The sequence below is a fragment of the Euprymna scolopes genome, chromosome 2, assembly GCF_053919585.1.
Source record: "Euprymna scolopes isolate OS-2025 chromosome 2, ASM5391958v1, whole genome shotgun sequence".
Taxonomy (NCBI): domain Eukaryota; kingdom Metazoa; phylum Mollusca; class Cephalopoda; order Sepiida; family Sepiolidae; genus Euprymna; species Euprymna scolopes.
In genome coordinates, this window is record NC_136483.1 from 32,307,242 (window position 1) to 32,451,420 (window position 144,179).

General features: G+C 34.3%; 2 protein-coding genes across 4 annotated transcripts in view; one reads left to right on the forward strand and one right to left on the reverse strand.

Moving 5' to 3' along the window:
* The first annotated feature begins 49,632 nt into the window (after window positions 1–49,632).
* Window positions 49,633–110,316, forward strand: LOC145290568 (zinc finger BED domain-containing protein 5-like). Of its 3 annotated transcripts, none has more exons than XR_013869323.1 (2): window positions 49,633–50,256; window positions 109,107–110,316. XR_013869323.1 is itself a non-coding variant. In XM_080136496.1 (2 exons), the coding sequence occupies exons 1-2, from the start codon at window positions 87,036–87,038 to the stop codon at window positions 109,533–109,535; spliced, it is 465 nt and encodes a 154-aa protein (XP_079992622.1). In that variant the 5' UTR covers window positions 87,011–87,035; the 3' UTR covers window positions 109,536–110,316. The 3 variants fall into 3 exon arrangements, 1 of the variants encoding a protein (XP_079992622.1); XM_080136496.1 differs by lacking the exon at window positions 49,633–50,256 and adding an exon at window positions 87,011–87,071; XR_013869324.1 differs by lacking the exon at window positions 49,633–50,256 and adding an exon at window positions 92,682–93,087.
* A 14,977-nt stretch (window positions 110,317–125,293) lies between these two features.
* Window positions 125,294–144,179, reverse strand: part of LOC145290552 (uncharacterized) — a 19,587-nt gene continuing 701 nt past the window's right edge. Inside the window, exon 2 of the mRNA XM_080136494.1 lies at window positions 125,294–127,479. Within this exon, the coding sequence (XP_079992620.1) occupies window positions 125,432–127,471 (2,040 nt within the window). The 5' untranslated portion in view covers window positions 127,472–127,479 and the 3' untranslated portion in view covers window positions 125,294–125,431. The remainder of the gene's footprint in view (window positions 127,480–144,179) is intronic.

A 144,179-nucleotide genomic window follows, 5' to 3' on the forward strand; every position in this document is an offset into this window, starting at 1 on the left:
TTATAAAAGTCGGCTCAGCCGTTTCGGAGTCTATAAGAAACGAACTCATAAACAGACAAAGTTCTTTTATATATAAAATAGATATATTACACTCACCTATAAAAGATAATAAGTACATGCATAAAATCACTCCAGTTCATAAAAGCACCATATACGTTGAATTTTAAAAAATCCACGTTTCAGTTCTATAAAAGAATAAAAACATTGAGTCTTTACCTCCATCGCCTTGATATCGGTTGCTCGGTTGAGACGTGTAAATAGGTTTTTAATAAAAACGCTTACTGTAAATTACATTTAACAAAAAGCGTACGGAAATATAGCCTTTTTGTGACAGAAGAATATAATTATTTTGTTTCAATATATGTCACTATATATTAAAGACTAATGTGGATCCATTTGCATATAAATAAATCTAAATTCTCCCATTAGGAAAGTATTAGTGAATGAAAAACATTTCAAGTGGTAAGGGGAAGTAATAAAGTAAATAGCAATTCAGACAATACGCACCCTAAGTCAAAAGTCTACAGTAGGTGTGTTTTTTTAGGTCATCATAACTGATAAAAATATTTTTACTGGGGGGTACCATTCATTAAAATTCAAAGCCACTCGAGGATAAGGATTAATGAGTGTCATATAGACTGTGAAATAACAATAATGGTGGAACTTGGGTAGAGTCTAATTATTTAAGTGGAACGCCCAACAAAAACTTATTTACATTAGACTTTAAACGATCACGTCATAGTTAGCTAGGAAGCAACCCACTGTATTGTATGACATGGACAGACTGTTCTAGGAAAGCAACTTTGCTTAAGGAAGTTTCGTTGGGCATACATAAAGAGTAAAGGAAATTATTGACAGTGGATATAAATTCAATTACTGACGTAAACTAATCTATTTATACTCCCATAAATTTGTTGTTTTTTTAGTGTGATTGATATTCATATTGAAAAATCTTTTTTCTGTTTATTTAAAAAGAAAATACAGCTTCGTTATATATGGGTGTATATTGCATTCACTAGCAAAAGATCTAGCTAATTTGCATATTCTTTTAGACATTTATTTTAATAAATACATATTAGTTTTTTTTTTTTTGGTTTTTTGATGTGATGATCATCTTTAGTGAACTATTACGTGTAATTATATTCAAGCAGATATTCTAAATGATTATACTTGCGTAATATTTGCGTAAAATGTTTATACTAAATACAAATTCAATATATATTTATGAATGTGTATATATATTTCTTTTAAAAAATTACCTACCAAACTCCTCTGTCAGTTTTTGATCTGAAGACATGAAAGTAATATATAGGATATTCGGACCCATGTGAAACTTTATATTTGGGTTTTAGCCGGGGAAAATCGGTGCAAAAGTACCAAAAATAAAAAAATATATAAATTTGCCAGGTTAAGGTCGAACGACACCATTAAGAATGTGCATGCGTAACGTAGTAGTTATTTGTTCATGTTTTAACCTTTAGTCCTGCAGCAAACATGTTTTCATAGGTCAGGTATTAACGTCAAAGGAAAAAGTAAATCGTAAGCTAAACGTTTTGGTTTCTATTCTCGGTGATAGCGCACGAGTCGCTTTTTTTAACTTTTAAAATCATTACTATATATTGGGTCCAATATAATATGATAATAAATACGAAATGTGCATTAATCAAAATATCATATTTTTATTTTTATTTTACGACCGGGTAATGCCGGACAGCCTGCTAATAATCTATATGTTAATAAGATTGTACTTTTAACGTACGTGTGTCACGTTTTCCAGATTATAAATAATTCCGTCGGGAGATCCTATTTATTAATAAGGAGGATAGAAGGTGATAACATACGACAAACATTAAATTATTACTATATATTACTATGCTAATGTAATGTTCGTAGTATGTTATCACCTTCTACTCTCCCTTTTCAATAAATAGGATCCCCCCCCCTAAAATGAAATTAAATAAAAATAAAAAAAATGATGTCGCTTTTGGGCCGTACGTGAAACTAAAATATACCTTCTTGGTCTTCTGGCTATGATCCAATGGTAGTATCTGTTCTGTTTAGAGATGGTATAATGATATCGTGGGATTTCCGTTCGCGCCGGGCGTTCATCCGATGAAAATATGTCACAGACTCCTATAATGATATTGGAGATAAACCGTAATAACTAGATATATTCTGACACCACATTAACCAAATATGTTCTGAGACTATATACTTCGATAAATACTTTTACAGTTTTAACAAAAGGGCTACAATAATATCGCAGGGACCCATTTCACGCTGAACACCACAGAATGCCCAGCAGCAATAAATTACATATGAAAGATGCCACCGTGGAATTTCCAAAGGTCCCGCTAGTTTTATATGAATATTGGTACAGATACTGGTGAAGCATAATGGTTTTTCTCCTGTCAAGTCCAACACATTTGACACCTGTGAAACGCCGAGTACAACTAATATTAAATAAAATGTTGAATAAGAATTGTAGAGAGGAAACAAAATATATTCCTGAACTCAGCAGAATATGATATACATTTAACACCTGCGTTTACAAGTAATGGAAATGCCCAAATTGTTCATTTTACTTCATGACCTTTTCTTATCCATTCATTAATTCATAAAACCACTATCAACATTTTTTTAAATCTTTTTTTCAATTCATTTATATATTTTATTTTATTATGCATTCCTTCGTTTATGGTAGTACAATAAGCTTGCTTGTTCCTTTTGCTAAAACACAAGGATATTCTTTATTCTCGACATAAATAAGAAATATGCCAAGAATGTGAGTAGCATGAGGTAACTTGAGCTAATTAATATTGAGGTGTTGATAAGCGACAGAGATGTGATGTTCTTAAATATTAAAGTCTCTAGTCTTGACGTGCCGTGTTCGAGTCTCGCTGTGCGTACTGGATCCTTTTTATTTAAAATTTTGTAATTGTGCATTTTTTTTTAGGCCGGCATTACGTAAACGTTCACTGTTTATCCAGCGTAAGTGTTACGTGTAGACTAACATTAACATACTTGCAGCTTAACGTTTTATTCAGGGTGGTAACGGGAGTATTTTTTTTTTTTTTTGGTCCATCAATTTTCTCAGGAACCGCCTGTACACGAGTTCTATTTGTAAATAATAAAAATCTATCGGGAAGAAAAACGGACCCTTGGTTTGTGAAAGAACTGCTGTCTTGGTTCTGCTTTCCTTTTCAATTCTGAGAGGTTAATTTTTCCTGTTATATCGTGCTTTTGTGGTTATAAGCGCGAATGTTGGGCTTAGCATTTCGGGTCCGAGTAATGTTGGGGCTAGCACATCACGTTTACTAATTCTTGTTTTATTTTTGTTCTGTTCATAGTACTCCTACCATTATTGGTATTCTAATGATTGCATTTTTGTCAAATGTTCCTTATAGTTCTCTGGAAAAGTCGTTGTATTTGCTTTGTTTGTTACCTTCTGGATATTCACCCTTTGAAATGATTGGACGGCGAAAAGTGCGTCTTATTAACGATATTACGCGAGATTTCCTTATTTGGATGAAATTGTCTGTCTGTATCTCCTCCGTATTCCTACAGGATTTTGTGATTTTCATTTTCTTATAATGAATGGTTTATGTATGCACCATTTGTCTACATGTTCAACGTGCAGACGTTTGCATAGTTCTTAGTGGAGCGTCTTATGTAGTCTTGTTTGTTGTTATATTCTTTTGGAGCTACTATGCTGCATTCACTTATTATGTAATTTACAATGTTCAATTTTTTCTCCACGTAGTTTACATTTCTCTTTTGCGTGAGTTTTATTTATCTTAGTTTTGGCATAGTACATTCTGATCGTGTTGTCCTGTACGGTTGTCAGTAGCGATTTCATTTCTCTCTACAAGTATTATTGTGAGAGTCATATACAGGTGTTTCTGCGCATCTTAACTCTGGTCATTTACAAAAAAAAAATAAGACGGGAAAAGAAGATGCTACATGACTAATTTATTCTTATTTTTCTTTTATTATTATTTACTCACTATGAGTAATTGCACAGGCCATTATAAAAGATTTCTCTTTGAGAATAACTTGTGGCATTCTCTGGAGTCTGAGATTTCCAGTACTCTTCAACTCTTTCGATAACCATTGAAAAAGAATTTGCCTTATCGTAAAATCCACTTCCCATTGATTTCTAATTGGCGACGACCACTGGTCTGCACTAGAATTTGGGTGGCAAAAAGCCCCCTCAACGTCCAAGTCCTCTTTGCCCTCATCCAGCGGAGATCTGGTTAGTGCTCTCTCTCTCTCTCTCTTTCTCTCTCTCTCTCTCTCTCTCTCTCTCTCTCTCCATGTCTCTCTCTCTCTTCGGTTTTTCCATCCTCCTTGATTCTCCTCACTTAGGCGCAGGGGGGGATTTACAATTATAGTTTCAGTTGTCATGATTCTATGTGATGCTCCTTTGAGTTTTACATATGTAGCATTTTCTGCGTGTCCTGTTTGTATCTGTGGTCCATGGTTGTTAATCTCCGCATTCAAGAGTTTTCCTTAATATTTCAGCCGTTTTCATTGCTTTTATCCTTTGTATCTTATCAGCCATCCCTCTGATTCCAATCTCTCCCATTATCTTTTCCAAGTTTTTCAGTATTGTTCCTAGCGCTCCAATTATTATTATTATTATTATTATTATTATTATTATTATTATTATTATACAACAACAGCAACAACAATAGACGTAATATTATTTATTATTATTCTCATATAGATATAAAGAGGGTCATCATTTTATCATCTAATTTGCTTAAGTATTTGTAGTGTGTACAGATACAGTTCTGTGAATTAGATGAAGGTGTTAGAAAGAAAGAACCCATCTTTCCCTAAACAGAAATATTAGACTTGTTCAATCAACATTGGGTGAGTGGGACAAGAGAAATATATAGATGAGGGGGGGGAGAGAAAGAAAAAGAGAAAAGGCGAGAGAGATAGAAGAAAGAGGGAGGGAGAAAGAGTTGGAAACAGAAAATGGAAGAAATGGTGTTCAGTTATTTATGAATTACAGCTGATTAAAACAGATTTTTTTTTTTAAATGACTCAATCCCAGAAGTAAGTTATGTGTTTTGTATGTATAGGAAAAGCTACAGGGGAAACAATAGATGGTGAATTCTCATTCAGTATAATAACATTCTACATTATATTTCTCTTTATCTGTCCGTCTGTCTGTTTGTCAGTCTGTCTGTCTGTTCCACCTTTTCTTGGAAACTACTGGGCCGATCTGGCTAAGGTATTTTATGGACCTTCGCAGCAAACTAAGTATTATGATATCCGTCCGATGCAAAGTTAGAGATTATTAAAGATTACTAGGGATTAGTATTTAATGCAAAAATAAGCACAAATTTAGCCACATTCTACAATCAATTTGGCATAAAGCTCTAATTTTAAGTTAGTAAACTATAGTAAAAACGCGCAAAACTTTATCTCATGAATCGGTCAATATAGTCAACCATCTTAACTGTGTTGAACAGGTCAAGTGGCAAGGCACTTCGGTCTTTAGCTTGGATTAGACAGCTTATTTTATTTTCTCTGAATGAGCCCATCCGAAAAGGGTTATATATATATATATATATATATATATATATATATATATATATATATATATATATTATTTTTTACGTGCATAAAATTAAGTTATCTATTTAAATATTTTATATAAAATAATTTATTATTTAAATATTTAAATAATAAATTAATTACAAATAATATATCCCAAAAATGTGAGGCGACTAGAATATAAACAAAAGGCGGATAATATCTCCCTTTAAAGCACACTGGGAGTGAATAAAAATAACACAGAAAAAAAATCAACGAGAGAGAGAGAGAGTTTCATGTTTTTGAAGTCTATAAACTACATAATAAAGATTTACTGCTGAGTGTATTTTTCACAGTTGTAGATTTCACCTGTTACTATGGATTGCCATTGAGTTGTAACATTCTGATTGGTCTATATTTTTGTATGGCCTTAAATAGTTGAAAGGAATTCCTTAGATTTTCTGTGAAGATATTTTATAAAGAAGTGAGTAAATGTTGGTCTTTAGTTTTCAACCAACGGTGAAATCAAGCGGAACGAGCCATTTTTTTTTTTTTTTTTTTTTTATTAGTCGTTTAAAAAGAGGCTATCCTGATATATCCACTTTTCGGAGACGAATTCCATTTTGGAAAACCTACCACCGGAAATGTCAGTGTTCTTAACCATGAATGAAATAGGAAAACAAGGGCATAATAAAAGGAAAAAAAGCGAGATTTATTAACCATCTTCCCCGAATTTGTGGGAGAATTTATAAACTCTTTTTTCAGAGAAATAAATTAATAAATAAATAAATAAAGAAAGAAAGAAAGACATACACACAGATAGATAGATAGATAGATAGATAGATAGATAGATAGATAGATAGATAGATAGATAGACAGATAGCTTGATAGATAGATAGATAGATAGATAGATAGATAGAGAATACACACAGATAGAGAGACAGAGAGTTAGATAGAGACAGACAAACAGACAGACAGACTAACAGACATCCAGAGAGACAGAGTTATAGTGAGACAATTTCTTGGTTGCTTGATATTCTGGTTGCTTGGTTGATGGGCTTTTCATTTTCTGTCGAAAACATGTTTTGTATAAAAGTTGTTTGTGCAAATATAACATAATAGTAAAATTGTGAAAAAGAAACGATCAATTTCAATAAATACAATGGTATCTACTGACTTTTGTGTCAATTTCAATCAAAAGTAATCATATCTACGTAATTGTCATACCAGAAGCACTTAATTATTACCTAATCATTAAAAACCACACGAGTTTTCGATCTTTATGATAAAAAAAACCCTCGCCACATTTCTTGAGGTATACATAACATAATAACAAGGGAAGTAATTCAGTTATGCTAAAAACAAGGTATTTATGATTGTTAACACACAATTTATTTTAAAAAGTTGACCGTAGTTACATGCTATTTACCTCGCCTTGGAACTCTCCGATGTTTTATTTTCAACCAAATATTTTATTTTCCGTAATTTTCGTCATAAAATGTTTTGGTTTATATTTTTTCCTACCTTATCATTTTTCGTGATTTTTTACAAATATATTCATAAGTGTAACATGACGATTAAGTAGATACCATTAGTTTACCTTGAAACTCAATATTTAAAATTTCGAATTTTGCTATAATAGTGTGATTGCACCAAATTATTTATAGATAAAATTATTTTGTAGACATATAGTTTGTAAAGAAATACTCTGCATCAATATGTCGTATTTAATTCATACTTTTAAGGTTTTTGTTTGTTATTTTTTTATGCCAATCAGTTCAACAGAATGTGGGCCACTTGTGTTGATCTTTTTCTGCCGGGTTGAGTATGCATCTGTGCAGTTATAGGAGATTCACACTCCTAGCCATGACCTTCTCTTTGAGAAGGAGTTACTTTATCGCTAATCACTTGAGTCGCCCCTACCGAGGAATGCTGACAGGGATGTTTAGGTATTTTGTATTCCAGAGTGCTCTTTGTTTTGAATCCTTACCTTCTCATCTAGCATGACATTTTCCGGCGGTAGTATGGGTGTAAACTATTAATCCATATTTGAGCTCCTTGCCATTTTGCCTATGAGCAAAATGTACCAGATAGATAGATAGATACATAGATAGATAGATAGATAGATAGATAGATAGATAGATAGATAGATAGATAGATAGATAGATACTACACTTCTTTTTCTCTGATCTCGACCAATGAAAGAAAAATCCGTTTGCATTGAGATAGTTTTGTCCCGATTCTGCATGGCCCTTCTTAAAGAACAGGATGTTTCCCATATTAAAAAATTACCTTGTTTCTAATTATGCCCCTCGTTGGATGGAAAATAAATAATAAACATGATCGGTACTACTATTTTAAGTCGACCATCTGTCATACTAAGTATAAAAGAAAGAAACAAAGATAGAGAGAGAGAGAGGGAGAGAGAGATAGTGATAGAGATAGAGAGACAAGGATATAGAAAGTCAGACAGGTAGATAGATAGATAGATAGATAGATATAATTCATATAAATTACTTAAAAAATAAGAATATTAGAAAATCCCTTTATGACGTGACCGTCTAGGGGAGCGATATTGCTCCCCATTGGGGAGACTAAGATTCCCTAAAACTCTGAGTAAGGCCAGGTAAATATGCTGAGATTGTCTGTTAAACGTTGATTGAATTCCGGACAGCGGCGGGTGACCTATCAACGGGGATGAATTTATTGTGTTGTGTAAAAAACAGACAGATATTTTATTGTTTAAAAAATGACAGGAAATGTCAGAAGAAGGTGGAATGAAATCATACATTCGTTTGGCCTGAGGAACACCTGCTCAGATGTTCTGGCTTTCTGAGTAGGAAAAGTGACAGTGATTGACCTTTTGGGGCGTGTGAAGAGAAATTGAGTTTTGGTCCCAGATTCGCAGGCCATGGAAGACCTGCTGAGGTACACACACGCAATAAGGATTTGGGGATCCCCCAAAAGACACGTTGGAGACTGAATGGTTTAGTAGATTGCCTCAACCATCCCATCACCTCCCAATATAAGCAAATGGCCAAGCCGATTTTATCAGATTGGTGCCAAATCCCAAGAAAAACACACGCTCCCAGGGAACCGCCCAACCTCTCCATCCATCCTAACCGCCATCGTGGAGATCGAAGAATAAGAGTTTGGAAGATCTTGACGTTTCTGGTGTAATCGAACTGAACGATGTGTATATGTAAAAATTCGTAATTTTCGTGAAATTAACTTTTTCGTAGTATAGAGCCCTCCGAGTTTGTCGTTCCTTTTCTTTTGGTTTGCATGCGAAGCTAATTGGTTTTCAGCGGAAATCGACACGAAGCCTGCGACGCTGAGAATGCATGTTGAGTCCTCTTGGAAGATAGACGATCAACGGCCAGTGCAGTTTCAACCGAGTTAGAGGTCACATCTGCTGACCTGCGTAGCGGGAGGGCCATACTTTCCAATTGTACTATCAGGTCGATGCAAAGTGTTTATCGATTTAAAATTTCATCTTGAAAATGAAAAACTGCGTTTTTGAAAAACTTTATTCCTAACACTAAAGGCCATTACTTTCTATATCTTTATTCCGTCTGTCAATAAGCTTATACATACATCGCTTGTAAAATTCTTTATGTATCGTTGTGAAATATTAGTTTAACTCATGATATTAACCCAAGACCATTTTTGTAATCCTCTAAGTAAGTGATAATCAAAGGGATCTAGGTCATGAGAATATGCAAGGTGTGGCAAGATTTCCCAAACAAATTATCCTAGATCTTTGGCTAGTAGTGCTGTGTGAGGATGCGCATTATCACGATTGAAGATGACTTCCTACTGTTGATTACAGAAGGTTATTTTCGGATCAACACGAGTGAAACTATGAATGATGCTTTAATAATCTGAAAGAAAAAGTAATCATGGGAATATGATTAAGCAATAATAATATGCATAAAACAAATGGTTTAAAATGCCCCTTCTACCAACGAATTTTTTTTTACATCCATATTATAGAAGTGAGGTAAACAAGACATTCATAAGATCGATGTGTCATCTAAACTGATGAAAGATTAGCTTCCGGTGATTACATCAAAAATTACGCCACTTGTATAAGTGGAATACTTGAGTTAGATGGTTACAAGAGAAAATAACAAAGATTGCACATGCATAAAACTGAAGCAAATACATTCGTTTACTAAATATAGAATATGCAACCGGGAAAGGCATAAAATCTCGTAGTATTATTCCGATTAAAACAAGTATGCTTGCATTCAGATACGTAAGCGACATGAAGGAAGGGTATGGCAGTTAGAGGATGCTTTGATGGCTTAAATTTTATTTAACCGTTTCGATGTTTGATTTAGCAAAAAACGATTGATTCTGAAATCGAATATTTAGCCTCCTGTGAATTTTTGTTCGTGCACTTCACACTTTTACTGCATTCATTTGTCGAGTGTTTATTTGGTTGTTTTGTTTTATGGCATATCAATCCTTTGCGGATTATTTAATGTTTAATCCAGTAATTTTGGAAAAAAGATTTCATGCTTTTAGTTCTTTATATCTTCAAATATTTGTTCATTGAGTTTAGTTTGGTTGTTTTGTTTTACGGCGTATCAACATTTTTCGGGTTATTTAATGCTGGATACAGTAATATATTAATGTTTTCATGCTTCAAGTTTTTTTATGCTACAATTTTTTTTTTTTTTTTTGGCTTCAAGTTTTTTTATGCTTCAAGTTTTTTTTTGTTTTTTTTGCTTCGTTTTTTTTGCTTCAAGTTTTTTGTTTTTTTATGCTTCAAGTTTTTTTGTTTGTTATGCTTCAAGTTTTTTTTGTTTTTTATGCTTCAAGTTTTTTTGTTTTTTATGCTTCAAGTTTTTTTTGCTTCAAGTTTTTTTTGAGTTTTATGCTTCAAGTTTTTTTGGTTTTTTGCTTCAAGTTTTTTTGTTTTTTATGCTTCAAGTTGTTTTTGCTTCAAGTTTTTTATGCTTCAAGTTTTTTTTTAGTTTTATGCTTCAAGTTTTTTTGGTTTTTTTGCTTCAAGTTTTTTTGTTTTTTATGCTTCAAGTTTTTTTTGTTTTTTATGCTTCAAGTTTTTTTGGGTTTTTTTGCTTCAAGTTTTTTTGTTTTTTTTGTCTTCAAGTTCAAATATTTATTTATGATGCTTAGTTTAGTTTTGATTGTTTTGCAGAGGAAAATTATTGCTTTTGTTTTTCATTTTGCAGAACATGATTGAGTTTTGCAAAGGAAAAGGAAAAAAAAACAATAACAATAATGTTTGTTGTATTTTAAGTGAGGAAGACAGTAATTTCAAACAGCCCGATTTTGCAGCACCGGAGTCTCTTGTCAAAACAATAAAACTATACCATTATATTTTCATGCCCAAGTCTCAATTTATTTTAAACATGACAAAATATACTGCAGCAATAAGTTATTTTTTTATTGAGTAATGCGTTTTTATTTCTGAAATCAATATTTGTCAAGATACAAGAAACGGTAGTTGTATCGCTTCTATATTTGGTACGGTTATTAATGACATTTAACGATTTTTTTTACCTGTAGAGCTGGAAATGTCACCGGCTTTCATTTAAAAAACCCTGGTCACCCTGGTCAAACTGAATTCGTTAAACTTATGTATATATATATATCTTGTTTGATGCAATTAATTATTCCCGGTAAAAATTGTTCGGTTGTTTTTTTGTTTTGTTTTGTTTTTACGGCATATCAACTGTTTTCAGGTTCTATAATGTCACATCCAGTAATTTTTCGCAAACGTTTTTATGCTTACAATTATTTATATCTTTAAATATTTATTCGTGATGTCTGGTTTGCTTCTTTTGTTTTACGGTATATCAACCCTTTTGGGGTTATTTAATGCCAAATTCAATAATTTGGAAAGAGTTTTTATGCTTCATGTTATTTTATATCTTCAGATATTTATTCATGGTGTTTGGTTTGGTTTGGTTGTTTTGTATAAGAAGATTGTTGTTTTTATATTTTCAGAATATAATAACGTTTTTACAAAAGGAAAAGAAACAAACTAATAACATCAATTTTTAATACATTTTAGACCAGGAAACAACATGACAACCTGAGTAAAAACAAAAACAACAAAAAAGAAAAGTTTGGGATAGACAGAAATTGAGAAACAAGGATTAACAAGAAGTATAAAAGAATATTTAAAAAGAAAGCAACAAAACCTCTTGAAGAAATTAATAAAAAATCTAAGAATGAAAGTAGGAATAACACAAAAGAAGGAAAAATAACGACTGAAAAAAGCGGAATGAAAATAGACCGGGAAAATGACGGAATTTAAAAATAGAACGAGAAAATGACGGAATTAAAAAATAGACCGGGAAAATGACGGAATTTAAAAATAGACCGGGAAAATGACGCAATTTAAAAATAGAACGAGAAAATGACGGAATTTAAAAATAGACGGGAAAATGACGGAATTTAAAAATAGACCGGGAAAATGACGGAATTTAAAAATAGACCGGGAAAATGACGGAATTTAAAAATAGAACGAGAAAATGACGGAATTAAAAAATAGACCGGGAAAATGACGGAATTTAAAAATAGACCGGGAAAATGACGGAATTTAAAAATAGAACGAGAAAATGACGGAATTTAAAAATAGACCGGGAAAATGACGGAATTTAAAAATAGACCGGGAAAATGACGGAATTTACAAATAGAACGGGAAAATGACGGAATTAAAAATAGAACGAGAAAATGACGGAATTTAAAAATAAACCGGGAAAATGACGGAATTTAAAAATAGACCGGGAAAATGACGGAATTTAAAAATAAACCGGGAAAATGACGGAATTTAAAAATAGAACGGGAAAATGATGGAATTTAAAAATAGAACGAGAAAATGACGGAATTTAATAATAGAACGAGAAAACGACTAAATTTAAAAATAGACCGAGAAAATGACGGAATTTAAAAATAGACCGAGAAAATGACGGTATTTAAAAATAGAACAAGAAAATGACGGAATTTAAAAATAGAACGGAAAAATGACGGAATTTTAAAATAGAACGAGAAAATGACGAAATTTAAAAATTGAACGAGAAAATGACGGAATTTAAAAATAGACCGGGAAAATGACGGAATTTAAAAATAGAACGGGAAAATGACGGAATTTAAAAATAGAACGAGAAAATGACGGAATTTAAAAATAAACCGGGAAAATGACGGAATTTAAAAATAGACCTGGAAAATGACGGAATTTAAAAATAAACCGGGAAAATGACGGAATTTAAAAATAGAACGGGAAAATGATGGAATTAAAATAGAACGAGAAAATGACGGAATTTAAAAATAGACTGGGAAAATGACGGAATTTAAAAATAGACCGGGAAAATGACAGAATTTAAAAATAGACCGGGAAAATGACGGAATTTAAAAATAGACCGGGAAAATGACGAAATTTTAAAATAGACCGAGAAAATGACGGAATTTAAAAATAGAACGAGAAAATGACGGAATTTAAAAACAGAACGAGAAAATGACGGAATTTAAAAATAGACCGAGAAAATGACGGAATTTAAAAATAGACCGGGAAAATGACGGAATTTAAAAATAGACCGGGAAAATGACGGAATTTAAAATTAGACCGGGAAAATGACGGAATTTAAAAATAGACCGGGAAAATGACGGAAGTTAAAAATAAACCGGGAAAATGACGGAATTTAAAAATAGAACGGGAAAATGATTGAATTAAAAATAGAACGAGAAAATGACGGAATTTAAAAATAGACCGGGAAAATGACGGAATTTAAAAATAGACCGGGAAAATGACGGAATTTAAAAATAGACCGGGAAAATGACGAAATTTAAAAATAGACCGGGAAAATGACGGAATTAAAAATAGAACGAGAAAATGACGGAATTTAAAAATAAACCGGGAAAATGACGGAATTTAAAAATAGAACGGGAAAATGATAGAATTTAAAAATAAACCGGGAAAATTACGGAATTTAAAAATAGAACGGGAAAATGGTGGAATTTAAAAATAGAACGAGAAAATGACGGAATTTAAAAATAGAACGAGAAAATGACGGAATTTAAAAATAGAACGAGAAAATGACGGAATTTAATAATAGAACGAGAAAATGACGAAATTTAAAAATAGAACGAGAAAATGACGGTATTTAAAAATAGAACGAGAAAATGACGGAATTTAAAAATAGAACGGAAAAATGACGGAATTTTAAAATAGAACGAGAAAATGACGAAATTTAAAAATTGAACGAGAAAATGACGGAATTTAAAAATAGACCGGGAAAATGACGGAATTTAAAAATAGAACGGGAAAATGACGGAATTTGAAAATAGACCGGGAAAATGATGGAATTTAAAAATAGAACAAGAAAATGACGGAATTTAAAAATAGAACGAGAAAATGACGGAATTTAAAAATAGACCGGGAAAATGACGGAATTTAAAAATAGACCGGGAAAATGACGGAATTTAAAAATAGACCGGGAAAATGACGGAATTAAAAATAGAACGAGAAAATGACGGAATTTAAAAATAAAACGGGAAAATGAGTGAATTTAAAAATAAACCGGGAAAATGACGGAATTTAAAAATAAACCGGGAAAATGACGGAATTTAAAAATAGAACGGGAAAATGATGGAATTTAAAAATAGAACGAGAAAATGACGGAATTTAATAATAGAACGAGAAAATGACGAAATTTAAAAATAGAACGAGAAAATGACGGAATTTAAAAATAGACCGGGAAAATGACGGAATTTAAAAATAGAACGAGAAAATGACGGAATTTAAAAATAGACCGGGAAAATGACGGAATTTAAAAATAGACCGGGAAAATGACGAAATTTAAAAATAGACCGGGAAAATGACGGAATTAAAAATAGAACGAGAAAATGACGGAATTTAAAAATAAACCGGGAAAATGACGGAATTTAAAAATAGACCGGGAAAATGACGCAATTTAAAAATAAACCGGGAAAATGACGGAATTTAAAAATAGAACGGGAAAATGATGGAATTAAAAAATAGAACGAGAAAATGACGGAATTTAATGATAGAACGAGAAAATGACGAAATTTAAAAATAGAACGAGAAAATGAAGGTATTTAAAAATAGAACGAGAAAATGACGGAATTTAAAAATAGAACGGAAAAATGACGGAATTTTAAAATAGAACGAGAAAATGACGAAATTTAAAAATTGAACGAGAAAATGACGGAATTTAAAAATAGACCGGGAAAATGACGGAATTCTAAAATAGACCGGGAAAATGACGGAATTTAAAAATAGACCGGGAAAATGATGGAATTTAAAAATAGAACAAGAAAATGACGGAATTTATAAAATAGAACGAGAAAATGACGGAATTTAAAAATAGACCGGGAAAATGACGGAATTTAAAAATAGACCGGGAAAATGACAGAATTTAAAAATAGACCGGGAAAATGACGGAATTTAAAAAGAAACCGGGAAAATGACGGAATTTAAAAATAGAACGGGAAAATGACGGAATTTAAAAATAGAACGAGAAAATGACGGAATTTAAAAATAGACCGAGAAAATGACGAAATTTAAAAATTGAACGAGAAAATGACGGAATTTAAAAATAGACCGGGAAAATGACGGAATTTAAAAATAGAACGGGAAAATGACGGAATTTAAAAATAGACCGGGAAAATGATGGAATTTAAAAATAGAACAAGAAAATAACGGAATTTAAAAATAGAACGAGAAAATGACGGAATTTAAAAATAGACCGGGAAAATGACGGAATTTAAAAATAGACCGGGAAAATGATGGAATTTAAAAATAGAACAAGAAAATGACGGAATTTAAAAATAGAACGAGAAAATGACGGAATTTAAAAATAGAACGAGAAAATGACGGAATTTAAAAATAGACCGAGAAAATGACGGAATTTAAAAATTGAACGAGAAAATGACGGAATTTAAAAATTGAACGAGAAAATAACGGAATTTAAAAATAGACCGAGAAAATGACGGAATTTAAAAATAGACCGAGAAAATGACGGAATTTAAAAATAGAACGAGAAAATAACGGAATTTAAAAATAGACCGGGAAAATGACGGAATTTAAAAATAAACCGGGAAAATGACGGAATTTAAAAATAGACCGGGAAAATGACGGAATTTAAAAATAGACCGAGAAAATGACGGAATTTAAAAATAGAACGAGAAAATGACGGAATTTAAAAATAAACCGGGAAAATGACGGAATTTAAAAATAGACCGGGAAAATGACGGAATTTAAAAATAGAACGAGAAAATGACGGAATTTAAAAATAAACCGGGAAAATGACGGAATTTAAAAATAGACCGGGAAAATGACGGAATTTAAAAATAGAACGAGAAAATGACGGAATTTAAAAATAGAACGAGAAAATGACGGAATTTAAAAATAAACCGGGAAAATGACGGAATTTAAAAATAAACCGGGAAAATGACGGAATTTAAAAATAGAACGAGAAAATGACGGAATTTAAAAATAGAACGAGAAAACGACGGAATTTAAAAATTGAACGAGGAAATGACGGAATTTAAAAATAGAACGAGAAAATGACGGAATTTAAAAATAAACCGGGAAAATGACCGAATTTAAAAATAGAACGAGAAAATGACGGAATTTAAAAATAGACCGGGAAAATTACGAAATTTAAAAATAGAACGAGAAAATGACGGAATTTAAAAATAGACCGGGAAAATGACGGAATTTAATAATAGAACGTGTTTTTTATCAATATACATTTGAAGATTAAAGTTCACTCAATCATCATTTACATTTTCTGACCCAGCCCTAATACAATTTATCTTCCATCGCCACATCTTCTAATTAAAAATATTTCAACCGAAACTTCAGAATCATACGAATGATATTAGAAGCCAACTAGATCTTCTTGGTTGAATTCACTTTCAGTAGAAAAGAGCATTCTCTTCCATGACTCGTTCCATATTTGATGTTCTTCGAAAATTTAATCCTGAGTGTTTAGAAAAATGTCTTCTTAAGTCTTTGAGATCTCTTAATTTTTTCCGTGTTTTTATGTTGATGAACGGCTTAATTCAAGCAGCTGTCCATGTTGTTTCGGCTTTAATTTTTCTCAGATAATGTACCTACCTGACAAAACTCTTAATGTTTTGGTACGGCCATCTTGGCCTTTTGGGTTTGTATTTTCTGGATCTTTCAAAAATATAGGTATAACTTTAATAAATAATTTAACATAGTTTGCAACCATCTATCATATTGATCTCCAACTCTCTTCCTGATATACATCAATGATCTCCCAAAACACATTCGTTGACATCTATGCTGATGACACGACCATCTATGGCAACACATCAAAGGCCGTAAATGACAAAGTTCTCTCAGATTTTCTCTCATCTGATCTTGAGCGCGTGGTACAGTGGGGGAAGAGGTGGCTAGTTACTTTTAATGCATCTAAAACCAAGCTCCTATATTTACATCATCAACGCTCTGATCCCCATCTGGTATCAATTGATATGGGTGGTGCTCGTCTATGGGAAGCTCCATGTTTTGATAAGAATCTGGGCTTGACCTTTACTGAAATGGAATACGTACAAGTCAGTTGCCAAGATCGTTGGAAAAATAGTAGGATCCTTCTACCGCTCCAGAAGATATCTCACCCCTGATGCAATTATCTATTCATATAAAAGCCAAGTACGTCCAAGGATGGAGTACTGCTGCCACATCTGGGCAGGAGCTGCTAAAAAAACCTATCATGCCTTGACAGAGTACAAAATAGACTTCGTGGCCTAGTCGGTGATGCCCTTTTCTCTTCCCTGCAACCTCTCTCCCACAGGAGAGACGTTGCGAGCCTGTCTTTGTTTTATCGTTGCTACCATGGCAGTTGCTCGTCTGAACTCCAATCTCTGGTCCCCCTCGCCAATCTTTCACGAAAAACACCCGCCTAGCTGTAACCACTGTCAAAAATTTTCCCCACTCTTTATCTGTGCCAAAATCAAAATGTAGATTCCATGAACAAAGCTTCTTTCTTAGAAGTGCACGCCTGTGGAACTCTGTTCCGGTTGCCTGTTTCCCATCTGACTACAACCTGGATATCTTCAAGTCCAATGTGAACAAATTCCTGATGAACCGCCTCCTTAAGTAAGACACTTTATCAAATCTCCAATACTAACGTACTGTACACACAATAACCCTTACCCCCGAGTGGATTCCGGGCCTTGATAAGTAGTGACTACCTTGTAAAAAAAAAAAACAACAACAACAACAACAACAATAATAATAATAATAATAACAACAACAACAATAATAATAATAATAATAATAACAACAACAACAACAACAACAATAATAATAATAATAATAATAATAATAATAATAATAATAATAATAATAGCAGCAGCAGCAAAAATCACATTAAAACGTATTTCTACAATTATGCTCATGACAACGTACTGTTCAACGCCTGGGAGTATTTCTTCCCTGGTTCCATAAATACCAAACACTTATATATATATATGAATCATTGCGAGGTAGGTTTTTAATTCTTATTTAACGTTTTAAACATAAATCACATTACTTTACATGTTTTAATGTTACTAATGTTTCAACCAGGAGTTTTTATAATATGAAATATGAAATCGCGTACTTCGCTCACAAAATGAAGCATGTCTTTTGGAATGCCATCGTGTAAGAAATGATTGATCAGATAAAATCTTCCACGACTTGTAATGAATGACCTGCCGATGGTCAAGAGTAATCTATCATAAGATGTTCCCAGACTTCTAGAGTTACACATGCCATTAACATGCACACGAACAGGCATTGTAATAAATGCAATGTCACGCCGGTAAACACGGATAAAACGCATATATTTAGTCGTCTGTACATATATTAGCAAGAATTGTGTGTTCACAACCATAAACATTCGATTTATGTGCGCCTGTTCAAGAAAGAGGGGGGGGGGAGAAGTGAAAAAAAGAGAGAAAGAAAAAGAAGGAGAGGAATGTAGAGAGAAATGAAAGGAAGGCGAGGTTTAACAACAGAAAACAGTAAAGAAAGAATGCATACCGATTAGTTGAACTTCAAATGGAAAATGACTTCGTATTTATTTTTTGTAATTTTGATTTTATTTCTAAAACCAAAGTATGTCGTAAGTATTTCAAGGTGACTCACCAACGCCTGTTTGTATATATTAGTCTCAGTCAATTCAAAGTTCCCTTCGAGTTTCCTGGTCTTTCCTTTTATATACTAATGGCACTTACCAACGTCAAAAGCCACCCGAGGATAAATAAGTCAGTTGAATGATAAATAAGTACTATAAAACGATTAAGAACAATGGAACTAAATGGCTAAATTACTGATGGAGAGTAGATAATACAGTGGATGTGTTCTCGGCAGCTCCAGTAACTATCGCTTCTCCTATTTTGTCATTCAGTCCTCATTCAATGAGTGATTTTTCTGACAAAGGGTGAAGAAAAAGCTGCTTAAAGGTCGGTACTACTTGGTGACCAGTAGTCTGAGATGTCGGAAATTTTTCTGTCTCTGTCTGTCCTTGTGGCCATGTCACTAGTAAGGGTGCTGGAGGTAAACGCTTTGTCTGGGATGACGTTATCCGCCTGATAGTCAGGGACCCGAACCTTGGATTAACCACTAAGGAGGCTGTCCTATCAGCAGGCGCAAAGTACTGGGACTGCTGTATTGCCATTTGGTGAGTGGATCTGGACCATGCAGTAGTCTCTGGTGGGGCCTCTCGATGCCATACTAGTGGGTAATTGTTACGGCTTTACCTTTCCTTGTGCTACAAATAAAAAAAAATTCCTGTCTTTTTCTCTCTTACTTTTCCTCTCTGTACTGCTCTAACCAAGTATGCCGACCTATTCCACAAATGCCAAAACCTCAACATGAAATATCTCCAGAATAAAAACTCGATTAAACCTAGAACCCCATCTTCCAGCGTAGACCCCTACTACCAGGTCTCCTTCTCCAATATCAAGGGTCTACGTTCCAACCTTCCAGAGGTTGAAACCCAACTACAGGAGACGAAACCGGACATATTATTTCTAAGTGAAACTGGAATAGGGCCGACCACTTCCCTAGATGAGTTCATAATTAATGGATACTCCAATTTAACAGCTAAATCTGACACCCAAGATCGCCATGGGCATGGAATATGTACCTACATTAAGGATGGCTTCCCATGTGGCAGGGATATCTCAAGAGAAGATCCTAATTTACCCTATATGTGCTTCAGGGTTGCACTTGCTAACACCACTGCATTTATATTTGCCCTCTATAGGCCCCACAACAGCGGAGTTACTGTCTTTAAGAGCATATCTGAGAAAATAGACCACATACTGTCTTCACATCCCTCGGCTAACATCCACATCTGTGGTGACTTCAACGTCCATAACGTGGAATGGCTGACCCATTCAAATAAGACAGATGATGAGGGGAGGTTTTGTCATGATTTTGCCATTGCTTATGACCTCACTAAGATTGTTCGCGAACCCACCCGTGTGCCCGATACACCCAATCAATATGCAAGCCTCTTAGACCTTTTTCTCTCAACTTCCCCTGAGCTATGTTCATGTACCGTTCATTCTCCTCTAGGATCTTCCGACCACTGCGTCGTATCAGTTAAGATAAAAACGAAATGTAAGAAGCCCCCAGACGTACCCCTCCACCGTACTGTATACCGATACTCTATGGCTGACTGGGATAGCTTCCGTACATTCATATCTGATTTACCTCTGCACTCCATGTTTAAAAAGGAAGTGTCCTCTATAGTATCAGATCTGACCGAATGGTTAATTGTAGGCATACACCAATTCATACCATCTAAAAAATTCCAACAAAAACCTAACAGCCAGCCATGGTTCTCCCCAGAATGTGCTGCTGCTATCGCGCACAGAAATCGCTTTTTCCATAACTACCAACGTAATAGATGCACTGAGACTAAAGCTGCTTTCAGGACTGCCAGCAACCACTGTAAAAGAGTAATAAAAAAATGCAAGAGAGCTATATGCCCAGTCTGTTAAATCCAAGGTAGCTGATCAGCGGCTTGGATCCCACCAGTTTTGGCAAATAATAAATAGGATCCTGAACAGAAGTGTGCGTTCTATCCCAACCATTATCAATGGACCAGAGGTCATCTCGTCAGCGTCAGACAAGGCCAAACTATTTGCAAAGAACTGCAGCTAATTATACCCTATGCGACGAAGGCCATCAACTCCCCATATTTCCTCCTATAACACCGCACAAGCTAGGTAACATACAAATATCCGTGCATGAGGTCGCCAAGCTAATAAAAAACCTAGATTCCAGTAAAGCAACTGGCCCTGATGGCATCCCAATTATAGTGTTAAAAAAGCTTCAACCAGAATTTGCTCCCATACTTACGAAACTATTTAAGCGCTGCCTTAAGGAGAAGTGCTTTCCGACCCCCTGGAAGACCTCATCAGTTTGCCCTGTATTTAAGAATTCAGGTGATAAGTCATCTCCCTCTCAGTACAGACCTATAAGTCTTCTCTGTGTTATGAGTAAGTTGCTGGAATCAATATTAAATAGAGAAATAGTCAACCACCTCAGCAGGAATAACCTTCTTAGTGACACACAATATGGTTTCCGCTCTGCAAGATCTACCGCAGATGTGCTGACGGTTATATCCCACAGGATTAGCGAATCTCTTGACAAAGGCTTCCTTTCTAGGGCAACTGCTCTTGACATATCAAAGGCCTTCGACAAGGTATGGCATAAGGGTCTACTTCACAAGATTTCCAGCTACGGTATAACTGGAAATGTTTTCTCAATCATTAAATCATTTCTCTCCGATAGGCTCATAAGAGTAGTGGTAGATGGACAAAAATCGGAGGCCTGCAATATAAATACTGGAGTCCCTCAGGGGTCAATCCTGGGCCCAACTCTCTTCCTGATCTACATCAATGACCTCCCTAAACACATACTTAAATCATTCGTTGACATCTATGCTGATGACACGACCATCTACAGCAACACATCAAAGGCTGTAAATGACGAAGTTCTCTCTGATTCTCTCTCCTCTGATCTCGAGCGCGTGGTTCAGTGGGGGAGGATGTGGCTAGTTACCTTTAATGCATCCAAAACCAAACTCCTATCCTTACATCATCAACGCTCTGATCCCCAGCTGGCATCAATTGTGATGGATGGCTTTCGTCTGGCTGAGGCCCCGTGTTTTGACAAGCTTCTGGGTTTGACCTTTACTCCTGATCTGAAATGGAACACGTACATCAAGTCTGTTGCCAAGGTCGCTGGAAAGATGGTGGGATCCTTCTACCGCTCCAGAAGATATCTCACTACTGATGCAATTCTCTATCTATATAAAAGCCAAGTACGTCTAAGGATGGAATACTGTTGCCATATCTGGGCAGGAGCTGCCTAAAACAGCCTATCATGCCTTGACAGAGTACAAAATAGACTTCGTGGTTTAGTGGGGGATGCCCTTTTCTCTACCCTGCAACCCCTCTCCCACAGAAGAGACGTTGCGAGCCTATCCTTGTTTTATCGTTATTTTCATGGCAAGTGCTCGTCTGAACTCCAATCCCTGGTCCCCCCTCGCCAATCTTTCACGAAAAACACCCGTCTAGCTGAATCCACTGTGAAAAATTTCCCCCACTCTATATCTGTGCCTAAATCAAAACGCGGATTCCATGAGCAAAGCTTCTTTCTTAGAACTGCACGCCTGTGGAACTCTGTTCCGTCTGCCTGCTTCCCTCCGGACTACAACTTGGATGTCTTCAAGTCTAATGTTAAAGATCCTAATGAACCGCCTCCTTAAGTAAACACTTCATCAAATCTCCACACTAACGTAATGTACTTGCAATGACCCTTATCCCTGAGTGGCTTCCGGGCCTTGATAAGTGGTGATCACTGTGTAAAAAAAACAAAAAAAACGATAGTTTGATAGGTATTTGTAGACATTGGACTTGAAAACAATTATGTTATAGTCTGCAGAGAAATAGTCTCCAAATCTGATGATATCTAATTGAAAACTCAGAGACCCAATCAGTGGTTATCATTTAACACCTTTGTTGGTTGGTTGTTTTTTGTTCTACGGCATATCAACCCTTTCCGGGTTATTTAATGCCGGATCCAAAGATTTTGAAGAATTGTTTTTAATAGAATATGTTTGTTGCTTTCAAGTTGGTTTCTATTTAACCCATAGTTGGGACCCTAACAGGTACTACAACTCCTGGTCAGAGTGGACCTGGGAGCAATGGCAATTAAAAGGTGGTTTCACACTCCCCAAAGCCCGCAAACAGGGGTCTCTCCACTGGATATAGTTTAAGGTCATATCCAGGACCTTAACACCTTTGTGACGTTCAAAATAATGTTTTTTGGTGGAGAGGATGCACGGTTTAGTAAGTTGTGAGCATTGGTTATTTTGTAGCAAGGTGATCAATAGCTTTTTTAATTTTAGAATTTGATTAGTTATCATTATAAGCGTATTATTAGAGATGCCAATACAGACATTAAAGGATGGAATTTTATTATTTACGTATACTTTATACTGTGAATGTAAGAATAGATTTTTAAGTTCCTGTAGTTTGCGTATTTGGTCAAAGGAAGAATATACTCGACACACTGTAGGTAAGTAAACAGTTTTAAAATGTTATCAAATATTTTGTTCTCAAACGTGTTCGTTTATAAGGAAGGGCACCACAGAAAACCTAAGAAAAAAGCAATAATTCAAAAATGATGTCTTATTTAATAAAAAAAAATTATGCAGCATTTGTTGGTTTTCTAAAATTTTCAGATTTAACCATTAAAAACATTGTTTGACATTTTTTAAAAATTAAAATCAGAGAACACATTAAAATGATTTCGTAAATCGTGATATTGAATAACAGTTATGGAGATGACATTGATTGAATGTTTTGACACGTAATGCTTCCTCGTCCCTATTAATAGAGTGGATTGTTTTAAACTTGCTATAAATGTATTTTAGTCACCGTTTCTATCTACACGAGTTGAAAACACAATATGGGCAATATGGGGAAGAACAGAAATTCACCGAACGCAGACAAAATGGCTACCATGCCAAATAACTTGAAAGCGCAATTTTTAGCTTCAGCAAGAAAGTAAATTGATATGTCTCGCGAAAATATTATATTTGTCTAAAGTAGCTGAAGTAGCTGAGTGGTTTTGGCTACGCAATCCGACTAACAATCTAGTAAATCGCTTTACTGAACAGGTGTTTGAGGCCAGAGCTTGTATATCCTTAACGCGTGGCTCTCGGCGTACATGTCGACGTCTCCCTAGGCGGTTTCACCAGTCAGTATTTATGGCCTAGTCAGCCAATCATATTCTTGTAAATAGAAACCCAGATGTAATCATATTCATTAGACAATAAAATAATCTGATTTCTATTTAATAGACCAATCGAACCATTAAGTTTTACGTCTTTCCAATAACATTACAATTTGTAAAAAAAAATAATAATTTTACCAAACTAAAATACATAAGAATTTACAATTAAAAATATTTTTGTTGATTTTTAATCCATTGAGAATGATACATACAAATATATAGAAATTATAAGACAATTATTTTACCTACAAAACTCTATGTAATATTAGGCAGAAAGGTGTCATTTAACAGATTATACCCTCGTTGCTTTTTAAATGGATATCTGATAAAGGTATGTAATTATCTCCAACTGCAAGAACTGTGACACCGTAGTCGAAAATTGAGATTGAGAAGTCAGCGCCCACGAAGAGGGGCACTCTGACCTGCAAAACGTGCTTGGGCAGCCCCGACGTCATTCTCTCGTGAGGCCCCGTAGGCGATTAGCAATAAACTAACCCTTTCTCAGAGAAGGCAACGACTGGGAGTGTGGACCTTATAGAACTGTACAGAACTAAACTACTACCTTAAAATCAACAGGTGCCGGATCATTACAGGAATGGTCTAATCTCTGTTGATTTTGGAGTCTTAGGATAAAAATATCTAGCAGATATGCGATGAATATTGATAATTATTTTAGAAACAAGTGCTGTCGACAACTGGCTCTGAATTTCAACGGGTTTTATTTCAAAAGGGTGCCAATGTATTCTATAATAAGTAATATATTTTTACTCTTATGATCTTTAAAGACTTCCATTTCCTTTTACCAATATTTATTCTTTTTAATCAAAGAAAAAAATCTTCAACTGTTCTTTATCAAAGAATATAAATCTGTCTCTTATGAGTTGTTTGGTAAATTTCCACCATTCAACGAAACACGTGTAAGACATAACATATTAACAATAAAACACTAAGAGATTGAAATGAATTGAAATATTTACTAGCGATATATATGCCCTGAAAGTGTAAGTTCATTTTTATTGAGCTTAAATGATTGTGACAATTTGAAAACGAAATTATTAAACATATACATAAAAATATTTTTTTTTAATCAAACGCATATATATCACCGTCAGATCACCGAATTTAAGCAACGATGAGCCTGGTCAGTACTAAAATAATTGACCATTTGGAATTCCAGGCTGTATGTGTTCTTCGCTTATTACGGCATTGTTTCTAGTCAGTCTTGGGCCTCTCCTTGCCGCTAGGACCAAGCAGTGTCGATTCAGGAGAAGTGTAGTTGAGGATTGCGACACCTTTCCCTCACAAGTACACGCGCAGCTACCTTTACAAAAGTGTCTGTTATCTCTGGAAACTGAACATATATATATATATATATATATATATATATATATATATATATATATATGCATATCGGGAAGTGATTTGATACAATGTCAAAACATTGTTAATTCACTGCCCGCATAGCAGCAGCCGTATAGCGCAACGGTTAGAAGCTTCGACTGTCGTTCTGGCAATCAGGTTTCGTCCTGTCTTGTCTTGAGGTAGTTGCTTGTCGCCCCATGCTTCCATTATTTTTCCCGACTCCGATACAATTACCGATTCTGTTCTAAATTTCAAATTCACATTTAAATTTCTAAATATCTTGTTGTTTATACAGTGGGGTATTGCATTACCGCAAAATTAATGTAATGTGTGAATATATTTTCGCTTATGTAAACATACACCTTTGGGGATTATTAGTTGTTTAAAATCGATAATTATTTATCATTTTATCATATGGAAAAAGTAAACATTAAACAAATAGAAGCAAGTAAAGAAAATAAATATATTCTTGCAAACACACATTCATGTTTACACACACACACGCGCGCACACACACACACACATATATATATGCATATATATATATATATATATATATATATATATATATATATATATATATATAACGGTTTAAAAATATTATACAGAAAAACCATAGGGGTCATTTTTGTTAACAAACTCATCAGGAATTAATCGTGGTATATCAAGTGATTAAATAAAAAGCGAATTAGATTTTCACGCAAATACTCGGGGATATACGAAAAAAAAAAAGCGAATGAGAATTCGTGTAATAATATTTATATATATATATATATATATATATATATATATATATATATATATATATATATATATATAATGTATGTACAATTGAGATCAAAGGGCGTATGGGAACGATTAAAATATATTTACAAGTAAGTCCAATGATTTAACAAATTTATTCTGTCGAAAAGGAAAAGGTATGTGTGAAAAAAATCGATGATGAGTTTGTTTGCGAAAAGGGTCCTAGGGTTTTTTTCGTGTATTATTCTTAAAGCACTGTGTAGTTTTTGTACCGTTCAAAAAGTAAAGTCGGTAAAATGGCTAAGGAGTAAAAATTGAAAGAAAACATAGCCTTAGTGAGTGTAATTTATACCCCTTAATTCTACGAATTAGTTTTATAACAGTTATAGGTTAAACAACATTATTTTTTGCTGTTTTTGTATACGTCTGAAGTTAGATCGTTCGCTAACGAATAAGATTGGAGAGCTATATGCTTTACTTTCGAGTCTAGCTGATGGCACTCAAGTCATATTTTTATTCTTTTGAAATCATCACTATATATTAGGTACAATATAATAATCGAGAGTCTTGTCTCTATAATAATAAATACGAAATACGCATGAATTCAAATATATTCAAGCGTATCTTATGATCGGGAAACACTAGTTCTGAATAATTCCCACGGTTACGGATAATGTCTAAGAAAACTACAGTATAACCGTTTCTAGCGATGAATTCTCTCTACAAAAATACCTGAGTTTATTCGCAAGACTATTATAATCAGCAATCCTGTGATCCAGACATGATAAAACTAAGTTTAAACTAGCTTTGGAAATTATGTACGCTACAACGCACAAAAAGAATGTGTGTTATTGATACGAAATCAACGATAGGCACGACCGGAAAAAATGTCAGCAGAAATGTCTGACCTAAATTGCTTTACCTATCAGACGAAATTTGAGCATGACATGCGCTACCTGAATAGTGGTTTTGTGTTATTTTTTCTAAAGAACCATAGAAATTTAAATGAAAAACTGCTAACTCAGTTAAATACACACGCAATGCGTTTACTTTTTTTTTATTTCCTGAAAGCTTGATATGGGTATCTAAAATGGTAGCCTATTTTCAGGTTTGAAACCGACGGTTCCGATGACATATATATATATATATATATATATATATATATATATATATATATTCCGGTTCCAATGACTTATCTCAAATCATCGGAACCAGAGAATATATATATATATATATATATATATATATATATATATATATATATATATATATATATATATATATATATATATATTCCGGGTGTATACATTTTCCTATGTATATGTTTATTCTTATATATATATATATTATTATATTATTTTGTGTATATATGCTTATGTATACATATTGTCGTGTGTATATATTTTTTGTGTATATATATACCTATGTATATATATATATATATATATATTCTTGTGTATATATAATGCTGTATAGATATATTCTTGTGTATATATATATTTATGTATATATTATCTTATGTATACATATTCTCGTGTGTATATATATTCTCGTGTATATATACTTGTGTAAGAGATTCTTGTGTATATATATTCTTGTGTATATTTATTCTTGGGTATATATATTCCTGTATATATATATATATATATATATATATATATATATATATATATATATTCTTGTGTTTATATATTCCTATGCATATATATTCTTTTGTATATATATTCTCGTGTATACATATATATATCTATCTTTGTGCATATATAATCTTGTGTATATATATATTCTCGTGTATATATATTATTGTATATATATATATATAAATATATATATATATATATACATATATATATATATATATATATTGTCTATATTTTGTCAGGTCAATATATTCCTGTTCTTGTGTATATGTATTCTTATGTATACATATTCTCCTGTGTATATATTCTTTTGTATATATATTCTTTTGTATATATATCTTCGTGTATATATATTCATGTGTATATATATTCTGTTGTATAATTATTCTTCTGCGTATATTTTCTCGTGTATGTATATTATTGTGCGTATATATTCTCCTGTATATATATTATTGTGCGTATATATTCTCGTGCGTATATATATTCTCATGTATATATTTTCTTATGTATATATATTTTATGTTTACATATTCTCGTGTGTATTTATATTCTAGTGTATACACTTTAGCGCGTATATGTTTTCTTGTGTATATATATTCTTCTGCATATATTTTTGTTTATATATATTCTTATGTATACATATTCTCGTGTGTATATTCAGTTTTGTGTATATATAGTCAAGAGTATATAATCTTGTGTGTATATATATTCCTGTTTATATATATATTCTTTTGTATAATTATGTTTGTGTATATATATATATATACTTGTGTACTTATAATCTTGTGTTTATGTATTCTTGTATATATATAAATATATATATATATATATATATATATATATATATATATATATATATATATATATATATGTCACCCCCACTCCTTCACCAGTCGGTTGAGGACGATCGTCGACCTCCGAACCCTTCCACTGCCGGTGATAATTCTTGGCCGTCTAAAGTTACTGGTATGGGGAAGTGACCGAATTATCGGTTTATCGCCTAGATATATATCCTGGACCAATTCGTTGTGTACCCTCTTAACGACGAACGTCGTCGAAAGAGAGCCGTGGATTTTTAGTGTAGTAAAAGAAAACAGGATAAAACGATTCTGCACACAAATATATATTAAAAAAAGTACAGTTCTTTTAATTCTTTCAGAGTCCTGAAGGAAGCGATGTGTTATTATTCTAAGAGTATGGTCGAAGGTGTCAGCTTGTAACCTTGTGGAGTGTCGGTCTGGGTATCTGAAGAAATGTATTTTAAGTCAAAAGCCCGCTCTGCTCTGACTTCTGTGTTCTCTATCTGTCCATCTGAGAGTCTGTCTTCTGCGCATTGCCCCGTATCTCTCTAACGTGTTGATATATATATAAACATTCATATTCGCCCTCTGAACATCACACGGATATTATTTCTCTTTGTTTAGAAATTCCGCTCTCAGTCCATAATCTGATCGAACTTAAATAAACAGTTAATAAATACAGTTTCTATTTTAACCTTTAACACACAGAGTTCTCGTGATTCTTAAATAAACAACTTGACACTAAGTGGTTTTGTATTTCTTCCTAATGGGGGGGGCATCAACCTCCTCACACCCTTACTTCGTTACATTACCTCCCCTACTTAAAAGAAACAATATTGGGATCAATATTTTTTCTAACCCACTCCTTCTTACTTGGCCTTAATACTAGAGAATCTCTGTGGTTTTATAATTCATAATATTCTGCTATTTGGTTAAAAAAAAGAAGAACATTTTTAAAAGCTTTATCTTTCATGCACATGCAAAAAGTTTTCTTTCAGAGTTCGTGTTTTTTTTAATCTGTCTTCAGTTCATTATGATTTTATAAAAGTCCAGAACCCTTATCATTATTATTATTATTATTATTATTATTATTATTATTATTATTATTATTATTATTATTATTATTATTATTATTTCGCTACTAATATCCAAATTACGACCAGAACTCAATAACAGACTGGAGCTCGGATCTTCATTCATTACATAACTCTACACACGGCTCCCACCCAACAGCTACCATTACAACCATAACCCATTAGAACAGATGCACCACTGCACACAGCTCACAGCCCGCCTCACATTCCAAACAGGACATTACCACAACCTCCTCCCATATAAATAATATGAAATAATAATAATAAATAAATAAATAAAATAGCAATAACATACTAAAAGAAACTTAATAAATAAAACAGCAGTATATATTTAAAAAAAATAAAAATAAGTAATAATAATAATTAATTAACATTAAAAGTTGCTGAAGTAATACAAACCAACTAAAACTAAAAGTTAGCTGAAGTAATACACACCAATTATAAAAATAAATAAATAAATGAATAAATATAAAAATCTACTACCACTCATGTATATATAACTCTACGTACGGCTCCCACCTAATACTTACCATTACAACCATAACCCATTAGAACATATACACCACTGCACACAGCTCACAGCCCGCGTCACATTCCAAACAGGACATTACCACAACCTCCTCCCATATAAATAATACAAAAAATAAATAAAATAACAATAATATACTAAAAGAAACTTAATAAATAAAACAGCAGTATATATTTAATTTAAAAAAAAATGTAATTAAAATTAAAAGTTACTGAAGTAATACAAAACAACTAAAATCAAACGTTAATACAAACCAACTAAAATTAAAAGTTAGCCGAAGTAATACAAACCAATTAGAATAAAAAAAAAATAAATATAAAAATCTACAACCACTCATGAATATAAACAAATTAACAACTCCCAAAGAATGTCACCCCTATTCCCCTTCCCTTCCCCTCACCTATCTTCCTACCCCCAGCAACACTAACCTAAAAACCCAGCTGCCGACCCCGACCTCTCCTCCTCTTTCACAGCCCGCCCCTACAGTAGCCGACTGGACGCAGCCCAGCAGCGACTTAAGTGACCCAGAAAAGCAGAGACACCCACACATCAGCAGAAAAAATAAATAAATAATAGTAATGAAAAAGACAACATAATAGAGAACAATAAAAAAGCTCACGCTAAAACAAGTTATAAACCAAAAAAAAAATAAAATAAAAATAAAGACAAATAAAAACAGCAAATTTATAAACATGTTAATTACCTAATCATACCATACATGAATCCCCTACTCACATTTGCCCCGAGGCCTCACATAGCTACACAACTTCCGGCCCTTAGTCCAGCATGCTTTGAATCGACCTGTTACGCACACCATTTGAAAAGGGAAATTTTTTCCGAAATTAATAATGGAATACGTCGCATGAATACAAGTAAGACATTTTACCATACAACTGAATAAATATATATATAAAAAATAATAATATATATATATATTTATATATATATATATATGTACTTATTGATTTGTAAATCGCCACTTGTTCTCGTCTCCTCTTACCAACAACGACTATAATTCATTCCTCGCATTGTGACAGCCTTCTAAATCTCGTTTACATATTATTATTATATTTTTACACATATATATACACATACATATATATATATTTGACGCATGCAATTATTTATTCAATAGTTCATTTTTCTCCGGATTTGATTCCATGAATCTTTCTTGATTACGCGGCTTCAGTCTTCTTCACATATGTATCTCCAACGTTGGTAGGGTATTAGATGCGGGGTTTGTTAGTAGTCTCGGTTCTGTACCAGATTGATCAGGACTGGTGGCATTATCAAAAACCACGGTAGCGTTCCCCACTTCATGCTCATCCTTATTCATTTCAAACATCGAATGGACTTTTCCTTTTAAGCGCTCTAATTGAGAGTTACCCTCATCCTCATCTACTTTATTAGCATCTTTTCTACCCCTTAGGATGCTATTGATGTGGCTTACTCTCCTTTTCCCATATACTAGAAAAGATATTATCATCATCACGACCAAGATGATTATTGTAGGATATAACCATTTACTTACTTCTTCCCATCGCCATTTTTCTTGTTCGTTATTACTCTTCACTGTTCGTAACTCATCTACTAACTCGCTCATAGCGGTCTTTCCAACCGGTTTCAGAAGAGGTGGAATTTTGTGAGCTTCTATCTTCGGAAATTCCTTAGTGACAGGGGTCCATACTTTCGACCACTTTACACGCGGTATTTTTAATTAATGACAGAAAGTCATTCCGGAGCTCAAACTTCTCTGTAAGTTTATAGGACGGCAAGATCTCCATAGTTGGGCCAAACGCTGCACAACTCATAGGTAAATCTATAATGGTCATAGGTGGATGAATAAGTATTTCACCTTATTGTCGCCCCTTACAGACTTTCGTCAGCCTTCGCTTACTAGTTGAGGCAACTGCCCAAACACCATCCGATAGATGCATAGCTTGAGGGGTGAGTGTATCCACCGACACCTCTGCTCCACAGTATTTATCGATTCCCTCCTCATTACCTTGGAATAATCGAATGACGCATAGATGGGACTTTTCACTGCACAAACTTTCAGTGTATTCATGCTACACGCTAGTGAATTTGGTTCGGGCGGAGTTAAAAGCTATTCCTTCGGTTTCAACTTTGTATCTTGCTACTGCTCTCTCCTCAGTGATGTTATTAGGAAACGGTATCCGTCAATTAATTACGTTAAACACCTCGAAGTCGCTACCTCCACTCAACAAAGGTAACTCAACCATTACGTAAATCTTATCATTTTGCATAATTGTAGCACAACTTAAGGTTTTATAATATTCCCATAGACTCATCTTTGGATCTACTGGTAAGCGTAAAGCATGTGGCAAGTCTGACTGAATCATCCCGAGTATTGTTTCGAAGTCTTTGGGAGGTATGATGCTCAGTGACATGTGCGCTAATGAAAGTAAATCTAATTGTGTCCTAACATGTTCCATTGCCAATGTCCATAGCTGAATTGATGAGTTGAGTTGGTTTGTCATCATCAGCAGTTCCAGTATTTGCCCAATTACAGCCTCTACGGTACTTATTCTTCTCGCCATAAAAGTTAAACTTCCGTTTAGGCTGGTGACCGTATGAGATAGCCAGTTAATTCTTTGTCTATGTTCTGTTAGTTCGTATCTAGTAACATTCACTATCGATCAACTTTCCCCTACGACGTGCTTTATCTTCTGTTGATTTTCCTCTAAACCGCTTATATGCTTTCCTAATGCCCCTGTGTCACTTTCTGATACGGTACCGAATAATACGTGTAGTGCTTTACCTACGAAAGGTAGTATAGATTTCTTTCTAACTCGTTTTTGGGTCCCTTCTGTTGCCAGTAATCCAATATCCCTAAAATATCCTCCAATGTATCGGAGTCTTTGCTTCATCTTATCTAATCGTCCTCCTAGTGATACAGATAACGCTGGATCAGAATTTATCCCAAGTTTTGATTGATTTTTCTGCATTTGCAGATTTAAGTCCGCCGCTAAGTCAACTTCGTGTTCTAGTTCCCTTTGAACCTTCCGATACGCTCCCAGATCGATAACGAATGTCAAGATCCACTTAGAGTGTGTAATTGTCACTTCGCTGATCTTCTTAAATATTGTGCTGTGTCTGTGGCGCAGCGCTGTTGTCCATCCAGCCATCATTACCATCATCATTATCAAGCGACGCATCCTATAAATACACATAGTAACGCTCTTTTATTATTTGTTCCATTTTTATTTCAATCACTCAATTCCATTTCCCCAAATAACTTTACGATAGAATTAATTGGACTTTCTTCGTCTTCTTTATCTTCTTCATAGTTATCTTTAATTTTCCCTGGCTTTGAGATAACACTGATAGTTCGTTTTATGCTGCTTCTCAGAAGTCTAGGTCCCATCGCGTCGCCTATTACTTCTGGGGCTGTGTCGACGGAATCATATTGCTCTCTGATTTTTCAGCTCTATTCTCATTACCAGCTTCTCTATCTCTCCGTGCCGATAATGGAATATCATCTTCAGATTCCCACCCTTCCGAATCTGGAGGCGTAATTGTTATCTCTGTTAGCAAGTCTGTATTCTCTATCTAAAATTCTACCTCTAACTCCCGTTCATCTGCTATTTCATCATCAGCCACCTATCCATATCTTCCCGATCTCCTTCCAGATCTATCAGGGTGGCTTTCCTTACAGGTCTATCTGTCTGTATATTAGGCATTTTCCACTCCCTAATATTGGCTTCACTGATATCTGACGCGTGAACCCTCTTCGTTTTATTCGTCAGTTGATTCCATATTTTATATGTTACCGGTCCCGTTTGTTTTATTATCCTATAGTACGGTTTCCATCTAGGATCTAATTTTCCTTTTCTAACCTGTGCTCTGTAGTATACCGGGTCGACAACTCCAATTTTTTCTTAACCCTTCCATCGTTGACTCTTTTGTTACGCTTTTTCTGTGCTGAGCTAATCCTTCGACGCACTTCACCAAGCAGAGAATGCTGCTGCTCAATCATTTTTTTATGATTTTCTTCCCCAGTACACCTTTTTTTTGGTAAGGCCTGATTAAAGAACAAGTCCTAATTCTCGACTTCGCCCTCTGATAACTTCGACAGCATATCTCCCAAAAACCTATGGAATCTCTCTACTTTAGCATTGCTCTGGGGGTGGTATGGAGAGGTGGTATGTTTCACCCCTAAATAACCCGTCATCTCCCTTATAGTGGCATTTACAAAATCTCTGCCATTGTCTGTCACTAACATACGTGGGACACCATACCTGGGGAAAATTTCATTCATAAGTATCTCCGCCATGGTCTGTGCATCCTTCCTTTGCACCGAGAATGCCTCTACCCAGCTAGTTAACCAATCGACCATGCTGACTATATACTTATTTCCCTTGTTACTACTATTAGATGGCTCTGAGACATCCATGCTCCACTTCTCAAATGGATATGATGGAATATCAGTCTCCATTAGGGGTGTCTTAGCGCCTTTAACAGCCCGCTTCTGGCAAGTGACATATTCCGTCACATAGGAGTGGATATGTTTATACATACCAGGCCAATAGTATTTCTTCGCTAAAATCGAGTAAGTCTTATGAATACCTACATGACCTAACCCGTTATGTGCTACCTGCACTACACTGGTCCTCACGTGACCATCCGGGACATACAAGCGTAACATTGGGTTCTTTTCTTCCCCATTTACATAGTACACCCGATCATCTTCCAACAGGTATTTTCTCGATTTTGAAAGCGGTAATTTCCCTTCTACTAGCGATTTCTTAAGTTTGCTATACTCTTTGTCCCTGCTCACTTCTAACTTCAGGTCTATCAATTTCCACCCAATCTTATCGGAATCGTCTTCTTGTGAGTCATTTTCTTCTGACTCTATTTCATCTTCCATCTCCGAGGGCCTATTCTGCAATTGCTGAGAGTGAGTATTCAAATTCTATAGTTATTATCATTAACTAGATTCTGATCACTAGCGTCAGCTTCTTCCCCTACCGCTTCGGGAATTCTAGATAATAAATCTGCACACGTGTTTTCTTTTCCGGACAGGTACTCTATCTTACAGTCGTAGCCACTCAGTTGCATAGCCCACAGTTGCACCTTTCGATTCTTCCATTCAGCATCGAACAAGTACTGTAATGGACGATGATCAGTTTTTATTACGAACGTCGCGCCCGCTAAATAAAAATGCAGCTTTTGCAAAGTGTACGCGATGGCATACGCCTCTTTTTCAATCACGGGCCACTTCTGTTGGGTCTTTGTTAACTTGTGAGAGAGAAAGTAGATAGGCATTTCATCCTTTATTCCCGAGATTACACCTTCTGCCTCTTCACACGGTTGAGTCAAGCAAGCTCCTATACATGTATCACTAGCATCCGTATATAGGACCATAGGCTTGTTCAAATCGGGATTAATCAATAAAGGAATGGATGTCAGTTCCGCCTTTAACGTATCGAATGCTTTCTGACATGCCTCGGTCCAATTGAACGTAGTGTAATTTTTCGTTAGATTAATTAGTGGTATAGCTATTCTAGAGAACCCTGCTATGAACCTTCTGTAATAACCTACAGTTCCTATAAATGCTCTAATTTGTCTCACTGTTTGAGGTTCTGGCATTGCCCTTTTATCTTTACTTTATCAGTATCTGGCCTTACTCCAGATTGGTCTATGATAAATCCTAAATATTTAGTCTCTTTTCTCATAAATTGACACTTTTCTATTATTTAGTTTAAAGCCATGATATTTCAGACGATCTAACACAGCCTGTAAATGCTTAAAGTGCTCTTCCAGGGTTTTTGAGAATATTAAGATGTCATCCAAATATGCCATGGCAAAATGTTCAAATCCTCTCAACACTATTGCCATTAATGATTGAAAAACACCAGGAGCTCCTGCTAGCCTAAACGGCATGACACGGAACTGGAACAACCCCATGTGACAACAGAAAGCCGTTTTAGGTTTGTCCTTCTCATTTACTGCCACTTGCCAGTAACCTGATCTTAAATCTAAGGAGGAAAAACATGTAGCTTTCCCTAGCATCGCCAAAATGTCGTCATCAAGGGCAGAGGATAAGCAGTAGATTTTGTTATCTTATTAAGTTCTCTAAAATCTACGCAAAGTCTATTTCCCCCATCCTTTTTCTCTACTACTACTACTGGGAAACCCCAAGGTGATTGAGATGGCTCAATAATTCCAGCCTCTACCATCTCCTTCACTGCTTTCTCAATCAACTCTCTCTTCCAAATAGGCGTTCTGTACGGCCTCATCTTTATTGGCTGGTGGTCTCCTGTGTCAATCGACATTTTTACTGTATGCGTATTACCTAATTCCTTATCTGACTTAGCTAACACTCGCTTATTAGCTTTAGTCTTCCTAATCTCTCTCGGTATTGGTCAGGACAGTCTAATTCCACCTTGTCACTAATTGCTTCACTCTCTACAGGTATTTCTTCGCACCTCACCCTAGTTTTTAATGTTAACACTGAAGCTCTGCCCAACTAAGTTCCTGATTTTATGTTAACCGTCTTCAGACTCTTATTTGCTACAACTACCGGAAAATACTGCGCCTGACCTTCCTGCACTAATGCTGGTAACACTGTCACGTCCTCTTCTATGTGGGGAAGGGGTAACACCTGATAAACGGCTTCGTTATCCCTTAATGCCCCTTCTATCTCACCCCAGCTCGTCACCGCCGTTCTAGGTGGAATCTTTAAATCTTCACGAGACACGAGGTCCACTCGAGTGAGCATCGTGCTACCTAAAATAATCTCTTCCTCCCCAAGGACTAACTTTGGAGGGTCTAATTTTAATACGGCTTTCCTCTGTCTAAGCCAGTCTCCTTCCAGTATCACGTCGTGGGTCATTTTTGGCGCTACATACAGTGTGTGGGATGTCTCCGTCTCCACCACCTTTATCTTTACTTCCAGCATCCAATCTAATCTGAATCTACCCCCATCTGCTTGAAACGCGTTCACCTTAGTCGACATAAATCGGTCGGCGGGGAGTTTTAATCTTTGCAACTCTAAAGAACTAATGACTGAAACTTCCGATCCGGTGTCTATCAGCGCTCTGAACGTTTCGCCCTCTATCTCAATGTTGCAGGTGAGTTCGTCATCTTCGGACCATATTTGACATAACCTAATCCCATCTCTATCCTTGTCCGAAGGATTCTTAACTTTACTTTTCCTCTTTCTACGACTGTCCCATAAATGCCCGCTCTTCCCGAACCCCTGGCATGTCGCCTTCTTCCTAAGTGGACAGCTAGTTGCGGTGTGCCCTCTTTCTTACACTCGTCACACCGTACGAACCCCTTTGCCTTGCAACTCCGAATTAAGTGTTCTTCACTGCCGCACTTAAAACATTTAGGTCTCAACATACAGGCCCTCTTTGAATGTCCCGGGCGGCCACAGTTGAAACAGTGTACCCCGTCTCTGCACTGATAAATATAGTGCCCCTCTTTTCCGCAATTGTAGCATTTAAATTTTAAAGCCTCATCTATGCTTTTCCGGACATTCCTATCTTTCCTAGGGGCCACCCGCCCTTTCGCTACTGGGGCGACCCTAACTAGTTTAAAGATTTCTTTGTTGGGATCTTCCTGGGTTTTAATTTGGTTCTGCGTGGATTGCTTGTGTCCTTAATCCTACATTCATGTGCCCTGTGCTCTTCTTCTGGCAAACAAAGCAAAATAGACCCCTCTTAAAGTTAGGATGGGGTATGTATCTCCCCCCTACCCTTAAGTCCCGGTGTTCTGGATTCGTGGCTTCTTCTTCCCAACTCTTAAGCTCAGGGCATTTTGCTCGGATGTGTCTTCGTCGACCGCATCCATAGCAGACCTTCAACCAGTCTGTATTGTTCTCCTCTAATTTTCCTAATCTCTGGAGAAGAGCTTCAGCTCGTCGAGCCTGTGCAAAGGCCTCCTCCAACGTGTTAGGTTCTGCCCTTGCCACGTCCTCACGCAACAGGGAATTACTCAAAGCATCCGTGAAGAACTCTGCCAGCTGGGCCTGAGTAGCCGGATCATTTCTCCGATCATGCGTCCCTCTGGGTGAGTAATGGATTCTCCATCTCTCTTGCTTCACCCCTATCAGCGCTCGAGCTGCCTATGTTCGGCTCGAGTGACTGCCAAAGCGCTGCTGGATGTCATGTTCAAACCTCTCCCAGTTGGTTTGGGATCTGTACTTATCCAAATACTTCCCAATCCATTCTGAGGCAACGCCCTCGGTATAGTCATACGCCAGTAAGATCATATTGGCCCCCGGCAGGTTATAGATGCGCCCTTTCTTTTCTATTGCTCTGAGCAAGGGTCCCAACTCCACAGCCAAACCTGTGAACTGTGGAATTCTGGATCCTGTTACATTAAGTTTTGGGGTTAGCCGACCCCCCTCTTCAATCCCACGACCCAACTCCTCTGCAGTCCTAGTAGATTCCATATTAAAAAAAATAAGCGCTCTTTGAAAAAGCCCACAAGAAGTCCAAAAACGAACAATGACAAAGCAAAATGAAGTGAAAAAAACGAAAATAGTGGTTTTCCTACCTGATCGCCGAGATATTCCTGGTTCTGCGCTGCTTTTTGTTGACTCGCTTATTGGGAGGTCCCACCTGTTATAAACAGTAAACCTCCTTTTTTTTTTTTTTTTTTTTGGTTAGCTAACACACCTTCTTCCTGATTTCGATAATCCTGGTAAACGGCTACCAAATGTCACCCCCACTCCTTCACCAGTCGGTTGAGGACGATCGTCGACCTCCGAACCCTTCCACTGTCGGTGATAATTCTTGGCCGTCTAAAGTTACTGGTATGGGGAAGTGACCGAATTATCGGTTTATCGTCTAGATATATATCCTGGACCAATTCGTTGTGTATCCTCTTAACGACGAACGTCGTCGAAAGAGAGCCGTAGATTTTTAGTGTAGTAAAAGAAAACAGGATAAAACGATTCTGCACACAAATATATATTAAAAAAAGTACAGTTCTTTTAATTCTTTCAGAGTCCTGAAGGAAGCGATGTGTTATTATTCTAAGAGTATGGTCGAAGGTGTCAGCTTGTAACCTTGTGAAGTGTCGGTCTCTGGGTATCTGAAGAAATGTGTTTTAAGTCAAAAGCCCGCTCTGTTCTGACTTTCTGTGTTCTCTCTATCTGTCCATCTGAGAGTCTGTCTTCTGCGCATTCCCCCGTATCTCTCTAACTTGTTGATATATATATAAACATTCATGTTCGCCCTCTGAACATCACGCGGATATTATTTTTCTTTGTTTAGAAATTCCGCTCTCAGTCCATAATCTGAATCATCATTTCTAAAAATAAAACAATCGCTCGCTTCAAAGATCTGGCCGAACTCAAATAAACAGTTAGTAAATACAGTTTCTCTTTTAACCTTTAACACACAGAGTTCTCGTGATTCTTAAATAAACAACTTGACACCAAGTGGTTTTGTCTTTCTTCCTAACGGGGGGGGGGCATCAACCTCCCCACACCCTTACTTCGTTACAGATATTTATAGGGGAGGGTGGAGAGACTTGGACAGTGGGGAGACTTGGACACCCCTGTGTCAAAGCAAAACCCATGTATGAAACTGATTCTTAACTTCGTTGCTAGGTAGCTCTTCTGTAGTGAGGTATAACTGGCCCACTGTTGATTACTTCCCTTGTCACATGGCTGAGAGGGAGCGCTGACTCATTCTGGAGGTAATTTTTTCAATTTTTCAGTTTTACTTTCGAAACCACATTTGATGACATTGTCAGTGTTCTGTATTTTGCAAAGAGTGTCCATTGAGCCTACCTTTCAGCATATTTCTTAAAAAGTTAGAGTCATTGTTAATTTTTATTGATTTTTCTTTTGTGTTCAGGTTTTCCTTGTAGGGATAGTTGGCCAGCCTGTGGCCAACTATCCCCATTGTTCATACTGGTTTTATATCTTCATATGACTGGGTTATGAATGAATTTGCGATTGTTTTTTATGCATTCCTTTGTATTAGGGTGTCTATAGAGTGTTAACCATTAATTCAAGCACCTTTTAGCTAAAACACATCTTAGCTCAAACACCTAAATAACCTTGTTGCTCAAATTTCTCAAAACTGTCTGTTCATTTTACTGCATAGGCTATTCAAACCTCATCTGCCTAGTTCTTTATTAATAAAATCTTTCTTTCACAGAATACAGAACGCATAGATAACGGGAAAAAAATTAAAAAATTACCTTACTTTGTTCTGTGCGCAGATCAACATTGGAGAATCTAGATTCAACAATGCCTCGCCAATACAGTCGGAAGACAGACAATGGGCTTATTTCAGAGGATGTCTTACGGGCAGCAGTTTTGAATAGAAAATCTGCAAAAGCTGTATCGAAGGACACAGTAGTTCCCAGATCCGTCGAAAGACTGCCCTCATGAGAGAAAAAAAAACGATGCCAACATCGTAACAGACTATTCTAAAGCACAGATCTTTTCCAGTGCAGAGGAAAAAGATTTAGCAGCATATCTACAAAAATGTTCCAAAATTTTATATATATATATATATATATATATATATATATGTATGTATAAGGAATGAAAAAATATACCAGCGGTGGTTGACGTTATGTTTAAAGAAAAATAGAAAAAACCGAATGAAATTATTAAAAAATCAACGTTTTGTCCCTGTTTCAGAGGACATCTTCAGGGTAATTGAAATAAAAATGTGATAAAAGAAAAAGTCATAGATCGTGCGAAAGAAAACAGTTTTTTAAAATCCAACCCATGTCGGGAAAGGACGAATATGTGTGCGTATGGGAAGGTTGTTTGATGTCTATATATACAACTTTTAAAATGCATTAAAATAAATATGTACATTTTTTTTTTTTTTTTTTCTTTCCTCTGCGAAACTACTCATTTTCCTGAAACATACGCACACATATTCGTCCTTTCCCGACATGGGTTGGATTTTAAAAAACTGTTTTCTTTCGCACGATCTATGACTTTTTCTTTTATCACATTTTTATTTCAATTATCCTGAAGATGTCCTCTGAAACAGGGACGAAACGTTGATTTTTTAATAATTTCATTCGGTTTTTTCTATTTTTCTTTAAACATATATATATATATATATATATATATATATATTCTCGTATGTATATTTTTATGTACATATATTCTCGTGTATATATATTTTTGCTTACATATATTTTTGTTTATATATATTCTCGTGTATGTATATATTCTTGCTTATATATATTTTTGCGCATATATATTCTCGTGTATATATATTTTTGCTTATATATATTTATATATATATATTCTTGTGTATATATATATTGTGGATATATATTCTTGTGTATATATATACTTGTTTTATATATTCTCGTGTATATATATATATTTTCCTTTATATATATTTTTGTGCATATTTTTGTGTGTATATATTCTTGTGCATGTATATTCTTTTCTATATATATTCTTGTGTATACATATTCTTGAGCATATATATTCTAGTGCATGTATGTTGTTGTGTATGCATATTCTCCTGTGTATATATATTCTTTTGTATATATATTCTTGCGCATATATATTCCTGTGTATATATATTATTTTGTATATATATTCTTGTGTATATATAATCTTTTGAATATATATTCTCGTGTATATATATTCTTGTATATATATATATATATATATATATATATATATATATATATATATATATATATATTCTTGTGTATATATAATCTTTTATATATATATTCTTTCTTTTAGACAAATATTATTGAATAGCACGGAATTATTCTGTTTTACAATTTTCCTTTTTATCTTCTCCAATCTCCGAATAGTCCTTTTTGTGTTTTTCTCGAAATTGTATATGTTGGATCCATAATCGCGAGAGCTTTCGACAGAAGTACTTCTATCATTCTTAGGCATATTGTAGAAATAAATGTAGGGTTTGTTTTTTTAATTTACTTATATATATATTTTTTTTCTCCTAGTCACTTTTTGGAGCAGTGAGATATCTTGAGCCAAGAAGCTTATCAAAACTTGAGGCCTCCCCAAAACGAGAGCCATTCATTTCAATTGATGCCAGATGGGGATCAGAGTGTTGATGATGTAAAGATAAAAGCTTGGTTTTAAATGCATTAAAAGTAACAAGCCACCTCTTTCCCCATTGGACGACCTGCTCAAGATCAGAGGAGAGAGAATCAGAGAGAACTTGGTCGTTTACGGTCCTGGATGTGCTACCACAGATAGTAGTGTCATCAGCATAGATGTCAACGAATGATGTAAGGATGTGATTTGGAAGATCATTAATATAGATCAGGAAGAGAGTTGGGCCCACGATGGACCCCTGAGGGACTCCAACATTAATACTAAGAGCTTCTGACTTCTGATCATCAACCACTACTCTTATGAGCCTATCAGAGAGAAATGATTTAATAATTGAGAGGGCATTTCCAGCTATACCGTAGCTGGAGATCTTGTGATGTAAACCTTTATGCCATACTCTATCAAAGACCTTTGATATGTCAAGAATAATTGCCCTAGAAAGTTAGCCTCCATCGAGAGATTCGCTAATCCTATGAGATATAACTGTAAGCACATCTGCTGTAGATCTAGTAGAACGGAAACCATATTGCGTGTCACTAAGAAGGTTATTTTTGCTGAGATGCTCTATTACTTCTCTATTTAACACAGATTCCAGCAACTTACTCATGACGCTCAGGAGACTTATTGGCCTGTACTGTGAGGGAGATGAGCGATCAACTGAATTCTTAAATACAAGATTCTTAAATATGAGATTTTCCAGGGTGACGGGAAGCAATTCTCCTTAAGATAACGTTTAAACAGTTTTGTAAGGATGGGCACTAGTTCAAAGCCGATTGCTTTACTGGAATCAAGGTTTTTGATTAGCTTGGCAACACAACGTACAGATATTTGTATATCACATAGCATGTTTTCTGATACAGAAGGAAATATTGGAGGTTGGCAGCCTTGGTCGCAAATGTTAGAATTCCAAAAAGAAAGATAAAATTCAATCTTGCCAGTCGAATATTTGTTCAATTTTTCTTTTTACTCACATTTTACCTTTCTTTTAATAATATATTGGAATTCTTTCCCATTTCCTTGTACCTATTTATGAATTATTCCACGGATTTCTGCCTTTTGGATTACTTTGGATCATCTTCAAATTACGCGGTTCCCTTGGATTTTACTTGTGCAAATGGAAATTTAACTAACTTTCTTGGATTCGGCATCTTTGGATTTTACCATCATTGGAAATTTTACCTTTCACCAGACTATCCATTCACGTGAAATATGACTTACTTGTAGTTTTATTTAATATTTTTGAAAGCAAAATCCGATCCCGCATTTTGCTAAATCCTACCATCTGATGAGAAGGAAAGTATTTCTTCGAAACTCCGCGGATTAAGGACTATCAGTTTATTTAGTGTTTCCTTTTTAAAATTAAATATATTTTTAACTCCTGTTCAAAGTGTTTTTTATTATGTTTTATTAACTACTTGTTTATATATATATATATATATATATATATATATATATATATATATATATATATACTTGCATAGGTGCCCGGCGTTGCCCGCGTATTTGGAGGTGTATGTTAAGCAAAAAAGAAAAAGAAAGCGGTCATTTTTTTTTAACTTCGACCCCTATTATGACCCCTTTGTTTGAGGCTCAAATCAAGTTATTAAGTTAGATCCATGTCTATATCTAAAATTTCAAGTGTTTAGACCCAAAATTGTCGGAGGAGTTTGGTAGAGTTCTCAGAGGTCAAATCGTTGAACTTTGACCCCCTGATCGCCAAATTTCTGGCCGAAAACCGACTACATAGATGTTCACAAATCTCAGGACCCTGTATATCAAATTTCGAGTCTGTAGACTTAAAATTGACAGAGTTATTGCGTAGGGAAATGTACACGCACAGACAGACACACAGACACAAAGACAGACAGATACACAGACACGTTCATTTTATAGATATACTAGCATTGGTGCCCGGCGTTGTCCGGGTGTTTGGAGGTGTATGCTGAGCAAAAAAAAACGGTCATTTTTTTAAACTTTTACCCCTATTATAACCCATTAACATTTATTGTTTTGGCTCACATAGAGTTATCAAGTAAGATCCATGTCCAAGGAACCTATATCTAAAATTTAAAGTGTTTAGACCCCAAATTGTCGGAGGAGTTTGGTAGAGTTCTCAAAGGTCAAATCGTTGAACTTTGACCCCTTAACAGCCAAATTTCTGCCCGAAAACCAATCAAATAGATTTTCCTAAATCTTAGTACCCTGTATATCAAATTTCTAGTCTGTAGACTAAAAATTGACAGAGTTATTGCATAGGGAAATGTATACAGACAGACACACAGACACGTTCACTTTTATAGATATAATAGATATATACGTCAAAAAACGACATTATCTTTGCACTAACCTTATACGTTGCCACCGTCACCTACCGGGTGCTTCATCTGTGGACGAAGAATATAAGTAATACGTTTTCTACTTGACAAGCTAATTGCAAACTACGGTTGATTCAAACAATTCATATGGACTTTCGAAGTATAAGGCAATCCCAGAACTAAATAATATTTCCTGTGTAGTTCGTATTACATAAAAAAGTGCGTTTAAGAAATAAACGTTGTTCACTCAGTTTGTGTTTCAAAATTACAAAGATGCTATTCAGTTATATGAACCTGAAACCTGGATAATAATGAATAGTATTGCCGCTACAGATATCTCTCTCTCTCTCTCTCTCTCTCTCTATATATATATATATATATATATATATATATATATATATATATATATATATATATATATATATATATATATATATATATTGTATATTGGTTTATATTGGAGGAGATGATATATTAAAACGTGTCATGTGTTATCTAATGGATGTAAGATATTGTTCTTTTAACGTATAAAATCGTATGTATGCTGTTTAGCCAGGGGACATGATATTAACGTGTAAACCGAGTCATGTTATATCAGACTTATTGCACGGGATATTTTTACAGTTCATATGTAAGAAGAATAATATATGCTTCATACTTTTTTCTTGAAGAGTTCTTTTAACTTCCTGCTGCTCCGTGACGAACCATGAAGCAATCAGCACCAACCAATAGAGACATCTGTTCTTATTTGTGAAATCATTAAAACAACTCTTTATATTTTTATAATATAAATTTATTATAGTTGTCTCAAATGGTTTTCACAGGATCTGCAGTTTCTACATTTTCTGTTCCTACAGCCCGCTCCTAGCTGTCTGTCCACCCTTGTCTAGACGTCTGTCTGCTCTGGTGGTCAATCCTCAATCCGGATCTTTCCAAAACTAACTACATCACGTGTTCTCTTACGTCACCTAATTACGTGTCTCATACCAATCTAAACCACCTAGTTATTTGTTTATTCAAAACCATAAAATAATGTTTACATATATTTTCTATTTTCACATTCCTTTTGCGATTCACACGTCAATCATAATAACTGATTCAGCGACCATCCGTCGCTCAAATCAATTAACAAGAATACTATAACAATAATGATAATGTTTTGACCCTTGACCCCGCTTGCCACAGTTAACAGATACTACGCTATGATCACAGCCTAAAGGATCATGACATTACACACACACACACACACACACACACACACACACACATATATATATATATATATATATATATATATATATATATATATATACTAGCATGGGTGCCCGGCGTTGCCCTGGTATTTGGAGGTGTATCTTAAGCAAAAAAAAGCGGTCAGTTTTTTTTTTAATTCGACCCCTATTATTTGGAAGAGACCGCAGAGGTCAATTTTTTAAAACTTTGACCCCTATTCTGACCCCTTAAAATTTATTGTTTTGGGCTCACATCAAGTTATTAAGTTAGATCCATGTTCAAGTAACCTATATCTAAAATTTCAAGTATTCAGACTCAAAATTGTAGAAGGAGTTTGGTAGAGTTCTCAAAGGTCAAATCGTTGAACTTTGACCCCTTAATCGCAAAATTTCTGGCCAAAAACAAATCACATAGATTTTTCCACATCTTAGTACCCTGTATATCAAATTTCGAGTCTGTAGACTAAAAATTGGCAGAGTTATTGAGTAGGGAAATATACACAGACACACACACACAGAGAAAGACAGACACTTTCATTTTTATAGACATACTAGCAGTTCCGCCCGGCTTTACTCGGGCCCTATGTACTCTTCATAAGGTTATGTGCATATGTATATATTAAAAAGTGTGAATATGTAACGTAATGCCTTTCTGTATAATAGTCTTCCTTAACTACCATTGAGAAAAGACAGACATACATTTTCACTTTTATAGATATATAGATAGATAGATTGGATTCAATACATAGTAATGATTTAAAAAGTATTTAAAAAAAGACTCATGCGCCACCACCGACAATCGAAACGTTCAGCTCATGATTTATTTTGCCTCTGCCGGCAAAGACTGGGCCATGAAAACATGTTTATTGCAAGGCTAAAAATTAAAACATGAACCAATAGCTACTACGTTATGCATTCGTAATGCCAGCGTTCTACTTTCATCTGGCAAATTTCATTTTTTTAATTTTCACACTTTTGCACCGATTTTTCCGGGGTAAAACCCAAATATAAAGTTTGGCATGGATTCAAATACCTTATATATGAAGCTTCATGTCTGTAGACCAAAGACTCTAGGAGGAGTTTGGTAGGCAAAATTTGTTAAACAAAATATATACGTACTAGCATTACAGCCCGGCGTTGCCCGTGTGTTTGGATGTGTATGTTGAGCAAATAAAAAAGTGGTAGTAGGAAGGCAGGCTCGAACCCATACCGCAATGGAGGAAAAGAAGGGGTAAAACCTAATGTTTATGCTGTTACGACGACCGCCAAACCGGAAGCGACATTTTTTAAAATTAAGGCTAGACAATCTAAAGGAGAGGATAACTTTCAAAAATATCGGCGAAAAAAGTGACCCCCTGTAGAAAAGTGCCTAGTTGAAGGGGAAGATATTAATGTTTTTAGCCAATTTTTCGATATTTGTCGTATGAAAGGTCGAACTTTAAAACGATACTAACCTTGGTAAAATCCTTCGCCTCTATTGAAAGTTTAAGGCAGACATGCAAGCATACATACATACATACATTTATATATCGGTAACTAAAAATTTTCGCCCCAAACTGATGAAAAAGCTTGCACTATCTCTGAATACCCTTTATGTAAAATTTCAAATATTTAGACCAGAAATTGTCGGAGTAATTTGGAAGAGACCGCAGAGGTTATTTTTTTTTTTACTTTGACTCCTATTATGACCCCATAAAATTTATTGTTTTGGGCTCACATAGAGTTATCAAATTAGATCCATGTCCAAGGGACCTATATCTAAAATTTAAAGTGTTTAGACCCCAAATTGTCGGAGGAGTTTGGTAGAGTTCTCAAAGTTCAAATCGTTGAACTTTGACCTCTTAACAGCCAAATTTCTGCCCGAAAATCGATCAAATAGATTTTCCCAAATCTCCGTACCCTGTATATCAAATTTCTAGTCTGACAGAGTTATTGCGTAGGAAAATGTACACAGACACACAGACACACACACAGACACTTTCACTTTTATATATATATATATATATACAATTTAACTTTCCCTTTAACTTACACAAAAGTTGGGTTAATAGCCTATTAATGTATATTGGTCTCCCGACAAAAGGAGGGTGAACCTGTAAATTCGTCCGTTTCTCAATAACTCTGCCTTGGAATTTTTTGCAAAAGCATGAAACATCATATGAGTAAAAAAAAGTAACAGAATGGATTTTCCGGGAAAATTTCGGTTGTTCCACTATACTTCGCGAAAACTCTTGGGTGTGCCGCAGGGGCTCTTTTATGACTATTAAAAACATTCCATTTTGGGGACTATTTTACCATATTTGTCCAAAATGTTCTGTGTATGTCTATTTAGCAGTTTTGCATGGTGCTGAACTCAAATCTAAATATGTTAAGGCTTTGGGGACTTTTGGGGCTAAATTGGGGGGGGTGATGGATTTAGTTATTTCTGTTTTTGCATTGTTCAGAACTATATTTACATATGTTAAAACCTAAAACTGCACCGTTTGTTCATTTTCACCAGGATTTGACGTCCCCTGGGGATTTTGGGGGCTAAATGGGGGGGGGCAAATGCTGAACTTGGTCATTTTTATGTCTTGTTTATTGTGCACTCACGGGGGACCATGCATTCTTCACTTGTTTCCTTCTCAAAGGAAGTCACTGAAAAGAAATCTTACATACTTCTTTATATAGGTAAATCTCGAAATATTATACCAAAGGATACGCGAAAAAATGTGCTCCATAATAATGTTTCATAATGCTATTAGAATAAAAAAGATAAAATCATTTTTATAGCTTGGAATAAGTTGTGTTGGCTGGATACGTTGTTCCTCTCTTTGTTGTTTTTGTTGTTGTTGTTGTTGTTGTTGTTACTGCTGCTGCTGCTGCTGCTGTTGTTGCTAAGCGTCATTCATTCATTTCGAATGAATCAGATAATTATTGTTGACATTTATTTCTCTGATATCTTTTTAGCTAGAATTCTTTCTAGAAAGACATTGGATACTTACAGGAGGGACCACGTGAAGGTTTCCAACATCCTAAAGTGAAAGTGCTTCTGTAGAACGAACTGGACTCGAACTTTGCACACCAATGTTGCTACTCCTTATCGTTAACCATTTAGCTATCATCACTTCCCTGTTGTTGGTGGTGGTAGTGGTAGTTGTGTTGTAGTCAAAGAGTAAGAACGCGAACGCGTAGGCATGTCAAATAGGAAACTCTGTTTTTGAAAGAGAACAACTGTTTGTATTGAAATGAATTAGTTCACACAGGCTCGCGAAAAATCCGATTAAAATGGGAGGAAATTTTCAAGTTCGCACCTACATGTTAAATACTTATATTTTGAAATCTCATGTTTGTGTGGACATCAAAGTAAGCAATTGATTTATATGCATCCCATTTCCACTCGATGTAGGAGGAAGAATTTAAAAGAAAAGAATTAGCTGAACGAAACAGGGAGAAAAACCAAGTAACTTATACAAGCTAGCATCTTTTTCACATTCGCTCGTCTTGCATCTCTATTTACTTATCTACCGTAGGCCGACTGATCAAAGGCAACATTCGCGTAAAGGGAGGTAATTCATTGTAAAATATTAAAATAGGCAGATCCGAGTTGTTATGAGAATCGGCCCATGAACGAGACAATCATGAAGCCACTTGATGGAAGGAGTTAACAGAAAATAATTATCATAGAGATATGGCATAGCTATTGACCTTATTCTTTAAAAGACAAATCCTGTAGGTAGGAAGAAAACAGTTAGCAGGAAGAATTTTACAATTCTTGGAAAAAGGAAACTACAATAAGGCATTAAAACAGCAACTTGATGGAACTGTTATATAAAAAGTGAGTATTCTTGTCCTAATAAGTAGTTTCTGGAATAAAATTCTTTTTAGTCAATATAATATATTAAACCTTTTGCCAAGTAAAAACGGTCAAAAGTTATAGTCTGTTGACTTAGATTGAGTGCTTTATGCCAAATTGATGGTTTAATATAGTTAAATGTGCTCACTTTTTTTTAATTAAACGCTAATTTTTATAAGTTCCTATTAATCCACATTAACCCCTAACTGGGCATCAAAGATTACCATAATACTCAATTCGCTTCACCTTATAATATCGGTCCATACGAATTTTTAACTAGATTGATCCAGTAGTTTATGAGAAAACCTCTAGAATAAATGCGGTATTGTGGTAACTAATCCCTACTAATTTTGCGTTGCGAGGCTGAACATTCTCAGGTCGTTTTTAAAAAATTGATAGCATAATATTTCCGTTGTGTCTTCGTTTGGAATCGACTGCAAAATTCAAGTTATTTCTAGAACATAAATTTATATGGTAGAATGTGAAATTTGACCAAGTTTCAAGTTTTGAATGAACAATATCTGCTTTGTCGGACGTCACAATACAAAAATGAAACAAAACAAAAAAAAAGTGCAGTTTGATAAAAAGAAAAAAATACATTACTACTTTCACTGTTTCCTGTGCTTGGGAGTGGTTTTGAACATGCGCAGTTTAAACGAGTTGTGTTTTGAAAACAAGAAAGCAGATCTGTGAAAGATCAGAAGAGAAATATTCAAGAAAGAAAGGATTATGTTGCGTGAGAAAGTAGATAAAGATAAAGGTAAGTAAACGAAATGCTATGTGTGATATTAGGTAAAACTGAAAAATGTCTGTTTTGGGTAGTATCGAGAGAAGGAGATAGATAGATAGATAGATAGATAGATAGATAGATAGAGTAACGTCTCAGTGTGATATTAATCCAGCAGAGGGGAAAGTGTTCATTTATTTTAATCGCAAAACCGCATAAAAATTAATCAATGGATTTTTAAGCATTTACAAAAGATTCTTAATAAGTAATGCCCCTGACCCATTTCTCATACCAGGTAGAGCAACAAAACCTGGCACAGTTATTAGTCTTACTTTATGTAGGAACCAGGAAGAGTAAGACATTTCTCTCGTCGTTTGATGCAGCTCTGGGTTCGTTTTTGTAGAAGACACCAGGTTGGTCCTCCAACCAAATGACTTCGGAAAGGTTTGATTATCTGGGAAACGATTTTATTGTATAAACAGTTTTCATGGCTTTAAGAAGTTAAAGTGAAAGGTTGCAAAGGGAAGGACAGTAGAAGGAATGGGAGAGAATTTCATAGCTAAAAACTCACGGTTCTGATCTGGCGATATATGCGTTGTGAACCAGAGCATTTTCTTGTAGAAAGAGGTTACTTTTGGTTGATCCTTTTATGCATCTTGATTTTAATAGTTTCTCTTAATCATAATATGCTCCTATAAGTGTGGCAATCGTTTCTAGGAAATCTGTCATCGTCCTTGTCCCGGAAGACTGTGAGTATGACCTTGCCAGCGGATGGCTGCATTCTTGCCTTCTTTGAAGGTGATGAGTCCAAGTGCTTCCAATGACTGTGCTTTGTGTTTCTGGATCATAGTAGAAAGATTAATGTTTTCTCCTGTGTAATCAGTCTTTTGAATAAATTTAACTCATCTTCTTGGCACATCTCCTAATTCATCCCCGAGTACTCGACGCGTTCTTGCTTCTGCAAAAATGTCAGCAACATGAGAATTCATCTGGCCGACACTTTATGCATAAGCAAATTGTCATCTTGATCTGTAGGGTTATTTGGTAAAAAGTCACGCGTCGATTTCCCAAAAGAGCTGTCTTATCTTGACTGACATACATCTCATCGATAGCAGAAGTGGGGGATAACCAGGTCAGGGAGTTGTTTCCACAGAATTCTCGATACCAGTGTTTGACAAGATCATATGATAATAGAATTACAATACGCTTCTTTCATTTCATCAAAATCTTCTGTGCATCTTCAAATACAAAAACTACTACTAAGATTACTGCGTGACACTCAATCGTACCCATATAACACCTGGCAGTTCAAATGCCTCTTAATCGGACACAATAATTAGATCAGAACTGTAATTTTACACATAATCTATAGAGGTACAAATCATTGCGCATGCAAAATTTCAACTAGATAAACAACTGGAAATGACTCAGGAGCATTCTTAATTAAACACCTCTCGTGTTTACTAAAATCTACTTTTTATAAAGAAGCCAAGCTTTCAAATTTCACAAGAAAGCTATTTTAAAAAAGTGACAATTTGACGGAATTCAAGTTTCGGCCAAGTAAAACATATGCGCAGTATTTTTTTATTGTTAAAATTAACTCTTTATAATTCTTATCCTACCATTTTAAGTAAGGAGATCAAAAAATAAAATTAAGTAGATCTTCAAAGCGCTAATGCATGCATCCTGTTCTGGGGTGACACGAAAGCCATTATATTGGAGGTCAGTAGCGTCGGTCGCCATAGACAGTGAAAGAACGGAAGTCTGTCCGCGAAAGAAATAAAGGCACACACAAAATATAAATTTTTTTAAATGGCATATTTATTTACTTGATTTTTTTAGGCCTAACCATATATATATATATATATATATATATATATATACTAGCCCGGGCGCCTGGCGTTGCCCGGGTGTTTGGAGATGTATGTTGAGCAAAATAAAGGGTAATCTTTTTAAAATTTGACCCCTATTATGACCCCTTAACATTTATTGTTTTGGGCTTAAATCAAGTTATTAATTTAGATCCCTGTCCAAGGTACCTATATCTAAAATTTCACGTGCGTAGACCCAAAATTGGCGAAGGAGTTTGGTAGAGTTCTCAAAGGTCAAATCGTTGAACTTTGACCCCTTAGCGTCAGAATTTCTGGCCGAAAACCGATCACATAGATTTTTCCAAATCTCAGTACACTGTATATCAAATTTCTAGTCTGTAGACTAAAAATTGACAGAGTTATTGCGTAGGGAAATGTACACAGACAGAAAGACACACAGACAGACACGTTCACTTTTATATATATATATATGTGTGTGTGTGTGTGTGTGTGTGTGTGTCGCTTCCCATATGAGGGTACCAAAGAAAATTATTCCCGGTTCGCAATAAGGTAAAAATGCACTTTCGTAAATAATGTATTAATTCAAAACGTATCGCAAAAAAACAAATCACATCTAAGTGAATCACGATATATGTGAACAGTCAGCGGGGTGAACAAGGGGTAAGGGTTTCGGCTTCTTACCATGGGGTCCGGATTTCTAATCTCCCCATGATTCGTAGACGACGAAACACGTGTCAGTGGATTATTATATTTTAACAGATATATATATATATATATATATATATATATATATATATATATATATATATATATATATAAATAGTCCTGATCAAAATCATAAGACCACTTAAGCGTTTACGCATATTATCGAATTTTTAATCAACCAAATGGTTAAAACCATTGCCAAAAGGGAAAATATGATGGAAAAAAATGAAATCTGCTTCATTCGAAACCTTAACCCTGATCTAATAATTATTTTTTAAAAAAACAAGCATTTTCACCTGGTCAAAATGATAAGACCACTGATAATTTATCTAACAAAAGGCAATTATAAATTACTAAAAAGTGTCTCAGTATTTAATATAGCCTCCATTATTACGAATTACTTCAAAAATTGTCTTCGGCATGCTTGCGACTAAGTTTTTTATCAGTTGCAAAGGAATTTTATCCCATGTACTGAAAACTGAATCAGAAAGTTCCTTTATCGAATCATACTGGGTTCCATCCTTGAACACTTCTTTTACCATCCATCCCCAAATATTTTCAATGGGATTGAGGTCCGGAGAACATGCTGGATGATCTAACAATTCTATATTATATGAAGAAAAGTATTCTCGTGCTTGTCGAGAAGTGTGTATCGCAGTGTTGTCTTGCTGGAAAATCCAATTTCTTCCACACAGATGTGGACCTTCAGTCCTGATAGAAGCATTTTCAAGCATTGAAATGTACTTCAATGATGTTTGCTGGCCTTTCACTACTTGCAACTTTAGGGTCCCAGCTGACGAGTAAGCACACCAGATCATTAAAGACCCACCTTCACTATGCCGAGTTGAAAGTCTCTTTGGGCAAATTTTTATCATGCCAATAGTGTTGAAATCCATCTAGACCATCTAGATTAAACTTTTTCTCGTCGGATAAAATTACATTTTCCCACTTCTCTTCATCCCGAGTCTGGTATTTGGCGGCATATTTAAGTCGGTTAGTTTTGTGCTGTTCAAGAAGACGTGGTTTCTGCAGTCGCTTTAAATTATTGAAACCCTTCATTTTCAGATGCCTTCTTATGGTTTTAGGACTACATTCTGCTGCTGTTTGGCTTTTCAATTGACTTGAGCTCATACTGGAGTTTGTTTGTTTTTTTTACTTTTTCTGATACGGCGATCCAGTGATGGGGTTATGTTTTTTGGTCGACCTGGACTCTTTTTGTGCCCATATTGATCTGGATTTCTTAAAAAATGTGTGATGACCGTTTTGCTACGATTCACTTCGTTTGCAATGGATCTATGGGAGAGTCCACCCTATTAAGCTCAAAGATCCTTCCTCTGTCAAACTCTGATAATGGTTTCCCTTTTGCCATTTATAATTTAGTAAGATGTTTTTTATCCACTAACAAGTTGCTTTTGGTAACATAGAAAGCTTTTCGTATTCATTTTTTCCAAACAAGCCGATTTTATTAAAGTGGTCTTATTATTTTGACCAGGTGAAAATGTTTGTTTTTTAAAAAATAATTATTAGATCAGGGTTAAGATTTCGAATGAAGCAGATTACATTTTTTTCCATCATATTTTCCCTTTTGGCAATGGTTTCAACCATTTGTTTGGTTAAAAATTCGATATTATGTGTAAACGCTTACTTTCTGAAGTGGCCTTATGATTTTGACCAGGATTGTATGTATGTATATATATATATATATATATATATATATATATATATATATATATATGTCTGTATGTGAGTGTTTGTGTGTGTGTCTCGGAACAAATACTGTCATGAATTATAAGTGTAAACTGAATTAAAGGAATAAATTGTAAGAGGGTCAACATCATGAAATTTGGAATATAAACTTTTGTCATTTATTCAGTATCTGCTTTGTAGTTACACTGAGCTTCTTAAATAAAGATTAGTATATATGATAAGGAAATAAAAGTGGATAAAGAATATATCCACAGATATATATGTATATATACATATACATCTAAGGTATATAACTATATATATATATATTTTTTTTTTGTCTGATATATATATATGTATATATATATATATATATATATATATATATATATATATATATATATATATATACTAGCAAAAGTACCAGTCGTTGACTGGGTTCAAAAACAGCCTTACAGAATATGGACTCTGATTTATAAAAGTATGATAGTTATGAAAAGGAAGAGTTGTGAAGAGATAGCTTCGAATTTGGGGTATCAAAACTAAAACAAAATATGATGAAAGTAAAAATAAAATAGATAAACCCCATAATTTATTATACCATACCTGTTCAAACTTCAACAAATATCACAATATTCTGTGGATCTATATTAAAAAACCTTGTTAAACTTTGTGACATATTTCCATTCTATGGAGATCAGGTGCGAACGAACAACCCATAATTTTATGATATCATATTTCTTCAAACTGAAACATAATTATCAAAGTATACTTACGCAGATAGATATGAAAAGTCTTTATTAAAGTTTGTGCCTATTTTCATTCTACGGAGGTCAGGCGCTAACGCAGACCCCACAATTTATTATACCATCCCTATTTAAGTTAAAACATACTTATCAATGTTTTCTTATGTACATCTATATCAAAAACACTTGTAAACGCTTTTTTTTTAAATTTTAAATGTTTTATTTCCATACTTTTTAAATGAACCACCGTTCTGCCAGATCAAACATACCCATTCCTGTGTCTCGATACATCATCTATCATTATATGTAATCGGTCTTTTAAAATAGTCAACCATATAGGAGCCTATTCGTGACCAGACACACACACACACACACACACACACACACAGTTTTATATTATATATATATATATATATATATATATATATATATATATATTTCCATTACGTTTCAATCGATGTATCGCTATCCGATGTTTTATTTACTGTTATGCTTCTACACAGTATCCTCCATTTTATAATAAATATTAATAAGGATTTATTTGTATATTTTATATAAGTATATATTGTGTTGTTGCTTAACGTACAAATTCTAATTAAAGTTTTCATAAAACTTACATAAAAGAAAAATTATATTCCTAATTCATTTCATGCGAGCCACACGAGGTCCTTCTGCTTTGAGCATTTAAAAAAATCACCGCCTGTCTTAGACTCGGGCTTTGCTTTATAGTAACACTATTCTATAAAGAAGGAAAAAGTTTTTAAAAAATACAAACCTATTCCATACCAGATGAATAGGTATATCGTCGAAACTGAGTTTATTTTAATTTTTTTAAATAAATAAATGTTTACTTTTTAAAAAATATGCGTTGTATTGGCTTACAAGTTCCAATTGAAATTTACAAACATATTATTTCGAAGCAAAGCGTCTCTAATATAAATGAATATCCGCTCCGTCACACAACAGTTAACAAGGAAAAATCAGGGACGATTTCTATCCTCATGACGAAACCATTCTATGTGGCGAGGGAAAGAGAGAAAGCAAATAAAAGCCAAATAATCCTCAATTCTAAATAAAAAGACAATAGGAAGTGTTCTCCTTTAGGTCATCAGAAATGATAATAATAATAATAAGAAGAAGAAGAAGAACAAGAACAAGAAGAAGAAGAAGAAGAAGAAGAAGAAGACGAAATAATAATAACTAGCGAGCTATGTAGAAATTCCATAGGGAATTCGTTCATATGATATATATATATATATATATATATATATATATATATATATATATATATATATATATATTAATGTTGGCATTCTGTAGATGTTCAGCGTAAATGGAGACGCTCTGATATTACTGTAGCTCTTTTTTTTAAACTGCAAAAGCATTTATCTAAGTTAGCAGGAACGTTCGGCATCATCCAGTCGTAAAGTACGCTTAAATATGATAATTTATTTCTTGCAGATTTTGTATATATTATTATAGAGTTCTATCGATTTTTATATATTATAAAGTTGCGATTTCAAAAATAAAAAATGTTTCCATATAACTTGGGTGCATCAGCCTGAATCGAAACCGCTATCAAAACTTAAGAAAAAAAATATATATATATATACTAGACTACCCATGACCCGTTGGGTCAGTATGTTATATTAGCTATGCAATTCATGTATGAGTGTGACACTTGTGATGTAAAGAAAATATGTTTTTTTTTACATAACAGAAACATTTCTATAAAAGTATATTAAAATGAAAAAAGAATATAAATAGATTTCTATGAGTCGTTCTGTTTGTTATGATTAATTATTTTTGAAAAAATTTTTTTACAGTATTGAATTATATGTGGTTGGCCATACTTATAGGTAAATGTGCACTGAACAGATGACATAATACTTATTATAGTTAAATTCAAATTTTGATATATCTGCTTTTTTTTTACATCGTTCATTTCTGTATTACGTTTAAGTTATTTTAAACCCCACTCTTCCGATGTTAAATAATAATTTCGAAATAATAACGTTAATATTTCATGTGCAACCGGATGTCGTAAACCGGAAAGTGGGTTACATACATTGTTACAACGTCATTTGAGTTTTATAATTATATACAGGGTGACCAAAAAAAAAAAAAAACTAGATGGAAGCCATCTAGAACATATGCTGTAGAACGGAGAAAAAAGGCCAAAGACCTTAGTGTCTTGATGTGATATTTTGCATATAATAGACTAGTTATGACCAAAGTTTCATTTCATTCGGACCAAAACACTAAGAAACGGGGCCTAATTAGAGTTGGGGCCCGTTTTTTTATCACCCTGTATATATATATATATATATATATATATATATATATATATATATATATATATATATATATATATATATATAATTTGGGTTCCATCAGCTGTAATCGAAACTGAAGCCAAAACTTATGAAAAAGTCTTGGTAAAATTATTTATAAAAAAATAAATGACTTGAGTGCCATCAACTAAAACCGAAATCGAAACCAAAACTTATGAAGAATTTTTGGTAAAAAAAATAGCAGCCCCCCAAAAAGTAAGCGAATATAACTGAAATTTTAATTTTACTTCCAATTCACGGTTGAATCAAAGACTATGTTTTCGTTTGTTTGTACATTTTGCTTGGCTATTACCATCAGCAGCAGCAGCGGCATCAACAGTTAAAAATAGCAAACGAAAAAAGTAAGCGTTTTAAACTGAAATTTTAACTTAACTTTCAATTCAGGTTGCATCGAAGACTTTTCTCACACTTGCACGGATCGGTTATACATTTGTTTGTTGTGTACATTTTGGCTGGCCGTTGGCGGCGGCTTGGACGGTGATAAAACAACAACTAAGAGAAAAAAAAGTAAGCATTTCCCACTGGATTTTTCATTTGAGCTCTCAATGCTCGAATGAAATGAAGACTTGTTGCTACATAGTCTCATTCACATAATAATAATAATAATAATAATAATAATGATAATGATGATGATGATGATGATGATGATGACGACGACGACCACCACCACCACCACCACCACCACCACCATCATCATCATCATCATCATCATCATCATCATAATAATAATAATAATAATAATAATAATAATAATAATAATAATAATGAATCACCTAATGTATTTGGACGACCTGAAACTTTTTGCAGGGACCGAAAAAGAACTAGAGACACTAATAAACACTATCATGGCAAGTGCTCGTCTGAGCTCCAATCTCTAGTCCCCCCCTCGCCAATCTTTTACAAAAAACACCCGTCTAGCTGAAGCCACTGTCAAAAATTTTCCCCACTCTCTATCTGTGCCTAAATCAAAACGTAGATTCCATGAACACAGCTTCTTTCTTAGAACAGCATGCCAGCGGAAGTCTGTTCCGTCTGCCTGTTTCCCACCTGACTACAACTTAGATGTCTTCAAATCCAATGTAAACAAATTCCTGATGAACCGCCACCTTAAGTAGGCACGTTATGAAATCTCAACACTAACGTACAACATACTGTACATGCGATAACCCTTATCCCTGAGTGGCTTCCGGGCCTTGATAAGTAGTGACCTCCTTGTAAAAAAAAAACAAAAAACAAAAAAACTATCAGGATCTTCAGCCAGGATATCCAAATGGAGTTTGGAATGGAAAAGTGTGCATTACTAGTCATAAGAAAGGGAAAACTGGAGAAAATAGAGGGCATGCAACTACCCAACCAAACGGCTGGGAGTTCTGGAAGAAGACGCCATCAAAGCAACAGAAATTAAAGAGAGAATTGGAAAGGAATACCTAAGGAGAACCAGAAAACTTCTTGAAATAAAATTATATAGTAAAATCTACTAAAAGGTATAAATTCATGGATAGTATCACTAATAAGATACTCAGGACCGTTCATAGGATGGACCAAACAAGAACTGAGACAACTCGATCAGAAGACTAGAAAACTCATGACCATGCACAATGCACTACAATCAATGGGCGATGTTGACCGACTCTATGTGAAAAAAAAGGAGGCGGGAGAAGACTAGTTTGTATAGAAGACTGTGTGCATAACACACACACACGAATTTGAAAAATATATAACGCAAAACACGGAAAGAATAATTATGGCAGCGAGAAATACTGAGAAAATCGGCAAAACAGAAAACAAAGATATAAAGGATAAGACGAGAAAAGAAAAATGGGAAGAAAAACAACTACATGGAAGATTCATAGGATGACAAAAGATGAAAATAACAAAAACGCTTGGGCATGGATGCGAAAAGGACACATAAACCGGAAACTGAATTCCTAATAACCACAGCACAAGATAACTCAATAAGAACCAACCACATCAAAACAAAGATCGATAAAACACAAGAAAACAGTAAATGAAGACTCTGTGGACAAAGAGACGAAACGATAAACCATATAGTAAGTGAATGTAGCCAGCTGGGCCAAAAGGAATACAAGAACAGACACGGCAAAGTGGGAAAAGCAGTACACTGGGAATTATGCAAACAAGTGCATCTCGAACGCACAGACAAGTGGTACAAATATAAACCGGCAATAGTACTTGAAAACGAAAATCACAAAATCCTATGCGACATGGACATACAAACGGATAAACCCATCCAGGCAAGAAGATCCGATGTCGATATAATTAACAAGAAAGAAAAGTCCTGCCAAATCGTAGATTTTTCTGTTCAAGCTGACCACAGGGTGAATATCAAAGAAAAGGAGAAACGGAGCAAATACACAGAGCTAGTCAGAGAGCTGAAAGTGATATGGAAGATGAAGAAAATCCAAAAAATACCTATAATAGTAGGAACACTAGGAACAATCCCAAAAAACTTTGAAAAGAGAATGGGAGAAATTGGAATCAGAGGAATGACTGGAAAATACAACGAACAAGAATAATAAAAACAGCTGAAATATTTAGGAAAACCCTTGAATGTGGAGATTAACACAAACGAACCACAATCGCAGACCAGACAAATTGCTATAGAGACAAAACATGAAGCTCTTCATGTAACCAAGAACATTGAAGCTGCATACTTATAAGTTCTCTAACCCCACTCCCATCCTTCCATTACCACATCATTGTCCTCCTCCTTCCCCCGAAAAAAAGAGTGAGACCAAATAACCAAGTAATCAAGGAGGAAGGAAAGGCCAAGGAGTGAGCACTCACCAGACCTCCACTGTATAAGTGCGAAGAGAACTGGGACCTTGGGGAGGCTTATTGCCACTTAAATTCTAGTGGAGACCAATGGCCACTGCTAACGAGAAATCAATGGCAAGCAGCTGTTGCGATAATGCAAATTCATTTGAAAATGTTATCGAAAGAGGTGAAGAGTACTGGAAAATCTGGGGAGACTTGTTGTCACTCAGCTTCCAGGGAACACCATAGGCTGTATTCAATGAGATCTTTGATGACCTGTGAGCCAATAATAATTTATAAAGGAGAAATAGTACCACCCATATTCTTACAGCATTGTTAGATAGTCCACTTACATGCATCTCGAAGGACTTTGAAACCATTTATTTTATATCAAAATGGCTTAACGATTTTTCATCTCTGAATGAAGGAAGAAAAACTACTCGTAATAATTATAAAAACGATTATGGTTATCATTATGATAATCACTCCAGCTATGGATCAAAGATTAAAGCATACTGGAGGCAGCATATCTAAGGATAGTAAGTACCTGATGTCAAACAACAGCAATTTTAAATAGCGACTTGGCATCAGCTTGACTTGGTATTTAATAGCCTTTCATGGACAAAACTGGGTCTTTAACCGAAGTGAACCTTTCTGAGGTGGTATCTCAATAAAATACCAGGGAAAGGAAAACCTTAAACAAACCATTCCTTATATTATTCAAATATGAGTGTTCAAAACTATCAAACTGAAAACGACGTAAATGGGATCAGAACATCAACATCAAGTGTAGATGCCCGTAGGAGAAAGAACGAGGCTTTCGAGGCCGTCACCAAGAGAATTCTTCGAAACACTATTGCTGGAACAAATTGGACTAAAGCCTTAAATAAAATAGTAATGAAGTGTTATCTGAAGACTGGTGCCCCTAATAGGCGATACAGAAAAAGAATGCACCAAATATGGAATGAACTAGGCCTGTTTAAAATAACAGGATAAAAACTTGCAGCTTGCAGGACAAGCCCTGATAATAAGAACAAATGGATTGCTGTCTGTCCTTGAAATTGAAGATCTGAAAAGAGAAATTAAGAAAGAGAGTGTGGATATCAATAAACATGATGGAGTTGCTGAAATGATGAAGGATGAAGGAACTACTGAAACTGAAATTGTGAATGAAAATATTCAGCCTTTCAACAATCAGATTCTTTCCACAGACACAATTGTTCAACTCATGATTGAACATGGGAAAACGAAAGAAGAAATTGATATCTTCAAATTACTAGACGGAAAGGTAAGAGCTGGCAATTCAGAAAAGTCACCGAACCTCCGATTTGTGAATCAGAGAAGACTAAAATCTATCACTACGAAGATGAATGAAGTCCTGCCATTTTTTCCAGTAAATAATTTAGAACAGTGCATTAGCATCATGAAAGCTGCTACTAATACTGTATCAATGTTGCTTGGGGTGGTAAAACGTAAAAAAAAGAAGAAAAGAAGGCGCCCTGGTGGCGGAAACGTCTAAATGGGCAAATGAAGCAACTTTGAAAGGGCCTAAGTAGAGTACAAACTGCCGTAGAAGGCAAACTCAAGTCAAAGCGTATGTGATGAACTAAATCAAAAATTTAACATACAACAAAAAGTGTGTAATTGAAGAACTGAAACAACGTATCACAGCTAAAACTGCCAAAGTAAAACACCACAGTGATAGAATTGAGCAATGTCGGCAGAATAGACTGCTTGAGAATGACGAATAACTTCTTTTTAATCAACTACAAGGAATTGAAAGGGGGAAGAACGTTGAACCTAATGCTGATGAATCACGTGTATTCTGGAAAGACATCTGGGGAAAGGAAGAAAAACATCATGACGATGCAGAATGGATGAAAGATATTTAAAGAATTGAGCAACAAATTGACATAATAGTCACCGTCGAAATGCTGAGGGCAAAGGCTAAAAAGCTTTCAAATTGGAAAACGCCTGGACCTCACAAAGTCGAGGGATACTGGTTTAAAAACCTCCTAGCTCTTCACCCGCTTCTTACAACAATGCTAAACGACTGGTTGGCTGACAAAGGTAACTACAGTCCTGATTGTGAAAGATAAGACAAAATGGGGTGAAGTGACATACTTGCTCTCAGTTATGTGGAAACTTTTCACTAGCAAACTGTTTTAAAGTACCTATGATCATTTGGACCAAAACAATTTGCTGCCTGAAGAAGAGAAAGGCTGTCGAAGAAGATCATGAAGCACCAAGGATCAGCTTCTGATTGATAAATGATTCTAAAAAATTGCAAAAGAAGATCTACCAACGTTGTCATGGGCTGAGTAGACTATAAGAAGGCATTGGATATGATTCCACATTCAGGGATACTCAAGTGTTTAGAAATTTTTGGAATAGTCCCTAACATCCGAGTATCTATAACAAATAGCATGAAGAATTGGGAAACCAATTTAACTTCAGGAAATGTATTTGGCACAGTGAAAATTAAGAGAAGGATCTTTCAGGATGGTAGTCTTTCCCCTCTGCTTTTTGTTATTAGCTTGATCTCGTTGACATTTGTTGTGGAATGTAAAAGCAGGGTATGAAATCAGAAAACCATCTACTATTTATGGATGAACTTAAAGATTTTGGAAAGAATGAGAATCAACTTGATACCTTGATGAACACGATCAGATTGTTTAGCAATGACATAAGGATAGAATTTGCCATCTCCAAATGTGCTATTCTTGTGATAAAAAGAGACAAGCTAGTCCAGTCAGATGGCCTCGAACTTCCAACAACAGATCTGATAAAGAATGTTGATATCGATAAAGGTTACAAGCATTTGGGGTTATTGGAAGTGGACAAGATTAAGAAGATAGAAATGAAAAATCAGGTCACAGCTGAGTACATCAAAAGATTAATGGTTATTCTTAAATCACATTTCCACAGTTGGAATACAATATATGCCATCAACGCCAGAGCAGTAGCTATCATTCGATATACTGCTGATATACTTGACTGGAAAGTGGATGAATTGAAATCTTTGGACACAAAAACACGTAAAATGCTTACAATTTATGGGACTTTTGCAAAGAAAGAGGATGTAGATCGATTGCATCTACCTAGAAAGGAAGGTGGTCGAGGCTTACTTAGTGTTGAAGATGTTGTAAATATAGAAGAAGAAAGCTTCACTAAATATATTTCTGAAAGTCATGAAATTCTTCTGCATGAAGTGAGAAGAGAAAAAATATTAAGACCTGGGGTGAAGAAGAGTCAGCGGTTACAAGAGAGAGAGGGAAAATTATTTGGAAAGAAACTACACAGTGCATTCTTTAAAAATACTGAATTTAGAGATAACGACAGCTGGAATTGGTTGGTCAGGGGAAATCTTAAAAGATCCACTGAGAGCACATTAATGGCAGCCCAGGAACAAGCCACTCGCACTAGGTCCATCAAATTACTACATCGACAAAACTGTAAAATCACCGATGTGCAAAATGAGTAATAAAAGGAAAGAGACATTAGCGCATATTGTATCAGACTGACCTATGCTAGTTCAGCACCAATATAAAAAATGGAGACAAAACAAAGTCGCTCAGGTCACACTGGAATATGCAAACTCTATGCATTAGATCACAATGAGAAGTGGTATGAGCATAAACCAAATAGCCACCACAAATGGCTTAATCAGATGGATAAGTAAATCTTTTTTACAATTTTACAAAAAGCTTGCTTGTTTGGAACAGCGAAAGTGTTACGGTATAGCTTTGATGTCTAATAATAATAATAATAATAATAATAATAATAATAATAATAATAATAAGAAGAAGAAGAAGAAGAAGAAGAAGAAGAAAAATAATGATAATAATAATAATAAAAACATAAAAAAGTTAAGAATGCTATGAAACAATAATAATATAATATCAACACTTCGAACTGTGCGACAGTCAAGGTGAATCCTTTTGTAATTGAAAAGCTTGGGAACATGATAAAAAAGCCACCATAAATGGATTTATTTAGATTGACAAAACAATTTCTTTTACAATTTTGCAAAAGGCTTGCCTGTTAAGAACGGCGATAGTGTTAATACAGCTTGAATGTCTAAAGTCAAAGGAATTGACCTGATGTTTAAGAAAGAAAATATAACTGAAAACATCCAAAGGTTGAGACTACTACTACTACTACTACTACTACTACTACAACAACAACATCAACAACAACAACAACAACTAAGAAACATCAGCTGATCAATCGGACACCTGAATACACGATGCCTAAACACATCCAAAGGTTGAGACCACTATAATAATAATAATAATAATAATAATAATAATAATAATAGTTACATGCAACCAAGAACATTGAAGATGCATATGCTTAAGTTCTCTATCTCGTCTCCCTTCCCCTTCCATTACCCAATCAACGTCCCTACCCACCAAAAAATGAATGAATGATGCCAAATAGCCGAGAAGGGTCAAGGAGGATGGAAAGACCGAGGAGAAAACACTGACCAAACCTCCGCTGGACAAGTGTGAAGAGAACTAGGACTTTGGGGAGGCTTATTGCCACTCAAATTCCAGTGGAGACCAATAATCGCTGGTCACCCTGTATATAGCGAGAAATAAATGGTAAGAGGCTGTTGCGATAATGTAAATTTATTTGCAAATGATATCAGAAGAGGTGGAGAGTACTGGAAAACTAGGGAGACTTGTCACCCAGCTTCCAGAGAACACCACAGGTTGTTTTCAAGGAGGGATCCTTCATGACCTGTGTGAAAACTCCTTGTCAGCCAACCCTAACTCCATTGCCACATCATCGCCCTCCCCCTTAAAAAAAAGAGCGAGGCCAAATAACTAAATAGTCAAGGAGGAAGGAAAGACCAATGAACTGACCAGACCTCAACCATATAAGTGCGAAGAGAACTGGGACCTTGGGGAGGCTTATTGCCACTCAAATCCCAGCAAAGACCAATATCTGCTGCGAACGAGAAATCAATGGCAAGCAACTGTTGAGATGATGCAACTTTATTTGCAAACATTGTCGCAAGAGGAGGCGAGTACTGGAAACCTGGGGAGTTTTGTTGTCACTCAGCTTCCAGTGAATATCACAGGCTGTTTTCAGGAAAAGATCTCCAAAGACCTGTATAAAAGGTCCTTGTGAGCCAATAGTAATAATAATAATAATAATAATAAGAAGAAGAAGAAGAAGAAGAAGAAGAAGAAGAAGAAGATGAAAAAAAAGAAGAAGAAGAAGAAGAACTTATATATAGTAAAAATAAATGTCATTATCAGATTTAATATGAATATCAGTGCGAAGACGGAATGGAGCATTTTTTCGTCATTTTTAACGAACGGTGTGCTGGATTTGTTAATATAGATTTTAACACAAGTGAACGAATGCTATCACAATGACCTTGCTCATACGTGAGACAAATAAGTTCTTAGACTGTATTCTGCAGTGATCTGACACCAGGGTGGGATTGGACATTAAAGGTCAATAGGCAGAGAAGTGTTCACAGATGTGACGTCACATGGGACAAAAGCAAGGAAAAACGACTAAATTTGAAAGAGAGCCTAATTATGGATTTTGACGCGGACAATTGTTTACAAAATGCCTTAACAATGACGAAACTATTGAGGATCACACGTCGCTATGGACATTAGTTGTCTGTACGTCATTCAATCTCTGTCTCTCTCTGTCTCTCTCTTTCTTTATATATATATATATATATATATATATATATATATATATATATATATATATATATATAAGAACGTTTGCTTGAACACGAGAACTATTCTTTTTCCGATTTTTTAAAATATCTTTTCCATTCGCCGAGCGGTCGTTTTTATTTCAGCTGGCATGTTATATAAAATTGCGCCCGAAAGTTGTTGTTCGGCCATATTCTTCTCAAGCGCTTTCTATCCAATTATCATCAGGATTTTTCTTTCGTTTTCTTTTGTTTTGAGGCTTGGTGTATTTACAATTTTTTTTTATTTTTGAGAAGAATATGGCCGAACAACAATTTTGGGTGCCATTTTATATAACATGCCTGCTGAAATTAAAAAGAACGCTCGGCGAAGGGAAACGATATCCAGAAAAATCAGAAAAAGAATAACTCTGTCGTGTTCAATCAGACGTGCTTGAATAAGGACTTATTGACTTACAAATATATATATATATATATATATATATATATATATATATATATATATATATATATACATTGGCAGCAACTCATGCTTGAATAATGACTTGTTTCAAGAATATACAAATATATACCCCCCATATATATATATATATATATATATATATATATATATATATATATATATATATGCGTTTCATCCACTATAGGATTCGTCAGGCGTATGCGCGAATTTTGTGGTTGCTTCTTGTTTTTATATATGTTGAGGATTTCTAGTTAGCCAATCAGCTTTCTAGTATCCACCGCGCCCTCTCCTGTCAGCCAATGGGCATGCATTTTATTTTATATATATATATATTGGCAGCAAGTCGTTATTCACGTATATATATATATATATATATATATATATATATATATATATATATATATATATATATATATATTGACATCAAGAAGGTTTGCAACATCTGCACATAACGAACTGAGGTAACTGAAGCTGTTTTTCCTCTTCCTAAAAAAATAAGGACCCCAAACTCCGAAATTCGCAACTGCGCACCATACTGTTACTCGCCCACTATGAAGAGGCCTTTTATGAAGCTCTCTAGGGTTACTTTCTCACCAGTAGCGAAAATTTTGCTTGTTGACAAAACCATATAAATTAAAGTGGACCTTGTCACTGGTGATCAGAATTGCATCAGCAGGAACATTTTACAAGAATATCTTTACAGCAGTCAACACGAGTTTCATGGTCTCGTTCCAACAATTCTTGAGCAACCATCAGTTTGTATTAATGAAATCTTAAATCACTTTTTTAAATTCGTCTTACACAGCGAACAGAAAAAACTTAATACAGCAGAATGCTTATGAGTTGAACGCTTTGGAGATCCAAAATGGACTCTTTAACAATCTTGATGTTGTCTGTGGTTCGAACGCTTCTTGGTCATCCAGAAGGTTTTCGCTTGAGTTTTGAGCCGGTAGCTCTAAAGTTTTAGACCCAAAACAGCACAGTTCTTCGGTCAGGAACAGGGCTGCGTATTCTACGTTGGAAATGGTTTCTGAAATTTCTTAGGTTGCAGTTTCTGGTTCTCCGTAGGTGAGGAAATGTTTCACAATAAATGCACAGTGTTTATCTGTCCATACTATATCTAGGCATCACAACTTTCAATAATTCACCAGATATTCTGCAAAACAAAATGACAGTTCATTAATAACATGGGCGAATAACTGCAACAGCCTTGTCACAGTAAGAATTAAAACACTAGAAGATTTTTTTGACTCACCCTGTATTTCTGCCTATTTACGTGTAAATGGTACTCGTAATTATTTAACATTTTTCTCTCTTAAATCCTCTATTTCAAAACCCTCCCTTTATTTTTCATTATTACAATACTTCAGCTAAGTTATAGGAGTAACGGCTCCCAACTACAGACGACAATGAATGCGAGGTAACACAACGGCGAGAAGCTGTCAACGAGAAAATAGAAGAAACGACGCGGATCACGCCTGAAAAAATAAATGATGATATAGAATCCGAGGTAGGACAAATGGGTAACGCAATAATTCAAATATAATAACTGTCAATTATTTATGTATGTTATTTTTTTCTTACGTTATGTTGAACTTCAATTTAATTGAGTAATAAGATCAGCGTAAATGGACACCTGAAAAAAAATAATATAAATATCGACAAAGCTGATAAAGACGATATTCGGAAGAAAGAGAACGGGTAAGAAAGAAACAAGGAAACAAAGAAAGAAAGAAAGGAAGAAAGAGAGTGAGTGAATTCGTAATGTCGTTTTCTAAACAAAATTAGATATTAAAATGGAATAAGATTATCTGGTAGTATTTCCGAATATTTTCTCTTTCGCTACTGTTATGAACTTTATTCAAAATTCATTGAATTTATTTATTATGTGCGCATTTATTACTTATTGCAAAAGAAAAGCAAGAAAAAGGCGAGAGAGAAAGAAGAAAAAGTAGTGTGTGCGTACACGTGTGGGTGTGAGAAACAAAGATAGGGAAAGGGGCAGTCAGAGAGAAGGTGGGAGAAAATACTTAATCTTTAACGTGCCTGAAAAATATTGTTTTCGAAGGTTATTTACTACCAAACTCACTAAATCATAATATATATATATATATATATATATATATATATATATATATATGCATATATATTATGATTTAGTGAGTTTATATATATATATATATATATCCAGTTTTAACAATTAGTCCTTTACTTTTCCATGTTTAAGCTTAACCATATTACTTTTCATGCTCGCATTTTTCTATTGTAATATATATATATATATATATATATATATTACAATAGAAAAATGCGAGAAACATGGAAAGTAAAGGAATAGTTGTTAAAAAAAGGACAAGATATTCTTTTCTATTTCTTTTCCAGTTTTAACGACTACTCCTTTACTTTTCCATGTTTAAGTTTAAACATATTACTTTTCATGCTCCCATTTTTCTATCATTACCATGATTTTTCTAGGCTTTTGGAAAAGTCACTTGTTCTTTGTCTTGTTCTTTGTTTAATTTCAGTCTTATGTTTTGCTTCCATAAACATAACATACACATATGTATTAACAATGTACGACACTCGCCTGCTTTCAATAAAATCCCCGCAATTATCTCCCTTTCGTTCTTTCATTTCATAGAATTTCATAAAAACCGTCACTCACCTCATTACATTTTTTTACGATTTTGAACACCAGTAAATCCATGATAACTTTTGTTTTACTGAACAAAAAGTGAGGAAAAATTTTCACAATATAGCTGAGAAGGTAATCTATAAAATGGAAGGGTAGATTAAATTTAAATTTAAAAAAAAAACACGTATCATAGACGTTTAGGAAGCCAAATAACAATGCAGAAATAATCAATATTTTACGTGTTTGAAATTAAAATAAACAAATATTTTACTTATTTGAAATTTAATTATTTCCATGCATCACCATCTTTAGAATTTTGTATTTTGTTTTGTTTTTGTTTTTCTTCTCTTCTTTTTCGTTCTTGCCATGTTGTTCGTTGGAAAAAGTAGAATCAGTCTCCTCGGAACGGCGCGTGGCTACGTGAAATTTACAGAAGTGGTTTGAGTTCCGTTATGGGAGCGATGATTAAATCTGAATAAAAGAAAATGCGTAATATATATGTTTAGGAAGTCAAATCATAACGCAGAAAGAATTAATATTTTACTTGTTTGAAATTTCTTTTGTTTTCTTTTGTTTTTGGTTTTTCTCTTCTTCTTTCATGTCATGTTGTTAGTTAGAGAAAGTAGAAGCAGGCTTTCCGGAACGGTGCGTGACTACTCGAGATTTACATAAGTGATATATATATATATATATATATATATATATATATATATATATATATATATATATATATACTAGCAAAAGTACCCGTCTTTGACTGGGTTCAAAAACAGCGTAATGGACTCTGATTTATGAAAGTATGATAGGTTATGAAAAGGAAGGGTTGTAAAGAGATAGCTTCGAATTTGGGGGTATCAAAACCAAAACAAAATATGATGAAAGTAAAAATAAAATAGATAAACCCCATAATTTATTATACCATACCTGTTCACACTGAAACACTTATCACAATACTCTGTGGCTCTATATTAAAAAACCTTGTTAAACTTTGTGACATATTTACATTCTATGGAGGTCGGGCACCAACGAAAACCCCATAATTTTATTATACTATATTTCTTCAAACTGAAACATAATTATCAAAGTATACTTACGCAGATAGATATGAGTCTTTATTAAAGTTTGTGCCTATTTCCATTCTATGGAGGCCAGGCGTGAACGCAGACCTCACAATTTTATTATACCATACCTATTTAAATTAAAACATACGTATCAAAGTATTCTTATGTACATCTATATCAAAAACACTTGTAAACGTTTTTTAATTATTTAATTTTTTATTTCCATACTTTGTGGACCAGGTGCGAAATTTTAATGAACCACTGTTCTGCCAGATCAAACATACCTATTCCTGTGTCTCGATACATCTTCTATCATTATATGTAATCAGTTTTTTAAAATAGTCAACCATATATTCGTGACCAGACACACACACACACACACACGCACACACACACGCACACACACACATTAAGCTTTATATATATATATATATATATATATATATATATATATATATATATATATATATATATGATTGTACAGAAGGTCAGACAAACATTGGTACTGTCGGTTTCAAGCCTAACATAAGGGGGCCAGTTAATGGTAAATAGTAAATAATGTTAGTCTCTCGTCAGCCATGTTGTTTTCTGCTTGAGGAAAATGCAGCACCGCATATATTGTTTATAATTAAATAATAATTATAAGCATACCATGAACCTAAATATATATATAAAAATTTTTTTTTAAAATACCTAGACATTACAAGTCAGTAAATGAAATTAAAATAGCTTATATAAGATCCCTTAGAACCTGATACCAGATACATAGTAACCAAAGATAAAATAAAATAACAGCATATGAGATATAGATAAAATATATAAAATAAATAATATATATAAAATAAATAAATAATATATATATATAAAATAAAATAAAATATAATAAAAAGCAAAGAATCACGAGTTACCACCTTTAACTAAAATAAAAAAAAGGTTAAAGAATTAATAAGATAGATTAATTACCTCCCTTGGACCAACCAAGACTAACCGATTAGACCGGAACCATGCCAATTAGGAACAGAATAGGACAACATTAATTTAAACATACATATATATTAAATAAAAAATTAAAAAATTAGAAAATTTATATTAACATAAAATAAAATATATACAAATAGAGATAAGCTATAGTTAAATAAAAATAAAATTCATTATAAACAATATATGCGGTTCTGCATTTTCCTCAAACGGAAAACAACGTGGCTGACGAGAGCCTAACATTATTTACTATTTACCCTTAACTGGTCACATTATGTTAGGCTTGAAACTGACGGTACTAATGTTTTTCTGACCTTCTGTGCAATTATAAATAAGTAAATATTAAGCTCTTATATTGACAACTTTTTTTTTTAATCAAGCATTTTGTTAGAATTCTTTCCCGAAAAACAGTAAACAAATATATATATATATATATATATATATATATATATATATATATATATATATATATATACTAGCAGAAGTACCCGTCGTTGACTGGGTTCAAAAACAATCTATAGAAAATAGACTGTGATTGATGAAAGTATGATAGGTTATGAAAAGGAGGGGGTTGTAAAGAGATAGGTTTTGATACTCAAAAATTTCACCCTAAGCAAAATATGATGAAAGTAAAGATAATTTTCGCGAAAATATATTTTTATATCAACTTTGTTTCTATTCGTAGCCAAGAGTGACCAACAAAATGATGTTTCCTTACATAGAGAAAATGTTATATATATATAATAATATAAATATACAAAAAATAAATGTTACCAGTCAATAAAAGTTACTTTTATGGTAGAAAAGTTCATTGGTTTGTATTTTTAAATAGTTTGTTTAAAAAAATCAAAACGGCAGCGACTTAGAAATGGAGAGCCCCGTTTTCAATTTGAAAGAGGGGCACCTGAGCATTCTGTATTAACAATTTAAGAGAGTTCCGTCAACGTAAAGAATATTTATAAACATATTTTAATGTTTTCCGTTATTTTGTGCTTGAGGAATATTCGATTATGGCATGTGCAGTTTATATAAAAATTCATTTAAGTAGTTATCGCCTCAAATTTCGTTTTAATTTCGGTTCCCTTAAATTATTTCAAGTATAGAGCACTAAAAACTATTTCAAAACAAAACAAAAACATGAACTGAACTTTTATTGACTATGGTAACATTAATTTCTTGTATATTTATTTTTTCGGGTAGTCGTTTGTTGGCTTTTCTGCTAAACACTCTTACTAAATAATATCGACGAAATATCGAAAAACAAAGAAACAAAAACAGTTGTGAAAAATAATGAAGCTTTACTTACTTTAGTAAAATAATCCGAAACAGCAAAATGTAAAAGTAAGCACGTAATTACTTTAGTTTTTTAAAGCAAAGAATCGATATAAATATGAATAAGAAGAAAATGGCGCCATTTTCAAGCAGAACAGCTTCATTTCACTTTTACAGTATTGAACGGTGTAGTATTGCGCCGTCGGATTCAGGATTGTACTATTGTAATGTAAAGAACAGGCTGAAAGGGTTGTAATAAACTGAATTCCTTCTAGTACACTGACAAAAATCTTAAACAGATATATAAATAAAAATAAAAAAGGTTATGTAAATGTTTTTAAAAAGACACGTAATCACGTGAGCAGGATGTTTTCCTTCTTTTGATACGATAACAAGTAACGTTCTTATTTTTTTATTATTTATCTATTTATCTATTTTCGAGAGAGTGCCACGTGCAAGTGGAGAAGGAAAAAACAGAGTTATGCAAAATTTGTGTCGAGAATTGTCTAAAGTTCCGACTTTTTTTTTTTTTTTTTTTGGCTTTCACTTTAATAAGAACATGAATTTATGAGGTGAATTTATTCGACACTATGATTCAACCCCCAAAAATAAATAAAAGCTAACATGAATTAAGATTAAAGTTAAGGTGTTATCGTGAACCTTCGCCCCTTATAAAAAACCTTGTTAAACTTAGTGACATATTTACATTCTATGGAGGTCAGGCGCGAACGAACACCCAATAATTTTATTATACCATATTTCTTCAAACTGAAATATAATTATCAAAGTATACTTACACAAATAGATATGAAAAGTCTGTTAAAGTTTGTGTCATATTTCCATGGAGTACAGGCGCGAACGCAGACCCCACAATTGTATTATACCATCTCTATTTAAGTTGAAACATACTTATCAAAGTATTCTTATGTACATCTATATCAAAAACCTTTGTAAACGTTTTTTTTTTTTCATTTTTTTTCCATATTTTGGGGGCCAGCCGCGAACGCAAACCACACAATTTTAATGAACTAACGTTCTGCCAGATCAAACATACTCATTCCTGATTCTCGATAATCTTCTATCATTATATATAATCAGTTTTTTAAAATAGTCAACCATATAGGAGCCTGTTTGTGACCAGACACACACACACACACGTTCAGCTTTATATATATATATATATATATATATATATATATATATATATATATATATATATATATATATATGCATATAAAGAAAACTATGTTACCCGTTGAGTTGGGATTAGAGTGTTTAAATCACAAAAATTAGTTTGTAAAGCAAGTTTAATATTGAAAATAAAGATTAAATCCAAAATTTTTTTTTTTCGCTCTATCTTCCCCCCCCCTCCCTCTCTCTCTCTCTCTCTCTCAAACTCTTACTATTTCTTTCTATAACGACGGGTTAAATAATTTTACGAATTCTGGTGATATCCTGCTGTTTTCTTATTACGATTGATTGTAAATAAAAAAGAGAGAAAGAGTGACGAAATCGAGAGTGATAGATTCAATATAAGTGGAGTTGTAAAAACGTCTGGTAAAATAGTGAGTTTGAATATAGGATAGAAATGCAATAAGGGATGAATCACTTGGTGAATTAATTGTAAATTGAAACGAAAAAAAGCTATTAAAACGGTAGGTTTCAAACATAACTAAATCCCAAAATTGAAGAATGTTGTAGCAAGTGTTTTATCATGTAATTAAAATATATAGAAAAACACCTTAGGGGAACTAACGTTGATTAAACCAGCGTTAGTATAATAAATAAACACACACACACACACACACACACACATGCCCTCGTTATGTGGCAAATTACAGCTCTGAACTAATTGTGGTTTCTGTTTTACAGGTGTTTGAACTGAGTCAGGTGTGAAATGGAGCCTGTTGAATGTCGAGCAGTGATCCGGTTTTTATATTTGAAAGGACGCACACCACAGGAAACTTTTGATAAAATGAAAGAAACCCATGGTGATAATGCCCTATCATATGACCTTGTAAAATGCTGGCATCGTGAATTCAAACATGGCCTGAAGTCTGTGAAAACAGCTCCCAGACCTGGTCGCCCCCCCTTCTGCCATTGAGGAGGCATCTGTCCGTCAAGTTGAGGCTGCCATTTTGGAAGATCGGCGCATTACTATTCGCCAAATAGCCCAAGATGTCAAGATTAGTACAGGGTCTGTGGAAACTATCTTTCATGACCATTTGCATATGCATAAGGTGTCTGCCAGATGGATTCCCAGGTTGCTCGCACCATTCCAGAAGCGAGAACATGTCGAGTGCTCGAGGATTAATTTGGAGATGTGCCAAGAAGATGAGTCAAAGTTTTTCAAAAGACTGATTGCACAGGATGAAACCTCGGTCTATCACTATGATCCAGAGACCAAAGCTCAGTCAATGCAGTGGAAGCACTTGGACTCACCACCTCCAAAGAAGGCAAGGGTGCAGTCCTCCGCTGGCAAGGTCATGCTCACAGTCTTCTTGGACCAGGACGGAGTAGTGATGTCAGATTTACTACAATTACAGGAGCCTATTATGCTTCACTTTTGAGGAAATTTAGGGAAGCTATCAAAACCAAGAGGCGAGGCAAGTTCAGCAAAGGTACCCTCCTCCTGCAGGACAACGCTCCGGTCCACAACTCGTATGTCGCCAGATCAGAAGCACGGGCGTTTGGTTATGAAATTCTGCCCAATCCTCCCTACTCTCCTGACCTTGCCCCCTCTGACTTTCACCTCTTCCCAGCCATGAAGTTGTTTTTTAAAGGAAAGCGGTGATGATGCAGCCTTGATTTCTGAAGTCATGTTCTGGTTGGAGGACCAACCTGAGGTGTTCTACAAAAACGGTCTCCAGAGCTGCATCAAACGATGGGAGAAATGCATAACTCTGGGTGGTTCCTATGTAGAGAAAGACTAATAACTGTGCCAAGTTTCGTTGCTCTACTGCTATGGGAAGTGGGTCAGGGGCATTACTTATTGCACGCCCCTCGTATATAGCCACAGCAGATATTGCAGTGTACCAAAATAGATGCAGAATGCCATTGTTGTACTAGACAAAAGTTGGCAATCATAATGCATTAGCTTGCGTGAAACACTGCAAAAATAATAGTTTAAAAGTGAGACGAAATATCAACCAGTATTTTCTAAATGACCAAATAGAAAAAAATGCGTGATTAATTATAAACTGGCATTTTATTCGGCTGCAATTGTAGGAAAAACCATTACCTTACATCAGGAATTGGTAACCCATTCGACCCCGCGGGCCAGATGAAGGTCATTAACGAGAAAATGAAGAAAATTACCACATCAATCTAATTATTTAAAACCATAATGAAAATGAAGTTTGAAAAGTCAGAAAAACAAAAGAAAATTTAAAATTAAAAAAAATATACCTAACAAAAATTAGTTTTCTTCAAGAAACGTCAAAGTATTTTAAAGTGAAAAAAAAATTAACCGAAGGATGAAATTATGACATTTATGTTTGAAAGTGTTATTGAAAATTGTACCACAAACGAACCACGAACACACAAACAAAAACGGAACACACATACACATACATACGAGTACAAATACTTGCAAACATATGAACTAACATACATAAACATACAGTAACATCCACACATTCATAGGGCAATGAAATAGAAAGCTGACTGAGACAACATCGTTCCTTTGAAGCTGTCCCCGCCGGTAAGTCGATTAAATTGATTCTCAGTTTGTGTTTTATATTTATCTTTCAGATTTTACGCAAAGATGGAGGTGAATGGGTGTCAATCTTGTTTTTGCGGTCATAATATTCTAATTCGATTGGATGGATCAGAAGAATATAGCAGCTGGCCTTTGATTGAATCCGAAAGTCTCATCTTTCATGTTAAAAAAAAGTAATTGATAGTGGGCTCCGCGGGCCAGATCCGGCCCACAGGCCGTAGTTTGCCAACCCTTGTTTACACCAATGCCAGTACTAAATGTTGCAGAATATAATAATGAATACATAAATACGAAATCTGCATTAATCAAAATATCATATTTAAGCGCATTTTACGACCGGGCGGCCTGTTAATATATATATATATATATATATATATATATATATATATATATATATATATATATATATATATATATATTATTTGAGCTGCAATACACATATTTGTGCATTTGCGTGTAACGCTGGTAATGTATGTTACTATGTAATAAAACAAGTGTAACCCATCCGTTCCGAAATCTAATCCATCTATATATCTATAAAAGTGAAAGTGTCTGTGTGTGTCTGTGTGTGTATATTTCCTTACGCAATAACTTTTTAAGCCTACAGACTCGAAATTTGATATACATGGTACTGAGATTTGGGAAAATCTTTGGGATCGGTTTTCAGCCAGAATTTTGCGATTAAGGGGTCAAAGTTCAAGGAATTGACCTTTGAGAACTCTACCAAACTCCTACAATTTTTGGTCTAAACACTTGAAATTTTAGATATAGATTCCGTGGACATGGATCAATAACTTGATCTGAGCCCTAAACGATAAATTTTAAGGGGTCATAATAGGGGTCAAAGTTTAAAAAATTGTCCTTTTTTTGTTTTTGCTAAGCATACACCTCAAAACACCCGGGCAACGCCGGGCACCCATGCTAGTATATCTATAAAAGTGAACGTGTCTGTGTGTCTGTGTGTCTGTATGTGTGTGTGTGTCTGTATGTGTACATTTCCCTACGCAATAATTCTATCAATTTTTAGTCTACAGACTTGAAATTTGATACACAGGGTACTGAGATTTGGGAAAATCTTTGGGACCGGTTTTGGTCAGAAATGTGGCTGCTAAGGGGTCAAAGTTCAACGATTTGATCTTTGAGAAGTCTACGAAACTCCGACAATTTCGGGTCTAATCACTTGAAATTTTAAATATAGGTTCCTTGGACATGGATCTAACTTAATAACTTGATTTGAGCCCCAAACAATAAATGTTAAGGGGTCATAATAGGGGTCAAAGTTAAAAAAGCTTGACCTCTGCGGTCTCTACCAAATTACTCAGACAATTTCTGGTCTAAACATTTGACATAAAGGGTATTCAAAGATAGGGCAAGCATTTTAATCGGTTTGGGTCGAAAATTTTTAGTTACCAATATATAAATGTATGTATGTATGTTTACATGTGCCTAAAATTTTTGACAGAGGCAACGGATTTTATCAAGATCAGTATTGTTTTAAAGTTCGACCTTTCAGACGACAAATATCGAAAAATTGACTAAAAACATTAATATCTTCACCTTCAACTGGGCACTTATCTACACGAGGAAGGGGGTCGTTTTTTTCGCCGATATTTTTTTAAGTTATCCTCTCCTTTCGATTGTCTAGGCTTAATTTTAAAAAAATGTCACTTCTGGTTTAGCGGTGGTCGTAACAGCATAGACGTCAAGTTTCCCCCCCCCCCGTTCTTTTCCTCCTTCGCGGTACGGGTTCGAGCCTGTCTTCCTACTACCACTTTTTTTTTTTTTTTGCTCAACAGACACATCCAAACATCCGGGCAACGCCGGACTGAAATGCTAGTAAATAATAATATTAAAATATAGTTTTGAGATGTATGCATAAAAAGCTTAGATGTAGAGATATGTAAAAAAAAAAAATTAATTATATATTTGATACTCCTATCTTTTGTCGCGACTATCACTTACAATAGATTGAGCCAACCCAACTGAAATGAGAATACATAGTCGATCGATTGCGATGTTATCACGTCAAATAGCGACATCACTGAGATATGAATTAATGCATTTCAATGGACGCGTAAAACTTTTAAGATCATAAACCTCCCTAAATGACATTAACCAGGAGTGATGGTTGTACGAGGGGTGTTCAAAAAGTAGTGCCTTCTATTTTTGATTCCGCCCGAATAAATCAGAGGGTATTGCAAATTATATTGTTATGATGACTGAATTTATCCATTCATTACCAGAAAATTTAATCTGTTTTTTTTACAGATATTGACGGTGCGAGACTCCAATAAATAAACGCCTGACACAAGCGTACGTTAGAAGTAGAGAGGCATCATAGAATTCCTGGCAAAAGTCCGTTGAGAATGTTGGTGATTATGCAGAAAAATATATTCTGGAACACAAAAGATCACTTGTTTTAATGGTATCACTCATATCCTCGTAGTTTTCTTCTTTTTTTTTGTAACTTCGTGAGTCAAAAGAATTAGGGGCTTCACTTTTAAAACGACTCTCGTCTGGCAAATCGCGCTCCGGATGCCCATGCACAAACATCGCTCATCGTTGGCAAAAGTGCATTGAGAATGACGGTTACTATGTAGAAAATAAAATTCTAAAGTATAAAAGGCAACGTTTTAATGATACAACTCGCGCCTTCGTAGCTCTTCAACATTTAAGTTAAAAAATAGGATATCTACTTTTGTACGTACCCTCCTATTTCCAATTCGTTCAATAATAAATAAAATAATACTTCTTTGTTTAAAAATAATTTTAAATTCGTTTAAAAGTTATCAGTAAAAGAAACACTTCCTACTAATTTTAATAAACATGCGAGTCAAAGAATACGTGCGTTTTTGTGTCATTTATCGGAAAACCCAAATCATTCGAACACTGTCCCAATGATAATAGACACCAACGTCGATTGTTGGGTGGATCACTAATGTAATATTACTATTTGAACATTTGATATAATGAGACAAATCATATTGGATTGGGCAAATAATTCGTTTTGCACAATCAGTAATATAGACAGCAATAACAGCAAATCGAGTTAGTTCAATGAGTTGTTTTTAAGTTCAGTAATAGGAGTAACAATTTACTAATTGGGAGCATTATATTCTCGGATTTAATGACATCCTATTATTTCATACCAACCCTCCTATTGGTCCATGTATGACCTTCAAATTCACAGTCAAAGTTTACCTTTTTTAGATAAGTTGATTCTACAAGTCTTGACGCCCTATCTGTCCCGTTAGCTCTAAACAGATAACAGTAATACTCCGTTTATGGAGACCATGAGAGAGAGCTTGTTTTATTTTATTTTCTGTCAGTTTTCCTTCTCTTAGATGAACTACCTTTTCCACTACTAAGAAGCTCCATCTACCCCATATATATATATATATATATATATATATATATATATATATATATATATATATATATGTGTGTGTGTGTGTGTGTGTGTGTGTGTGTGTGTGTGTGTGTGTGCATAAACAAACTAATAAAATGCTTTCTTTTATTTTTTTTCTCACTATAGTTTATTTCTTTACTGTCCAGCAATTATTGAGGTGTAAGTGCGCAGGCGCGAGTTCATTAGCCATGCGCATTAAAAAATGTTTGTTCACAAAGATATAGGTCGGTGGCATTATGTAAGTTTTCTCAGAAGTCGAGATACGAATACAACGTTTGTATTGTTGTCTTAAGCATTGTTATTCTTTTTTCCTCATGTACGCAGCCCGCGCGCTGTTTGTTAGCAAAAGATCACTATCTACACAATCAAACCATATGGTACAATCGCTAAAAATTTCGGTAATGAACCTGGAGATCGGAGTTCAATCTTCGTTCGAGTTGTACTAAATAATGTTACTTGATACCCGTGACTTACCGTTCAACGGTATAAAGTGAGGATCAACGATGTAAAGTGCAGAAATTCAGAGAAAAATATGTCGCTCTCTCCTTACGTCTCATCCTCTAGCAACTGACAAATCCAACTCCAGATCATTTCCAACACGATATAATAAAACTAAACAAACAAAATTCTATCTACACTGAGACTTAAGGTAATGTTGAATAGCACTCTATCAAGCATACATATTAACTATAATATACTCAACGTGAAAATAATATTACTGCTAAGTAATATGCAACACGTTGCCATTCACGTTTAACGCTATTTTCTTCTTATTGGATCCGTTGTAACTTAAATAGTTTTCCACAAAGGGACATGGCTGAGTGGTCATAGCACGTCGTCGCCACTCGTGACTAGATATTCAAATTGCATCAGTTTCCTTGGCATTCCCGAACAAAAGATATTCTCATTCACACATTTGTATAATAGGGAAATATAGCCAGCCATTATTGGGGTCAAACATTTAAAATATTCGCACAACAAACAACTGTGTTCGTCGTAGACGTGCGTGTATAAATCTTTCTTCTCTTTTTATTAATATATTTTACTTCAGTAAGTTTGAAGAGATCAACAAGCTTTCTTCTGAGGCTAACAATTGCTTCTGCTATGCGTTAAATTTTATTACTATATTTTCACCCTAAACAAAGAACAGTGCCAGTTTGATGTAGGGAGTTACCATCTGGGGCATAATTTGCATGGGTATGTAGGCAGTTGAGCAGCAAGATGTCTGTTTACATTACACTTGAACTTCTGAGAAGCAGGAACCCGGAAAAGAATTCCAAATTCTAGCAGTTCGAGGGAAGAAACTATTTGAATAGAAGGCTTTCTGGCATCTAGGGATCTCTATTGTACAGGAATGGGATTTTGCTGGTCGTCGGGTTTGTCGAGGGTATTTACGTCGAAGAGGTACAAGGGCTTGTAGTTCGTTGGAGCATATATCATTCAACTAAACCCTGTGTATCGCTTTATTGTAGGTCAAGTGAAATTGTCTCTATGTATGTGTCTGTGTGTGAGAAGTGAAATTTGGTACACTGGAAGAGCATAACAAGGTGCCTTATTCCCCTGATTTTTGTGGAATTTGAACAAATATTTAAGTTAGCGACTCTCTTTTGAACCCAAGTAGTAGCAGATGCGCCAGCCCAAATGTGGCAACAATAATCCACACATAGTACAGGATACTCTCAGGTGTATGTAACTTTCTAGCATGGTAGAGATACCCCACCTTCTTTGCAGCAGCCTGGACAATGCCCTCAATTTATCTGTTCCTACTCATGTTTCATGTGAACATTAAGTCGAAGAGTTTGAACGAAGTACTTTCATCTATGGGCATCTTGACAACAGATAATGTCCCTTTAAGGGCTGCTATTTGTACTTTGCTGCAGCTCAATCTTCCAGGAATAATGTTTTAAATATTTTTTTCATCAGACCAGTTGTCCTTATGAAAATCGGTATAATGTCTGGTTTTCAGGGGGGGGGGGCATTTTCAAATAATTCTTCCGGTCCTGGTATTTCGTTATTTTTTCACGTGTGGCTCTATTTAGGCCATAGTCTTTTGGGACAGTTGCATCAACGATGAGAGCAATCCTTTCAGGTTTGTTCTAGATAACAATGTCTGGTTGGTTGGATGGTCTTGTCTTTCATGTATATTTCCCTACCTGTGTACCTTTGTCGTAGAACACTGCCATATTTTCGTCTGTTGTTTTGGATGAAGATTCATGTACGCTGGGGTTTGGAGACTTTTCGAGTTGTGTCTCTCCGCAGATCTTCCGATGGAAGTATCCGCATACTTTATTGTGGTCCGCTATGTAATAGTCATCTGCTAAAACAATCTTGCATATAGATATTAGGTGATTTGGAATTTCCATGGTTGAATGACAGATCCTGCACTGGACATTTTTGTAGATCAATTTATGTGTGTGTACGTGCATGGGTTTAATAGTTTTTATGTGAGTTAGTTAATTACGTCATCTATTGAATGTTTATGTACATTCTTAGTGATAACAATACAACCAGCCAACAATATAAAACTGAACATATCAAGGAGGGGAAAATCTGCCTTTTCCTGATAGAGACGCTTTCATTAACCTCTTTCATGAAACAAGTGATATACTGTAATTAGAGTACGTTGGTTGAAATAGTAAAAACCACGTATGAAAATCATACAATTACGTAGTTAGGCAAGGTTATATTAACCAATAACACTGTTCGTTTCTCTGGATCTACTTATGTAACGTTGTCTGGGAACCAGCACACGTTTTGTTTAGTTGCAAAGTAGACTAAGACAAAGAATAAGAAAAGTTTTCAGCTCGTTTTTTGCTTTGTAACATTATTTATTTCCTCATTGTTACAATCGTGACGTCACCCAGGTGACTTAGAACGTTCTCTACGCCTCTCATGAGATCTCGAACGTTATCTCGACCGTGCTTCACATCTCTAACGTTCTCTTTCTTTTTTCATAGCCTTTTCCCCCACCGGTGACGCCATTTCACATGAATTTGTATACACGCATCCGCGCTATGTTACACTTTTTAAAATAAATACTAAACCATTACTCTTCTTCTTTGCATGTCTCTGAAGCAGGCAGTATTTTACATTATTGCTGTATTCTAAAAGATCCTTCAAGCTGTACTGGTTGGGTAGTAAAAAGCAGACAAGCCAATATTGCATAATATGGTCCTCCTGTCTACATTCAAAGTCGATTTTGTAGCCCTATCTCGTCATAGAACTTTTAATCATCCCATTTCTATTCTCAGGTGGTAGATTGTTTTCCACTGAAGTAATTAACACGCAATATGGTTTCTGCTCTGCTAGATCTACAGCAGATGTGCTAACGGTTATATCTTATAGGATTAGTGAATCTCTCGACAAAGGCTTCATTTCTAGGGCAATTGCTCTTGACATATCAAAGGCTTTCGATAAGGTATGACATAAGGTCTACTTCACAAGATTTCCAGCTACGGTATAACTGAAAATGTTTTCTCAATCATTAAATCATTTCTCTCTGATAGGCTTATAAGAATATTGGTTGATGGGCAGAAATCAGAGGCCCACAGTATTAATGCTGGAGTCCCTCAGGGATCCATCCTGGGCCCAACTCTCTTCCTGATCTACATCAATGACCTCCCTAAGCACATACTTAAATCAGTCGTTGACATCTATGCTGATGACATGATCATCTATGGCAACACATCAAAGGACGTAAATGACAATGTTCCTCAGATCTCGAGCGCATGGTACAGTAGGGGAAGAGGTGGCTGGTCACCTTTAATGCATCTAAAACCAAGCTCCTATCTTTACACTATAAACGCTCTGATCCCCATCTGGCATCAATAGAAATGGATGGCTCTCGTCTAGGGGAGGCCCCATGTTTTGACAAGCTTCTGGGTTTGACCTTTACTCCTGATCTGAAATGAAACACATACATCAAGTCTGTGGCCAAGGTCGCTGGGAAAATGGTGGGATCCTTCTACCGCTCCAGAAGATATCTCACTACTGATGCAATTCTCTATCTATATAAAAGCCAAGTACGTCCAAAGATGGAGTACTGCTGCCACATCTGGGCAGGAGCTGCTAAAAGCAGCCTATCCTGCCTTGACAGAGTACAAAATGGACTTCATGGCTTAGTGGGGGATGCCCTTTTCTCTTCCCTGCAACCTCTCTCCCACGGAAGGGACGTTGCGAGCCTGTCGTTGTTTTATCGTTATTTCCATGGGAAGTGCTCGTCTGAGCTCCAATCTCTGGTCCCCCCTCGCCAATCTTTCACGAGAAACACCCGTCTAGCTGAAACCACTGTCAATAATTTTCCCCACTCTTTATCTGTGCCTAAATCAAAACGGAGATTTCATGCACAAAGCTTCTTTCTTAGAACTGCATGCCTGTGGAACTCTCTTCAGCTTGCCTGTTTCCGACTTGGATGTCTTCAAGTCCAATGTGAACAAATTCCTGATGAACCGCCTCCTTAAGTAATGACACTTTATCAAATCTCCAATACTATTACTACGATAATATCCCATTGATTACTGTACACACAATAACTCTTATCCCCGAGTGGCTTCTGGGCCTTGATAAGTGGTGATCCCCATGTAAAAAAATAAAATAAAATAAAGAATGCTTCTGAACCTAGAGGTCCAGAAAGAGAGATTCCCATATCACCATATCAGTAGCGGGAAAGGGCATTCTCTAATCTTTTGGTTCACAGTTGTAATCTGGTTTCTTCAGGTGTTGTTAGAGGTTTGATATGACTAAGGAAGCTTTTCATTAACTTCAGTCATTGAACCGCTGATTCAGGTCTGTGAAGAAGCTAGCGTTCATCATTGATAGCTTTTGTGATCTTTACTAAACCAGTTGTCACAAAGGTATATATATATATATATATATATATATATATATATATATATATATATATATATGTCATCAACAGACAGTACTGTTTCGTTGTATCACAACTCATCAGTGCGGCTGGACATACACCTTTTTCCAGCTGTGGATCGAACCTACAAGCTTCGCGTTGACAGTCGACTGCTCTAGCCATCGGACCACGAATCAGTGCCGTAAATATTTCTCCCCAGGTGTATATTAAATCCGCACCCGCTCAATTTCCCACCTTACTCTTAGTCACTCGTTCACTTTGTGAACTGTGTTTCTCTTTGTTTATGTTTCTGCTACCTTTTTCTCAATACACCGTTTCTTATTCCTTATCTAAAACTGCACTAGAAAATTACTTACGCTCGAGAGCATCTTTACCTCTACAAGGCCACCATTCGTCCATGCATGGAATATTGTTGCCACATTTGGGCTGGTGCATCTGCTACTAGTCTCTCACTCTTAGACAGGGTTCAAAAGAGAGTCGCCAACTTAATAGGTCCCACACTGTCAGCTAGGATTCAATTTCTGTCCCATCGACGAAATGTTACATCTCTCTGCCTGTTTTACAATACAATGTTAGGTATTCTGATGAACTACAAGCTCTTGTATCCCCTCGATGTAAATACCCCAAATAAATTCGAATCTAAAGCAAAATCTAACTCATACATAATAGAAACCCTAGACACCAGAAAGCCTTCTACTCTAATAGTTTCTTCTCTAGAACTTCTATGTCCCTGCTTCTCTAACTGTACTGACATGCAGAAGTTCAAGTGTAATGCAAACAGACATCTTGCTGCCCAACTGCCTGCATAGTATCCATGCAAATTATGTCCCAGATAGTAGCTCTCTTCATAAAAGCGGCAGTGTTTTGTTTAAGGTGAAAACTGCAATAAAAACGCATTTATGAGCACCTGACTTATATGAAAAGTATTTAAATATTTATTGCCTATACTTTCTATTGTCACGATCAGTGTATTATTATTAGTCTAGACTTGTGTTCAAGACAGATGGGGAATGATTACAAGTCATTTAGCAAATCACTTGCTCTTTTTTTCGCGCTGTTTTACTCTTCGGTCTTTATTCTATAGGATTGGTTTCTACACTCACTTTTGTGTTCTCTATTTAACTCATTTATAGAAGCCGTATACACCCTTATTGCCACTTTTGGTTTAGTAATGTGTGACTGTGTTTACAAACAAAATAAAAGGACAACTATAGGCTATTAGAACTATCAGGTTATTACAAAAAGTGTTTCCTAGTTTATAGAATAAACATTTTAAACGATTGTAATTTATCACCATGATTAATTTATAATTTTTTCTTTTAGATTTATTAAAGAACTATTCATATTTTGTGAAATATTCTTGACAATGTTGGCTCGAAAATGACTTTCTTTCGCGAACATGATAGCACTCGTTCTCACACAGCACTACTGAACAAATATCTCCTAGAAGAATTTGGTTGGGAAATCCTGCCCCATCCTGCATGTTGTCCTGATCTAGTCCCCTTGGATTATCACTAATTTCGAGGATTAGAAAACCATTTAGATAGTCTTTTTTTAACATCACGAGAGAAACATGTTTTAGAGTCATATTTCACATCAAAACCTAAAGAACGTCTCCAAATAAGTTCGTTGAGAGATGGAATCAAGTTAAAGAGAGCAAAGGTCGTTATTGTTATGAATACAATTTTTTAAATTAGTTCCTCATTTTTAAAATCAAATTTTAAATCTGTAAAAAATTTTGCGCCGTCCTAATATAATTGTCTATTAATATTAAATAAAGATTGTCCCCGTGTTTCTTAACTCTGTTATTGTACAACGAGTTTAAAAAGATTATGACGATATGCAATTTGCTCGTTTCATTTTTTGTTCGTTTCATCCACGTATCTCTATAAGAGGCTTTGTGTAACATTTTACATAAAACCTGAGTTCACACATGCTCGTTTCTGTAAACACTTAGTTTTGCACATGCACGTTCTCGCTCGTGAGCAATCAAGTAATCAAATAAAATAAATAAAATTCATTTGATGCATACGTTGTGCAATGGTGTTTACACGTGCTGGTCTTTCTTTCATGGTCACTTCTTATCGTCGTTCACTCTCGTGAGTATGGACTCTTGGTATCCTCGTTTTAGCTAGACGAACAAACCTTATCGTGCATGAAAACTAAACGGAGACTTGTTGAGTTTTCAAAGGTTTTATTTAGAAAGAGTTTACTCATTGCGGAAGAGACTACATGGCCAATTAACTACATACTTACTTAATTTTCTTAACTTACTCTTAAAGATGGCCAACATACGGACAGAGTCTCGAAGCAAAATTCACTTAGATTATCTGCATCATTTTCACGTCCCGTTCGCTTAACGTCATACGATGCTGCCCAGAAAACTCTCTGTTCTTTCCTCGAACACGTGATGTCATCTCGTTATATTGATTGACATTTGTTTGGTCTAAGAAGTATAATCTTTGACTCCCGTTTCAATCAAGTCACTTGCCGCTGCATATGTAGGGTGTCTCAAAAAAAAAAATGTCGATAAAAAAAAATTAGTAACTTCAATAATTTGTAATATTTTTCTTTTATTCTTTACTGAACATCCAGAGTAACCATACCAAAGTCAGCATGAGTCGTTACACCAATGAGGAGCGGATATTTATGGTACTTTTGGTTGCATTCAAATTTCAAATCCGTCAGATTCTTTCGGGACACCTTGTATTTCCGTTGACTGCCAGATTATCCTGGCACGTAATGATGTGACCCTCGCCAAAATTTAAACTAGCTAACTCAATTGCTACCTACTGGTACAGGGTCCCAATATATAACATTTTTCTGTTTATCTATCTGTCTTGCATGAATTTAAAATGGCATTCATTAACGCTAGATGCGCCCACGTATCTGCTTAAGTAGCTCTGTTCGTCTGCCGGCGCGCATGAGTTTGAACAGTTTTAAAACTAGCAAATCTTGTTTTGAAATGTCAACCTATATTTTCTCGTCGTCATTTGAAAATGATACCTGGTGTAATTAAGACGGTTTTGTCTTATGGTGAACAGGCACAAAACTCATTTATCTTATTCCACACGAACGTGCCCTTATAGGTTGGGAGGACATTCATCATATAATAATGGAGATTTGGTGTCTGTCGTTATCGAAACTTCTTTACATCTATCAAAGTGTTTTTTAATTACAACTATTGTAATAGTTTAATAGTAATACTACTGTTAATATCTACGTATACACTGTTAATGCTGTTGAAAAAAAAACAATCAATGCAATCGCTGTCAAGAGAAATAAACGCTTCTCTTTTCTTCTTATTCGCTCCAAACAAGGCGTTTTGCCATTTAGACATAAGGGGATACTATGCGGCCCCATGTCTACATAGGCACTATGTAGGGAGCTGCGCATAGAGAGGTCTGTTCACATTGCATTTAAATACCTGTATGTTAGTACGGTTAGGGAAGTAAAAAACACGGAAGGAATTCCAAAATTTAGCAGTTCGAAGGAAAAAACTGTTACAGTAGAAGACTTTACGGCATCTATGAACCTGTACTGAATGGGTGGGATTTTGCTGCTCGTCGGGTTAGTCGAGGGTATTTATGTCGAGAGAGAACAAGTACTATGAGTCGTTTACGAATACAGTAGGCTTAAGAAAGTACTTTCTCTTTCAACATGAGATAACTTCGCATATTTCCTAGATGGTAGATTCCTATGTATGTGCAAAATGAATGCCGATGCTCAAAATGCATAAAGATTTTGACCCCTACCTTTATTTAAAAATTCACCAGAAATCATGAAATTAACCAATTTTAATGAATTTTCCAGTATTTATCAAATGATGATCACGGAATATAACGAATACATTATTTCTATTTGAATCTTAGTGGAAATGTATTATTTTATTTAAACAATAAACACCTTTACTAAAGTTATGGTTTTCAGTAGTAAAAAAATGAATGAATTCTTTTTCGTTTTTTTTATGAAAATAAAGCATCGTAAATTGTAACAATAGAAAAGAAAAATTAATTTTTTTCAGGAACATTACGAAAAAGCCCTTAAAATTCGTATTAATGAATTCGATATAACTCGAAGAAAAATTAATTTCTCGAACTACCGATATTATCATTGAATTAAGCATTGTTTATTTAATGTCTTAAGACAAAAATTATAATTGCAATAGATATTTATATATATTTTTTTTTTATTACATATTTCACATAATTTTATATGTGAGATTCTAATATTTTCCTTGCTTGAATGAGTGTGAAACTTTCGGTGTAACATAATTTTTATATAATCTTGAAAAATATATATTTTTTGTAATTTTAAAGCAGGAACATAGAATTATTAAATTAAAAAATGATAAAAATTATACAAGCGTTTACGATAGAAATGTACGGATGCATAACTGAGGAAAAAATAAAGCCAGCACTCCCTACTTCCCTTTAACTACCTGACGTCATTTTCAGAGAGCATTTTGACTGTTTAAAATTTGGGCCTTCCGTAAAATCCATACGATTTTTCGTTTGTTGTGATTCTACGAAGGCAGAATCTCTCGCTTTTGGGGGCTAATTAAGCTATTTTTATTATACAAACAAGACGGTTTTTTTATTTAATTCAATATCTTAGGAATTTACTTTACTAATTGTCTTTGAAATAGAACCAGAAAACTAATATTTATCTTTCAAAGGATTTTACAATGAATTTATTTAACTTCAAAATTTAGCTGAATTTTTCAGTTTCCGAAGTTCGCCATGAAAACATTTTCATTGTAATTCTTTTTCACGTGTACAAATATCTTTTTCCTCTTGGAAGTTACTCTTAGACTTTCAAATACAATCAAAAGTAGTCGGAAACCTACAAGAAAATTATGATAATCCGGCTTTCCAAACTATGTCCCTCTATGTTTCCGCCATGTTTGCCCGTTGCTAAAGATTCCGATACATCTTTCAGAACGCATACCTTTCAATATAGCTTTAAAAGTTATTACTTTTTAATAAATGTTTGATATGCACATATTAAATATGTTTCATATTCATTAACAATCATCATTGTGATTATATGTCACTGCTTTGCCGGTCGCACGATCTGAACCTGAGATGCGAATCACCATTGATTTCTACCCAATACCCTATTTATGTATATTTGTGTAAACAAATAGAGCTTAGGCGTTTGGACAATGTTTGAACAGTGTTAATTCACATACCCATCCTAGCAGCAACCAAATAGGGTAACGGTAAGAAGAGCCGACTGTCGCGTCGGCGGTCGAGTTTCAAACTTGGTTTGATATACTTGCGACTCTAGCCGCACTGATGAGCGGTGATACAGCGAATCAGTACTATCTGTGAATGACTTTATACAGACATATATATACTATATATATACATATATACATAATATATATATACATATATATACACACACACATATATATATATATATATATATATATATAGAGAGAGAGAGAGAGAGAGAGAGACAAATAGACAGACAGAGGAAGAGAGAGCATCTTGTGTGTGCGTGTGTGTGAGTGCAAACACGGATTGATTTCAAGTAATTGTAATATCTAAACCAATTGAAAAAGATTTATAAGTAAGGTTAACATAAAACTCAAAACCTTTATTTTGTTTGCACGTTATTGATTCTCAGGTTTCACAACGAGCAGCTGCCAAACAAATGGATTGGATGCCCTGGACAACATAATCGGGTGCTCTGCAGGCAACCTTTGTAGGCACCTGAGCTAAAGGCATGAGCTCTCATGAGAATTACTAATATATCAAACAAGTACAATAGAGGCACATTCTATTAGATTATGTTTGTGCTTACAGACGATTTGTGTAATACGAAAGTGGGACTAGAGCAATCCTATGAAAACGCCGTACATTTGTATGTATATTTTACCTGTCGATTGTTGAATGGGAGTTTTGTGGTGCATGTGAGTAGGAGTATTTTGGAGATGTTGAGTTCTATTGCTGGAGGGAGAACGGTGTTGTGCTTATGTTGTATATTGGTTTATATTGGAGGAGATGATATATTAAAACGTGTCCTATGTTATCTAGTGGATGTAAAATATTGTTCTTTTAACAGACAGATAATAAACGTATAAATCGTATGTGTGTTGTTTACCCAGGAGGACAAGATACTGACGTGTAAACTGAATCATGTTGTATCAGACTTATCACACGGGATATTTTTACAGTTCATATGTAAGAATAATAATATATGCTTCATACCTTTTTTTCTTGATGAGTTCTTCTGTATCTTCCTGCTGCTCTGTGACGAATATGAAACGATCAGCATCATCCAATTGAGACATCTGTTCTTATTTGTGAAAGCCATAAAACAACTCTTTATATTTTTATAATATAAATTTATTACAGTTGTCTCAAATGGTTTTCACATGATCTGCAATTTGTCTATATTTTCTATTCTTACAGCTCGCTCCCTAGCTGTCTGTCCCCCCTGTCTAGACGTCTGACCGCTCTGATGGTCAATCCTCAACTCTCTAAATCTCTCCAAAATTAACTACATCACATGTTCTCTTACGTCACCTAATTACGTCTCAGAACAACCTAATCCACAACTAGTTATTTGTTCATTCTAAACCCCAAAATAATGTTTATGTATATATTCTATTTTCACATTCCTTTTGCGATTCACACGTCAATCATTTCTTCCCCAATTTAATTGTTTATTCTTCTAATCATAATAACTGACCAGCGACCATCCATCGCTCAAATCAATTAATAAGAATACAATAACAATAATAATAATGTTTTGACCATTGACCCCGCTTTCCACAGTTAACAGATACTACGCTATGATCATAGCCTAAAGGGTCATAACATTACACTCTTTTCCCCCTATTTTCAAAAATGTACGGCATACATTTTTCCTATACGCCCTATTCTCACCTTATTCTTCACAACTGCGAGCCAGGAAAATGTCAGATAATATCTCTGCTATGCATTTTCAATATATTTTCATTCTTTTTTACAATAAATATGCGGCGCAGACATATATTTTCTATGTCTCCCGTCTTAAATAATTTATTCGGCCGGACCTTTTTTCACGGCCCATATGGCATCACTCAGGGATGTGGGTAAAGTAACCTCATGTTCGTTAACAGCGGTCACTCAGCCATCCCATGCCAACTCCAATATTAAGGCGCCTCCAAAATAATTTTGACGACATCTCATCTGACAGATTTCGGACTTCTTTTATACAGGCGTTATTCTCTAAACCTTTAATTCACAATACGGGAACATTTTACTTCTAAAGTTCTTATGTATCAGCGGCATATATTCTATCTTTTTTTTTTATTATTCTTTCTCCTACTTCAGATTCACTACATTGTGGCCACGTCACCACTACACGTCCGCTCTTGTGTTAGAAGTTCTGTTACTCCCAAGATTGGGCATTTTCAATCAGCCGAAGCTCACAAGCGGCCCTGTCTGCAAGCTTAATCTATATGGGTGCATTCTATCGCGCACCCTCGTCGCAGCTACAACAAGCCTTTTAAGCCCATAGGCCTCCCGTCTTTATTGTATGCGAAGAATATGATCTTTCAACCGTAACACCGGTCAGCTTAATCAAGCTACATACAGACGGCGAAGATAGCATTTTTCATAATCGAAAAACCTATTAAAAAATCCCCCTTGCAGGGTCCTGTGAATCTCTTCCAAAAAAAAAAAAAAAAATAGTTAACCGCCTACATAAATTTAATCTTGTCCCCTCTTTAAAATTCTAATTTGACTAGGCCGACCAGTTTATCTTAATCTAATCTTCTGATATTTTTCTTTCTTTTTTTTTAATTAATATTTTGCAGACTCCTGGAAAACAACAATTATACATTATATAATACTATATAAAATCATCAATACACATTTTTCTAACAATGAACATTAACTTCTAAGTAATTACATAAAACAACTTTCTTCAGTCCTTAAAAAAATGTTCAAAAATGCCGTTAAAACTGGAAAAACAATGTTCACGATTTACAGAAACTGTCCATTGCTTCTGACCTGAAAAAAGGCATATTTTTTTTCTTTTTTTTAACCAGTTCAAAACAACCGATGGCCATTTCTCTTATAAACTTTAAGCAACGGTGTAAATATTTCAATCATGATTGACACAATTCAAAACAATTTCATCTATGCGTGCTCCTGTTACATTTTCTTACTCTCTCTCTCTCTCTCTCTCTCTCTCTCTCTCTCATCGGTCCATTGTTTTAAATAGAATTACGTAATTCTTTTTTTCCTTCTAATTTTTACATTAAGTGATATTTTTCTTCTGTTCATAACGAGTTTATTTCTAATACGATAAACATTTTTTTTACCTATTTTCTATATATAAAGTTTGAAATCTGTGTGTCTGTATGTCTTTCTTTTCTTTCTTCGTGAAAAGGTTGTACGCGTGTATTGCTTTTTTCTATTGTTCTTTCTTTTTCTTTTTTTCCAGACATTTTATTGTGTTTTAATGTTTTCTTGTCTTTTTTTTTTACACGAAATCTCCATTCCATTTCAGGACCTGCTTCCACGTTGTATTTTTCATAACCCAGGTTCGATATCGCATCGTCGATGCGAACTGGTCAACGGACACCAAAATCAATATATGTTGTATATTGGTTTATATTGGCGGAGATGATATATTAAAACGTGTCCTGTGTTATCTAGTGGATGTAAGATATTGTTCTTTTAACAGACAGATAATAAACGTATAAATCGTATGTATGTTGTTTAGCTAGGAGGACAAGATATTGACGTGTAAACTGAATCATGTTATATGAGACTTATCACATGGGATATTTTTACAGTTCATATGTAAGAATAATAATATATGGTTCATACCTTTTTTTTTTCTTGATGAGTTCTTCTGTATTTAATTCCCAATTTAATTGTTTATTCTTCTAATCATAATAACTGACCAGCGACCATCCATCGCTCAAATCAATTAACAAGAATACAATAACAATAATAATAATGTTTTGACCATTGACCCCGCTTGCCACAGTTAGCAGATACTACGCTATGATCACAGACTAAAGGGTCATAACATTAAACTTATACACTTGATTTAGTCTGGTTTTTATAGTGTCATATATTTGTACACTAGTGAATATGTTTACAACCTCTTGATTTTAATAGGTTATGAAGTCAATTTTATGTTGTATTTATTCGGTATGTAAGGTTGGATAATGCGATTGTTTTGCTATATGATATACACCTGCAGGGATTCGGGAGATTATATGTCTTAAGAGGTATCCTTTTTTTAAGTTTTATTTTTCTGCACGAACAACTAAAAATCAAATTATTTTAATAATGTTGGATTAAAACTATTGTTCAAAATCCCCTCCCCAAATAAAATAAACGAACTAGAGACAGATAAAATAATTTTTTAATCAACCTTAATATCACATAGACTAAACATTCTTACATTGGGTTTAGAGATGAGATCAGGGGTTTCTTGGGTTCCTTTATTTTATCAGGAAACGCCGGAACATGAGTTTGCTAGTGTATATATTAAAATAAAAGAAAATTTATTTCAATTGTTGAATTCTATTTATTGGTCAACTTAATGAATAATGAAAAATGTGTATAACGTTTATTTTTAATAGAAAAATATAAACCTTACATCGTGTATTTCAACGTTGATGCGTTTAATACTATGAGGATAAATTAGTTTTGGGGGCGTCATGATTCTTCGTTTACCTATTACTATTAAAACACGCTTCAAAAACTCTTTTTAAATAGAATGTTGTAATTGTATAATAGTATTTTAATTAAGGAAAGAAGATATGGGAAGCAATATGACCCAATAAAAAAGATTTAACAATAGGAATCTTTTGTTTTGCCTGTCATGAACTCTCTAATGTTTCATCCAATATATACGATGACATACTGAAAAGTAAGAAACTGGGTGTGATGTGTAAAGTATGGGCGAAAGAGGGATAAAAAGGCTGCATTTATCATCTAAAATTATCTATTGCAAGTATATAACTTTCTGGTAACATTTTCGTATAGTTTTGTTTGCACCCTTTCGTTCAGCTATAAGTACTGAATAATGTATAAAAAGCACATCACTGTACTGGAATAACCTTCTTATTCACCTGATCTTGCTCCTTGTGACTGTTCACCAAGTTTGAAATAAGACACTAAAGAGCGCTGTTTTGAAGGCATCAACGTAACGATAAGGATGTGAGCCATGCTGGAAGTATCCAGCCATGCACAATAGACTGGAAAAGAAAAATTGAAAACGTACTTTGGACTCGTAGCAGTAGGTACCGATCGTAATAGAGTTGTTTCCCGTGTTTTTTTTTCACGTTTTATCACGTTATATAAAAGGTCCACCAAAAATTACAACCCAGCAACGAGAAAAACAGGAACCCAGCAACAAGATTCAAAAGATGACAAGTAATAATTTCTTAAAAAATAACCCCAAAGTATCATCTGAGTTACACAATGAACTTGTGAAAGTGTGGTCAAAATATAAAATGTCATATCATATATATTCTATTAATGTTGGTAGGGTCTCTAATTTTGAGCTGAATTTTCATTTCAAGTTGGGGATCTCAGATAAGATTAACTCTGTCCTTCTTGTCTTCTGATTCGTCTCGATCAAAGTTCTGCACTTCCATCTTCCTCTTGTCGTTCTCCTTAAACAGTGTCCCTCAAATATATTTACTATCAACTGGAAACCCTCGATTTTTAAATGTCTCTCAGTTCACTACCGGAAACTGATCAAAACATCCCGTTCTTCATCAGAATTTCTCCATAACAAACACCCACTGCTCTGTATGGCACAATATGTTCGTTGCTTTCGTTTTGTCGTTTATTTCCTACCTAATCTCTCCTGGTGATCCTTTTTGTGGATAGTGAGGGAAATCTATGGTACCACAATTGAACTACGGACTGTGTTTACTTTGAAGAGGATGGGTGCATTAATTTCGGCTAGTTATGATTTATGTCCATTCAACCTTACTTGAAAAGGTTTTTATTTGAAATGCTTTATTTCCTTATTTAGTATTTGAATCAGTATTTCTTTTTGTGTCGACTCATATGCTTTTTACAAAGTAAAACATTATATCGTAAATTTGGCTCACCCATGAATATATAATGTAGCACGCTAGGAAAGAATTTAGTGTTAGGATCGAATGATTTTTGCTCTCAGTAGATCATCTGGAACGGCGGTCAGTCACGTTACTTGACACGTTGTTCTTTTAAATACTAATAAATCATCATTTATCAAGGCCAAAATCCACTTGAGGATAAGGGCTAGTGGAATTGTCAATTGAATGACGAAAAACATTATGGGAGGGTTGGAAACGATATGCTAACATGATGTAACAGAGTATGGCGGTTCTATGCAAATGCCGAGCCGCGTGCGAAATGACGCCACGGTAAGGAAAAAGAAAAATACTATAAAGTGAACGTGTACGCAGGTTGGATGATGTTTGAGAGAACAGAGGTATGAGAGAAGGAACACGATCACATTTAATTATGCAATAATAAAAACGAAGACAGGCTGAATTTGTCAAAGAAGCAATTAAAAAAAATGAAGAAAAACTATTACAACAACAGCAAAAGAACAAGGAAAGATTTCAGTAACAAAAACAGAAAATAGCAGAGAACTTTTTTACTTGGGGGTCACCACTTATTAAGGCCCAAAGTCCACTCGAGGATAAGGATTAATGCATGTAAGATAATAGTGAAGTAATCGTGAATTATGTAAATTGGATGTAATTTGATTATTTATGAGGACAGCTTAACAGGAACTAGTTTACATTAGATTTAAAGGCTACCATGTTGTATTTAACTGGGAAGCATGCCATTGGAACAGTGCTCCAAAGGCGAGCAGTTCTGGGAAAACATGCTTTGTTCATGGAAATTGCATTTACATTTAGGCACAGATAGGGAGTGGGGAAATCAAATATAATGGTTTAAGCTAGTCGAGTGATTTTGTGAAAATTTGGCAAGGGGATCATAGCTTGGAGTTCAGACGAGCACCTACAATGAAAATAGCTACAGAGCAGAGACAGGTTGGTGAGGCCACTTCTGTTGAAAAGAGGTTGTAGAGAAGAAAAATATACTTACTGGAGCGATAGAGTGACCCAACCATCTTTCCAGCGATCTAAGCAACCGATTCGATGTATGTGTTCCATTTCAGATCAGAAGTGAAGGTCAGTCTCAGAAGCTTGTCAGGACACGGGGTTTCGCCAAGACTAGATACATTCATTTCAATTGGACGTGGTGATGATGAGAGTGCTTATGATGAAAGGAAAAAAGCTTATTTTCGATGCATTAAAATTAACGAACAATCAGTTTCCCCATTACACCACGTTCTCAAGATCAAAAGAGAGAGAATCAGAAAGATCTTTGCCATTTCAAAAACTGTTACCAAAACAGAGTTTCCACTACAAACTTTAACAAATAAAAATCAAGTCACAAAAAATAACCTAGCTTTCTCACCAAGCGCAGTCTGGAACGCTATTAACAATTCCATTTACGCCCCGGGTGAAGACAAGATTTTTGCCTTGTACTCTAGAAGGTATGAGGACATGTACAACATTGATTGTGTCAATTGCACGAACTCTAAAAATGTTCGTTTATTGCTTCGAAAACTAGGTGCACGGAACACAAGTAATTCACGAATTACATCTTACCACGAAAGTTGTGTTACTTAACCTTTTCTGAAACTGTAAACATTTTAATAGAACTATTCAGCCTTAAAACGGTGTTATTTCATAAAAAGTGGAAATGCCTGAATTTAACCAAGAAATATGATGAATATGATTTAACATTTCCATCAATAGTAAACAAACATTGCGCCAATTTTAAACTAGCTGGGCTGAGTGCTGACAAGAATTGGTATCGGCAAAAGACTCTGAAATTTTACCCAGTTTTAATAAAATTAGAAAGCGAACCAAACCTGACGCTACAAAAATTGTCGGAAGACTGTTAGCGAGTGATTAGTATTAAAACGATTCAAAGGACATTAAGTATTCTACTTAATAAAAGTCCAACAGACGTGTTTAAGGTAAAGTATGGTGATAGATTCCCCTCTCACGAACTAAAAATGAGTACAATTAGGTAATCTGTTTTTGTAATCAACTCGGTAGATAAATAAACATTTATGGACGAGAAAAAAAAAGCTAGCATTTAATACAACAGAAATACATAAATTAAATACTGAAATAAAATGTAGTTATTAATATTTGAATCTAAAAATAAAAAGTGCGAATTAGTATAGAAATCATTTATCTCACAAACACTTCCGTCTTCAAACTGCAAACTCGTGAAGAATTTAACTTTTAATAGCGTTCAGAAGATTTTTTTTTTAAATTAACCGTTAAAAGAAAAGCGTGATTTTATTATTTTTATTCTATCGATCCGGTAAATATCTCACTGCTGATGCTATTCTCTATCTATATAAGAGCCAGGTACGTCCAAGGATGGAGTACTGTTGCCACATCTGGGCAGGAGCTGCTAGAAAGGACTTGTCCTGCCTTGATAGAGTTCAAAATAGACTTCGTTGCCTCGTAGGAGATGTCCTTTTCTCCTCCTTGCAACCTCTATCTCATAGAAGAGATGTTGCGAGTTTGTCTCTGATGTATCGATATTTTCATGGAAAGTGTTCGACTGAGCTTCAATCTATGGTCCCCCCTCGCCAAACTTTCACAAGAAACACTCGTCTAGCTGTAAACACTATCAATATTTCCCCCCACTCTTTATCTGTGCCTAAACCTAAACGTAGATTCCATGAACAAAGCTTCTTTCTTAGAACTGCACGCCTGTGGAATTGTCTTCCGTTTTCCTGCTTTCCGGCTGACTACAATATGGTTGTGTTCAAGTCTAAAGTAAATAAGTTCTTGATGAGCCGTTCTATATAAGTTATCAAATTTACCAAATTTTCATTACTAATGATTACTATATTGTCCAATTTCTACTGTACACTCTTTAACCCTTATCCTTGAGTGGCCTCTGGGCCTTGATAATGTGGTGATGCCTATGTAAAAAAAAAAGGACATTCAAGAATCCGGCGTCACATAAGTAAGAAAGATACCTAAAAAGTTAAAACCCTGTTCTCCGGAGCAAATAAAAAAGAAAGGGCATTATTTCCTCTGCACACAGAAGAGACAATTCACTGAAAGTCACGATCAAGTTTGTGTTATCGGTGCGGTTCCCTGCATTGTGATAAAGATTGTCCATACTACGCAAATACTTGTTTGACTTGTAACAGAATTAAGCATAAAAGTTCCTTTTTAGTGCAGAGAACAAGATTAAAAGTGTATGGACATAAAAACGGATAGACCGTGAAGCATACCATTTGGGACAAACATTACATTTGAAAAATCACAAATGGTTTATAATCACAGCATGGAAACTCGTATTTAAAAAAGCAGTACTAATTTAAAGAGGTAAATCGTTCTACAGTGGTCTGTCTTCTTTTAACTATATATATCACCCACACTGTTTAGCTGTATTACAGCACTTCAGTGTGACAAGACTAGAACCCGTCACTACATCTAGTTCATAGTCGTCAGTTCTACTCACTGGATCGGTGCTCATGAATGATATCTTCACATGTTTTTTTATAAAAATTAGTGACTACTTTTAAAGTGTTCCATTTAACTCTGCATTATATTTTCCGACAAAGGGAAAGGTTTTATATCAAATAAAGTTGATCTTTATTTTTAAAAAGCTGTTTTCTCATAACCAAAAATATCTGAAAATTACTTCATGCTAAGATTATATTCACTTCACTGTAGATTAAATGTGGCCTATATTGCAAGAAGGCGAATTTTGATTGATGCATGCAGCTATGTATTACTATCGATTTTTTATTTAAGTGATTTCTGTAAGATGTTATAGCATGGTATGATTCCAGAATACATGCTTTGCACTTCTTGAATTTCTTAGCCTCACTAACCATTTCAAGTTGAATGTTTTCTTTCTAACTTCAAGTTTCTCTAATAGTTAGCTAATGATGTCTAGATATCTTTAATATCCTCTGACTACCTTTTTCTGAATGAGATTGTTGAGTGCTATACCTGGTTTCTCCTATAGTAGAAACGAATAGAAAAATGTAATATATATATATATATATATATATATATATATATATATATATGAGCAAACAGTTAATAAAATATGTTAAAAAACACTTTGAAATGAGTTAAAAACATATTTAATCTGAAAAGGAAACACTAGATAAATGGATAGTCCTTAATCCGCGGAGTTTCGAAGAAATACTCTCCTTCTCATCAGAGGGTAGGAATTAGCAAAATGCGGGATCGGATTTTACATGCAGAAGTATTTGATGCAACAACAAGTAAGTCAAAGATCTTACTTGAAAACAAAATAAGTTAAGCAGAGGGAATATGGTAAAGAAAAAGGTGATTACACATGAATGGATGGTCTGGTGGAAGATAAAAAATCCAGTGACGGTAAAATCCAAATGTAAAACTTCAAGAAAGTTAAAAGAATTTCCATCTGTATAAGTAAAATCCAAGGAAATCTATGCGGTTTTGAATAAATACTTTCGTTCAAATTATTTTAAAATAGCAAGGCCTGTGTAAATTCTGCGGAATGAGAAATATATTTAATCAACAATTATGTTTTGATAAAGCTGATATTTTTCTGGATAGACCAAAAAATGTTTTTCGGGGTCAGCAAAGACAATAACACGCAGCAAATATGTGTTCATTAACATTTCTCTGAAAATAGTATTCATCGTATTTTAAATATAGAACCGACCGAAATGGGATAAATTAATAAATACTAATAAATACTCAGAAAATAATATATATATATATATATATATATATATATATATATATATATATATATATATATATATTCATTCGTTTCTACTACGTTCTATTCCCAGGATTTCACGATTTGCCCTTGATTTTTCCTTTATAATGCTGAGTGTTTAGTAAAGAAGCTTCAAGTACCATTTTTATATCTTTGGTATAATTGAATTAATCGCTTGGCTTATTTACGAACACTGCTACCATTAATCTTAACATTATGCCTCCTATTATATAATACTAGATTGTGGAATAAAGATAAAACATTAGATTGAAACATTCAGAAAATTATGAAAGAGGATTGAAGAGTAGATTGATCAACCAGTGTGGCTATAAAAACAAGATAAATATCATCGTCTGAAAGTAAAAAATTGTTACTGACGTATTAAAGAAATCGTGTTCATCCAACCGTTCATTTTATTTCGAGTTCTGTTATGGGTTCGGTTTATGGCCTTATTCATACGAACACAGTTTAAACTTCCACGCCTAAAATTGTGAGTAATTTTTACCTCAAACTGAGTCATGATACCATGCCATGTAGAAAGCAATAAGCGTTTTAGGTGACATCATATTAAACAGACCATAAAAAGAATGTGACGCCAACTTACCTACGCTTTCCAAAGACTGGCACACCTTGTTACACAGTACATACAGCAACAAAAATAAAATAACAACTTGCTCTATCCGCTGAAAGTATTTCCCAAAATAACGAGAATTCTGAATAAAACTTAAACTCCTGTTTTAATGCGTTTCAAAGATTAAATACATTTCCAATAAAAGTTTCAGCAATTTAATAATTCATTATGGTGTCTTGTTCGCATTGGATGTAAAATCTATATAGTTAAAACAGTAGATGCATGTACTCATATGTGTGTGTCTGTAAATATTTAACCGATAAACTCTTAAACTATGAGAACTATGACATTGAAATTAACAGGAAATAGTAATTTTTGTTTGGCTAGGTGAATAACGCGTACAGAAATATGTCGGTAAGTTAAAATGCAAAATGTTCATTTCAACTTGCCGAGATATTTATTATAATTTTGCGCATGAGCAGATCTTTTTCATAACTTGAAATGCTTTAATTATACATCTTTCTTATCTATCTGCCGTTAGCTCAAACGGTAGAGAATGCGACTGAAGTGCTAAATGTTTTGGTTTCGATTCTGACTGATGGCATTCACTATCACTTCGAAAAGTTGGCAACTTGAAACGAAAATTAAAACAAATACGTACTTCAATTTCGGGTTTATTCATATAGACAGATAAATATTGACATTTTGCTAATTTTATACGCATTTATTTATCTTAAATATAGGACAAAAATTAAAAGAAAGAAGAAATCAATTCGCTCTAGGAGTGTGAAGGGTATTCAAAACTAATATAAGATACAAGTTTATGTCAATAAATAAAAAAATGGGAGAAGGTAGAGAGATGGTAAATGAGGAGAGTGAGAGATGTCGAAAAAGAGAGGGTGACAACGACTTCAAATTTAATTTGTTTTTTTAATTTTTTAATAGTATAAGAGAGAAAGAGCAGTCATCTCCCTTTTCTATGAACCCTATATATCTTTCTAGCTAGCTAAGTTATATTATTTTTATTTGGATGATATCATTTCATAATTAATAATAAAACTTTAAGAAAGTTTTTCGTAATTTATCCCTTTTTATTAAAACACTTTAATTTAATTTTAGTTAATATTAAGGAAGCTATAACAGACATATAGTAAAATAGTACAATAAAATTACATATTAATAATACGAAACCTTAATTTATTTTGAACTCTTAAAAAAATATTTAATAAAATTAAGTATTCAAACATCTATCCTTGAGTGGTTTGTTTGTACTTTATGTTTATATTTGTATTCGTATTTCAAAATATTGTGTTTTGTTATTGATTTAAATAATGTTTTTACAGTTATACAAGAGAGATAAATTAAAAACATCTTTCGCATTCATTTACCTCTTGGATACTGTTTTAAGAACTTTCGATAGTAAAAGCTTTAATTAGTCATGCAAAATTGTTTTAAATGATTTTTAAGAATTTGTGTCGTTTGGATAATAGTGACTGCTGTTTTCGTCTTGGATATTATTTTAAAAATATTTTGGTTGATGTAACTTCCGACCTTCTTCAAATGCGCTTTGCCAACCTCGAGAATATTTATGTGGAACTCGGGAATCTGTACGTAATTTTGAACGGAATCGACGATTTTTCTCGTTTCGTCAACCATAACGAGGTAGAAATCTAAGTAATGCTTGATTGTATTCTTAGTATCGTCTCACTGGGGATTGACTCATCAATTTTCAAACGTTTGTCTCTAATACTTGACATTTTTATCCGTTTGTTAAGGAATAGAGAGAGGGAGGGAGAGAGAGAGGGGGAAGAGTTATAGTGTAGTCACGTTGACCGGAAGTTAAGATCAGCTGATTGGATTGCGTGCGAGTCATGTGATCAGGTTAGCTGAATCGTGGAGATTTGATTTGGACTCAGAAGACAACGGGCGGCTTCCCGTTGTCTCCTCCTCTTCACTGGGGGGGGGAGGAACCGCTGACGTGTGTAGAAGAAGAACCCACACAGGCCGATTTCACTTTCCACCTTCTGCAGGACATCTGGGAAAAGTGAAATAAACGATAGAACTAATTCCTTGTCTTGGAGTGATTGAATCTTCATCCAAAAACAGGTATCAAGTCTCCCTCCAGGACGAGAAATTCCAGATGGTCCAACATCGAAGAAGCAGAAGTAGGTTCTGAAAATACATGTCACTCACACACGATTCCTTTTATGATACAACATAAATATATAATACGTCATCTCTTCTAATCCATTATTAGAGATGACGCAACAAACACTCAACCCTTTATTATAGAGACAATACAACAAACACTCATATCCCTTATGATACGACAACGTAACACGTTGCGTCACGAGTCTATTCGGAATTATTCAAATAATACAAAACATCGTTGCACTTTCTAAGATTCTAATTATTCAACTTCTATTTAAGATCTATTGTTATTCTATATATGGCATAATCATGTTGAGCATCGGTTCTCGTTTGATCACCGAAGTTAAGCAACGTTGAGTTTGGTCGGTACGAAATAGGTGACCATTTAGGTGATCAGGCGCTGTATATAAGAGAATGTCAACCTCTCCTTGCAAAACTGCAAAAATCAAACGTCTTCATCTCCCTGGACTGGTATATAAATATGCGACTTGATATTCCCATGAAACTCCCTCCGAAGGAGGAAGTCGCTTCAACCTGGCTAGAGTGAATGCCGTTTTGGTTCTGGCATTTATGGTCAATGAATTACCTAGAATATAAACAGGCAAATACATATACGAATATCATTTTACAAAATACACCATTGCCTAAGATAGGAAAGTGTCATGAAAGTGTTTGGCGAATAATTTGCGTCGTTTCTCGCTTTCTTTTTGGATGAGCGTGAGAAAATCTTTAAACAAACGTGTACATGTCCATGTACACAAACATATAAAAGGTGCAGATGCTTATAAACCTGCTCTTATTTGTTACCGTCTGCGCATGAATGTGTACATTAGGTGTCACGTGTTTAGCTTGTATAAGCACATCTCTGAATATGTCTCCGTGCGCGATTCGTGTATACTTATTAAGTCTTTGCTAAAGATGAAATAGAAACAGGTACATAAATGAATAAAGTAAGACATCTCTGCCCTCTCCCAACCCCAAATGTTTAATTTATCCTTTTAAACTTTTCTTAGTTTCTGTCTGTTATTGTTAGTTACCTCATAACCGGTTAGAGACGTTTCTTTTGTTAGTGTATGCAAATATAGTGTGCACTTTTAAGTGCGGATTTGTGTATTTTATCGGGTTATGTAATCGATTGTGAACTTACGTGATTATAAAAGGCCCATCCAGTTGGTCCGGGACTTTTATGCTTGGCCCATAATTCAAGAGAGGTTATTTCTCTAATGACCTAGTCCTTGTTGATTGTGGTGTAATGCTGTTACTGTGCAGTTCTAGGCGGTCCATTCCGCCAGGCTTTGTCTTCTCTTTTTAAGAAGGAGTTAGTTTATTGCTAGTCGCCTGAGGTGCTCTTACCGCGAAATGTCGACGGGGTTGCCCAGGCACATTTTGCAGGTCAGTGTGCCCCTCCTATTATATGATTTTGAACATTTAGATAGCGTTTATTTCTAGTGAAAGGTATCGTCATGCCAGGTTGTCTTGTCCGCCCCCTGCACAAAGAGACCTTATACACTCGAGGATAATGTTTAGTAGGCATTCAAGTTCTCTCTAGTAAGTATTCATTTTCTCTATAGTAGGCAGTAAAGTTCTATCTGGTAGGCATTCAAGTTCTCTCAAGTAGGTATTTAAGTTCTCTTTAGTAGACATTCAAGTTTTCTTTAATGACATTCAAGTACTTTCTTAATAAGGTGCTTCTACACGTGAATAATTATGCTGAAAATAATGCATTTTATTTGGAGGCATAAAAGGTCGAGCAGAACAACAACTCAGTCTGTAACTACCACACTTTACTCTGAAAAGACATTACCATTGCTAAACGTTCTAAATTGAAAGAAATCTTTTAAGAGAAAAACAATTATAGAATTACGTTACGGTCGCGAGAGAATCAAGGAAGACACCAGAGCGCGACTTGCGATCAGATGTTCCGCTTTTGCTTACTTCAACAAGGGTCGGAATAGATGACTTTATCTGTAAAACGGAGTGTGTCAAGAGAGCCTCAATATTAGAGTACAAATAAATGTTAACCTATAAAATGCTTTCTTCTTTCGATTGTGGCACAAGGCAGATAGAAATGCCTCTTTTTAAGAAAGATTTTGTTTCGTGTTTACAACAAAGTTATGAGTGAAATGTTTATTATTTTAATAACGCTTCTATCCACTGTGCATGGCGCAGTAGATAGAGGCGTTGAATCTCTACGGTTTTAGATGAGCATTGTCTGAGGATATCAGTTTCAAACCATACCCAAAGCACGTAAGAGGTTTAGTTTGTTAAAACAGGATGAGACAACAACAGAGTAAGGCAGTAATTACTAGGTATACAGTTACGAGACTCAGCATTCTTATTTTGTCGCGGTTAATCGCATAAAGAAGGTCAGAATATCAGTTGACCGAAACGTGTTGAAACCACAACAACTATGAAGATGAGGATAACAGTCCGCAAATAAATAAATACACAAATTACTCATCTCAAAGATTCCAATAAATAATATTTAAATTAATGTTTAAGTATTTCTCATACGAAAATCTAACTAGTAGCGAATGTATAAAAACGTTATATCTTATATATACAATGTGGGGGTGCAACAAATGTAGTTTATTTGCATTAATGTTCAACCTGATATATATTTGCTACGAAAAACATCTAAGCAAGCGTTTATAAACTGCAACTAATCTGTTCAAAAGTAAGACTAGCGTAACTGACACCTTTACGATCCTGGTGATTAATTAGGTTATGAAACTGTCAGTTACGCTCGTGTTTGTTTGGTTGGTTGGTTGTTTTTGTTTTACGGCATATCAACCCTTTTCGGGTTATTTAATGCCGAATTCAAATATTTTGAAGAAAAATTTTTTTAATAGAGTATATGTGTTGTTTTTACGTCGGTTTCTATTTAAGCCATAGTTGGGACCCTAACAGGTACTACCACTCCGGGTCAGAGTGGACCTGGGAGCAATGTTAATTAAAGGGTGGCTCCACACTCCCCAAAGCCCACACCACTGGATATAGTTTAAGGTCATATCTAGGACCCCCATTGAGGGACTTTTACCCTCTGCAAGGGGGCAGTCGGCGTATTCTAATGTCCCACCGACAGAGCCGTGTTTGTTTGGGGAAGCTCATTGGCCTAACGTTCACAGGAAACATGAGTTGGAACAATTACATCGAGGGCATTGCCAGGGCCGCTGCGAGGAAGGTGGGCTCTCTCTACCGTGCTAGAAAACTTCTAACACCCGAAAGTATCCTGTACCTCTATAAGGCCACTATTCGCCCATGTATGGAGTATTGTTGTCATATTTGGGCCGGTGCATCGGCTACTAGTCTCTCGCTCCTTGACAGGGTTCAAAAGAGAGTCGCAAATCTGATAGGCCCTAAACTGGCATCAAAACTTCAGCCTCTGTCCCATCGTCGAAACGTTGCATCCCTCTGCCTGTTCTACAAGTATTATAATGGTGAATGCTCTGAAGAACTGCAAGCACTTGTGCCCCCACGACGTGAACACCCTCGACAGACCCGACAAGCTGCAAAGTCCCACCCCCACACTGTAGAGATCCCTAGATGTAAAAGATCTTTCTACTCCAGTAGTTTCTTCCCCAGAACTGCTAGACTTTGGAATTCCAGGTCACTGCTTCCCCAACTGTACTGACATGCATAAGTTCAAGTGCAACGTGAACCAACATCTCGCTGCCCTAATCCCTACATAGTACCCCAGTAGATGTTTCCCCTGATAGTAGCCCCCTACATTAAAGTGGCAATGTGCCTTGTTTGGGATGAAAATGTAATAAAAAAAAATTAAAAAAAGGAATATTTTCACAGGTTCTTAAATGTGCTTTCTCAATCATAATCGAAATATGCCGAAATCAATATTTTATTATGTAATAAACGTTATCTTAATTGAAGCTGTTGTACCTGTTCCACACTCACAACAAGCCAGTTCGATAAGACAAACCTGACGAAAGTCGGAAGTTACATCAACCGAAATGTGAGAATTACCTTCTAACTTAACGAGTCGAGCAATGAACTGCGAGACTCAACAAAATGTTGTGTTGAAGTTAAGTTCACTTGCGATGATTATTATTCCGTAATGAAGTTTCAAGTATACTATATAAAAAGAAAACAAATTTTAAATTTACTCACCAAATATTAATGAATTTTTTTTTTGGAATAGTGATAGTAATACTCTTCATGTTTTTTTTTATTCATTTACGATATAATTTCATATACATTGCTCTAATATCGTTCTTTCAGAAAAAAGCATTAATATTTTCAATAAAGATTAATGTCGCCTACTTTGAATATTATTATACACTGTAAATTTCTGTCCTACAAAACTTAAAATTAAGCATTTGATGAATTGACTTTTCTTTATTGATCTTTTGAATGAACTTTAAATTCAATAAACTTTTTTCAAAATAATTTGTTTTGACTAAATAAAAAATAATCAGAATTTCTCCCTGATATTATCAATAAATATTGACTAATATTTGGTTTCGATTGAAGCATAATATTTCGTCATTTTCTCTAGAAAAAATTGTCAATATATTTGGAACTTCCAAATATAACTTTAACCAAAAATAAATAAAATAAAAATAAAACAACTTTTTATCTGATCATGAAAGTCACTTATCTGGAAAGTTGATTTTTTTGCAGTATATTCTATATATATATATATATATATATATATATATATATATATATATATATATATATATATAGTCATGTGTATATAAACGAACCAAGATGGCGTATGTTATATTATCGTGTGGAAGAGGTGAGCGTTTAAATACGTCTCTTTGTGAAATGTGTATACGTGTGATCATCTATTCATGAGTGTCTTTGAAATTGATATACATTATAAATCTTGGAATGTAAAACATCAAATATGATAATACCTTTTTCCAACGGTTTCCATGTTGATCGGTTCAGCTAGATCATAAGAGTGAAATAAAGATGTTCAACTTCTTTGAGAGAGAGAGAGAGACTAACCCGAAACGTTGATTATATATACATACTGGCCTTTCTTTTGGAATCTCTTATCCAAGATCTAAAAACATACCGTTTAAGTCTGTTGCCTCGGTCGTTTTGAAAAACTCATCTTCTCTCGTTGGCTCCAAAAGACAGACTGAATTAAAAATCTCACTGACCACGTATCCGCATAAGATACACGTCAGCTTAAAGTTACCTCTACGTTTGATTGTCCGAGGTTAAGTTATTTTCAATTGTTATTCCAAAACCTATTTGTTTATATAATTTATGTAAACATGAACTCTTCTAGTTTATTCCAATATAAACAGCAGCAATTTTTAATCTCAACAAACTAATCTATGCTAACCTGCATGGTTATCCGGCATCATCCGGGATTGCTTTATGCAAAACATATATATATATATATGCATATATATATATATATATATATATATATATATATATATATATATATGCGGTTTTGAATAAATACTTTCGTTCAAATCATTTTAAAATAGCAAGGCCTGTGTAAATTCTGTGGAATGAGAAATATATTTAATCAACAATTATGTTTTGATAACGCTGATATTTTTCTTGATAGACCAAAAAATGTTTTTCGGGGTCAGCAAAGACAATAACACGCAGCAAATATGTGTTCATTAACATTTCTCTGAAAATAGTATTCATCGTATTTTAAATATAGAACTGACCGAAATGGGATAAATTAATAAATACTAATAAATACTCAGAAAATAATATTTTGCTACATTGTGTAATACAAATATAAAAAAATCATATTTTAAGAGACAATTTTTAATTTACTCTTTCAATGCAGCACCTCTCATCAATGTTCTTTTTTTGGCCCTGTTTATCCCAAATGTTCTATTTTTTACATAAAGTTTTGCTGACTCCTTTATTCAGTGAAGAACTGCTGCACGTAGAACTTACTATTAATATTCGATAACGAAGTTACATCAAAGTTGGGTTATTCTTATATTTTTGTCCAGGGTTTCCATTTTTAAATAGCTTGTATTTGTCCGTTTTCTAAGCACAGAATACGGACTAATTAAAGTAGGGACAAGCAGAATATTATATAGAGCATAGGTTCTCAATTGGGGTAAAATTCACCACAGGGGTGAGTCTTGGGTTATCAGTAGTTGAATTCTCAACCCATTTATAGTTTTAACTTTTTCTTGTTTTTATTTTCAGAATTCAGATCCCCTCGAGAGTATCAAAAAAAGAAAATACGAATTCACATCCATCATCATAAATGAGGAAGAAAGACTCCAGTGTGTTATTTGTAGTAAAGTTTTGATAAATGATTCTATGAAACCAGCAAAAATGAAGCAGCAGTTGCAAAACGTTCATCCTCGTCACAAAGACAAGAAAAAAAAAATTTTTTTGAACACCATGAGAATGCTCTACAAAAATATGAAGCTGCTTTTATCAGAAGATTTTAAAGAAGAAAACCAAAAGATTACTGAAGCTTTATATGTCGTAACACTTGAAATAGCAAAACTGCATATTTTTAGGCAGGTAATCTTGGAAAAGACGGTAAATAAGTGGGGGAGGATGGTACAAATAGTTAAAGGTGTGCATGGGTCAAGCAAGGCTGAGAACCCCGAATATAGAGGATAATGATTAAACATCTTACATTGCTCTGACCAAAAGTTTTGCAAAACCAAAAAATTACCTCCCATTTATCGGCTAGAACTATTAATCGAATCAATGACGAAACGAATAAATCACGCATCGAAGAATAAAAGAAAGCACATTAAGTATTAGATTTATAAAAATCTAAATGTAAACCATTTATCTTTACTTGAAAAGGTATCATTTTGATATGAACGAGCAAAACTACTAGTGATTTCCCATCTGTAATCACATATTTTTGTGTTGAAAAACTTTTTAACTAAAGGTGTATTATTGTTATTCTTTTCTTTCGTAGTGATGCAAAGAAATTCCAGTTTCAACGGGAACTTAATTAAACGGACATGCAAAAACATTTTAGTTTGGTTTGCTTCGATATATTTGTAATACAGCGGGTATGGCGCGCGTGAGAGAAAATCAGCAACAGCCGTAGCACAGCGAAAATATTAGCAGCCGCAGCCGTCTTAGCACACATGCAAATTAAGCAAGTTTGCACGCGCTGAAGTCACGGGAAGGAAGAAAAAAGAATAAAAAGGACAGCACGTGGCCAAGCAAGAAGAAAGACAACGTGACTGGAGAAGATAGATGTGTGAAGTCGAGGGTGAGAAAGCGATTGTTATAGCCGGCGTCAGGTGGCGGGAAGAGAGACTTTTAAAAAGCACACAGCAGAGCGTTGTAAAACACATGGGTGTGCGAAAAGACTTTGAAAGATGATGGAATGTGTTATTGTTGGATTAACCACAAATAAATGTATTTCATTTGCATTTTTTAAAAATGCCGAGTCGGATTTTTATTTCTTTCCATTTTTTTTCCTTTGCGTCGGTACAAGACAGCGTGTAGGTCAGAATGGTTGAAATTTAACAACACGGTTCAAATGTAATGGTCACATTACACCTTTCCATTTATTGGCCTCTTTCCTCGTGTGTTTCGTTCTCATTTATTAGAACTTTATTACCTCGTTTCAATTCATTTACTTAACCATCATTAGTTCGATTTTTTTTTATTACTCCATCGGATATCCCTACATTAGAGATCCATTTTAGTTTCTCTGAGGAGTATTTTTTAATATAAGAAGAGTAAAAAGCGGCATTGACTTTACTTTTGGATATCTCGTAACTCTTGTTTCGTTCTTTTTACACGGAGACACCTCTTACCAAAGCCCGAAGGCAACTCAAGGATAAGGGTTAGTGCGTGTACGGTGATGGAAATTGGGTAGAATTTGACTAAAGGGGCAGCTTAGCAAGAAATTGTTTACATTGGCCTTGAAAACGACCATGTTGTAGCCAGCCGGAAAGCAGACTAGCGTATCTGAGTTCTACAGGCGGGCGGTAATAGGAAAGAAGCTTGCATTTAGAGTTAGGGAATAGATAAAGAGTGGAAGAAATTGTTGAAAGTGGTTGTAGCTAGTCGAGTGCTTTTGTGGCCTTTAACTCTCACATTCAATAAGCAACAATGTTTACAAAAGGGTAAGAATTACTGTTTTTAGGTCGGAATATTTCCATATAACATTAATCGTTTGGTTACTTTTTGACTTTTTAATAGTATTTTTAATAGTATTTTTAATAGTATTTTTAATAGTATTTTTAACTCTTTACATCAAATAGCTTTATGCCTAGTCTGGAGCGATTTTCATAATAATAAATAAATAATTATTTATTTTTTTTACTTTTGTTCATCCAAAACAAAACACTGGAGCGTAAAGTACTACTCTGATAGCGGCCAGATTTATAGGTTAACCTAGGTTAGAAGTTTGGCAGCAACATGTTTTTTCATATAATATTTAAATTTCTGCAGATTGATGTGGCCAGGAAACGGGGAACACGACGGTAATTCAAAATACAAACGGTCTGATGAATAGAGCTTATCAGAGTAGGATATATTCTGACATCCAATACACAGTGAATAGGTGGAAGTTTGCTACTAGTCTAGTAGGATATTTACGTTACTTGGGATATGTAAACGGGAGAACGTATTATTCATCATATATAATAGTCGATCACACTTGAATCAAGATTTGGCTCGTTGTAATAGTGTTTACTAGATATTTGATACTTCTCCAGTTTACGACCTAATTTCCGGCAACTTCGGCATCATCCGATAAATTAAAAAATGACTTTCAACACGCTATGTCAATGTGAACTCCATATTTTCCCTAGGTTAAGAATGGCTTTCTAAATAGAAAGTCATTCTTAGCATGAGAAAAGGTTGTGTCATGTTTTGAATAAATCGTCTAACAGCGTTCGTTTCGGCATGTTCCATCTGTTTAAGTAACCTGCCAGACAAATGCCGACACAAAGTTGCCGGAGATTGGGTCTTAAACCGGAGAAGTACCAGATATTGTTACAGGATATCAATTTATACAAAAGATAACTACTTATTAGCTTACTTATAATGAGTAACTTTTTTTTATCTACCTATCCATATATTAGTAAAACTATGTGGATCTTAAGCATGACGTCACAAATGGATAACGTTATCCACATGCTAAAATAGGTTGAAGACACCGGAAAGAGATATTTTATGACGTTTTTTGTTTAATATTCCAAATTTGGATACTCCTGTTTACAAGAATCAGGTTGTGCACCTTTTCTTTTGCCTCTTTGTTTAGGCGAATAACCACAGGATAAAATCTGTGATTCGGATAATTTTTTTATTTCTTAGGAATGCAAGGAATATTTAGCTTCAACCGTGGAGTAGTGATGGTGCATATTGTGAACCAGGCATATCTCAACGTTCGTTCGGTTTTGGCCGATACATGACGTCAACAGTCGGATTATGCCGAGCAACAGCTTGGGTTTAGCTGCTGTCTGACGTAACACGCCGATTAGCCAATCACAATACAGCGCGCTGAATTACATCAAGACGCACGAGCACGATAGCACACGACTTTTTGATAACTATTAGACGAGGTTAAAAAAAAAAAGCAAAAAAAATAGGAAACACCAGTTGTTACGTGCAAATCATGTACAGTACAAACATCATGAATCTTTCAGGCTGTGACCAGTACTTGCAGATGCCCGAAAAACATTTCAGAGAATAAAGAAGACGATCGATAACTGACGCATATGCAGTGTCGAAAATGGACGTCTATCAGAACTGGAACATTCTTTCACCAAGCTAGGCTGAAAATCTTGACCATCATCGAGATCATATCTGTGGGTCTCCGAGATGGATACAAAAAAGTTGCTAATCCCACCCGCCTTCTACCAAAACAAATTTTAGCCACGTTTTTACAAACATTTTTTTACAAACAATACTTTAAAACATACTTGGATTAAAAAAACAAACAATTTTGTTTCCAGCTTTCCTTTAAAAAAAACTTTAAAACATAAAAACACCAACAAAAGTGAAAAAAATATATTTGAAAAACAAGAAATTGTTTCTTTGAACCTTTTTAAAAACATTTCCTTAAAATTATTTGATTTAAAAAAAAAAAACAATTCTACAAAAATTGAACCTTTTTTAAAACGTTTAGTTTCCAGTTTTCCGTAACAAAAATTCTTTAAAACATAAAATTTCAAAAACAAAAAACCGAAGCAAAAATATTTGTAAGACAAAAAAAAAAATGTTTTTTAAACCATTTTTTAACCATTTCCTTAAAATTATTTGCACCCCCCATGTTATTTTTGCTTTTTCTAACTTTTTTTTGACTGTTATTATTTAAAAAAAAAAATTGGAGTAGGTCGTTTTATTTATTGATTTATTTTTTAGTTTCTATATTTTACATTTATTCATTTTGCTATTTTCTTTTACGTAGCCTTGTTGCGATTTTATCGGTGACGTTCGGCATAATTCGAGCGAATACTGAGATACGTCTGGTTCACAATAAGCACCAGTGCCTGTGGTGTTTTTTGCCTATATATTCATTCACCTCGGAAATGAGCAGTTACCCTGTAATGTACGTCTGAAATCAAATCCGGGATATATTGTTCCAGTTCACGCTCGTGGTGTCATAGCAACGCGTGATCTCATCAAGTTTCGCAGTCTGATATACTTCCATAAGAAAACACGGTACTAGTGCAGAGAGTGATCCGGACGTAAATAATAACGTTATTATTTAAAAAGCCATTCTTAACATGGGAAGGGGAGGGTGTTTTGTACCTATTCTATACTTCAACCTTACAATTGAATAAAAAATATATCATAAAACTTTAATTAAACTTGGAAATACGATTTAAAAAATAGCGCGGATCGCTCTCTGCACTAGCACTGAAAACACTAATAGTCATAAATTCACACAAGTTCCATACATTTAAATTGAACAAATCGGTCGGTACTTGTGCGGTTTACGGACTGTGCTATTTTTTTTTATTATTATTATTTTAGATAGGATTTTTAAGATAAATTCAATGTTTACGGTATGTTTTATTTATGAATTGTTGGGTAAAAGTACAGAATAATAACAAAGCTCCTCCCCTCCTCATGGTCAGAATGGCTTTCTAAATAACGTTATTTCAGCATGCTTCATAAACTGCACAAGTACAAAACATTAATTTTACATTGGTCTATCGGGTGATCCAAAAAGTTGCCGATCACATTTTTTTCTTCCTCTCTATATAAATAAAACGCTAGATGTGTGTGTTTAAATATTTAACAGGTAAACTCTTAAACTCACATAGCATTGAAAATAACAGGAAATAGTAATTATACACCAGGGATGGTTTATAACTAGTAAAATCTTTGCTTGGATTGATAAATAACGCGTACAGACATATATCGGCAAGTTGAAATGCGAAATATTTATTTCAACTGGCCGACATGTTTTTACTTCTTTTTGCGCATGCTCACATACAATACATTAGTTCAAGTCTTTTAATATTTACACTTTATCATGTTTCTTTTGGTAAAAACAGCAATAGAGAACATGGCTTGACCACTGAATGTTTTGGTTTCGATTCTTGCAGATGGCACCAATCATTTTATTTTTTTTAACTTTTGTCATCATGTCTTTGTATCATTAAATGCGAATATCTGCATGATTTTAAATATATTTAAACGTATTTTACGGCAAACGGAATCAAAATATTTATTTACAGGCTTAGGAAATAAAACTTTTCTTTTTAATTTCTTACTGTCTTTTGAAAAAATATTTTTTAACAATTATTATTTATTTATTCATTTATTTATTTATTTATTTTGCCGGATATCCCTCACGGAAAATTAAATGAAAATAATTAATACTTTTCTTGAATAAATCTTTCACCTTTTAGGACAGGGGACAAATTCTAAGTACAGTTTTGATAGAAAAACTTACTTGGGCTAATGTCAGGTTCCTATATTTCTTTTCTTCTATCTTTTTTTTTCCAAGTAATACATAAATATTGTTCGAGTTTCTGAAATTGAAAATATTTATAATCTAACCTAACTTTAATAATGTTATTTTTTTTTAAATTAAGTTATTATTTATGTTCCCTTTAGATAACTTTCTTTTCTCTAAATAGCTTTTCCTTTACTTTAAATAACTTTTCTCTTTTTCTATAAATAATTCCTCCTTTTCTTTTTTGTAAAGAAATAAGACGAAGATATCCTTATATATTTTCTTTTTTATTCATTCATCGATTAGATAAACAAATATCAATTTCCAACCAACATTCTAAAGTTTTCGAATGCGTGTGTTATGTTTTTTAGAAAGTTTTCCTGACACATTTACTAAATTCAAATATTTTAAAGAAAATTATGACAACACAAAATAGATATTTATTTTTATACAAAATAAAAATTTTCGTAACTAATAAAATAAAAATAATCATCAAAATTCGATAACACAAATATTAATTCCAAATAACAATTTCTTAATCATTGGTCTCTCTGAATAAAATAGAAAGTTTTCGGTATTTTTTTTTTTTTTTTTACATTAATTACAACTCACCGTTTACATTCCAAATGTCGACTTCATAGGTTTTTAGGTATGCTTACAACGAATATTTCAGTTAAATTTGGTGCTGATAAGTAGTTTACCAGATATGAGAACATTTGTTATCAAACGTAAAAGCAACCGTAGAATTAGTAATGTGCATAGGTAACGGCTTTCCAATTAAACAACCCCAACCTCTCCATGTTAAGAACGGCTTTTGGAATAAACACTCCAAACTCCCGATGTTAAGAACAGATTTCGGAATAAACATCATCACCAACCACCCTATGTTAAGAACAGCTTTCGGAATAAACACTCATTTTTTTCCATTTGGAGGAGGATGAAAAAACATTTGCATTGTCGTCTGCTTCAGTTAGACGTATGCGCATTGGTCGTGAAAACAAAATGGCTACGAGGGATTACATTAGATTTTACGTTGGATATCATGTCTTCATATCTGATAAATGACTCATCAGCCCCAAATTTAACTGTGATATTCGTTGTCAGCATACCTGAGAATCTATAAAAGTCGACATTTACAATCCAAAAACCGCCACGAGACTGAAATCAACCAATGAAAGTTTGACACGAAAGCAATCGTTCAAACATTAACAAAAAACTCTCTTGCTCATTATTTTTAAACGAAATTCAATAAAATTTTAACTTGCTTAAAAACAATAAATTTTATAAAGTTTATGGTCATTTACCCTGTATCAGTAGAAGTGCCAATCATTACAATATTGTAAGCATGGTTATATTCTTTTTACATCGTATTCCGAAATCATCCTACACAAAAACTTGACATTGTTAATATTTAATTGATATCACTATAAGTTACCCCTAGAATGGTAAAAAAAAAGAGATAGGTTTAACAAAACGTTATAGTCTGCAGTGGTTTATCAATGAAACAAAATGCTGCTGTCTTTGGGAACCGAACGTTTGATACGGTCCGAATTATTTCTTTCAATTTAAAATATGATCTGAAAATCCGAAACTTCTGCAATACTGCGTGGTAATCACGTTTTTGGTTTTCAGTTTGGAGAATATTATTATGAGGACATATTTATTGGATGATTAGTCTGTAACACTTTTGTGGCCTGATGACTAAGGTTTTCTCAAATATTGCTAAAGATTTCTGCAATGTTGGATGGCTTCGTGAAAGAGCAATCTTGGCCCCTAGAAATGATGCTGTTGATATGATCAATTATAATCTTTTGCAAGTTATTAATCCATTGATTGTGTTATTAATTAAGATCAGGCAGTAGAATTCACTACAACCGCCTGGAATAACCCTGTATTGAAGGAAGGAGCTCCAGTTATTTATTAAGAAATCTTGATCCACCTAAACTGCGTAATGGCACACGGTTAGCAATAAATTCTTTAAAAACTCATGTTCTGGAAGCCATTATAAGAACTGGCAATTTAAAAGGTGAAACTGTGTTTATTCCTCGGATTCCTCTTATTTCTTCCTACATGCCATTTCAGTTCAAGCGTTTACATTTCCCAATAAATATTAGTTTTGCCATGTCTATAAATAACGCTCAAAGACAAATCCTCAAAGTTGTTGGACTTAATCTTCCGACACCTTGCTTTTCTCATGGACAGTCGTATGTTGGTTGCTCACGCATTGGAAGACCCGAAAAACTCTTCATTTATGCACCTGTTAGAGGTCACACCCAAAATGTCATATATGTAAAGGCTCAAAGACAACCTGACAACACCGGGTACTTCAGCTAGTTATTAATAAACTTTACAATCCTTTCTCCAATCCAATCATATTTGATGCCAATAACTATTACACACCCCTCTCTCGGCACTCCCTAATTTGGGGCTATTATTGCCCTCTTCAATTCAGGAACAGTTTTGAGATATTTTTAATAGATATTATCTTTGACATAACCCCATAGATGGAAAATAAGGGAGGGGCTTAATCTCCGGTGAGTTTTAAGTCTGTTCAGAGTTTCGACTTATATTGATTAGACGATCACCAAAGTGTTCTCATTATTGAATGGTGATATAAACTTTTGGTAGGTTACCCTGTATTAAAGACGTCAATCTCTTGTGTATATTCCTCTACATAGCAACGTAAAATACGAAACATCAAAAATGAAATTCAGGAATCAATCAGCGTTTTGTGTTGTTGTTGTTGTTGTTGTTGTTGTTGTTGTCGTTGTTGTTGTTTTGTGTTGTCGTCGTCTTTAGCAGAGGCAGAGACAAAATGGTGCCATCCAGTTACTTGATTATCCACCATATGTTGGCCTATTTTAAAAAATAGGAATGACCTTTTTTCATGACGTTGTGCTTGTAAACGTAACCGCAATCAGTTCAATTCCGCTCACTTTACTGTTTTAGGGCCCGAACCTCAAAACATGATACCATGATCTAGTGCGCATATCGTTACGCTACGGGCTCTAGCTGAAATAACGTGCTACGTGATGAGTCGTAGTACAGCGAAACACGTGTACGTAGATAATTGTTTTATGAGTTAAATAAATAAATAAATAAAATATATTTATTTGTTTACGCCTCAAAATATGGGCGATCTTTCTAAGGCAAAAATGCTCCCCCCGATCTCTTAAGAGGGAGACAGGAGACGCTAATACCGAATATCTAATTATCATAAAAAATCAACAACAAAAATCGACATAACTTTAAAGTGATAAAAAGAGCACACTATTGCAAGCTTAGACACAAACAGCATGTAGGTTCCAACAACTTATCGCTTTGAATAAATAAACTCATATTAAAAAGAACAGAATTTAACTTTAGACAAGTTAACTCATTTACACTAGATACGTGTAAAATGAGTAGCCGATGTTCAAAATATATTAACATTCACTAAAAAAACAGAAAATTAACCAATGTTAATGAAAGTTTCAATATTTATCAATTAATGATCATGGAATATAATAAACCCATTATTTCTATTTGAATTTTAGTGAAAATGTATGATTTTGTTTTAAACAAAAAACACCTTTACTAAAGTTATGGTTTTCAGTAGTAAAAATAATGAATGGATTTAGTTTTGTTTTTTTTATGGAAATAAATCATCGTGAATTGCAACAATTACAAAAAATAAATAATAAATAAAAAATAATAATAATAAATAATAAATAATAAATAATAAATAACTAAATAATAAATAAAAAAAATAAAAAATAATAATAAATAATAAATAATAAAAAAAAAAATATAATAATAATAAATAATAAATAATAAATAACTAAATAATAAATAAAAAAAAATAATAATAATAATAAATAATAAATAATAAATAACTAAATAAATAAAAAATAATAATAATAAAGCCCCTAAAGTTCGTATTAACGAAATTGATATAACTCGAAGAAAAAATATTTTTTTCAGACTAAGGATATTACCATTGAAGTAAGCATTGTTTATGTAATATTTTCACACACAAAAAAAGTAAAATTGCAAAAAATATTTCTTCTTTTTTTAAGGTTTACAGTTTTAACGTATTTTTTATATTCTAATATTTTCATTACATAGATGAATTTTTAGATTCTAATATTTTCATTACATAGATGAATTTTTAGATTCTAATATTTTCATTACATAGATGAATTTTTAGATTCTAATATTTTCATTACATAGATAAATTTTTAGATTCTAATATTTTCATTACATAGATGAATTTTTAGATTCTAATATTTTCATTACATGGATAAATTTTTAGATTCTAATATTTTCATTACATAGATGAATTTTTAGATTCTAATATTTTCATTACATAGATGAATTTTTAGATTCTAATATTTTCATTACATAGATGAATTTTTAGATTCTAATATTTTCATTACATAGATGAATTTTTAGATTCTAATATTTTCATTACATAGATGAATTTTTAGATTCTAATATTTTCATTACATAGATGAATTTTTAGATTCTAATATTTTCATTACATAGATGAATTTTTAGATTCTAATATTTTCATTACATAGATGAATTTTTAGATTCTAATATTTTCATTACATGGATAAATTTTTAGATTCTAATATTTTCATTACATAGATAAATTTTTAGATTCTAATATTTTCATTACATAGATAAATTTTTAGATTCTAATATTTTCATTACATAGATGAATTTTTAGATTCTAATATTTTCATTACATGGATAAATTTTTAGATTCTAATATTTTCATTACATAGATAAATTTTTAGATTCTAATATTTTCATTACATAGATAAATTTTTAGATTCTAATATTTTCATTACATAGATAAATTTTTAGATTCTAATATTTTCATTACATAGATAAATTTTTAGATTCTAATATTTTCATTACATAGATGAATTTTTAGATTCTAATATTTTCATTACATAGATAAATTTTTAGATTCTAATATTTTCATTACATAGATAAATTTTTAGATTCTAATATTTTCATTACATAGATAAATTTTTAGATTCTAATATTTTCATTACATAGATAAATTTTTAGATTCTAATATTTTCATTACATAGATGAATTTTTAGATTCTAATATTTTCATTACATAGATAAATTTTTAGATTCTAATATTTTCATTACATAGATAAATTTTTAGATTCTAATATTTTCATTACATAGATGAATTTTTAGATTCTAATATTTTCATTACATAGATAAATTTTTAGATTCTAATATTTTCATTACATAGATGAATTTTTAGATTCTAATATTTTCATTACATAGATAAATTTTTAGATTCTAATATTTTCATTACATAGATAAATTTTTAGATTCTAATATTTTCATTACATAGATAAATTTTTAGATTCTAATATTTTCATTACATAGATAAATCTTTAGATTCTAATATTTTCATTACATAGATAAATTTTTAGATTCTAATATTTTCATTACATAGATAAATTTTTAGATTCTAATATTTTCATTACATAGATAAATTTTTAGATTCTAATATTTTCATTACATAGATAAATTTTTAGATTCTAATATTTTCATTACATAGATAAATTTTTAGATTCTAATATTTTCATTACATAGATAAATTTTTAGATTCTAATATTTTCATTACATAGATAAATTTTTAGATTCTAATATTTTCATTACATAGATAAATTTTTAGATTCTAATATTTTCATTACATAGATAAATTTTTAGATTCTAATATTTTCATTACATAGATAAATTTTTAGATTCTAATATTTTCATTACATAGATAAATTTTTAGATTCTAATATTTTCATTACATAGATAAATTTTTAGATTCTAATATTTTCATTACATAGATAAATTTTTAGATTCTAATATTTTCATTACATAGATAAATTTTTAGATTCTAATATTTTCATTACATAGATAAATTTTTAGATTCTAATATTTTCATTACATAGATAAATTTTTAGATTCTAATATTTTCATTAGATAGATGAACGTAGAATTTTTTTTAAATCATCAGCATAACATAATTTTTATATAATCTTGGAAAATAAAAGAAAAAATTAAAAAATTTAAAGCAAGAACACAGAAAAATAACTGGTACACATGCATAGAGTGATCCGTGCTGAAATAATAACGTAATTATTTAAAAATTCATTCTTAACATGGGGAGGGGAGGGTGTTTTGTAGCTATGCTGTACTTTAATCTTACAATTGAATAGAAAAACATATAAAACTTTAATTAAACGTGGAAATACGATTTAAAAAAAAATAGCGCGGATCACTCTCTGCATTAGCACCAAATAACTAAATCAAAAATGGTGAAAATTGTACAAATCTTCACTATAGGTATGTATTGAAGCACAGCTCTGCAACAAGAAAACCAGTCGGTCTTGTTCCTCTCCCTCTCTTCTTCCAACCACCTGGCGTCATTTTCAGATACGCCTGTAAATGTTTTTATGTGCTTCCATACTTTTTAAAAATGTTGCACCATGTTTTATTTTGCATTAATAAACAAACCTTGTTGCAACAGTTGGAACATTTTTGGATAATTATTGCTTTTTTAACAAAAGTTAAATATATTTATTTTATTAATTCATTATCTTAAGACTTTAACTTAATAATTTGGAAACAATTCCAGAAAATTTACAATTGTCTTACCAGAAAAATTTAAACACAATCTTTTTCATAATGCGTTTTTTACGTAAAATATATGGTTTTTCAGACTTGCTATGAAATTTTTCCATGTATTTTTTATTTCACACACTTTTTTCTTTGAGAGATTAACTTTAGGCTATAATCTATCAAACATAACAAAAAGTAATCGAAAATTAAAAAAAAATATTAAGAACAGTCGTCGTTCAAAGCCATTAAATAGCACGTATCTAACTTACACCATAAAGAATATTGCCTATAATAATTTGTATGTGTAATCAGCCAATAAATAACAGAACAAAGATACAATCATTTTATTTCAATTACATATTCACATTTGAATTAAACGGATCATCGATGTCTGCTATAAAAGACCTGATACCTAAAGAACATAAATTGCATCATATCTTGTTAAATATCTAAACGGTTATATGACATTAAAAATCACACTCACTCCACAACGCCATACATATTTTAAAATGTCAATGGCTTTTTTGTTCTGAAATAGAATTCGTTTTATTTCAGAACTTGTCCTATTTTCACAACAACCATATTTAAAAATATTTTACTGTTATTTTATTTTTTCCGATTTAATCATAGTCAGGAAGTCTTGAAATAAAGATGAAACATTGATGAACATATTACTAGGGTTTTCCTTTTTCGTCTCTCCATTTTGTCGAAATATTATTTCCTTTATTCTCATCATGGATGACGTCATAAAGTATGAATAGTTGTTGCTAAAAAAGCAATGTATCGTCATAAAGTGTTGAAATTAAGAAATGATATTTCTAATAATATAATGTATATTACGAGTATTGACCAACCGAGTTACGGGTGGCTTAGTACTAGATAGCATATGTCAGTTTCTAGGATTTTATCTCTGATTGTACAATTAGTATATAACATGAGTCTTATATAGAGACGTAGGTTGTGCTAAGGTAAGTACTAATGTAATTTAACTTTAAATTTTATTTAAAAACCTAAATGCATTTATTAAGCCTACTTGGATAGTTTTTATTTAAATCAATAATCTCATTTTTACTTTTAATTCAGAAATATATAACTCAATAAATCAAAAGGCAACCATGCAGTATAGATAACAGTTGGGAAATCGAAAAAAGTATAAACAACAAATGGCATTCATGCAGTAGAGTAAACAACCAATGAAATCGAAAAATATTTAAAGAAAAAACAAATATAGAGCAAATGACTTTTATTAGGTTGGTGCAAAAATAATGTCGTTTATATATATATATATATATATATATATATATATATATATATATATATATATATATAGTTGAACGTCAAAATCGACAGTATTTTTGCACCAACCTAATACCAAACGTAACTGCATTTGATTTTATATCAACTTGTATGATTTACAGTGTTGAAACTGATTGTAAGATATGTGAATATGTTCGCGTTACTTTGACTTAGCCTAACACGAATCAATCATGATGGAAGTCGATTTTGGTCGCTAATTAAAGACTTTAAAGACAGTTTTAGAACGCCTAAGTTCAGAGGGTTGCCAGTCGAACTTGGGGTACATGGTAATGAAAGTATTTTTAAAACTATTCTTTTTAATTAAATAAGTGGTGGTGGTAGTGGTTATTATTATTATTATTATTATTATTATTAATAATAATAATAATAATAATAATAATAATAATAATAATAATAATAATAATAATTCTGATTTCGTTTATGAACGTCTCTCTGGAAAGGGATGGGATTCATTTCCAGAGGATTTCCCTTAATCCCGGCTTCAAACCAGGAGCTTATAAAAAAAATGATAATAATACATAATAATAATAATAAATAATAATAATAATAATTATAATAATAATAATAATAATAATAATAATAATAATAATAATAATAATAATAATAATAATAATAATAATACGGTATAAAGCAATAAAAAAAAATGGCATTTAAATTTCACAACTTTATTCACCAAAATGAAACAATAAGGCCCTATACAAATATCGATCAGCCATCATTAAACGCATCTCATTTCTTTCGTTATATTATCTCATAGTCATTAACAACGTCCACAAATTTGAATTTGGAATATTTGCGTAATCATTTTTACAGGCGTTAAATTTGAAATATGTCTGTTTAATAATTCTGGAAAAGTGGGTAGCTCCCACTTTGAATTTTTAGGTATCAAATTTCAGTTCTTGGGCCGAATAAAATACTATGAATTTAACAGAGATCCCCGAGTTTTGACGATAAAATTTGAAATTGGCTAAGCTGGGCAATTAATTGGCTGATATGAACAAAAAAGCGCTTACAGACAAGACATGATAATAATGATCATAATGATAAAAAAAACACTTTTGGAAACAAAAAACACTCGTCGTCTAAATGCATGCGCCTTTGTAATTCTTCTATCCTCTATGTTCTAATATCGCCAATAAAACTACGCCCATATGATCCCCAAGCGCTCTATTTTGCCTATAAAACAGAAACTTGAAAACGGTGACATTTTCCGCTTCACTTTATTCGTATTTATTCTGCTTAGGCGAATAACCACAGAATAATAACAACAGGCACTATTCTTTTTCTAAAAAGAAAGAAAAACATGATATTAAAAATGAATTTAAAAAAATAAATAATAATAATAATAATAATAATAATAATAATAATAATAATAATAATAATAATAAAATCATACATAAAAATTACAGAAAAAATTATTACCCTAAAAAGAACTGTTACCCTAAAAAAAACTGTTACCCTAAAAAGAACCTATTACCCTAAATAAAATTTTTTAAAAAGAAACAATTACACCCTGAGTTATTAAGAAAAATCAACAATATTCATTGAATAAAGTTTTTGCTAAAAAATTCTGTGCTGAGCGTTCTAGTATCTACGCCAAAATTCGGGAATCTCTCTAAACACTAGAAATCTTTGGTGCGCTATTCTACACAAAGGCTTAACGTTAGATAATATCTACATATCTTTGACATTTGTGACTTATTTCGATATAAAAATGATTTTATAATTTGATTTGCGCATTGTTTTCTAGTATATCATTTTTTATGTCAATTTCGGTTCAACATTTTGTCAGAGTATGTTTTTGTACACGAAAAATTACGTCGATGTTTTATTTTTCAAATTAAAATGCACAACCGAACAAATTTAATTTCAATTTGTAACATTAAATATTCTAACATTAACATTTTAGCATCCCCTAAATGTGTTAAATAACAAAAAATATAAAATGACTTACATAAATTAGATAAATTAACTCTGCAAGTTACAAAGCCTTTTTAAAGAAACAAAGTAACTTTCAATTGGCGGTAAAGTTTAAAGATCGCGTCGAAGAACAAGATAGTCGCTTAATTTCGAAATTTATGGAAAAACAGAAACTGAATAAAACTGAAACGAAAAAGGAAACAAGTGCACTCATGAAAAACTGAGTAAAATGAATTTTTTGAAACCTCTTTAAATGAAGAAACGTTTTGTAAACGTTTTGTTTCATCTCACATAAATTTGTGGAAGAAATATTTTGTAATCCTGTGAAATAATTATATTTTTGAAATACATTATACTTCAATTAGTTTTTGGAACTTCTGAAAGACTTAAATTTTGAAATAAAATAGTTTTGTAAACACTTTTATACGTTTCATTACTCGTTGTAAACAATTCAGTTTTTATTTCGTTTTTTTTTTATGAGTGTGCTGGTTTCGTATTTCGTTTCAGTTTCATTCAGTTTTTGTTTTATATAAACCTCAAAATTAGGTATCCATCTTTTTTCTTCAGAGCGAGTTTTAGACATAAACTCATTGTCTTAGAAAAATCACAGAATAGAGAAATAAATCAAAGAATATTTTATTGAACCAGATTTCATATGGCGAAACTGTTGCCCAAAATTGATCAATTGTCAACGATATAGAAAACCAACGCGAATAAATCTAACGGTTCTTGTCGGATCAAAAAATCGTAATTCCATCTCAAATAGCTAGACCATTATTATCTGATATTGCTGAGTCCGTTATGTTACCGGTTGTTCCTCGTACGGTTTGGAAGTAAAAGAAAATATCCCTTATTTTATCCATATCCGTTTCAAGTTTCCGAGGCGTATAGACGGATCCTCTGCAGTCCGAAAAATCGATACTATGTAAATCGATGCTTGGGAAATGAATCTGAATGAATCTTTCAAATTTCGCAGTTGGGAAGAGTGCATCATCATTTGATGTCTCTAAAATATATTGGTCTTCCTCGAACGAGTAAAGTGGAGTTGGCGGGGTATATGCCTGCGACATTTCAGTGATTCCTTCATTTTCAAGAATCAGGAAATCGATGTATTTTCGCAAGATGAATTGTCCTTTCGTGGCACCGCTTATCGACTTTGGTATTTGGAAATCGTGAAAGACTCCAAACAGTTCATCTGTTCTGTTGAGATCAACTAACTTGGTAGTTTTGTCCAGAAGCTGAGTCTCTTGAGAATACTCTTCATTGTTGCCTGAATTAAAATCGTGGCATTCTAATGAGGGGCTTTTTGTATAAGCTGATGTTTCTGCTGTTGAGATAAAGCTCTCTGGAAGTCGAACAGTGGGCCTTCTTATCATGGTCCCTTTTGGAGGTGCCTTAACTGTCATGTTCGATAGAGTGGGGCCCATTTGGGATGGGCTTTGGTTTGGAAGAAATGAAAAGGGTGCAGATGGTGATGGTTGCATAGAATGGACAAAGTAACCACCCTGTGATTGGTTTTTCATCAAGTGACCAGGCATTAAATTACTGTCGGAGACTTGAGTCATCGGTCCCGGTATAATACTGCTCTCGTATAAAGGTAGATTCTGATTTCGGCACATTGCAGGCGTTGGAGGAATTGGCTGCTGTGGGTAAGGAGCCATGGCGCTACCATATGCTATTTGTGGCCGTGGATAAACGTAATAGGAAACATTTGGTTGCTGAGGAGCTGGCAGACCCATCGTCATCCATGGGTGTAGATCATGGCTAGGTTTTGGTGGTACAAAATTGAGGTAATCTTGTTTGGGACCCAAAGGTTGAGATTGCGTGAAATAGTTATAGTTCATTTCATGGCGTAAGTTTTGCTCATCTTCTGATAGTAAAAGATTCAGACAGGAATCTTCATGCATGTAGTTTGGAATAGGCAAATTTTGATTGTTGCTAACTGTAGGCATTTGATTTCCTAACGGTACCTGACTCTGCCTTTGCCCTGTGATATCCTGAGTTTGAATTGAAATATGCTCAGATTTATTTGCGTTCGTTTCCTGCAACTTTCCATTATTCGCCCAAGAAGTGTGCAACGTGTTAGTGTTTTGCAAGTATGAAGAACTTTTTTGTAAAGTCGTCTTGCTAAGATCCACACTTGTGGAAGGATGATCAGTGATTTTTGATTCAGTTGGGTTCAAAATCGAAGAGTTATCTGGATATATATCAGAATTGGAAAGGGTGTGGCTGCTGTGTGAATTTTTCATTGGTACGGACTGGGTCGGGGGTATGGGGTTATATTCTTTTTTAATTACAACAGTCGATCTACTTGAGTGATTCTTATTACAATTTGTTTCATTGTTAAAATTGTGTTCAAGGTTCACTGCCTCTGGTTGCTGCCATTCTTTTTGACTTGACTCTAGGTAGGAATGCTTCCAATGCTTTTTCGTAGGGCTCAACTTTTCTAACTTCACCTTCACCTGCTTCAAAGGCAATTCACTATCGTTCTTCGTTATGGATAGATTCAATGGGGTTTTCCTGAACACATCAGGATCTTCAACCCTTTTTATATTCGGATCTGGAGATAATTCCTTCGTCGAACAGAAAGACGTAGAAGGGAGGTTTGTTTTCTCACCATCTTCATAGTTGGCTCTGGGTGAAGGAGGATGTTGAGGAACTTCGGTGGGTGACGAAGAGGAATCCAATGCAGAATTCTTGCTATCAGGATTCTTTTGACGAGCCTTCTTTGAAGACGACCGTAACACTTTTGGCGTCCCTGGATAATCGTCCGGCGATTTCAGCTTGAGTTTCTTCATTGTGGATTCTGTGTAAAATAATATAAACTATATGGATTAATTATGTTGAGGACAAATTCAAAAGTGTATCTATTTACGTATTTATGCATTTATATTTAAATCTAATCTGCGGCACTTGATTGATTGCATGAATCTTGTTTCTGTGCACCCTGAATGACGTCACAAAAAAGTGAATCATAAAAAGGGCGAATGATTAAAAAAATAGAAGGTAAATGACGTAATTAAAATCAAGAGGTGTGGATTAATAGGGGGTAATAACGGATTAAAAAGATTATTATAAATAAAACAAAACAATATATATTATTTTACACAGGCATTCTAGTATATTACTAAAACTCTTGATATCTTTGGTCAATAATTTTTATTTCTTTTAAGTATGGTGACATTTTCAGAATGCGCTTCCCTTTAGTAGCGTAACATACGGAGTGAACGTGACGGAGATGCCCGGAGATTGTCCACACTGTAACGATGCACAGGAATAGACTGTAAAGTATAGCTTCTTTCTCGGGGAAAAAATCGCATTCCTTGTTTGTTTATATCTTGCACTGTGCATACTTGATGATGTCACAAAGAGATATTGATGACGTCATGAAAATACTATTCATCATTTATGAGGTCATCCATTTTCAAGTATATATCTATATATCGTTAAGGGTGTGACATATAGAAACGTTGATTTAATTTGAATAAAATAAAATACGCACCAAGTGCACTTGAAAGACAAATCACAACATATTATTAGGAAAATAAACAAATAAATAAATAAATCTATGTAGTTATCTATAATAGCAAAAAGAATTATATGTTGAGAAGAAAGTTATTACGAAATTTTTAATTTTGATTTCAAATGTATTTTCAAATAAGTTTTCGTTATAATATCTTTACTTTATATATCATTTTAAAGGGCGGTTTTCGGTCTGTTTAATCGTTTAAATTACAATTGTTTAAAAGCAATTGTGCCTTCTTTGCAGAACGTTGAATACAAGATGAAAAAAAGCAGATTCGCACAATTTTAATATTTCAATCCAAGCTAGGCCAAAAAAGCTGCTGAAACAGCTCGTGATATCAACGAAGTGTTTTGATCAGGAACCACTACTGAATGCACAGCATAATGGTGGTTTAGGAAATTTCGTGGCGGCGATGAGTCTTTTAGATGATGAGTGTAGTGGTTGGCCATCGGATGTTGACAACAATCAATTAAGAGCCTTAGTCGAAGTTAATCCACGCACAACTATTCAAGAACTTGCTTCTAAATTAGACATAAATATATACGACGTTCTCCAACCACTTGAAAGAGATTGGAAAGACAAAAATCTTGATAAATAGGTGCCTCACGAATTAAACAACAACTAAAATAAATGCCGTTATGAAGTGTCATCTTCCCTTCTTTTGTGCAACAAGATCTACCCGTTTATCGAACGAGTTGTGACTTGCGATAAAAAGTTGTTTTTTTATGACAATTGGCAACGCTCAGCTCAGACGTCGACGAAGCTCCATGACACTTCCTGAAGCCAGAATTGCACCAAAAGAAGGTCATGCTGACTGTTTGGTGGTCTTTGACTAGTCTCATCTATACAGATTTTTGAATGCAGGCGAAACCATTACGAAAAGAAGTATTGTCAACAAATGAATGAAATGCATCAGAAACTTCGGCAACAATATCCAGTATTAGTTAACAGAAAAGGCCCAATTCTTCTCCACGACAATGCCCGACCGCATGTTGCTAAACCGACGCTGCAGAAGTTGACTGAAATGGTGTACGAAACTCTCGACTCACCTACCGACTACCACTTTTTGAAACATTTCGACAACTTTCTGCATGAGAAATGCTTCAAAAACCTAAACGATATCAAGCTTTGTACGACAGCTAAGTCTCTCTCTCGGTTCAAAATGTTGAGATATATATATATGAATGGAGATACGTATGTATATATGTAGATGAAATAGTATATAAGAATTAGACTATATGACTCATGCCCCATTAGGTGAGTATTTATTATATGCTTTATTAAATCTCTCTCTCTCTCTCTCTCTCTCTCTCTCTCTCTCTCTCTCTGTTTTGTTTTTCTCTTCCTTCTTGTTATCTTTCTCATTTCTTCATTCTTCCGAATATTATTTACCTGCCTACACCAATTACAGGTATGACACAAGGTCGAGTTGAGTTATCCTGGCGTGAGTAAAAAATGTATGTAGACGTTTATGTGTGTACTTTTATGGTTTAATTTTGAAGGTTCGATTGTCATTAGATTTGATTAATGAGTAGGGCTATGACAAGAGAATATTCTTAACATTGTTTTGACTCTCGAGTATATATCCCACACAATTAGACACAGTTAATCCGTCGAGAACGACATCACTCTATATAAAAAACATATAAGATATTAACTGAGATATACTCAAGAGTCAAAATGATGAAAAGAATATTCTCTTGTCATAGCCCAATTAATGAGCATGTTTTGTAATTTAATGTGTGAAGTCATTCTTTTTGTTACTTCACCATTGATTACGTCATAAGGATCTTGCATCGATTTTATCATCCCTCATTTTTAGTAGATGACGTTTTCTTTCTGTGACATATTTTTTGATATTTTCAAAGAATTTATGGATGCATTTAAACTCGAATTAAATAGATAATGCCACCATTTATGTCGTCATGTACTGTATACAAAAAAGCATCCAATATCCACAGAGTCTTAGTGTTTATATATATATATATATATATATATATATATATATATATATATATATATATATATATATATATATATATATATAGCCAGTAGAGTTTATAATATATATATATATATATATATATATATATATATATATATATAAACGTGAACGTGTCTGTGTGTCTGTATGTCTGTTTGTCTGTGTACATTTCCATACGCAATCACTCTGTCAATTTTAAGTCCACAGACTCGAAATTTGATATACAGGGTACTGCGATTTGGAAAAATCTAGGTGATCGGTTTTCGGCCAGAAATTTGGCTGTTAAGGGGTCAAAGTTCAACGATTTGACCTTTGAGAACTCTACCAAACTCACAATTCTAGGTCTAAACACTTGACATGTTAGATATAGGTTCCTTCGACATGGATCTGACTTAATAACTGGATTTGAGCCCAAAACAATAAATGTTAAGGGTCATAATAGGGGTCAAAGCTTAAAAATTACCTTTTTTTATTTATTCATTTTTTTTTTTTCTCAAGATACACCTCCAAACACCCGGGCAACGCCGGGCTGAAATGCTAGTATATATACATATATATATGTGTGTGTGTGTGTGTGTGTGTGTGTGTGTGTGTGTGTGTGTGTGTGTGTGTACTAGCAGGGAGACCCGACGTTACCCAGGAGAGAACCGAGGATCAACGAATATTCTACACTTTCAATACGTTTTATTATTATCGAAATCGGTGAAATTGACAATTTTTCAATCAAATCAATTGATCGCCTGCTCTAGTCAAGGATCCATCTCTATACACCAAGAGTAAGCTTCACATGCCTGAAATCTGAAATGGAACACGTACATCAAGTCTGTTGCCAAGGTCGCTGGAAAGATGGTGGGATCCTTCTACCGCTCCAGAAGATATCTCACTACTGATGCAATTCTCTATCTATATAAAAGCCAAGTACGTCCAAGAATGGAATACTGTTGCCATATCTGGGCAGGAGCTGCCAAAAACAGCCTATCCTGCCTTGACAGAGTACAAAATAGACTTCGTGGTTTAGTGGGGGATGCCCTTTTCTCTACCCTGCAACCTCTCTCCCACAGAAGAGACGTTGCGAGCCTATCCTTGTTTTATCGTTATTTTCATGGCAGGTGCTCGTCTGAACTCCAATCTCTGGTCCCCCCTCGCCAATCTTTCACGAAAAACACCCGTCTAGCTGAATCCACTGTGAAAAATTTCCCCCACTCTATATCTGTGCCTAAATCATAACGCGGATTCCATGAACAAAGCTTCTTTCTTAGGACTGCACGCCTGTGGAACTCTGTTCCGTCTGCCTGCTTCCCTCCGGACTACAACTTGGATGTCTTCAAGTCCAATGTTAACAAATTCCTAATGAACCGCCCCCTTAAGTAAACACTTCATCAAATCTCCACACTAATGTAATGTACTTGCAATAACCCTTATCCATGAGTGGCTTCCGGGTCTTGATAAGTGGTGATCACTGTGTAAAAAAAAAATAAAAAAATTTTACATTGCACTGTAGAAAACCTACTGTTGATTTTATAAAATTATTTTATACTAGCAGCACCCGTTAACCGGCGTTGGCCGGTAGAAGCCTCTCCCTTTCTTCGCAAAAAGTAAACTACTGCAGGTACTGTTTGAATCTGAAAAAAGAAAATAAGGGAATACGTAAATCCGTCTGCAATAATAAAATTAAGAAATATGGCCCATTAGAATAAGAATGAAAAGTATAAACAGATTTTTTTTAGAATTTAGAGGTTCTCACTGTATATGAACTGTTTAGATTGATGGAAACTCTCCATGTTAAGAACAGCTTTCGGAATTAACACCGGGGTGGTAGATAAATAACTCTGGCAGGCATTGAATTACATTGCAGAATACATGTGTTTATATCTCTGAAAACACTTGTCTGCACACAATTTGAATGAGATTTTCGTAATCAGGATATTAATTTAATTAAATTGTTAGGTGAAAGCACGGAATAGTTACCAAACACTCTCCCCTCCCCGTGTTAAGAATGTCTTTCAAAATAATAACGCTATTATTTCAACATGGTATCAAAAGAGTACAAGTACTCATGTTTATTTTTCATGGTATGTTTTTATTTGAGGGTGTGGGGTCAGTACTGCCTTGTCGGGAATTCTAACATTTTTACATTTCTAAACGATGCTGCTTTGCACTTTTGCCACCTCGCTATTTCTAAATAGTTTATTCGGGTTAAATTCAAGTTTCACGATATTTTTTTTATTATTAAATTGTAAGATGGAAGCACAGAAGAGTTACCAAATACCCTAACCTTCCCATATTAAGAATGGCTATCAAAATAATAGCGTTGTTATTTCAGCGTGGGGGTAGAAGAGTGCAAGCACCCATGTATTTGTATGATGGCAGGTTTTTATTTGAGGGGTGGGGGCGATACTGCCGGTCGGTAGTTCGAACAAGTTTACATTTCTAAACCACGGTGTTTGTGGACTTTTGCAACCTCGCTATTTTAAAATATTTTATTCAAGTTAAATGCAAGTTTTACGATGTCTTTTTTGTTGTTGTTGTTGTTGTTGTTGTTGTTGTTGTTATAAATTGTTAGTTGGAAGCATAGAATAGTTAACAAACACTCTCTCTTCTTTGAGAGGGTGGAGGCGATATTACCGTGTCGGTAGTTCGAAGATGTTTACATCTCTAAGTCATGGTGCATGTGCACTTTTGCCACCTTGCTGTTTTTCAATATTTCATTCAGGTTGTTGCTCCTAGGTTATACAACGTAACATTTAGTTCATATATTTGTTTTACATACGTATCACCTTTATCAAGGCCCAGAGGACAGTCGAGGATAAGGATTAAAGCGTGTACAGTAGTCAATTGGATAATATAGTAATCGTTAGTAATGGAAATTCGGTAAATTTGTTAACTTATGTGGAACGGTTCATCAAGAACTTGTTTACGTTGGATTTGAAGACAACCATATTGTAGTCGGCTGGAAAGCAGGCAAACAGAAGACAGTTCCACGGAAGCTTTATTCATTGGATTCTACGTTTAGGTTTAGGCACAGAAAAAGAGTGGGGGACACTTGCCATGGAAAAAAGACAGACCAGAGCCATTCATTCATTTCAATTGATGCCAGATGGGGATCAGAGCGTTGATGATGTAAAGATAGAAGCTCGGTTTTAGGGGCATTAAAAGTAACCAGCAACATTTCCCCTATAGTACCATGTGGTCAAGATCAGAGGAGAGAGAATCGGAGAGAACTTGGTCGTTTACAATTTTGATGTGCTATCATAGATTGTAGTGTCGTCAGCATAAATGTCTACGAATGATGTAAGGATGTGATTTAGAAGATCATTGATGTAGATCAGGTAGAGAGTTTGGGTCCAGGATGGACCCCTGAGGGACTCCAGCATTAATACTGTAAGCTTCTGATTTCTGTCCATCAACCACTACGCTTATGAACCTATCAGAGAGAAATGATTTAATATTTGAGAAGACATTTCCAGCTATACCGTAGCTGGAGTTCTTGTGAAGTAAACCTTTATACCACACCCTATCAAAGGTCTTTGTTATGTTAAGAGCAATTGCCCTAGAAAGGAGGCCTCTGTCGAAAGATTCGCTAATACTATGAGATATAAATGTAAGTACATCTGCTGTAGATCTAGCAAAACGGAAACCAGATTTCATGTCACTAAGAAGGTTATTTTTGCTGAGATGATTGACTATTTAACACAGATTCCAGCAACTTACTCATAACGCGCAGGAGACTTATTGGCCTATACTGAGAGGGAGATGACCGATCACCTACATTCTTAGATACAGGGCATATTGATGAGATTTTCAAAGAGGACGGGAAGCAATTCTCCTTAAGACAACGCTTAAACAGTTTTGTAAGTATGGGCGCTAGTTCTGGTTGAAGTTTTTGGGTACTATAATAAGAATGCCGTCAAGGCCAGTTGCTTTACTGGAATCAAGGTTTTTGATTAGCTTGGCAATATCACGTACATATATTTGTATGTCACATAGCGTGTTTTCTAATACAGGAGGAAATATTGTGAGTTGGCAGACTTGGTTACAAGAGGTAGAATTAGCTGCAAAGTTCTTGGTAAAGAGTTTGGCTTTGTCTGATGTTTTCGAGATTATCTCAGGTCCATCGATGATAGTTGGGATAGAGCACACATTTCTGTTCAGGATTCTGTTTGTTATTTGCCAAAACTGGTGGGAACCAAGCCACTGCTATGCTCCTTTGGACTTGACGGACTGAGCACATACTCCCTTGCATTCTTTATTACTTGTTTATAGTGGTTGTTGGCAGTCCTGAAAACGGTTTTAGTCAAAGTACATCTATTACGTTGGGAGCAATGGAAAAAGCGATTTCTGTGCGCAATGACAGCAGCACATTCTGGAAAGAACCACGACTGGCTGTTAGGTTTTTATTGGAACTTTTTCGAGGCATATAAACGGTCTATACCTACAATTAACTATTCTCGTCAGGTCTAATACTATAGAGGACACATCCTTTTTAAACGTGGAACGCAGAAGTAAATCTGATATAAATGTACGGAGCTATCCGCCATAGAGTCAGCCATAGATAGATAGGCATGTCTGAGGACTTATTATGGTCAATTTTCTCAGATATGCTTTTATGCTGTTATGGGGGCGATAGAGAGCAAATATAAAGGCAGTAGTGTGAGCAAGGTTAACCCAGAAGCACATATAGGATAAGTTAGGATCTCCTCTTGAAATGTCCCTTCCACACGGAAATCCACCTTTAATGTAGGCACATATTCCATGCCCATGGCGATCTTGTGGGGTCAGATTTGGAAGTTAAGTTAGAGTATCTTTTAATTACGAACTCATTTAGGGAATAGTCGCTCCAATGCCGGTTTCGCTTATGAATAATAGATATGGTTTAGTCTCATGTAATTGGGTTTCAACCTCTGGAAGGTAAGAACGTAAACCTCTGATATACCTTGAGTCTCTCTTCGTGATCGCCGGGAAATCTTCACCTTTCTGGTTTATCCAATCGAGAAATCGGCTGCAGATTTAAATGTGATTAGAAAACGGTACGAATGACTGTGCAAACTCACCAAAGCACCGGCACTGGTGTGATGCCCCTAAATCTGGTCGTCCTAGAGTTAATTGTACAAGGAAGACAATGCTATCATGATTCGCAGTCTCATAAACAGATTCGAAACGTCACCCTCCAATCCAACAACAGTATAATCTTGTTAAAAGAGTGCTCTCTTTCTACAGTTAAGAACAGATTGAAGGGATTTGATTTGCTAGGCTGTGTTCCAATGATTTCTGTAAAAAACAGAAAGCGTCGTCTGGACTTCGTCAGATGCAATGAAGATCATGACTCTTCAGTTTTTTTTAAAGTAATTTTTGCGAGGAAAGCAAGTTCAATGGGCTAGGAGTGATCTTAGGCAGTACGTCCGTCGAAAGAAGGACGAGGAATTTAATTCTAGATGCACAGTTTCAACTCTGTAAGATAATGGAGTTTCAGCATTGTTGTAGGGCGTTATTAGTGCAGGGCTATAGGTCGCTTGCAAGGTTGAATTAATTCGACCAACTATAATAATATGTTGGCTGAGCATTTTCTATCCTAATTTGGCCGGAATTGGGATGATAATCCCATCTTCATGCAGGATAATGCTCCCATTCACACAGCTGGCAACGTTAAGATGTTCCTTAAAGAGCATGATATTCTGTGCTTGGATTGGCCTGCACAATCTTCAGGCCTCAATCCTATCGGAAACGTATGGCATTACATTAAGCAACAACTACGCACTGATGAAATTTCAAATATGCAAGAACTTTGGAAAAACATTAAAGAGAAGTGGAATACCCTTTCACTGAAGTATTGCCGCAGAAGGGCTATGCTACTAAATATTAACTAGTTCTTTGTGTTTGTTGTATCTATGTTGCATTGTTGCATTAATGCTGTAAAGTTACATTAAAATTTAAATTTTCCATTGTGCGGAGTATCTTTTTCCTTCTCGATTTGAAGTTATTTTTTTAATTGACATGAACACTAGGATACTTCAATTAAAGGTCAAATATGAACAGGAAAATTATAGAAGAATAAAAATCGAATCAAATGATATATAAGTTGTTTAAACAGTTGGATTCCATTTAACTTAAATTTGCGGTTTTTGAAAGGTGACAATTGCGGACTTACTTTTGGGGCGGCATTGTATGTAACTAACTGGCCGCTCGGCTTTGCTCAGAACATGATAATCGCCGGTTTTTCCGAGCGTAGCCGATTATCAAAGCGTAACAACGCTACTCAAAGAAAATACCGGCGAAAACATTTAAATATAATATAATTTTCAGAAAAATCATATATACGAAAATAAAAAGAAACAACGACCTACCGTAACAATTTATTTTATTCTTGTAACAAATGTTTTTAAGTGAAAAAAATGCACGCGTAAGTTGTAGTTTTTTTTCAACCATTTTTTGTCAGACAAAATTTAACAAAATTAATAAATAACCAATTTTTTGTGTTTTTCATATTTTTTAACAAAAGTTTTTTAAAAAAGTACATTTTAATGTGTTTTTAATGTATTTTTTGAATTGTTTTCTTTATTTTTGTAACTAAAGTAAGCTTGTTTTTGTTGTTGTTGTTGTTGTTGTTGTTGTTGTTTTTTGTTGTTGTTGTTTTTTGTTGTTGTTTTTTTTTCATTACGTGAACCATTTTTTTCTAGTAGAGTGGGCTGGAGAACCGTTATTTTTTCTTTATTTTTTTTCCTCTTATTTTAAAAATTAAATTATTAATCTTTAACGGATGCACCACTCGCCACAATAGGTGCAAATTTTCTTGCAGCAATTAATCGTTTTGTTTCGCAATATGAAACATCTTCCAGTGTCTGCAACTGTTGATTCAAGGTGAAGATATTAATTTTGTATAAAGTTGTTAGGAATGGCTGCTTAAGAACGCGTTGTTTATTAATTTATTGATTTTTATCTTCGAATATTTTCCCCAAAGATCCTCTGCTCCTTTGATTGACTGCTCTGCGTTTTACGTCAGATTACAGTGAAACTAGAGCGCATAACGTCATCTTCAGAGCAAAGTCGAGCGTACGGTTAGTTTTATCTCATCTAAATTTTGCACAACTACAACAATTTTATTCTGTTTATTCTTGATTTAAAATATATTTTGACGTTATTTAACTGTTTTTATAACATACACATCACAAGTTTATTAAGAATATTTTTGAACTAATTTTAAATATAAAAATATTTTCACAAAAAAATAATGTATAATGGCGAAATTCACCTTTTATCCTTTTATTGAATGTACACGCATTAAAAAAAAGATATTGATTTTAAAAGTTTCAATTAAATTTTATCTCTGTTTTCATTGTCTCAGAGATGGGTATATATGCTGATGACATCACGCTCTATAACAAGCACGACAGGAAAAACAAATGAACACATATCTAAAGAAATGGCAGAAACACTAGAGGATGACCTCTAATCTGTAGTTGAATGGGGACAAAAATGGATAGTCACATTGAATGCTGCCAAGACTAAACCTGTTTCCTTCAATAACTACAAGAAACCTTTTCTACCACCAATAGCAATTGCCAAAGATTCTTTATCTGAAAGTACATCTTTTAAACTCTTCGGCCTAACGTTCACAGGAAACATGTGTTCGGACAATTACATTGAGAGCATTGCCAGGACCGCTGCGAAAAAGGTAGGTTCTCTCTAACGTGCTAGAAAGCTACTAACGCCCGAAAGTATCCTGTACCTCTATAAGGCCTATGTACGGAGTATTGTTGTCATATTTGGGCTGGTGCATCTGCTACTAGTCTCTCACTCCTAGACAAGGTTCAAAAGAGAGTCGCCAACCTGATAGGTCCCGAACTCTCATCTAAGCTTCAGCCTCTGTCCCATCGACGAAATGTAGCATCCCTCTGCCTGTTCTACAAGTACTTTAACGGTGAATTCTCCAACGAACTGCAAGCACTTGTACCCCCTCGACGTAAATACCCCCGACAAACCCGACATGCAGGAAAATCCCACCCTTCACAGTTGAGATCCCTAGATGTAAGAGAGCCTTCTACTCCAGTAGTTTCTTCCCCAGAACCGCTAGTCTTTGGAATTCCCTTCCGGGTTCCTGCTTTCCTAACTGTACTGACATGCAAAAGTTCAAATGTAACGTGAACCGACATCTTGCTACCCAACTCCCCACATAGTACCCCTGTAGCTTATATCCCTGATAGTAGCCCCCTACAACAAAGTGGCAATGTGCCTTGTTTGGGGGGGGGGATGTAATAAAAAATAAATAAATTTTCTTTTGTTTTTTGCTGAGTATTGATCATTGTATCAGATGACAGATATTCATCCGCTATTTTGGAGACTCTCATCTTTCTCGGATTATAAATATTCTTTTAAGTGAAATTGTTTGGAATGTATGGCGATCTTTTATTTTCAGACAATAATAACAGCATTGATTTAGAATTTAATAAACATCAAACAGTTCGAGCTTTTTAAAATTTATTTTGAATGTCATTTTCACTTCGCATGCATGTGATTACTTTTAACGCATCTAAACAAATATTATTCAAAACTGAAAAAAAAAATGTCCAATTCCATTTTGTTTTTAATTGATGCAAAACGCTTTCGCTGCGTGTAAACAAATATTGGTGCTTCTGCATTTGCTGACGTGAGATTTACATAAGGCTTCTCGGGCTGGCTTGACAGAGTAACTGCAAGAAATCGGCGAGCATTTCTCAATTTTTAACGAACGCGGTGTATATTTTTACCTAATAAAATCTATAAATGCTACTTTTTTTATAAATTGGAAGAAATAAAATAGTATTTTAATATCGCAGGTTAGTTTTAAGTTTAGAGTTTAGGGTTATGGTTAAGGTTGAGTTAGATACATGTTTGTAATTTTATTTATTGTATTTCCATGTTTTTCCTGTTTATTATTATAATTTTCTCGTAATAGTTTAACGTTTTACAATCGGTCGCCTTCGGTTTTTCCGTCATCGGCCGAGTACACCTGAGAAACTTCGTGGAAACTGCAGGTGTGTAAATGCAGAAGTAGCCAATTATTATCTAAAGCAAAAAACAAAAAAAAATGTCTGATTCCATTTTCTTTTTGTTGTTTTAATCCAAAGCACTTTTTTTTACATAGTCATCACCACATTATCAAGGCCCAGAGGCCACTCAAAGATAAGGGATAAATAGTGTATAGTAGGCAATTGGACAATATAGTAATCGATAGTAACAAAAATTCGGTAAATTTGTTAACTTATGTGAAACTTGTTTACATTGTACTTGAAGACAACCATATTGTAGTCAGCTGGAAAGCAGGAAAACGGAAGACAGTTTCACAGGCGTGCAGTTCTAAGAAGAAGCTTTGTTCATGGAATCTACGTTTAGGTTTAGGCACAGATAAAGATTGGGGAGGAATTATTGATAGTGTTTTCAGCTACACGAGTGTTTCTTGTGAAAGTTTGGCGAGGGGGGACCATCGATTGAAATTCAGTCGAGCACCTGCCGTGAAAATAACGATAAAGCAAAGAAAAAATCGCAACATCTCTTCTGTGAAAAAGATGTTGCAAGGGAAGAGAAAAGAACATCTCCTATGAGGCTACGAAGTCTATTTTGAACTATAAAGGAAGAATAAGTCCTTTCTAGCAGCTCCTGACCAGATGTGGACGTACCTGGCTCTTATATAGAAAGAGAATTTCATCAGCAGTGAGATATCTACTGGGCCGATAGAAGAATCCCACCATTTTTCAAGCCACTTTGGCAACGGATTTGATGTACATGTTCCATTTCAGATCAGGAGTAAAGGTCAAGTCCGAAGCTTGTCAAAACATAAGGCCTTCCCAAGACGAGAGCAATACATTTCAATTGATGCCAGATGGGTATCAGAGCGTTGATGATGTAAAGATAAAAGCTTGGTTTTAGATGCATTAAAAGTAACAAGCCACTTCTTTCTCCATCATGCCCAAGATCAGAGGAGAGAGAATCGGAGAGAACTTGGTCGTTTACGGTCTTTGATGTGCTATCATAGATGGTATTGTCATCAGCATAAATGTCTACGAATTATGTAAGGATGTGATTTGGATGATCATTAATGTAGATCAGGATGAGAGTTGGGACCAAGATGGACCCCTGAGGGACTCCAGCATTAATATTGTGAGCTTCTGATTTCTGCCCATCAACCACAACCTATCAGAAAAAAATGATTTTATAATTGAGACGACATTTCCAGCTATACTATAGCTGGAGATCAGGTGAAGTAAACCTTTAGGCCTTTGATATGTCAAGAGCAATTGCCCTAGAAAGGAGGTCTCCGTCGAGAGATTCCCTAATCCTGCGAGATATAGCTGTAAACACATCTGCTGTAGATCTAGCAAAAAGGAAACCATATTGCGTGTCACTAAGAAGACTATTTTTGCTGAGATGGTTGATTACTTCTCTATTTAAAACAGATTCCAGCAACTTATTCATGCCGCACAGGAGACTTATTGGCCTGTACTGAGAGGGAGATGACCGATCACCTGAATTCTTAAATACAGGGCATATTGATGAGATTTTCTAGGGTGATGGGAAGCAATTCTCCTTAAGACAACGCTTAAACAGTTTTGTAAGTATGGGCGCTAGTTCTGGTTGAAGTTTTTTAGTACTATAATTGGAATGCTGTCAGGGCCGGTTGCTTTACTGGAATCAAGGTTTTTGATTAGCTTGGCAACATCACGTACAGATATTTGTATATCACATAACGTGTTTTCTAATACAGGAGGAAATACTGGGGTTGGCGGACTTGGTTGCCAAGAGTAGAATTAACTGCAAAGTTCTTATCAAAAGGTTTGGCTTTGTCTGAAGCTGACGAGATTACCTCAAGTCAATTGATGATGGTTGTCGGGCGGACGCGTGGGTTCATGAACACGTTTCTGTTCAGGGTTCTGTTTGTTATTTGCCAAAACTGGTAGGTGCCAAGCCGCTGCTCAGCTACTTTGGACTTGACGGACTGAGCATACAACTCTCTTGCGTTCTTTATTATTTTTTTACAGTAATTGCTGGCAGTCCTGAAAGCGGTTTTAGTCTCTGTACATCTATTATGTTGGAAGCAATGGAAAAAGCGATTTCTGTGCACAATGGCAGCAACACATTCTGGAGAGAACCACGACTGGCTGTTAGGTTTTTACTGAAACTTTTTTGAGGGTATAAAACAGTCTGACCTACAACATTCTCGTCAGGTCTAATACTATAGAGGATACATCCTTTTTAAACATGGAACGTAGAGCTAGATCTGATATGAATGTACGGAATATATCCCAGTCAGCCATAGAGTATTGATATACTGTACGATAGGTAGGTACATCTGAGGACTTATTACATCACATTTTAATCTTAATTGATATAACAGAGTGGTCAGAAGATCCAAGTGGAGACAGAATGGAAGCTGAACATAGTTCAGGGCAAGTTGTGGGAAAAAGGTCTAGGAGACTCCCGTACTGGCCGTCAGTGTCGGGCGCACGGGTGGGTTCATGAACAATCTGAGTGAGGTCATAAGCAATGGAGAAATCGTGACAGAACCTCCTCTCATCATCGGTCTTGTTTGAGTGGGTTAACAATTCCACATTATGAACATTGAAGTCTCCACATATGTGAATGTTAGCTGGAGGATAAGCAGATAGGACGTGGTCAATTTTCTCAGATATGCTTTTAAAGATAGTAACTCCACTGTTGTGGGGGCGATAGAGAACAAATATAAAGGCAGTAGTGGGAGCAAGGTTAACCCGGAAGCACATATATGGTAAGTTAGGATCTTCTCTGGAGATGTCTCTACCACATGGAAGGCCATCTTTTATATAGGCACATATTCCATGCCCATGGCGATCTTGGGGGTCAGATTTGGAAGTTAAGATAGAATATCCTTTAATTACGCATTCATCTAGGGAAATAGTCTGCCCAATGCCAGTTTCACTTCGCTTAAAAATAAAAGATCTGGTTTAGTCTCATGTAATTGGGTTTCAGTCTCTGGAAGGTTGGAACGTAGACCCCTGATGTTTGGAAAGGAGACATGGTAGTGGGGGTCTACGTTGGAAGTTGGAGATCCGGGTTTAATCGTGTATTTTTTCTTGAAACTCTTCATAATGGAGTTTTGGGATTTGTTGGCTAGGTAGATAGACTTGCTTAGTGAAGGACAGAGAGGGAAAGTAAGAGAGAAATAGAAAGCGAAGAATTTTTTTTGTAACACATGATAAGGCAAAGTCGTAACAATTACCCACTAATATGGCATCGAGAGGCCCCACCAGAAGCTACTGCAAGGTTCGGGTCCCTGACTATCAGGCGGATAACGTCAGCCCAGATAAAACGTATACCTCCAGCACCCTTACTAGTGACATGGCTACAGGGATAGATATAGAAACAGAAAATTTCCGACATCTCTGGCGACTGTTCGCGCAAAAATACTGCCAACCTAGAATACAACGTTTTCTTCTCCCTTTGTCGAAAAAAATCACTTATTAAAAAATGAGGACTGAGGGACAAATAAAGAGAAGCGAGTGTAACTGAAAATGAATACATAATCTATTTATGCAATCAACTTGGTAGATATAATAAACAACATTTATGGACGAGACAATCTATTATTAAAAGAATCAAAAAATAAAAAATATAAATCAAATACAGGAATAAAATGTAGTTATTAACATTTGAATCTAAAAAGATAAAAATTAAAATTAATATCGCACAACTTATTCTCGAAAGATGTCCAATCTTCAAAAAAGGATTAAAAATGTTGCTATAAAATTAAAATTACATCACAATTAAAAATGTGTTTTAGTTATTAAATTTTTGAACAATTATTATTCATTAATATTCGGAATTTTTAGGTTATTAGTAATTTGTATTATTTGGACAACTCTTCTCATAATCTCCAACCTTGCAGAAGTCTTAAGTAATTTGTAATTGTATTATTATGGCCTGCACAGCCTGTGCGAAATTAATTCTACGCGGTTATGATTGACTAAACGAGGGCAAACTACCCCCTCGTTTAGATAAAGGATTCTGTTCGAAAATCCGTACAGATTCCCGAGTTTAACATAAATATGCTGAAGTTCGATAAGATTCACCTGAAAAGGATCGAAGGTTACATCAACCGAAGCGTTGTGAAAATAGCATTCAAGATGAAAAGTTGTTCGAAGAATCAAAATAATTCAAATAATTTTTAATCATGTAAAATGCTTAACAGGACAGAAATCGGGGAAAAAACAAAATGTACAACAAATGATCAAATAACCTTTTTCTACCGACCTGCATAGTTTTAAATAGATCGTTATTTTTTATTTACTTGTGTTTGCCTAAGTAAAATTTAGAGATAATAAATCTTAGAATCAGTTTTTGGCCCATCGACAAAAGGAGGGTGGACCTGTAAATTCACCCTTGTCCGTCCGTTCGTCCGTTTATCTGTCCGCACTTTTCTCAATAGCTACGCCTTGGAATTTTTGGAAATTTTACACAAATATTAAACATGCTATTAGTAACAAAGTAACAGAACATATTTTTCGGGAAAACTCCGGTTGCCCCACTAGGGATGTCTTTCGGGTTAAAATGGCTAAAATTGACACTTTTGTGCTTATTAAAAATAATGATGCCTTGGATTTTTATAAAACTTTCTGAAAAATTGTAACTAACTGATTTCTATATAATTTTGTTTGTCTATACTTCGCGTATAGACAAACAACTCTTGGTGTGTCCCAGGGTCTCTTTAGGGCTTATAAAAACACTCCATTTTTGGGACTATTTTACCATATTTGTCTCAAATTTTCTGTGTATGTCTATTTAGTAGTTTTGCATGGTGCTGAACTCAAATATAAATACGTTAAGGCCTTGGGGCGAGGGAAATGATGGACATAGTCATTTTTTTCTTTGCATGGTGCAGAACTCAAGTTTACATATGTTAAGGCTTAAAACTGCTCTGTTTGTTCATTTTCACCAGGATTTGACGTTCCCTGGGGATTTGGGGGACTAGATGAGGGAGCAATGCTGAACT

Bases quoted from the DNA above. Each gene is read 5' to 3' on its own strand.
- LOC145290568 (XM_080136496.1), top strand. From the start codon at position 87,036: ATGAGTCGTTACACCAATGAGGAGCGGATATTTATG. The intron at 87,072-109,106 runs GTACTTTTGGTT...TTTTATTTTCAG, and splicing joins ATGAGGAGCGGATATTTATG to AATTCAGATCCCCTCGAGAG.